The 144,179-nt window shown below is 42.7% G+C and overlaps 1 long non-coding RNA gene and 1 pseudogene across 1 annotated transcript; both read left to right on the top strand.

Moving 5' to 3' along the window:
- The first annotated feature begins 25,148 nt into the window (after positions 1 to 25,148).
- On the top strand, positions 25,149 to 26,365 carry LOC132380903 (tigger transposable element-derived protein 1-like; annotated as a pseudogene).
- Positions 26,366 to 48,141: 21,776 nt separating this feature from the next.
- On the top strand, positions 48,142 to 130,581 carry LOC132381278 (uncharacterized). Its single transcript, XR_009507990.1, has 3 exons — positions 48,142 to 48,993; positions 89,116 to 89,179; positions 130,335 to 130,581. It is a non-coding gene; the product is annotated as an uncharacterized LOC132381278 (long non-coding RNA).
- Positions 130,582 to 144,179: the final 13,598 nt, after the last annotated feature.

Genomic DNA, 144,179 nt, shown 5'->3' with positions numbered 1-144,179 from the left:
ATTATGATAGCTACTTTATTGAGGCAGCAAGAATTATAGACAGAGTCCAAACAAATTCAAAGTTCCAAAGTACATATATGTTACCGTGTACAATCCTGAGATTAATTTTCTCACTAAGTCCAAGAAATATAATAGAATCAATGACAGACTGAACTTAACATGAAGGACAAACAACCAATGTGCAAAAGAGAACAAACTGTGCAAATATAAAAAGAAATAATAATAATAAATTGAGAACATGAGTTGAAGAGTCATTGAAAGTGTGTTCATAGGTTGTGGGAACAGTTCAGTATTAGGGTGAGTGAAGTTGAGTGAAGTTATCCCCTCTGGTTCAAGAGCCTGATAGTTGAAGGGTAATAATGTTCCTTAACTTAGTAATAAGGGTCTGGAGGCTCCTTAATCTTCCTGATGGCACCAGCAGGTGGAGAGCAGTCTCGATGGGCCAAATGGCTTTATCCTGTTTGTTAATGCAATTAGTTAATCAGCCAATCATGTGGCAGCATAAAAGCATGAAGACAAGGTCAAGAGATTTCAGACCATACATCAGAATGGAGAAGATATGTGATCTGACTTTGACCACGGAATGCTGGTGCCAGACAGGATACCTTAGAAGCTGCTGACCACCTTGAATTTTCACGCACGACAGTCTCTAGAGTTTACAGAGAACGGTGCGAAGAACAAAAATAAATGCAGTGAGTGGCAGTTCTCTGGGTGAAAATGCCTTGTTAATGAGAGAGATCAGTGGGAAATGGCCAGACTGGTTCAAGTTGACAGGGAAGTGACAGCAATTCCAATAACCGCATGTTACATCAGTGGTGGGCAGAGCATCTCTGAATACACAGCAATGTTGTACATTGAAATGGATAGGCTGCAGCAGCAGAAGACCATGAACATACACTCAACTATCACTTTATTAGCTACAGGAGATACCTAACAAAGTGGCAACTGAGTGTTCACCACAGCAGGAGTGCCGAAGGAAGTCTTCACTGTACTTAGAGCTGAAGGCATCAATAACTGAGGAGATAAGGGTTTGCAAGGAGGGGGATACTCCCGAGAACACTAAGCTGAGGCTGGAACAGAATAAAGGAAAGTGAGTGAAAATTTGTTGTTAAAATTCCCTGCTGGAAGAACATCTCCTGCACTGAGCAAGTGAAGGGTCCACTTTAGGAAAGAAACAGGCCTCTCATTATGTTGAGAGGCTATTATGCTCAATATGAATTCAGGTTCAATAAGATTTTGCATAAATATTGTTCGACTAGAATAATAGTTACATTTGACGTAACCCCGGTGCAAAATGTACAAACTGCCTCCACTGGGAGCCCAGATCTCCAGGTAAAAAGGATCATTATCTAGTTTACTACAGGGCTATTTTCTGGCTCCTATCTAGAATTGCCTATACAAGAATCAGTGGGGTCTCTGGTTCTAATGTTTTGACCATTTAGTCATTTCATTATGGCAGTCTTGCTATCATCTACAGAAGCACAGTAGTTATTCATTAGGGACTTAGCTTTCTCAACACATAAGTGCTCAAAATACCCAAGCTGAACAAATGATTGGAATGGGATTGTGAGCAGTTCCCGCTTTTTCTCTCTCACACGCTGCCTCCCATTTACTTCCTCTGCAAAATGCCTCATTCATAGCCAATGGTTGAGGGGGCCGTGACAGAAAAGCAAAATACTGCAGTCACCATAGAAACAAAAAAATGTTGGATGTACTCAACTGGTCAGACAGCATCCATGGTGACAATAACAGATCAACATGTACAAAAGCTGGATGAACTCAGGTCGGGCAGCATCCGTTGAAATGAGCAGTCGACATTTTGGGCCGAGACCCTTCGTCAGGACTGAAGAAGGAGGGGGCAGGGGCCCTATAAAGAAGGTGGGGGGGGGGTGGAAGGTGCCAAGTGAAAAACCAATCAGAGGAAAGATCAAGGGGTGGGTGAGGGAAGCAGGGAGGGGATAGGCTGGAGAGGTGAAGAAGGAATGTAAGGGGAAAGCACTATGGGTAGTAGAAGAAGGCAGAATCATGAGAGTAATGATAGGCAGCTAGAAGAGGAGGCAGAGTGAAAGTGGGATGGTGAAAGGGAGAGGGAGGGAATTACCGGAAGTAATACACCACCTCATATACTGTCTGGGTAGCCTCCAGCCCCTTGGCATGAACATCGAATTCTCCAACTTCCAGTAATTCCCTCCCTCTCCCTTTCACCATCCCACTTTCACTCTGCCTCCTCTTGTAGCTGCCTATCATTACTCTCATGATTCTGCCTTCTTCTACTACCCATAGTGCTTTCCCCTTACATTCCTTCTTCACCTCTCCGGCCTATCCCCTCCCTGCTTCCCCTCCCCCACCCCTTGATCTTTCCTCTGATTGGTTTTCCACCTGGCACATTCCACCCTCCCCCCACCTTCTTTATAGGGCCCCTGCCCCCTCCTTCTTCAGTCCTGACAAAGGGTCCCGGCCCGAAACGTTGACTGCTCATTTCAACAGATGCTGCCCGACCTGCTGAGTTCGTCCAGCTTTTGTACGTGTTGATTTGACCACAGCATCTGCAGTGTACTTTGTGTGGTGACAACAACAGATTTGTTTGTTGTATTTCAGGAAAGGTTAGAGACAAATAAGTTTAAGATTTGGAGAAAGGGAGAAGCAGAGGGAAAGAGAAGGGAAGTGTTTGATATTGTGGAAGGAAAGACTAAATAAAAAGGAAGGAGATGGTGTTCTTAGAACAGAAAGATTCATCAACAGGACTTTAAATGTGGAACATAAAACAGAGAACATAAAACATTACAGCACGGTACAAGCCCTTTGGCCCACAATGTTATGCTATCCTTTTAACCTATTCTAAGATCAATCTAACCATACTCTCCTACGTAACCCTCCATTTTTCTATCATCCATGTGCCAATCTAAAGTTTTCTTAAATGCCCCTAATGCATCTGCTTTTATAACCATTTGTGGCAGGATGTTCCATGCACCCACCACTCTCTGTGTAAAGAACTCCCCCCTATAGTTTCCTCCAATCTCTGTAAGATTATTTCCTCTTGACTTACCCATCTTTGCCCTGCGAAAAATGTCTATGGCTATTTATTCATTCTATGCCTCTTTTCTGAATGTGAGAAGCAGAATAATTATCTGAACTAGACAAATAAAAGTGCTGTGAATGCTGGAAATTTTTTTAAAAAAGGGAAACTTTGATTATCTGATATGTTGAGTCAAGGAAACTGCAGCGAATGCAGCAAATATTACAATAGCCAAACTAGAAAAAAACGATCAACAAGGATCCAGGAAAATCAACTGCCTAGAATGCAGGGTAACAAACTCTCCCTCATCTCTACCCCTGAAGACTGAAAGGGGCACAAATTCGACTGAGTATCAGTGAAAGTTATGGTGCACGGCATGCTAGAGAATTCCTAGAACCACGGTTTTCCGCAAACAATCCTATCAACAGACATGTAAATCTCAATTCCATTTAAAAGCCAATGTGGGCAAAATTCCAGTCAATGGAGAGTTGGCCATGCATCCAACCAAACGACGATGAGAGCCCCTCCCTATGTCACAATTCAGTTTCTGTAATGATAACCAATCAATTAATTGATAATTATATAAAGGCCAAGCATTCGGAGGACACACCGCAAGTGAACAGATGATGTCTCCTCATATAGCGATGAAAGGTTTGCAAATAGATTGCCAAGATTGGAGGAGAACTCAACCCAAGGTACACATTTTCCAAGTTATTTTCAGTTCAGAAATCTGTAATGTGCTTAGTTGGAAGGGGAGCTGTTATTCTTTGAGTTTAAATTTAGATTCACTGGAACAGCACAGGAGACCAAGGACATTGTGACAGTGAGTCAAAGACCTTAGGAAACAGGTGACCAGAACCCAGAATCCTGCTTGCAGTCTAAATGCAGGTGTTCCCAAAATACTCACCCGATCTCCATTTGCCTTCCAAGAACAGTCCTATCTCACAAATAAATAGTTTGAATGGCAATAGGCTTCTTGATTGATTACAGCTCTTCATTGACCACAGTTCAGCATTCAACACTATCATCCCCTGAAAACCTATCACTAACATCCATGGCCTGTGCAAACAGATCCTCGATCTCACTTTCCTCACTGGCAGACCCCAGTTAAACAAGATTGGCAAAGACAATTCCTCCACAGTCACCATCAGCACAGGTGCATCACGAGGCTGTGTGATTAGTCCCCCTACTCAACTCACTTTATATTATAACTGTGAGGTTAACCATAGCTCCAATGCCATATTTAAGCTTTCTGACACCATCACTGCCGTTGGCCAAATCAAAGGTGATGACGAATTGGCATACAGGAAGGAGATTAAAAATCTGATTGAATGGTGTCACAAAACAACTTCTCACTCAACGTCAGCAAAGCAGAAGAGCTGATTATCAACTGCAGGTTGAAGAAACTGAAGGTCCATGAGGCTGTCTTCATTCAGGGAACAGAAGTGAAACAGGTCAGTGGCTTTACATTCCTTGGCATCAACTTTCAGAGGATCTGTCCTGGGGTCAACCGTTATAATGAAGACATAACAGCACCACTACTTTGACAGAAATTTGCATAGATTAGGCAGGTTACCAACAACTTTGACAATCTTCTAAAGATGCTTGGTGGAGAACATTCTAACAGACTGAGTCACGGTCTACTGTGGAAACACCAAGGCCAAAGAACAGAAAAGACTACATAAAGCAATGGACACAGCCCAATCCATTACAGGCAAAGCCCTCCCCACCATTGAGTATATTTACATAGAGCACAGCCACAAGAAAGAAGCATCCATCATCAAAGACCCTCACCACCCAGGGCATGCCCTCTCCTTTTTTTTGTAATTTATTTTTTTATTGAAGTTCATCATGAAACAAACATTTCCATAAGATGTATTTCAGACATTGTGCATATATATCATATAATCATATATATCACAAATCACAAAGTATTTATCTGAGGTATACACCTATAGAAAAGAGTGGAAAGAAAAAAACAAGCAAAAGGAAAAAATGATGTACAAGAAGGGAGTGATCTTTTTTCCAACATATTCATTGATTTGTGAGAATAAAATCAGACCTATGAGGCATTATGTAGTTAAACCATTTTCCCCAGTATGAATCAAATTGTTCCAGCTTATGATTAACAGATTCAGATTCAGATATTGTCATTGTTTATTGTCATTTAAAAACCACAAATGCAATGCAGTTAAAAAATGAGACAACGTTCCTCCAGAATGATATCAACAAAGCACATGACAAAACAGACTACACCAGAAAATCCACATAACATTTGGCAATCCCCAATCCAGAGTCTGGAGAGACTGCTGTGTATTAATATCGCACTACCATTTTAGCGCGTTCCCCGGAAAGGAGCTCCAAATCCACCAGACAAACAAGACCAAAAACTAAAGCTACAAGACCTGCACAAAACCACATAGTTACAACATATAGTTACAACAGTGCAAACAATACCATAATTTGATTAAAAAACAGGCCATGGGCATGGTAAAAATAGTCCAAAGATGCTGTTATCTTCTCCATTTTGTAAATGTCCATTGTAATTTCCATCTATGTATTTAAAGTTGGGCTCTCCTGTGATAACCATTTCCTAGTAAGAGTCTTTTTACCAGCCATCAACAGTATATTCATTAAATATTTATCTCTTTCCAACCATTCTTGAGGTATATATCTAAAATATATGGTTTTACTCTCTAAGGGTATTTCACATTTAAAGATGTCTTGTAGGGCATTGTGTATCCCCCTCCAATAGTTTTTGATAACAGGGCAGTCCCAAAAAATATGATAATGATTTGCATTTTGATTTCCACAATTTCTCCAGCAAACAGGGAGGTTACTGTCATGCCCTCTTCTTGATTCTACCATCCAGCAGGAAGTGCAGAAGCCTTAAGTCCCACAACACACGGTTCAAAAAAAGATATTACCCTACAAGCATCAGACTTCTGAACCAATATGGATAGCTTTTTTCACCAGTAATCTGAACTGATTCTATGATCTACAGACTCAGTTTCAGAGACGCTTTACGAGCCATGCTCTCATTATTATTTTTATCTGCACAGTTTGTCTTCTTTTGCACATTGGTTGTTTGTCTGTCTTAGTTTTAGTATAGCATTTCACAAAATTCTACCGTATTTCTTTCTTCCTGTAAGCAACTGCAAGAAAATTAATCTCAAGGTAGTATATGGTAACATACTTACTTTGATAGTAAATTTACTTTGAACTTGGAGCTTCAAATGTTTTTTTTTGGCGGACTCAATCAGGTAAGAGAAAAGCATTTAATCGTATTCCTGAACTGAAGGTTCTGGGGAGCCCAGAAGCATCATTCACCACTAACCTTTCAGCTGCTGTTCTTGCAGCCAGTTGTGGATAAGAATCTACAGACTATTCCTCAGTATGACGATGAATTTAACCTGAGACCTGATGAAGGCTCTCAACCTGAAACCTCAACTGTTTATTCCCCTTCATAGACGCTGCCTGTGTTACTGAGTTTCTCCAGCAGTTTATGTGGGTTGATTGACATTTCCAGCATCTGTGGAATCTCTTGTAACACCCATTCTATAGTTTGTGATGTGTGTAGAAGTGCCTTATTTGACCAGTCTAGAATTGAAAGTTTCTTTCACTCAGGTAAGAAAGCTAATTGGGATACTGTGGCATCACCAGTTATTGATTTTCAACACAGTCAAAAATAGGTGTCCATCATGTCAGAGCATCTCAACAGTCTGCTATTGTGACAGACTTTCAGCTCATGGAAGGGCAATATAGTACTACAAATTTCCACCCATTGTACCCTGACCTTTGCTGACAATATGTACGAAACCAAGGGCTACAGTGTTCAGCACTGGTTCATCGAAAACCTTTGTCTATTATGAGATCTGAAGGAACATTAGTGCAGGATAGCACCAGGGATATGGAGAGAGGTGAGGAAAGGATCAAAGAATTAGGCAATCACTGAAGGGAGTACAGTATATGGAGGAAGTGCAAGAGCAAAAATCACGCACCAGACTAATTCTATTTGACAACACATGATTGCCAATCCTTTTATTGAACCAAGAAACACACAAAATTTGTAGAAATATGTCTTTGATTTCTGTGCTTAATGAAGGTTGTAGTATTGGCTGGGCATTGTATCTGTCCAAATAAATGGCTATTTTAAAACAAATCGCCCCAAAGAAATGTGGAGCCGGCTTGCAGAGACAAGTAGACTCTCCTCCTATTCCTAACTTGTAAGATCACTAATCGGTAATTATTGATTTTATCTCAGTCTTCCAAAGTAGTTTACATACTGAGGAATAATTACAATTAACCCATTTTGTCTGCAGGCAGAGACAGAACCTTCATTGATCCTGATGCAGAAAGTTGTTAAGGAGAACTCAGTACCTTACAAAGCTCTGGTTCAGCACTTTGTCCCCTCATGATTCATTATAGCAGTGTCAACTGGAGGTTGGAGGCCAGATGTCTGCAAGTCCTGGAGTCCGCAGCCAAGGACTGGGGTTGGAGAATTATCTGTGTATGTGTGAGTGGACAGGTGAGCATGTGGGTGGGAAAGGGGCTTGTACAGCTGTTGCCGTCTCGTTTGTTTCGATACTTTCATTGTTTTACTCTGCTTGTGTTGTGCTGTTCTGCTGAATATCATCGGGGCATGCTACGTTGGCGCCAGGATGTGTGGCAGCACTTGTAGACTGCCCCCTGCAGGGTGTTGGCTGTTACCATGAATGAACCAAAATGCTGATGTTTCCATATGCTTGGAACAAATCTGAACCTGAATGCTTATAAAAAACAAAACCCAAGGTACCAAATATGAGCAAGGATGCTACAGGAGTCCTAGCTGATCAACCTTCAAACACTGAATGTTCATCTACATTGCCTCGCTCCCTGGCTGATTCATTTATCTTCAAGCCATCTTGAGTGCCTTGTGCAATAAAATCAAAAAGCACAAATGGTAGAAGTATTGTGAGAACTTCAAGCATGCGAGTATTGCCATACCCACAGCCCATTTACAAGTAAAGCAAAAGCCAGGCATTTCATTACACGAGATTAAACCAAGTTCTTGGCATCCAGTGCTTAATGCTCATAAAGGCTCAAAAACCCAGTGGCAGGAAACATTAGTGGCCATGTTTCAAGTTGCACCATCTGTTAGTGAATCATCACAACACGATGCACGTCCAAGGAGCTCTCACGGGGAACCTTCCAATCCAATGCATCTTCAAAATTGACAACGTTGTTCATCGATTGGTAATTTGCGTAAATGTGACTGATATTCCTTTAAAACCCGTGAATGAAGCAAATGCTGCATCACATATTTTATGAACATCTATTAACTACTCGGCTTAACTGCTGTGCTCTTATATTTGCAACCAGGCCTATAGAAGTTTAATTTGAAAAGAACTTAAAAGGCTCTCTTCTCACCACTACCATCGGCCAGGAGGTACAGAAGCCTTAGGTCCCACACCACTAGGTTCAGGAACCAGTTATTACCCGACAACCATCTGGTTCCTGAGCTTCACTCACTTCGATGCTGAACTGGCTCCACAACCTATAGACTCACCTTCAAGAATACCACAACTCCGTATTATTTATTTATTTAATATTTACACAATTGGTCTTCTTTTACACTTTGTTTGTCAGTCTTTGTTATTTATTGTTTTTTTTTACATGAGGTCTATTGTATTCCTTTATTTTCCTGTGAATGCCTACATGAAAGTTGGTGACATACGAGGGGTGATTGATAAGTTTGTGTCCTAGGGTAGAAGGAGTTCTGAGAGGCGGGACTGCGCAGGCGCGTGAAGGAGGCCCGGGAAGGAGGGAAGATATATAAAGGAGATACTGAGTGAAGTAGTTCTCTTTTGGAAGAGGACAGCGAGGCTTGAGAGGAAGTGCGGCGGCGGCCATTTTCAAGTTGTCCAATTGCTTCTCAGATCAGAGTTCTGAGAGGCGGGACTGTGCAGGCGCATGAAGGAGGCCCGGGAAGGAGGGAAGATATAAAAAGAACGCCGCCTTAAGAAGCGGGCAGCTTCGTTTGCGGCCAGCGGAGTGAGCCGGGCGCAGAGTGTAGGGCTTGGGCTCAGAGGGCTTAGGCGGAAGAGGGCACAGTAGGCTTATCTTTTAGTTCTTGTATTTTCAGTTATTTGGGAGGTATGAGTATGAGGGCAGCTTGTTGTTCTCGGTGTCGGATGTGGGAGATCCTGGAGTCTCCGAGCCTCCCGGACGTCCACATCTGCGCCAGGTGCGCCGAACTGCAGCTCCTGAGGGACCGAGTTAGTGAACTGGAGCTACAGCTCGATGACCTTCGCCTGGTCAGGGAGAGTGAGGAGGTGATAGAGAGGAGTTACAGGCAGGTGGTCACTCCGGGACCACGGGAGGCAGATAGGTGGGTTACAGTCAGGAAGGGGAAGAGGCAGGTACTAGAGAGTACCCCAGTAGCTGTACCCCTTGACAATAAGTACTCATGTTTGAGTACTGTTGGGGGGGACAGCCTACCTGGTGGGAGTGACAGTGGCCGAGCCTCCGGCACAGAGGACGGCCCTGTAGCTCAGAAGGGTTGGGTTAGAAGAAAGAGGTCCTTAGTAATAGGGGACTCAATAGTCAGGGGCTCAGACAGGCGTTTCTGTGGAGGTGACCGGGAGTCCCGGATGGTAATTTGCCTCCCTGGTGCTAGGGTTCGGGACGTTTCTGATCGCATCCAAGATATCCTGAAGTGGGAGGGTGAAGAGCCAGAGGTCATGGTACATGTAGGTACCAATGACATAGGAAGGAAAGGGGAAGAGGTCCTGAAACGAGAGTATAGGGAGTTAGGAAGGCAGTTAAGAAGAAGGACCACAAAGGTAGTAATCTCGGGATTACTGCCTGTGCCACGCGAAAGTGAGAGTAGGAATAGAATTAGGTGGAGGATGAATGCGTGGCTGTGGGATTGGAGCAGGGGGCAGGGATTCAAGTTTCTGGATCATTGAGACCTCTTCTGGGACAGGAGTGACCTGTTCAAGAAGGACGGGTTACACTTGAGTCGTGGGGGGACCAATATCCTAGCGGGAAGGTTTGCTAGGGCTACAGGGCGGACTTTAAACTAGTAAGATGGGGGGGGGGGCGGGAGACTATTTGAGGAGACTATGGGAGAGGAGGTTAGTTCACCAGTGGAGCAAGTAAATAGACAGTGTGTGAGGGAGGAAAGGCAGGTGATGGAGAAGGGATGCGCTCAGCCCGAAGATGTAGGGGAGAAGAAAGAAAAGGATAATAAATTTGAATGCATTGTTAGGGATGGAAAGAGAGGAGGAGATGGAGAGTATCTTAAATGTATCTATTTTAATGCTAGGAGCATTGTAAGAAAGGTGGATGAGCTTAAAGCGTGGATTGATACCTGGAATTATGATGTTGTAGCTATTAGTGAAACATGGTTGCAGGAAGGGTGTGATTGGCAACTAAATATTCCTGGATTTAGTTGCTTCAGGTGTGATAGAGTAGGAGGGGCCAGAGGAGGAGGTGTTGCATTGCTTGTCCGAGAAAATCTTATGGCAGTGCTTTGGAAGGATAGATTAGAGAGCTCCTCTAGGGAGACCATTTGGGTGGAATTGAAGAATGGGAAAGGTGCAGTAACACTGATAGGAGTGTATTATAGGTCACCTAATGGGGCGCGTGAGTTGGAAGAGCAAATGTGTAAGGAGATAGCAGATATTTGTAGTAAACACAAGGTGGTGATTGTGGGAGATTTTAATTTTCCACACGTAGACTGGGAAGCTCATTCTGTAAAAGGGCTGGATGGTTTAGAGTTTGTGAAATGTGTGCAGGATAGTTTTTTGCAACAATACATAGAAGTACCGACTAGAGATGGGGCAATGTTGGATCTCCTGTTAGGGAATGCGATAGGTCAGCTGACAGATGTATGTGTTGGGGAGCACTTCGGGTCCAGTGATCACAATAGCATTAGCTTCAATATAATTATGGAGAAGGACAGGACTGGACCTAGAGTTGAGATTTTTGATTGGAGAAAGGCTAACTTTGAGGGGATGCAAAGGGATTTAGAGAGAGTGGATTGGGTCAAGTTGTTTTATGGGAAGGATGTAATAGAGAAATGGAGGTCATTTAAGGGTGAAATTATGAGGGTACAGAATCTTTATGTTCCTGTTAGGGTGAAAGGAAAGGTTAAAGGTTTGAGAGCACCATGGTTTTCAAGGGATATTAGAAATTTGGTTCAGAAAAAGAGGGATGTCTACAATAGATATAGGCAGCATGGAGTAAAGGAATTGCTCGAGGAATATAAAGAATGTAAAAGGAATCTTAAGAAAGAGATTAGAAAAGCTAAAAGAAGATACGAGGTTGGTTTGGCAAATAAGGTGAAAGTAAATCTGAAAGGTTTCTACAGTTATATTAAAAGCAAGAGGATAGTGAGGGATAAAATTGGCCCCTTAGAGAATCAGAGTGGTCAGCTATGTATGGAACCGAAGGAGATGGGAGAGATTTTGAATGATTTCTTCTCTTCGGTATTCACTAAGGAGAAGGATATTGAATTGTCTAAGGTGTGGGAAACAAGTAAGGAAGTTATGGAACCTATGACAATTAAAGAGCTGGAGGTACTGGCGCTTTTAAGAAATTTAAAAGTGGATAAATCTCCGGGTCCTGACAGGATATTCCCCAGGACCTTGAGGGAAGTTTGTGTAGAAATAGCAGGAGCTCTGACGGAGATCTTTAATATGTCATTAGAAACGGGGATTGTGCCAGAGGATTGGCGTATTGCTCATGTGGTTCCATTGTTTAAAAAGGGTTCTAGAAGGAAGCCTAGCAATTATAGACCAGTCAATTTGACATCAGTGGTGGGTAAATTAATGCAAAGTATTCTTAGAGATAGTATTTATAATTATCTGGATAGACGGGATCTGATTAGAAGTAGCCAGCATGGATTTGTGCATGGAAGGTCATGTTTGACAAACCTTATTGAATTTTTTGAAGAAGTTACGAGGAATGTTGACGAGGGTAAGGCAGTGGATGTAGTCTATATGGACTTCAGCAAAGCCTTTGACAAAGTTCCACATGGAAGGTTAGTTAAGAAGGTTCAGTCGTTAGGTATTAATGCTGGAGTAATAAAATGGATTCAACAGTGGCTAGATGGGAGATGCCAGAGAGTAGTGGTGGATAATTGTTTATCGGGATGGAGGCCGGTGACTAGCGGGGTGCCTCAGGGATCTGTTTTGGGCCCAATGTTGTTTGTAATATACATAAATGATCTGGATGATGGGGTGGTAAATTGGATTAGTAAGTATGCCGATGATACTAAGGTAGGAGGTGTTGTGGATAATGAGGTGGATTTTCAAAGCTTGCAGGGAGATTTATGCCGGTTAGAAGAATGGGCTGAACGTTGGCAGATGGAGTTTAATGCTGAGAAGTGTGAGGTTCTACATTTTGGCAGGAATAATCCAAATAGAACATACAGAGTAAATGGTAGGGCATTGAGGAATGCAGAGGAACAGAGAGATCTAGGAATAACTGTGCATAGTTCCCTGAAAGTGGAGTCTCATGTAGATAGGGTGGTGAAGAGGGCTTTTGGAACGCTGGCCTTTATAAATCAAAGCATTGAGTACAGAAGTTGGGATGTAATGCTAAAGTTGTACAAGGCATTGGAAAGGCCAAATTTGGAATATTGTGTGCAGTTCTGGTCACCGAATTATAGGAAAGATATCAATAAATTAGAGAGAGTGCAGAGACGATTTACTAGGATGTTACCTGGGTTTCAGCAATTAATTTACAGAGAAAGGTTGAACAAGTTAGGTCTCTATTCATTGGAGCGTAGAAGGTTGAGGGGGGATTTGATCGAGGTATTTAAAATTTTGAGAGGGATAGATAGAGTTGACGTGAACAGGCTGTTTCCATTGAGAGTAGGGGAGATTCAAACTAGAGGACATGATTTGAGAGTTAGGGGGCAGAAGTTTAAGGGAAACACGAGGGGGTATTTCTTTACTCAAAGAGTGATAGCTGTGTGGAATGAGCTTCCTGTAGAAGTAGTAGAGGCCAGTTCAGTTGTGTCATTTAAGGTAAAATTGGATAGGTATATGGACAGGAAAGGAGTGGAGGGTTATGGGCTGAGTGCGGGTAGGTGGGACTAGGTGAGATTAAGGGTTTGGCACGGACTAGGAGGGCCAAGATGGCCTGTTTCCGTGCTGTGATTGTTATATGGTTATATGGAGTCAATTTTAGAAAACCTAGCACATTTATTTTTCAATATAGTCCCCTCCTACATTTACACACTTAGTATAGCAGTTGTGGAGCATACAGATCTTGGACCTCCAGAAAGTGTCCACAGATGTGTGATTGATAAGTTCGTGGCCTAAGGTAGAAGGAGATGAGTTATACAGCTCTCATTACATGCACATGCAGGTCAACTCTTTGAGTGATTATGCAGGAAGTTTGAAGTTAATAACTCATCTCCTTCTACCCTTAGGCCATGAACTTATCAATCACCCCTTGTATGGTGACATATCAACACATACAACCTGGTGGAGGAACACAGCAAGTCAGGTCGTAACTATGGAAAATTAATGTTTCAGGCTAAGACCCTTCATCAGGACTGGAAAAGAAGGAGCAAGATGCCAGAATAAAATGATAAGGGGAAGGGAAGGAGTACTAGGTAGAAGATGATAGGTGAAGCCAGGTGGGTGGGAAAGGTAAAGAGCTGGTGCAGAGGGAATCTGAGGACAATGGAGAAAGGAAATAAAGAGGGGGATTGGTGGGAAGTGGTGGGCAGGTGAGGAGAAGGGATACGGAGTCAGAGTGGGGAATAAAAGAAAAGTGATGACGGAGGGAAAAATCGATGTTTATGCCATCAGGTTGAAGCCTACCCAGATGGACCATGAGGTGTCACTTCTCCACTCTGAGAGTGGCCACAGAGGAGGCCATGGACTGACATGTTGGAACAGAAATTGGATCAGAATTAAAGTGTTTGGCCACTGGGAAATTTTGCTTTCGGCAGATGGAATGGAGGTGCTCAACAAAGCAGTCCCCCAGATTACATCAGGTTCCACCAGTGTAGAGGAGGCCACATTGGGAGCACCAGATGCAGCGGACTTGCAAGTTGAATCATCTGGAAGGATTGTTTGAGGCCCGGAATAGAGGGAAGGGAGGGGATAAATGGGCAGGTGTCACATTTTGGTTGCTTGCAGAGGTACAGTACATACCAGGTGGCAGATGAGCAGAGAGAGCTGAATGGACGAGGAAATCATGGAGGATGTGATCCTTGGGGAAAGCAGAGAGTGGAGGGGAGGTGAAGATGTGTTTAGTGGTAGGAGCCCGCTGAAGATGGTGGAAGTTGAGGAGAATGACACATACTCACTTTGATTATAAATTTGCTTTGATCTTTGAACTTTTGAACTCTAGCAAATGTCGGAAGACCGGTATCTTACAATTACAGGTGCCTGTACAAACAAAACAATAGGAAGTCACTGTTCAATCCTAGGAGGCCAACCAACTTGGTAAACTGGGACAGCTTCTGCCCAACTGACCTTTGAAGTAATCTTAAGGATTGTAGAATTCTGGTTGTAAATGATTGTTGACATAATGCAGTAATAATTTAAATCATGCACAAGTCAGCCCCGTTTCAGTCAATTCCAATGAGGTTGAATTGGCACCAACAGAGAAATCTGAACCCAGGGTCCTTTATCTTTTTATTGGCTCAATAGTTCAGTAGACATGTCATAAAGATGCTAAGACAACTAGGATCTGCTAAGTTCCTGCCGGAGGATTAAGCAGCATCTGTGAGGGGAAAAAGAATAATCAGCATTTTAGGTCAAAACAGTCCATCAGTATGTCCAATCTTTATACACTTCAGTCCCCTATCAGAAAAGATTTTAAGGCCCCCACTTCTTTCTGCACATCTGCAGCCTTCATAGAGATCCTAGATCCACTCCTTGCTATTTTTTTAGCTGAATGATGTCAGACATATTGGCAGCTAAAAATCAAGAGATGTAGAAAGGATGCAAGGATATTCGCAATCCAATGCAAGTATAGATGTCAACTCACTTCAGAAGGTCAGCCAGAGTGAACAGGTTCAATAGCTTGCTCACACTTACTTATCAGAAAGGAAGATCTACACAACCACTAAAATAGTGGGTAAACATACCACTTGGGTCTGTTCCCCTGCATGAAACACCACCTTCATGTAAACAGGGAAGACAGTTCAAAATGAAGGAAATAGTTCACAATGGTCAATTGGGTCCTTATTGGAAGAGGTCAAGTAAGTTTAATGGCACAATGTCAAAGCACTATCTAAATTTCCTATACCCATACTCTCAATTGAAAGCACAACCAAGACAGAACATTACAAAGCTGCAATTGAAGAAAAATCAATACAGCCCATAAAACCGTTTCTTGCTGGCTGACAAAAAAAAACATTGAGAATTCTCAGAATTTGGGAGAGAACATGACAGCAAACTGCAGAGGCTTTGAAACAAAGAATATATAATAAAATCTGAGAAGATGGCTGGCATAGCATCATGAGAAATGAATTTCCCCTGTCCTGGTGGAATGACATGTTCAAAAATTAGTGACGGGAAAATTCATGTGGAATCCAAGTTAGGTATGACATATTCTCCCATAGTCCACACTGCTGTTCTATCAGATTTCTTCTCTATCGGCCCGTTACATTTTCTACCAATCACTTTCTAGATTCTCACCTCATACTCAATCCCTCACCCACCAACCCTCCCCCCTTTAACTAGCCTCACTTATCACCTTCTAGCTTGCACTTTTTCCCTCCCCCCCACCTTCTTATTCTGGCTCTTCCCCTTTCCTTTCCAGTCCTGATGAAGAGCCTCAGCCCAAAACATCGACTCTATTTTTTTCCATTGATTCTGCCTGACCTGCTGAGCCCCTCCAGCACATTTTGAGTATTACTCTAGATTTCCAGCATCTACAGAATCTCTTGTGTTAACGAATACATTTGGTGCATTTAGAAAAAAACTAGATCATTTACTGTGAGATATGTAGGGTTAACAATAACAAATCATTACTTAATCCTTCACCTGAGTGAGAACATTCAAACTAAACACAAAATTTCTACACCATCAATCATATAATTCTTCTCCACTCTTCTCCAATTGCTCTGTTTGTTTTCTATGTTCTGAAAAGGTAATTTTCCCCAACAGGAACCCCCTACAATAATTATTGTGTCATAATTCCTCAAAAACTAAACTCTATAATGCCTCTCACTTCACCGCAACCTCCAATCTATACATTTGCTTTCTCACCCCTTCTCTATGGGGTATGCGTGGGTCTTCACCTAATCTTATGCATTGGCAAGGGTATAAGGAATCATGAGACCAGGAGATGATAAGCTGTAAAGAGTCCTTGAAAATAAGTCAGTAGGTCATGAAGTCAGTTCAGAATAATGGCAATTGAAGTTAACCAAGAGATCCACAGGTCCTTTTGTTTGAACTACCAAGCCGGAGGCTGCTTTCACAGAGTTCAAACAGCAGTTCACGACAGCTCCCATTTTGGTTGCACCCAACCCAGACCTTCCCTTCAGCATGAAAGTAGATGCCTTGGATGTCGGAGCAGGTGCAGTGCTGTCTCAGTGGACACCTTTGGACCATAAACCTCACCTGTGTGCATTCTTTTCCAGGCGACTATCCCCGGCAGAGGTGAATTACGATTTTGGGAAGAGAGAGCTGCTGGTTCTGGAGGAACGGCGTCACCGGCTTGAAGAAGCCAAGAACCCTTTTATCGTAACAATGGACCACAAGAACCTGGCTTATATTCAGGAGACCAGGAGACTGAATTCCAGGAAGGCCAGTTGATCTCTTCTCTTTAACCATTTTAATTTCATCCTGACCTATTGACCAGGATCTTGCCTGTCAGTTTGATGAACCTGAACAAATAAAGTAGCCTACCACCATTTTGCTCCAAGCCAAGGTCATAGTGCCTATTCATTGAGGGATCGACAAGCTTGTTTACAAGGTCCAGGTGTAAGGGGAGAACGGCCCTTTGGGTTGGCTGTTCGTTCCTAGTCCCATCCAATTACAGGTTCTTCAGTGGGGACATGCAGTGAGATTGACGTCTCACTCAAGGATTGCCAGGCCCCTCAAGTTCATTAAGAGAAGATATTGGTGCCCTGAATGTCCAGGGACATCTGTCAATACATCTGATGTGCATCTGGTCAATGAGTCCCGCACCCAACCTCACGGGCTCCTTCACCCTCTGCCTGCTCTGGACAGACCATGGGCGCACATCTCCATGGACTTTGTCATAGGCTTTCCAAGGGGAAGATTGTTATCATGGTAAATGTGGATCTTTTTGAAGGCCTGCGAATTCATCACCTTGGACAGACTTCCATCAGAAGCAGGTCTTCAAGATCTATGGTTTTCCAGTAGATATTTTGTCAGATCATGGTCCACAATTTGCACCATGTTTCTGGAGGGTGTTTTGCAAACTGACTGGGGCAACAGCAAGTCTTTCCTCTGGGTTTCACCAGCAGTCCAACGGCCAGACAGAATGGCTGAACCAAGATGTAGAAAGTACCCTCAGATGCCCGGCCTCTGAATGAGCAAGTGAAGCGACCATTTGATGTGGGCAGAGGTTGCCCACAACACTTTATGGCATTCAGCACATGGCATGCTTCCTTCCTAATGCCAATTTGGAATTCTCCACCACTCTTCCCTGAGCAGGAAGCAGAGGTTAGGGTTCCTGTGGCTGAAGATCTCATCCAATGCTGCAAGGAGAAATGGACTAGGGCAAGGGTGATTTTGTTAGCTTCTACCCAGAAGGCTGAAGTATAGGCAAACTGCAAGAGCAGATGGGGACCAATTTTGCAGCCTAGGCAACAGATCTGGCTGTCAACTTAGGATTTGCCTCTTCAAGTGCAGTCCTAGTTCATTGGACCCTTGAGGGTTTGTAGGAAAGGAAACTGGGTGGCCTACACCTTGCACTCCTCAAGACCCTCAAGATCAATCCCACTTTGCATGTTTCCAAGTTAAAGCCTGTGAACACCAGCCCATCAGCCTCACCACCATCAGCCTGCCACCACTAGAGTTTGTTGATGGAGAGCAGGTTTTCCCTGTGAGAAGAATTTTGGTCTCACATACTGTCCAAGGTGTTCAGCAGTATCTCATGGACCGGGAAGGTTTTGGACTGGAGGAAAGGTGCTGGATGCTTGAAAAGGATACTTTGTATCTGGCTGTCATCCATGACAACAATCACTGTCTCTCTGAGCAGCTAGGACCTTCAGGAGTCGGCCATAGAGGAGGGAGTCCTGTTACGACACACACTCATCCATGCCAACCTCTGGGGTTTAGACGCTTCATCTTCCTGGACTATAGATAGCTGGTGCGGCCTCTTTAAAGATTCAGGACAGTCCCACTAGTTGGCAATCACGTTTTTGGGTGCTAAACCTACTCATGATTTTGTCTAGTGTTTGTTTTGTGCTCAGATTATCAATCCAGTTTGCAACCACGCCTCACTCCTTGCCTCGGATACTCCAGCATTTGGGTCCAAGCCATCCTCATCACGGACTCTCGATGGTTGTTATACATTTACATTCTTTACTTAGTATGTAGAACCCTACAGCACACTACAGGCCCAAAATCTTGTGTTGACCTTTTATCTACTCCAAGATCAATCTAACCCATCCCTCCCACACAGCCCTCTTTTTTGACATCCATGATGCCCATCTAAAAGCACACACAAAATGCTGGAGATATTCAGTAGGTCATGCAGCTTCTACGAAGAAGGGACTGTCCTGAAGGAGGGTCTCAGCCTGAAATGTTGACTGTATGCTCTGTTCCATAAATGCTGCCTGACCTACTTTCATCCATCATTTTGTGTGTGGATTTCCAGTGTTTGCAGACTTTCTCGTGCCTATCTGGGAATCTCTTAAGTATCCCTAATGTATCTGTCTATGAATGTCTATTTCAACTTCATCCATCTTGAGTGACAGCACCAAAACTTTATTAATTCCTTCCTAACTAGAACTGGTGCATGTTCTCTGGAAATGTGCCATTGGCCATTTCCCGCTTAGTACAGGTACATTCAATTTCTTGGCTTTGTGATCTTGACAAGTATCACATTTGCCTCTCAGCTCTTTGTCTAATCCAGGGAAATAAGCAAAAATTTTGAGCTCATGCCTTCATGCATATTGTTCAGTATGAAGCTCCCAATATGTGTCTTCTCAACGCACCTGACAACTATGTCCCCATTTAACACAGATAACGCACAGTGTTGGTTGCAATCCTCATGGAGTCATAGAGTTTTATAGTACAGAAAAGTGCCCTTTGGCCTAACAAGTCCATACTAATCATGACAACCATCTAACTAATTCAATTTGCCTACATTTAACCTATATCCTTCTACTTCATTCCTATCTGGTGACCTGTCCAATTGTCTTCTAAACATTATAATAGTATATCTGGTATTTAACTGTTTCAGTCCCTCATTTTAATGTTTTTTTTTCATATAGGTAAAGGGCAGATAGTTCCTTAAGGTTGTCATAGCTTGGGGGGAGAGTAGGTAGTGCTGAGGGGATAAGCTCACACTACCCATTAAAAGCTCCCAATGGTGTGCATCTCAAATAGCTTCTGACAACCAAGTCCAACTCCTGGCCTTCATGTGTGGCTTAGTTACTAAGCCTGGTGGAACTGTTTCTACTGACAGGAGAAGAAGCAAATGTGGTTACTGGCGCCTTAAAAACAGATACTTCGGGCAGATGGTTCTTGTCAACCGTGGCTGACAGCTCAAATAGGAGAAATAAAACTCTGACCTCAAACACCTGCTGCCTTGCTGCTGTACCCACTCATGGGGAAAGTTTCAGGAGTAAATCCGAGGAATTTCCTGGAGCTGGAGTCCCTAAAGCAATCCTATGTTGAGCTCAGCATTGACTGGTGCCTCCTGTGATGCTGCTGGTGCAAAACTGTATCGGTGTCTGCCGTTCCTTTGAATGGAGAGGGGAAGCCTGCTACATGGGCAGCAGCCTACTCTGCCCTGGATTGCACACTGCCTCGTGTATCGATAACATAGACAGCTAGGACACAATGTCATAGCTGACCCTGACCAATGGAGGCCAACTAGAGCGTAGATGCCAACGAGAAGGAGAGTTTGGAACGAGGGTTGTTGTCGCTAGACTGGCAAAGGCTGACCAGACAGAAGTTTGCAGAATTATTTTCCAAAGTTAAAGATTCAGCACAGTAACGGGCCCTTTTGGCCCAACAACTCAATTAGACCCAAGTGACCAATTAACGGATTAACCCACACATCTTTGGAACGGAACGTGGGATGGTGCTGCAACACCAGGACAAAACCCACATGGTCACAGGGAGAATGTACAGGCTCCTTACAGACTGCGCTAGAACTTAATCTGGGATGCTGGCATTGTATTAGCATAATAGCTCCTTATGAGGGGCATATTTAGCGTACAAAACAGATCCTTTTCTCCCCAGGGTCAAAATGTCCAATACTAAAAAGATGAGAGGAGGAATGTTAAAAGAAGTTCAGGGCAAGTTCTTTCTGCATCATGATTCTGCCTGGTTCAGAAATTGCACCATCTGGAATCGGAAAAGACCCTGCAGCGGACAATGAGGTCAGCTGAGAAGATCATTGGGGTCTCTCTTTCCGCCAATACAAGACATTTACACTACACGCTGCATCCACAAAGCAAACAGTATTATGAAGGACCCCATGCACCCCTCATACGAGCTCTTCTCCCTCCTGCCATCTGGGAAAAGGCACCGAAGCACTCGGGCTCTCACGACCAGACTATGTAACAGTTTCTTCCCCCAGGCCATCAGACTCCTCGATACCCAGAGCTTGTACTGACACCAACTTACTGCCCTCTACTGTGCCTATTGTCTTTATTGTACTGCCTGCACTGTTTTGTGTACTTTATGCAGACCTGGGCAGGTCTATAGTCCAGTGTAGTTTTTTTTTCTGTGTTGTTTTTACGTAGTTCAGTGTAGTTTTTATTGTTTCATGTAGCACCATGGTCCTGAAAAAAGTTGTCTCGTTTTTACTGTGTACTGTACCAGCAGTTATGGTCCAAATGACAATAAAAAGTGACTTGACTTTTGCAGTGAGTGGAGTGTACTGAGAATATGCTGCCAGTGTGGTAGTAGAGGTATTTAAGATGTCCCTTGGCAGGCACTTGATGATGCAGGGAATGGAGGGATAAGTATTGAGCAGGTAGAAGGAATTAGGCATCTTTAGCATTGGGCAGCATGGTAGCGCAGTGATTAGCTCAATGCTCTATGGTACCAGTGACCCGGGTTCAATTCCCATCGCTGCCTTTGAGGAGTTTGTATGGGTTTCCTCCCAGTGCTCCAGTTTCTTCTCTCAGTCCAAAAATGTACCAGTTGGTGGGTTAATTGGTCATTGTAATTTATGTTAGGATTAAATGGGGGGATCACTAGGTGGTGCAGCTTGAAGGGTCGGAAGGGCCTATTCTGTGCTGTATCTCAATAAATAAATAAGCAACATTATAGGTTGTTCCTGAGCTGTACTGTTCTAGGTCCTAGACACTTGAGAACAATATTTTAATGTGTCATTTCAGTTGTAACCAGAAAGTCATCATCTTCTATTTTTAATATGGACATCACATATCTTGTCTGAACCCTGATGTGGAAACTCTGAATATGCACCTGCAGTCATTTTTGTTTCAAACATAAGCATTCGATCATGTATTCAAAATGAAATAAGATGGTGCCCTAGCTTCTCACTCTTGAAACAGCCAATGATGGCAATGCTAATTTAGGAGCAAGAATTGCTAACAACTGTAAGGGTCAAAAGTAAGGGTCTATCGTTTTCACCTCAAGATCAATTCCTAATGCATCCTTCTCGATCCAAACTCAACTCTCCTCGTGCCATCAGCTACAACGCTAGGACAATTTGTTTCTCATGTCTGTTATCCTTCGCATGATTAATCACAACTTCTACTCTATAATTCAGGGCATCTCACCAAGATTCAGAATAATTGCTGCTTCAACATGATCTAACATAGATCTATGTCTTTTCTTCCATAAGATATGTTCTTTGCTCTAATTCCATGTCCATCTTTCCTCAGTAATTATTGCAGCTTCAGTCATTTGGCTCAAGTTCAAAGTAAATTTTTATTGAAGTATATCTCACCATATACTACCCTAAGATTCATTTTTTGCAACCATTCACAGTAGGTGCAAAGAAACACAAAATAATCAGTGAGAAACTACACATAAACAAATCAAAGTCAAAGTACATTTATCATCAAAGTACATATACATTGTACAACCTTGAGATTTGTCTCCCTATGGGCAGCCACAAAACAAAAAAACCAAAAAAAAACCCTTAAAAAAAGAACGGCAAACACCCAATGTACAGAGAGAGAGAGAGAGAGAGAGAGAGAGAGAAACCACATCATGCAAACAATAAAAGTAAGCAAATAGCATTTAGAACTGAAGTGAGTCCTCAGTGATGAAGCAAGAGCAGGCCCATAGCCTCAACCTCAGTTCAACACATTTAGACAAACAACCAAAGTAAAAAGAAGACCAACTGTGCATATAAAATCAATAAAATAATAAGTAATATTGAGGACGTGCATTGTAGGTTCCTTGAAAGTGAGTCTGTAGTTGTGGAGTCAGTTCAGTGTTGAGGTGAGTGAAGTTATCCACGCTGGTTCAGGAGCCTGATGATTGAAGGGTAATAAATGTTCCTGAACCTGGCGGTGTGGGACCCAATGCTCCTGAACACCTTTCCCAGTGGTAATTGTGAGAAGAGAGCTTGGCCTGTATGCTGGAGGTCCTCCATGAAGGATAACAGCGCTCCTTGTAGATGCTCTTAGTTGTGGAGAGGGCTTTTTCCTGTGACGAACCTAACAGTACATCCACTACTTTCCATTCTTAATCCTTGATGTTTCCATACCAGCCCATAACGCATACTATTGCAGGTCTGACAAAACAGTAAAACTGTACTGTACCATTACTGAGAACAACCTAATTTCTGTGATACAATCAAGTTCCCTTGTCTTCACAATTGTTGCAATTTTTCACTGACGGGACACAATCCATTTGTATTTACTTTTAAGAAAAATAATAATCTCCTTATGCAACTGAAGATGCTCTTCCACTGAGTTTTGCAATAGATTGGGTGGTCACTCGAACATTAGTAATCCAAGATTTTCTTCATTTGTGTTTGTTATTGATAGTACATCATCTTCATTATATTAACAACGTCTGCCCTTTTAGCATCTTATCGAAACTAGCCTGAGAGATCTATGAAGAGGAATAAAATGACACTGGTTTGGACAGAGAGATGGGAAAGGAAGGGGGAAATTGAACTATTAATTTGCCTAGTCCTGTCGAGCTGCACCAGGACCATAGCCCACCATCCCCCTCCTATCCACGTACATTTATCTTAAGTGTTGGAATCCACCATTTCCCTTGCAGCTCATTCCACACGCTTACCACCCATTGAGTGAAGAAATTCCCCCTCAGGTTCCCTTTAAACATTCCACCTTTCCCTTATCCCATGACCTCTAGTTCTAGTTGTACCCATCCTCAGTGGAAAAAACCTCCTTCCATTTACCCTATCTATACTCTTCATAGCTTTCTATACCTCGATCAAATTTTCTCTCAGTCTCCTACGCTCTAGGACATTTAACCGTGGTTTTGTTTTGTAGCCACTCTGCTTCCCAGCATTGTTGCTGGTGGTGTTTAGATGCCATGCCAGCACGATTCTTTTTTGGCCTTCCTGGCTTTTTAGATTTGCTCTCTTTTGCTTTCCACTATGAAAACATCCAATCTATGAAGAAATAACATTACAGAAATGATATTGTCTAACTATCCTGGCTCTAGATTTGCATGCTGAGACTATATTTTGTTTTTCTCTGACAATAGAACTATTATACCAATTTGAATTGACATGAATGCGTTACATCATTCAACATAAGCTCAGCAATTTGAACTTATCTCTCCCATTGGATTTTGCCTTGACACTGTAATCAGTACAGTTGCTCAACGATTATAGACTACTGTCACATTTGTCATTCTGATTGGATCATATTCTTTAACAGTTTTCAATTGAGCAAAATGATCAAATGTGCAGTTCTAGGATCTTACAGCTTTATCTTTCCTTTTGTGTTCTCCATTCCATCCTACAATCTCCTCCCATCATCCTCCAACTTTTCTGCAAATTAGCACTAACTTCAAGGGTCATTGACCCGAATCTCTGTTTCGCTCTCCACAGATTCTGTAAGTAATTTTTATTGAAGTCATTCTTCGATTGAACTGCGAACTGTTCATACCAATCTCAGGGCAATAAAGTTGCTCATCTCCACCTACAAGGAGCATTGACACAAGAAAGCAGCATCCATCATCAAGGACCCCCATCATCCAGGCCATGCTCTCTTCTCACTGCTGCCAACGGGAAGGAGGTACACGGGCCTTAGGTTCCACACCATCAAGTTCAGGAACAGTTGTTACCCTTCAACCATCAGGCTCCTGAACTAACGTGGATAACTTCAATCATCTCAACACTGAACTGATTCCACAAGCCCCCCCTATGGGCTCAATGTTAAGGACTCTACAACTCACATTTGCAGAAATATTTACTTGTTTATTTATCTGTTTGCTTATTTATTATTGTATCTGCACAGTTTGCCTCCTTTTGTACATTGGTTGTTTGTCCACCTTTGTGTGTAGTTTTAAAATTACTGGAATGTATTTCTTTGTTCTACTGTGAATGCCTGCGAGAAATGAATCTCAGGGTAGTATATGATGGCGTATATGTACTTTGCTAATACAGTACGTCCCCGGGATAAGAACATCCAACTTATGGACAACTCACACTTACGAACGGAGTGCCATAAAGCCTATTATAGTAAAAATCTGAGTTCAATACTGTACAATGGTTTGTAATAATGAATGCACACACTGAATTGTAATGCTCATGAAAACATTGCATGGTTTCAGGTTCTCTTATTTACCCTTGTAACCATGCCTCCAAAACGTAAATCTGATGCAATTGCTGGTGATGCATCAAAAAAAAGGAAAATGATCATGATTGAAAATAAAGTGGAAATAATAAAGCCATCAGAAAGCGGTGAAACGCCATTGGTCATTGGAAAAGCATTAGGGTACAATCGGTCAACAATCGGAACAGTTTTAAAGGATAGAGTGAGCATGTGAAAAGCCCTACACCAATGAAAGCTACAATTATTACGAAGCAACGTAGTGGTTTAATTATTGAAATGGAAATGCTATTGATATTTGGTTAGCCGATCAAAATCAGCGTAATATGCCTATTGGCCTTACTTTAGTGCAAGAAAAGGCTCAAAGACCTTGCAAATATTTAAAAGCTGCACATGCAGCGTGAAGGTGATTGTGATGAAGAAGTTGTTGCGTTTAGGGGTTGGTTCAATCGTTTCAAAATGAGGGCGAATTTACATAATACTAAAGTGCAAGGTGAAGCAGCAAGTGCCAATGTAAGTGCTGCGAGTGATTTTCCTGAAATGTTGAAAAAAATTATTGAGGAGGGAGGTTATTTGCCAGACCAAATATGTAATGCAGATCAGACTGGCTTATTTTGGAAAAACTGCCTGAAAGGACCTACATTTTGAAGAAGGAAAAAAGTGCACCAGGGCATAAGGCATCGAAGGATAGGCTAGCGTTATTGCTTGGGGGTAACGCATCCGGGGATTTCAAGCTCAAGCCTTTGCTTGTGTATCGTTCCCTAAATCTGAGGGTACTTTGCTGTATCATTAAGGCATCTCTTCCCATTATTTGGAAGGGAAATGCAAAGGCTTGGGTTACAATTGCCATCTTTGAAGATTGGTTCTTGAACCATTTTGTTCCTGCTGTTGAACGTTATTGCTTGGCCAAGAAAATTCCGTTCAAGATTCTCCTTGTGCTTGACAACACACCCGGACATCCAAGCACTTTAGAGGACCTTCACCCCAATGTAAAGGTCGTATTTTTATCCCCCAACACCACATCGCTACTTTAGCCAATGGATCAGGGAGTCATAGCCTCCTTTAAGGCCTATTATTTACGGCAGACCTTCTCACAAGCAGGCAGGGCTATCCAAGATTATGTAATGAGCTTAACGGAGTTCTGGAGGAATTATAATATCTATGATGCAATCAAAAATATTGCTGATTCTTGGGATGAAGTGAAGCAGTCAAATATGAAAGGAGTGGGGAACAAATTGTGCCCCCAATTCACGCATGCTTTTTGCAGGTTTACAGATAATGACATCGCTGAAGCCAGGCAAGCTGTGGTTGATATTGGTAATCAAATGCAGTTAGACATCAGTGAAAATTGTGTCGTAAAGTTACTCGACTCCCATGCTGAAGAACCGACCAATGAAGACCTTATGGAACTAGAGCAGCAGATGATATCGTTTGAGGAAGAAGACTGAGACCTAGAAGCTCCAGAACCGAAAAAGTTTTTGATGAAAGAGTTAGCTGAATTGAAGCATTGAAGCAGGGATGGCAAAGTTAGAGGAGCAAGATCCTAATACAGAAGTTCACCAAAGTTTACCATACAGTTACTGAGGACCTCAGCTGCTGCAAGGCCATTTATGATGAGAAAATGAAAAGCTCTGTACAAGCCTCCCTTGATGTCCACATCAAGAAATTGACTCCAGTAGTAACCCCCCCCCCCAGCAGCAGAATCAAACCCTGACTCTCCAGCACCAGCTCCATCATCTTCAACAGTAGCCATCTCTCCATCATATTCTCCTGCATCATCCAATTATTAATGTTGTTATAATGTTACCTCATAAATGCTCCTTCCAGTATGCAAGACATTGATGGAACGAGAGTAAGTGTTAACCTTTAATCAGGATCTTTTATCTTCGTTTTTCTTTCTAAACTGTTTTAAGAACTGTTTCTTTAATGTTTTTAATACAGTACTGCATACCTACACACATACACACACAGAGATTCTCTCTCTCTTCAGTACAGTACCATATGTAGTTATTTTTATTATTACTGTATTATTATGTTTAAGATGTTTTAGTGTATTTGGAAATGTTTCTGTTTTATATGCATAGAAGGTAAAATATATACTGTATACTCAGACAAACATTTGACTAACTGACGCTAAATAAGAACCATATGTACTTATTCCGACTTACCTACAAATTCGACTTAAAGACAGACTTAGTTAGGATCTCGTTCATAACCCGAGGACGGCCAGTAAATTTCATTGCTGAGAAAGGTCCTCACTGACAGCTCGTCTCACAGTCTCATGTGGTTTCTGATTCTTCATCAGCTTTGTTGTTGTAATAGATTTCTGACAGCTTTGGATTAAAATGGTTCTCTAATTTCATCACCGTTGCACTACTTGCTTTGTACGGTGTTAGGAAATTTGCTTATGTTCTGTCCATTTATAAACCTATTTAATTACACTCTTGTATAGCTTTCTTTGCTGCCACAGCATTCTCAACAGAAAATTAATTTTCAGTAAGCTGTTTGCAAGTAGAATCTAAAGAACATAGAACATTACAACATAGGTCAGGCCCTTCAGGAGGCTCTACCCTGGTCTATGGTCAATCTAACCCTTCTCTCCTACATAGCCTTCCATTTTACTAATATCCATGTGCCTATCTAAGAGTTTCCCAAATGCCCATAATGTATCTGCCTCTACCACCACCCCAGCAATGTGTTCCACACACTCACCTCTCTCTGTAAAAGAAAACTCTGATATCTGCTAATACCTTAAAATTGTGCCCCCTCTTATGAGCCATTTCAGCCCTGGGAAAAAAATCTCTGGCTGTCCATTTAAGTTACCCTCTTATCATTTTGTACACCTCTAACAAGCAATCTCTTATCCCCCTTCACTCTAGAGAAAAAAGTCCCTATCTTGAATAGGCTGAAAGACATTCAGTATGTTCTAAGCTAAAGATGCCACATCCCTGATCTTGAACACCAGTTTAACCGCCCTGTTTAGCCCTCTTCTTCCTCTGCCTTCAGGACCAACAACATCACATCATTAGGTGCAAATATGTCTATGCTCTATTAGTAGTTAGTTCTTCACCATGCCTTGTGGTCCATCAGGTGGCAACCTTGCTGTTTCTTTAGCACTTGTCTATTCTTTACAAGGAAGAGTTGCTAGCTTGCTGCTCGGCCCAGCACAGATGGAAAATGTGCAAGGAGCCGGCCAGATTTGGACTCTGGACCACTTGCCTCAAAGTCCGGAGCAGATGCCACTACAACACTGGCCATGCCCCATTAGGATAATGGCTAAATTCCCTGGCCTACAGTTCTTAACACTGCTGGATCTCTTTGAGGGTTGGTGCACACAGACCCAAGATTTCCAAGGCCTCACAGTATCTGTGTAGACTTGTTGAAGTTGTTTGAACCTCATCCAAAGTATTTGCCTGGGAGCCTCCCAAGCAGTGGCTTTCCCCCCTTCCCTCTGAATGCCCACAGTTTCCAACAATCATGCAATATTCAGTTAACCTAGTGATGCCTCAAACTTTCACCTGATTACCAACCATGTCAACTTACAGAAGGGTTTCTTGCTTGACTTAATGTCCTTTATTTTCCTTCAAACTAGATTCAACCTTTTCTTTCTTCACACTAGGTTCATTATTTGCAATGTCTTTACCATATTTCTCATATGCTTCAGTTCTTAGTCCAACTGCATGTAGTTCCAGGAAGGTGTAAGTGATAAAGAGACCACATAAAACACGTCGATTCCATGCACTCTATTGACTTGGTGCATGTGTGTACTTACAGACATCAAATGCCTTGCATTCTGAACATTCTAACCCCACTTTGACTCCTGCTATTCTCTCCACACTGAACCACAGCAGTGTTCAGTGAAAGGAGACATTGCAAAGAGGAGCACTTACAGCACTACTTTGATCAGTGGCCTGTACAATATTCAAGGACTCATCTTTGAGTCTGAATGAATATGCCACAGCTGTGATTGACTTCATAAGATCTGTGTGGATGAGTGTGTGCCTTCAAGAACATACCGGATATACCAAAACCTAAAGCTGTGGATGAACCAGGAGGTTCATAGCCTTCCAAGGGCTGTCGTGTTCAAGACCAGTAATCGAGAAATATACAAGAAGAGTCCAGGAACAACCTATGCAAGGCTCTTTTAAGGGTGATAAAATCTTTCTGATTGAGCTTTGAGATGGAATCGGACACATATCAGCTCTGGCAGGGTTTGCAAGCCATTACAACCTGCAGAGCAAAACCTATTATCATGAATGGCTGTGGTGCTTCACTCTCAGATGAGTGCAATGCCTTTTATGCATGCTTTGAAAAGAGGAATAAAACTACTTGTGTGAATCTCTGCAGCATCTCTGTTTCAGAGGCAACATCAGAATATTTTTCAAGAGAGTGAACCCTCACAAGGCACTAGGCCCTGATGATATACCTGCTGGGACTCTGAAAACTCTGTGCCAACGAACTGGTGGGAGTGTAGAAGGATATCTTCAACCTCTCACTGCTGCTGTCAAAGACTTCCATCTGCTTCAAAAGGGTGACAATTGTACCTGTGGCCCAGAATAGCAGTGTGAGCTGCCTCAACGAGTATTGTCCAGTGGAATTCACATCTACTGTGAAGAATGCTTTGAGAGGTTGGTCATGCCGAGAATCAACTCCTGCCTAAGCAAGGACATGGATCTGCTGCATTTTGTCTATCGCGACAATAAGTCCACAGCAGATGCAATCTCACTGATTCTTGACTCAGCCTTGGATCACCTGGACAATAGTAATACCTACGTCAGTCTGTTGTTTATTGACAACAGCTCAGAGTTCAACACAATCATACTCTCAGTTCTAATCGACAAGCTCCAAAACCTGGGCCTCTGTACCTCCCTCTGCAATTAGCCCTTGACTTCCTCACTGGGAGACCACAATCTGTGTGAATCAGAAATAAAATTTCCTCCTCACTGACGATCAACACTGTCATTCCTCAAATATGGGTGATAAGGCCTCTACTCTCCTCTTGTGTGGTTAGACACAGCTCAAACACCATCTATGAATTTGTCGATGCCACCGCTATTATTGACAGCATTTCAAATGGTTATGAGAAGGTGAGAGGAATAAAATAGATCTGCTGGTTGAGTGGTGTCATGGGATCAACTTGCACTCAACATCAGTAAGGAAATGATTATGGACTTCAGGAAGGGAAAGTTGAGGGAACACATACCAGTCCTCATCAAGGGATCAGAGTGGAAAGAGTGAGCAGTTTCAAGTTCCTGAATGTCAATATCTATCCTGGGCCCAAATTATCCATGCAATTACAAAGAAGGCACAACAGTGGCTGGATTTCATTTGGAGTTTGAAGATAACTGGTATGGCACTGGCTAATTTCTGCAGGTATACTGTGGATAACACTCTAACTGTTTGCATCACTGTCTAGTATGGAGGGACTACTGCAGAGCATCAGAAAAAGCTTCATAAAGATGTAAACTCAGTTGGTTCCATCATGGGCGCTGGCCTTCCCAGCATTGAGGTCACCTGCAAAAGGTGGTGCATCAGAAAGGTAGCATATATCATTAAGGATCCCCATAACCCAGGGCATGACCTCTCTCATTGCTGCAATCAAGGAGGAGGTACAGAAGCCTGAAGATACACTATCATTTTCCAGGAACAGCTTCTTCCCCTCCACCATCAGATTTCTGGATGGACAAAGAACGCATGAACGCTACCTCAGTACTTTTTCCTCTCTTTTTGCACTGATTTAATTTATTTTTCTTTTTTTATATATACTTATTACAATGTAGTTTTTATTATTATGTATTGCATTGTACAGACAGTTGCAAAACAACAAATTTCACAACATATGCCGGTGATGTTAAACCTGATTCTGATTCTGACTGCTAGTCTCAGAGTCATAGAGACATAGAGCACAGAAACAGGCCCTATGACCCATCAAGACTATGCCAACCTAGTTATCTGCTTGCTTCCATCTAACCACTCGTTGAAAATATCCTTCCATACCTCTCTTATCCATGTACCTACTCGATCTCCTCTTAAATGTTACAATTGGACTCACATCTACTACTTCTGCTGCCAGCTCGTTCCACAGCCACACCACCCTCTGAGTAAAAAAGTCCTCTCTCAGATTGCCTTTAAATACTTCTCCTTTCAACTATACTTATAATCTCTAGCTCTAGCTCTCACCCAACACGAGGAGAGAAAGCTGGCATAGATTCACCCTATCTACAGTATACCCTTCATAACTTTGTATACCTTTGTAAGATTTTTCCCTCATTCTCCTGCTCACAAGAGAATAAAATTCTAACCTATTCAACCTATCCCAATAACTCAGGTTCTCAAGTCCTGGCAACATCCCTGTAAATTTTCTCTGCACTCTTTCAAGCTTATTGATATCTTTCCAGTAGATGGGTGACCAGAGCTGTATATAATCTTCCAGATTCAGCCTCATCATTGTCTTATGTAATTTCAAGAAAACATTTGAACTCTTGTGCTCAATGCCCTAATTTGTGAAGGCCAATTGGACAATCACGGGCAGTTTATAGAGAAGGTTACATGGTCGGCACAACATTGTGGGCTGAAGGGCCTGTAAGGTGCTGTAGATTTCTCTGTTCTATGTTCTATGGCTCTCCCTTCAAACTGAAAGCCTTCATGTTGGTCAGGCATCTATTTGCAACAGAATCAGAACAAGAATGGGCCAAGTACAGAATGCCAAGCTCTAAGATCTGCATTGTTGCAGAAATTGTATTACGGTAGTTGAACCTGTCATACCCCAAAGTCAACCCCTCGGCTGGATGTACAGTTCAAGAATAGTGCATTGAGCTTTGGATAATGTCCAGCTCTCACCAAAACAAAGTCCAGATTGCCTCGAGCAACCATGTCAGCACAGCAGATGGCTTCATGATCAAACAACACTCAAGCAGCAGTGTCTGAGTGTTGTTTGATCCATTACATTACATTGACGCTGACATAAGCAGAACAGTGGACTGGGCTTCCAACATAATAAAGGAACAGTTGGTGTTATGCTTTGTGTTGGGACGTTTACAGAAAGCCTATACGTAAACTGGGCTCTTTGGTTCACTTCACCTCAGTAACGAATCTTCCTTCTTGCCCTCGACCAGTACAGTTACAAACAGATTTTACAAATAGATAAATCAATGGCCTCACACAATGTGCAGTAGAACCTTGACCCCAAATCCAGCTTCATTCCATCCTTCTGTCACTTTGGTCAGTGGTACTATTTGTTCCTCACAGTTGTCTACATCCTGTAACTTCTGGAGAAACTCAGCAGGTCAGGCAGGATCAGGACCGAGACCCTTCATCAGGATGTATTGCTGTTTATTATTGTATATTGCTATTTCTCACTTGCTGTCATTCTCACCTCTGAATAGATTTCTGAATGGTATAGGATCTGAGGGCACTGTATGAATAGCACTGAGAACTTGCTGAATGGAAGAACTGGCTCCAAAGGAAAAATAGCCAGCTCTGGCTCCTAACTCTTATACTAGATGATTTGGTGATTATCACCAAATAATTTTCACCCTCTTATGCCTAAAGCATGTTGCAGGATGCACTCATCTGTTCCCCTGGCAAGCTTGGTATTGCTGCCACGTTCCATTTCACTTCACACCGCTATCATTGGTAACTGGTCATTTTGAGTGCCACCATCCTCCACCAATCAGAAGCTGCCCTCACTTCACATTTTTCTTCATTATCAGTTATCATCACTTCCCCTCTTCTCCACTCCTTCCCCCCCCCCCACCCCCATGCTGGGCTCATTTCTACCAACGGAACAATGAGCCCACTCCTCTGCTTGTTTTCCACAAGTCATTAATGACCCCAGTGATTTAGGGTTTGGGGGAGGAGGACTGATACTGTGACAGATTCAGTTTGATTGTGTTCTGTGTTGTTCTGCTGAGGCCGTGGGCATACGATGTTGGCACCAGAAAGTGTGTTGGTGGTTTACACCAATGACAATTTCACTGTATGTTTCGATGTACATGGGATAAATAAATTAGAAACTTGAAGCTTGAATCTTGAAGTTAGTTCTGAGCTTGGACTGTAGGAGCCTATTGGCTGTTAATTTACGCAGGATTCACTTTGGCTACCCCAAAGCACCTAAATCCTTTCTCTCACCCTTGACCCTTCTCTTCACTTCCTCTGCTCCTATCCTATCACAAGCTCTCCTTCCTACCACTCTCTTTTCTCTATCTGCCCTCCCACTTAACCCCACCTACCCACCCAACACAGGCCTCACCCCATCTCACCCTGCAATGTTCTACCAGGCCTCACCACCAGCCAATATAGCACACCCCTCAACCAACGATTCTAAATGCTCAGGGATGTTTTCACCCATGGTCACTTCATGATGACCTCACAGTCCTTTCCTGCTATGTCCTTTCTCCTCCCCATAACATCTCATTTCCCCGCTCTCGATCTTGATGACCTGGAACTAGAGGACTGTCCATGCGTATGGATGGGAGAAAGGGAAGCAACTTGTTTTGTTGTTTGTTGTGCTCTCTTTTGCATGTTCTGTGTTTTTCTGCCAAGCATGTTATGTTGGCACCAGAACATGTGGCGCCAGAACCTAGCTAACATTTTATTGTATGTGTCGATGAACATGTGATAAATGAACCTGAATCTGATCAATAGAGGTAATAAGGTCATAAGACCATAAGATATTGGAGCAGAATTAGGCCATTTCCCTCTCAGCCCCAGTTTCCTGCCTTCTCCCCGTATCTCATCATGCCCTGACTAATCAAGAATTTATCAACCTCTACCTTAAAAATACCCAATAATTTGGTCTCCTCATCCACCAGTGGCAACGAACTCCACAGATTCATCACTCTCTGGCTAAGGAAATTCCTCCTCATCTCCATTCAAACTGTTCCTCTTTTCTGAGGCTGTGTCCTCTGGCCTTAGAATCACACCAGATGCCGTCTTTGTCACCCTACCTATTTGTATTGCCACTTACAGGAGACTTGGAACCAAGGTCTCTCTGTGCACCAATGCTCCCAAGAGTCTTGCCATTTACTGTATATTTCCCCCTTACATTTAACATCCCAAAGTACAGCACCTTACTTGGCCAAATTTAACTCTGTCTGCCATTTTTCTGCCCATTTAATGCTAAATCCCTCTAATTTTCAGAATCAGAATAAGGTTTAATATCACCAGCGTATGTCATGAAATTTGCTAACTTTGCAGTGGCAGCACAATGCAAAACATGCTAATATATTTAGAAACTGTGATTTACAGTAGGTATATATATAATAGTTAAATTAAGTAAGTAGTGCAAAAAATAGAATTAAAAGTAGTGAGGTAGCATTAATGGGTTCAATGACTATTCAGAAGTTGGATGGCAGAAAGGAAGAAGCTGTTCCTGAATCTTTGAGTATGTGCCTTGAGGCTTCTGTACCTCTTTCCTGATGGTACAGTAACAATGAGAAGAGGACATGTCCTGGGAGTTGCGTGCTCTTAATGATGAACTCTGCCTTTTTGAGGCATCGCTCCTTGAAGGTGTCCAGGATACTATGGAGGCTAGTGCTCATGACAGAGTTGACTAATTTTTACCTTCCAGAACCTCAAACCTCAGTGATCCTGGTAACTTACTGTTGTGTATATATCGGGCTAGGTTCCATTATTAGTATTATTCACCACATCCATCCTCCCATTTAATGGTATTAGCTGTCTCAGAGAGACTAATAGATCATATCCTATGAGGACTGATTGAAGGGTGACATTTGGTTTCAAGAGAATATTGCTGACACCGTGATCTATTCCTGTTGAGACAGGTTGCCTTGATGGGCTGTGAGCCAACTGTAAGCAACATTATCTGATTAAAAGTCTTAATACAATTGTAGCACTCTGCCCTTAGATAGGAAGCGGGAAGCAACTGATCTATTAATCTTTGTGACATGTAATTTTGAAAGGTAGTTGATGGAAAAGAAAGGGTTGATTACATATAAATAATTACCAGTCCAATTTAGCCAATTCATTGGGAAAAGTTCAATGCATAATTAGCAAAGCAAGCAGTTCGCACTCAGTTGTAAGAACCAGTTAATGAAGGTAACTATTAATATTAAAATAGAGATAGAGATAGGCTCACTGTGTCAGGGGAAATACAATTGTTCTGATCCCTTTTAATGTTGAGATTGGACTTGATATTGAGCCCCTTCACTGTTGAAATTAAACTACAGCCATGAACTAGGGTTACCAATTCACCAGAACTGCCAAGAGTCTCCAGGGATTGAAAAGTAATCTCCACAACACTACTGTGTACAACAAAAACTGCACAGATAATAAAATTTTAATTTTCTTCAAGCTCTTCCCATTATTGAAGTATGTGGAAAAAGGGTTGGAGGAGGAGGGAGGGCTGATAATTGATACCAAAGAATCATCCATTTGGAGAAATGAAGAATCAGGTCCAGCTTTTGACTGGTGGAGGAAGCTGACACTCAAAATGATGGATATATTGAGTGATCAATGATGGACGTGTGAGGTCAAATGGAATCAGGGAATCATGTCTTTGAGGTCCGGCAAAGGAGCAGGTGAGTGTTTGAGAGCATGCTTGAGAGACAAGTGGGTGGAGATGGTGACTTCTGGTCAGTTCATCGTGAAGCTCATGCCGCGAGTTGCTTGTGGGAGCCACCGAGGGGAGGACATGCTGGAGCCAGTGTTGGAGAAAGCTAGAGTCCCTGCTGGGTTGGAGGCTGCCCCTTCCAATTGGCACTACTTTCCTGTGTTCTCTCTGTGGAAGATAAGATGGGTTGCATTCACTGGGGGCTGCACTACAGGTTGTGACTCTATGTCTTGTGTGCTGCGTGTGACTGTTGATGTTGTGTATTGCACCTTGGCCCAAGAGGAACGTTGCTTTGTTTGGCTGTAGTTATGTGTATGGCTGAATGACAAATAAACTTGAACTGAGACCCTAGAGAGTATGGATGTCGGAACTTTTGGCAAACACACATTCTGCTGGAGGAACCCAAGCAGTGTCGGTGGGATGAAAGAAATTGCTGATGTTTCTTGCTGAAATCTTGCAACAGATAAAGAGAGGAGGTAGATGGCAGGTATAGAGAGGAGAAAGGAAGTAGCAAGAATGTTAAGGGGGCAAAAGCTTTCAAATGGGACTAGCTCAGTTGGGTAAATTGATCAGCATGTTCGAGATGGGCCGAAGGGTCAGCTTCCATGTGGTATAGCTCTAGTACTCCATGACTATAGAGCTGAGAGGGGAAACATTGAAAGGAGACGTGCAAGATGAGTTTGTACACAGAGGGCAGTAGGGGCTTGGAAAGCACTTCAGTGTCTAATTGTTGAAGCAGACACAACAGTAACACCATTTAAAAAGAATTTAGACGTGGAGGGATATAGATTGTGTGCAGGCATCTTATTTTAGGTTAACTTGGCATTGTGGTCAGCGCAGACAGTGTGGGCTAAAGGACCTATTCCAGAGAAGAAAACCCTAGCCTGGGTAAACCCACACAAAGCTGTGGGACCGGACAACATACACGATCAGGCACTGTGGGATTGTGCAGCCTAGTTAACAGAGGTTTTAAAGGGTATCCTTAATGTGTCTTTGCAACAGTCAACTGTCCCTGCAGGCTTCAAGCTGGATAGATGGATGCTTTATTGATCCCAAAGGAAATTATAGTGTCACAGTAGCATTACAAGTGCACAGATAGACAAACATTAGAGGAGAAGTAAGAAAAAATTAAAAAATAAGTTACCTCAAGCAATCTGACAGGAGGGAGTTATCACTTTCCCAGCTATATTATAGGGCCAGGGTAAGAATGACATCATATAGCGCTCTTTGCAGCAGTGAGGTTGTCTTAGTCTATTACTAAAAGTGCTCCTCTGTTCAGCCAAGGTGGCACCATCATTCCGATGCCCAAGAGTGTGATAGTAACTGGCCTAAACAACTGTTACTCGGTGGCACTGACCTCAACGATCATGAAGTGCTTTGAGTAGCTGGTAATGGATCATAGAAAATTCCACCTTCTTGGTACATTGGACCCTTTCCAGTTTGCCTATCAGTCAAACCAGTTCCCTGATGATTCCACAACCTTGACCCTCCACTTCATCCTGTCCCACCTGTAAAATGATGCCTCATATACCGAAGTGTTTTGCTTTGACTTTAGTTTAACCCAATTATCTCTCAGGGGTTAGTGGGTAAACTCTTCTCAATGGGTCTCAACATCCCTCTCTGTAACTGGATCCTGGACGTCTTGACAGAAAGACCCCAGCCAGTCTGAGTTGGTAGCAATATGTCAAGCTCCATCACCCAGATCAATGGTGCGGCCCCAGGGCTATATACTCAGCTCACTGCTGTTCACGCTGTTGACTCATGACTGCACTGCCAGATTCAGATCAAACCGCATCAAGTTCACTGATGATACATCAGTGGTTAGCCTCATTAGCTACAACGATGAGTCAGTGTACAGAGAGGAGGGAGAAAGGCTTGTTGAGTGGTGCAAGAACAACAACCTTGGCCTTAACATGGACAAGACAAAACAAGTGATTGTGGACCTCAGAAAGACACAGGTTGGCTGCTCTCTATCGCACATCAATGGCTCTGCCTTGGAGAGAGTGAGGAGCACTGAGGTCCTGAAGCCACACCACCCCCTCATTCGTCAAGAGCAGCATCTGCACTTTCTGAGGAGATTGAGATGTGCAAGGCTCCCCACCTCCACTCTAACAACTTTTTACAGGAACACCATCACAAGTGTTCTGTTTGGCGACATCATTGTGTGGTACAGAAGGTGCAAGGCATCAGACTGCAAGGCCCTGCAGAGGGGGCTAAGACACGGCGAGAGAATCACTGGGATCTCCCTCGCCATCTCCCCCCCACCATTTGTGACATTTATTAGAAGCATTGAATATGAAGAGCCGAAGAATTGTTGAGGACCCCTACCACCCATCCCACAATCTCTTTGACCAACTACCATCAAGAAGAAGGTACAGAAACATCAGGACCATGACTAGGACTCCCAGATTGGATAACAGTTTCTTCCCCCGGCTGCAAGACTAATTTTCCCTGCCACATCCAAACCTGATAAGGGCCTTAGCCCGAAACGTCAGCTGTAAACTCTATTCCATAGATGTTGCCTGGTCTGCTGAGTTCCTTCAGCATTTTTTGTGTATTGCTTTGGATTTCCAACATCTGCAACTTTTCTTGTGTTTGTGAGACTAATAAATACCCTGCCACCAGTGGGGCCCCGTTACTAGGACATCGAGCTGTTTACTGTTTTGCTGTGCTGCGCACTTCACTAGCATTTTAAATTGCTATATTTTATTAACTTACTTGTGATAATTTTTTGCTTTATGTTGCATATGATGTATGTGGCGCAGAGAAATGTTGCTTTGTTCAGAATCAGGTTTAATATCACCAGCAATGCAATGCAATACATGATAATATAGGGAAAATAAATCAATAATAGGAAATATAGTAAATTAAAAATAGTGCAAAAAAATAGAAACAATAAAAGTGAGGAAGTGTTCATGGGCTCAATATCAATTTAGGAATCAGATGGCAGAGGGGAAGAAGCTGTTCCTGAATCATTGCGTGCCTTTAGGTTTCTGTACCTCCTTCCTGACAGTAACATTGAGAAGAGGACATGTCCTGGGAGATGGAGGTCCCTAATCATGGATGCTGCCTTGCTGAGACACCGCTCCTTGAAGATGTCTTGGACACTATGGAGGCTAATACCCAAGATGAAGCTGACTAACTTTACAACTTTCCGTAGCTTCTTTCGATCCTGTGCAGTAGACCCCACATTCCAGACAGTGATGCAAAAGCCCTCCATTGTACATCTATAGAAGGTTTTTGAGTGTCTTAGGTGAGAAACTATATTTCCTCAAACTCTTAATGAAATTTAGCCACTATCTTCACTATCTTACCTTCTTTACAACTGCACCAAAAGGATAAGATCTTCAGAGATCTTGAAATTGCTCATTCTCTCCACCTCTGATCCCTCTATGAGGATCAGGTCATGATCTCTTGTCCTACCCTTTTGGAAGTCCGAATCAACTCTTTGGTCTTTCTTAAGTCAAGTTCAAGGTCGTTGCTGTGACACTGCTCAACTAGCTAGTATATCTCACTCCTGTACACCTCTTGCCTCCATCTGAGATTCTGGCAACAATGGTGTACCATCACAGCAGGTTTAGAGATGGTATTTGAGGTATGCCTAGCCACACAGTCATGGGTGTAGATAGAGGAGAGCAGTGGGCTAAGCACACACCCCTGAAGTGCGCCAGTCTTGATCATCAGCGAGGAAGAGTTATTAATGCCAATATACTCAGATTGTGATCTTCTGGTTAGGAAGTAGAGGATCCAATTGCAGAGGGAGGAACAGAGGCCCAGATTCTGTAGCTTATCAGTCAGGAGTGTATGAATGATGGTGTTGAGTATTGAGCTACAGTCAACAAACAGCATACTGACGTAGGTGTTTATATTGTCCAGGTGATGTAAGACCATGTGAAGAGACATTGAGATTGCATCTATCATAGATCTATTGTGGCAATAGGCATATTGTAGTGGTTCCAGGTCCTTACTGAGGCAGGTGTTGATTCTAGCCATGACCAACCTCTGAGAGCATATCATCATCGTAGATGTGAGTGATGCTGGGTGATAGTCATGAAGGCAGCTCACACTACTCTCCTTGGGCATTGGTATAATTGTTGCCATTTTGTGGCTGGTGGAAACTTCCAATCATAGCAATGTAAGTACAGTCAGATGACAATAAACTTGAAATTGAGCTTGAAGTTTGTCTGACTTCCACAAAGAGCTTATACCTTCTAATCCAGACATTTTGGAGTGAACCTCTTCTGTACCCTTTCCAAAACATCCTTACCTTCTGTAAATGAAAGATTAGAGGGAGATGTAGAAACAGTGAAGCATAGAAAAGCTACAGCACAATACAGGCCCTTCGGCCCACAATGCTGTACTGAACATGTACTTACTTTAGAAATTACCTAGGGTTACCCAGAGCACTCTATTTTTCTAAGCTCCATGTACCTATCCAGGTGTCTCTTAAAAGACCCTATAATATCTGCCTCCACCACCGTCACCAGCAGCCTATTCCACGCACTCACCACTCTGTGCATAAAAAAACCTACCCCTGACATCTCCTCTGTACCTACTTCAAGCACCTTAAAACTGTGCCCTCTCATGTTAGCCATTTCAGCCCTGGGAAAAAAGCCTCTGACTTTCCACACGATCAATGTGTTGATGAAATAGGCCTAAAAATTACATGTTATTTATTCCATAAAAATCTGCAGTGATGAGCTTTGGGAGTGCTAATGAGGCTAGTACATACTCCAAAAATGGTAGGGGCTTAAGGCATATTGAAGAATAGAGGAAATACAAATGAGTAGGTTCCTGAAGGTCGCAATGAAGGTAAATATTGTGGTTTGGAAGACACACAAGACCCTGGTCTTCATTAGCCAGGGCAATAAATGCAGAAGTAGGGAATTTATATTCTCTCTTTATTAAATCAGCTCGAGCACTGGGTGCTGTTCTTATCTGTAGGGAGGATGTGATAGTACTGGGGAGAGTGCAGAGGAGAGTCACCTGGATGTTGCCTGCAATGGAGCAGTTCACATGTGGGAAGAGACTGGAGAAGATAGGTCTGTTGTTTCTAAGAGCAGAGGAAGTTAGAAGAGGACATTATTGAGGTATATAAAATAATGAGGGCTATTTATGGGGTAGACTGCGGGAAACCTTTCCCCATATTAGAGGCAGGTAAATCCAAAGGATATAGATTAAGAAATAGGGCATCTGATAGAGTGTTCTAACGCAGAGGAGGCTTTTCAGCCCATCAAATTGATAGCAGCCTACCATAACCTTGTCAGTTCCATTCTCCTGCTCTTTTCCCTCATTCTGGATTTTCTCTCCAGGATCTGTCCAATTTCATTTTGACTCTTATTCCACCACCACAGACAATGAGTTCAGCTTCTCTCAATTTATCCTATCCTCTGATCATTATTTTGGCTATTAAATGCTTCAGAATTTTCTAAATAGCATAGAAAGATTCTTCTGAAAATACGTTAGTCTTTTCTTTGTAACCACTATTCCTCCAAAGTGTTGTGTTCACAGGAAGAAGGATCTGTCATTTAGAACTGGGGTGAGGAGAATTTTTCTTTGCCCAGAGGACTGCAAATCCTTAACATTCTTTAGCCCTGCAGAGATGAGGCTGTTCAGTATATTCATGATGGAGATCAATAGATCTTTGGATACAATGGAAGCCTTAGGATTTGGGAATTAGTTGGGAAAGCTGACATTTTTTTATCAGTGATACTAAAGGTTGAAGGAGAAACCGTTGGGATCTTATGTTCAAACTTCTCCAATTTTCTGTCCTTCTGCACAAAGGGTAATCCTTAAATCTGAATCTAAAGCTTCTTTTACCTGCATTCACAGTTCCGCTCAGTCTTGGGAGGTTTATTTTCAATCCAGCAAAACTACAGCTTTCAATGAAGAAAATTGTTCATGGCAATACGCAATATATCAGATGCTCCTACGTGTGTGAGAGTGCTCCTTGGGTTAAAACATGCATTCTTGAATAAGGATCATTAACATACAGAATGGTGAACAGCTACACCTCTTGACAACTTTTCACAGAGTCCTTACCCTGATCCACCAACTGAACAAACCATTTACTGAACATGAGAAGATAAAATTGGTTCATATGGGCAGTAATAGACAGCATCAACACACAGTGGCTACCTTATTATATACCTCCTTGACCTAATAGAGTAACCACTGAATGTATGTTCATGGTTTTCTGCTGTTGTAGCCCATCTACTTCAAGGTTCAACATGTTGTGCATTCAGAGATATTCTTCTGCACACCACTGTTATAACTCGTGGCTATTTGAGTTACTGTCACCTTCCTGTCAGCTTGAACCAATCTGGCCATTCTCCTCTGACCTCTCTCATTAACAAGGCACTTTCATCCATAGAACAGGTGCTCACTAGATTTTTTTTAGTCTTTCACATCACTCTCTGTAAATTCTAGAGAATGTTGTGCACTAAAATCCCAGGAGATCAGCAGTTTCTGAGATAATCAGACCACGCTCTCTGACACCAAAATCACTCCTCAGTCACGGACAAAGTCACATCATTCACTTTTCTTTCCCATTCTGATGTTGAGTCCCAACAGCACCTGAACCTCTTGCATACTTTTGAGTTGAGTTGCTGCCACATGATTGGCTGAATAAATATTTGCATTAACGAACAGGTGTACCTAATAAAATGGTCACTGAGTGTAATTGCTGGAAAATGCAAGGAAGTTACGCCAGTACTGGGATGGACAGCCAACTTAGGATCCCGGAATCTGTGCAGACTTATCTGGAGGATCAATGCCCAACTAACCATCGGATATAAAATTGTCCATGGATCTGTTAGTAGTTCACTTGCAATTTGCCCTCCACCTCACCGAGCCATATAGTGGCCTGAACAGGAATTGGTTTTTATTGCTACACATGCCGAGATATAATGACAAACGCGTCTTGCATACTGTTCATTCAGATCAAGTCATTGCACAGTGCATTGAAGCAGAACAAGGGAAAATGCAGAATACAGTGTAACAGCTACAGAGAAAGTGCAGTGTTGATAAACAGCAAGGTACAAGATCATGAGGTGAACTGTGATGTCAAGAGTCCAGCTTATCATACCAGGGAGCCATTCAATGGTCTTACAAAAGCAGACTAGAAGCTGCCATTGAAACATATTATGTTTGGTTCAGATTTATTACATTGGGTTTGATACACCATTGGTATATCCCCATTGAACCACTGGATGTTGAAAGGCCTGCATGGAGATGAAATGCAGAGGAGGCTTCCAATTGTGGGGGAGTCTAAGACCAGAGGACTCAACCCCAGAATACCAGTACATCCTTTTAGAACAGAGATCAGGATTTCTTTAAAGTTCAAACTTCAAAGAACATTTATTATCAAAGTATGTTTACATTATACAAACCTGAGATTCATCACCTAACAGGCAGCTACAAAATTAAGAAACCCAAAAGAAGGAACCCTTTAAAAGAAGACTGTCAAACACGAGAAAGAAAGAGAGAGAGAGAGAGAGAGAGAGAAATCATGCAAGCAACAAAAGTAATCAAATAGCATTCAGAACTAAAGTCTTATGAAAGTGAGTCCATAGACACGAAGTCAGGCATCACTGCAACTGGATCATGTCACAGTTTGAGTCATTGCAGACCAGTGAGCAGAACTTTTGTCTCCAGGCCCAACACTCTGACCTTTCCAATCTGGCCCGGTGCTTCAATTGTCCTAATAGTGGGTCATTCCTCGCGCTCAGATCCAGGCCCTATCGCTTCGAAATGCTCTGGGACCCACCGCCACAATTCGGCCTGTACCCAACCTTTCCAATTTGGCCAGGCTCTTAATTCAATTAAACCTTGGGTCTTACCTTGCTCTCGGGGACAGGCCTCGACTCTGCCTCAATTCTGCCACACCTCCGCTTGCCTCAACTCTGTCTTGCCTCCACTCACCTTGACTGTGCCTCACCTCCAATTGCCTCTCTGTTGTCTGCGGTGATTGCTTACCAGAAAAAATTATATGAATAAAGTATTTAGTTGTTTTCTTTGTTTTGATTGCCGCTGACTAGTAGTGGCTGGCCTTCACCAGCACCATCTTAAACCAGAGGGTGGTGAATCTGTGGAATCTATTGCCACAGATAGCTTTGTCTAAATATTGGCATATTTAAAGTGGAGGTCAATAGGTTCTTGATTAGTAAGAGTGTCAAAGGTTCAGAGAGAAGGTAAGAGACTGGGATTCAGAGGGAAAATAAATCAGCTATGATGGAATAGCAGAACAGACTTGATAGGCTGAACAGCCTAATTCTACTCCTCTGTTTATGGTCTTAATACACTTACAGCTGAGATTGTTTATCTGGAACAGAAAATCCCTTAGGTTCTCAAGATCCTTTCATTAGAAATTCTCAACAAGCCACTTAATTTTACTAACTTCTGTGGAAAATTGCTAAAACCAAATCTGAAATAATGACCACTTATGTGGAGATAGTTGATAAGTCAACACTCCATGTGGTGTGGAGTCTTAGTTGAAATTCCCTCATGTGGTCACACGTATTTAACCCAGAGGGCTTGAAACTGCTGGTAATAGACCAGTAGTAACACAGGTGTATTCCCAAAAGAGAAAAATGCATAATACATCATATTCAAGATGTTTAGGAAGTTTAGAGGGAGAAAACAGCATTATCTGACAAGGGCTTAAAGAACACTGAAGAAAATTGAATTTAAAAATGTATAAGCAAGCTTTGAACTTATCTGTATTTAGTGACCTCATAACATTCCCAAAACTCGTTGATGGTCAGTCACTGTTATAAAATAGCAAGCACAGCCGCTTCACTGCTGCATAACAGCTAATCTGTACAAAACAAACTCCCACAAACAGCAATGTGATAATTAGCAGATAATCCATTCTGGGTGAGAATGCCAGGGGATCATTTACAACTGAGATATTATATTTCAAGCAGACAAGGCCTTGGAGTCGCTTTGTTTTAATTAAATGGGAAATGATGGTGAAATTCCAAAATGAATAACAAATGAACCATTAAATTTCCAGTCTCTGCAGCCTCTTGTGCCTCAATTGGGGAGGGGTCAGGGAGAGAGGGTTGGCTAGAAAACCTTAGCTGCTTTGAGATGGAATCATAGGGTTGCTTATGTCTGCTCGTGAGGATATGTCTGATTTTAACATTTTTCCTAAACAATGTGGACTAGAAAGTCCTGGCTGAGTGTATAACATTTCTTTCTGATAAGGTGGCACCAATGAACCACGGCGACGTGTTGCGGGCTACTTACAAAACTTCTGAATTACTTTCACTAGAATCTGCAGCCTGTAATTTCCCCTTTGCAACATACATTTGAACCATCTTAATGAACTATAATTTCACAATCTGCTGTAAGGACTCTGTGGATTTACCTTGCAAGTATGCAAATATGTCACCCATAAGGTGCATTTCCATGGCTGGAAAAGAGGGAGGTGGGGAACACTCCAAACCAAGCTGAAACAACAAAGAATGAAAGTCCCTCCTCCCAGCATCTTGTAGGCTAACTTACAGGCACTGGAGAACACGTTTGAGGACCTAAGGGCAAGATTGCTGTATCGGAGAAAAATAAGAAATTGCTGTGTTCTGTGTTTCACGGAGACATGGCTCCCTCTGGCTATGCCTGTTATGTCAGTAAGACCTAAGGACTTCCTATCACTGAAATGTTCTCACAACCTATGGACTCACTTTCAACGACTCCTCATCTCATGTTCACAATATTTATTGCTTATTTATTTATTATTATATCTTTCTTTTTGTATTTGCACAGTTTGTTGTCTTTTGCACACTGGTTGAACATTCAAGTTGATGTGGTCTTTCACTAATTCTATTATGGTTATTACTCCATTATGGATTTATTGAGTATGCCCACAAGAAAATTAATCCCAGGGTTGTATATGGTGACATAGATACACTTAGATAATAAATTTACTTTGAACTTTGATACACAGACTGGACTGCTGACTCGGAGAAGGCTAAAGGTGGTGGGGTGGGGGGTCCGTGTTTCATGAAATACTCTTTGTGGTTCTCAGGACAGCATTCTTGTCGCACCCTTGTTCCTCTGACATGGAACACCTAATGATTAAGTGTTGAGCATTCTTCTGACCAAGAGAATGCTCCTTCATGACCCTGACTGCAGTTTACCTAAGCCCAAAGCCAACATTAATCAGACACTCAAGATATTAAACACTGCCATCACCAGACAAGAAACAGTCCACCCCGACATCTTTCAAATCATTGTTGAAGACTTCATTTAGGCTTGTTTGAAAAAATCCTTGACCAACTATCATCAATATATAACCCGCAACACCAGGAGTCTCAACACACTCAACTACCACTATACCATGAATAGGAATGCCTACTATTCCACGCCTAGACTACATTTGGAGAAATCTGATCATTTGGCTGTCCTTCTGCAGGCAAAAGCTAAAGAGCAAGGCTCCAGAGATGAGAACAACAAAGAGGTGGTCAATGGAGGCAGAAGAATGGCTACAAGTTCGCTTCAAGTTGGTGCATTGGGCCATATTCAAGGGCTCATCAGAGGATGAATACTCCATGGTTATTATGCACTTCATAAAAGCAGTTGTAGATGAGTGTGTCCCCACAAAATCATTCAGGGTCTTCCCCAACCAGAAGCCCTGGATGAACCATGGGATCCACAGTCTACTGAGGCTTGATCAGTGGCATTCAGGTTTGGCTACCAAGTAAGATATAAGAAGTCCAGGTATGAACTCTGGAAAGCCACCTTACGTGTGATGTGTGCAATTCCGGACCAAACTCAAATCACCGAAGGATACTCAATAGCTGGTTCAGAGCTTGAATGCTATTACCTCTTACAACGTGAAGCCAAGCAATACAGCTGACAAAACTTCACTCCCAGATGAGCTCAATGTCTTCTTTGCTTGCTTTGACATTCAAAACATGGAGGAGCCTTCATGAGCTCCCACAGCCCCCAATGACTCTGTGACTTCTGGCTCTGTGACATGAGAACATCCTTCAGGATGGTGAACCCATGGAAACCATCCATCCCAGATGGAGTACCCGGCTGAGTACCAAAGACCTGTGCTGATCACCTGGCTGGAGAGTCACCAATATCCTTATCTCTCATTTTGGCAGCCTGAGGTGCCCATCTGCTCCAAGCAGGCTTCAATTACACTGGTGCCAAAGAAGAACATGGTAACCTGTCTCAATGACTATCGTCCAGCCATGCTTACAGCCACAGTGATGAAGTGCTTTGAGAGATTGCTGATGAATTATATCAACTCCTGCCTGAGAAGCGAGATGGACCCATTCCAATTTGCCTACTATTGCAACAGGTCCACAGCAGATGCCATCTCATTAGCTCTTCACTCAATCCTGGAACATCTGGACAGAAAAGGTGCATACATCAGGATTCGCTTTGTCAAATGCAGCTTGGCATTCAATACTACCATCCCCTCAAAACTAGTCAATAATCTTCAAGACCTTGTCCTCAATACCTCCTTGTACAACTGGGTCCTTGATTTCCTCACTTGTAGACCCCAGTCAGTTCAGATTGGCAACAACATCTCCTCCACAATCTCCAGCAGCACAGGTGCACCACAAGGCTGTGTGCTTAGCCCCCTGCTCTACTCATTTTACACTTATGACTGTGAAGCTAAGCACAGCTTCAATGCCCTGTTTAAGTTTGCTGATGACATCACTGTCATAGACTGAATCAAAGGTGGAGATGAGTCAGCAAGTAGGAGGGAGAGTGAAAATCTGGATGAGTGGTGCGACAACAACAACCTCTCACACAATATCAGCAAGACCAAGAAGCTGATTATTGACTTCAGAAAGAGGAAACCAAAGGTCTACCAGACAGTCCTCATTGTGGGATAGAGGTGGAGAGGATCGGCAACTTTAAGTTCCTCGGTGCTCTCTTTAGGGATCTGTCCCGAACCCAGCACATATGTACCATTATAAAGAAAGCATGGCAGCATCTGCATTTCCTTAGGAGTTTGTGAAGATTCGGCATGACATCTAAAACTTTGGCAAATTTCTGTAGATGCATCACAGCTTGATACGGAAACACCAATGCCTTTGAATGGAAAACCCTTCAGAAAGTAGTAAATACAAGTAGCAGTAAATGTGGACAAAGCATTCCCCTCCCCTCCTTGAGCACATCTACATGCAGCACTCTCACAGGAAAGCAACACCCATCATCAGGGACCTCCACCACCCAGGATATGCTCTCTTCTCACTGCTGCCATGGAAAGAAGGTACAAGAGCCTCAGTTATTACCCCTCAACCATAAGGCTCTTGAACCAGAGGGGTTAACTTCACTCATCTTCAATTGCCCCTTCTGTGAACTCTGCCCACAAGCTATGGGCTCACTTTCAAGAGCTCCTCATCTCATGTTCTTGATAAGTATTGTTTTTTTAATTTAATTATTATTATTTTTATTTTGTATTTGCAGAGTTTATTGGTTCATGCACATTGGTTTATGTCCGTCCTGTTGGGTGTGGTCTGTGGTGACATCACATGTCACGTGTAAGTACGTGATTGGACAGAGTTCTGAGCATGCACAGAAGTGACAGAATGATCTAGAAACTGTATGTTGAAAAAGTGGTTGCTGTTTGTTGTGGTAAATAAAAGTTCTAGTTTTAATTCTTCCAGAATATGGTTTGTTCTTAGTAACCCACAGTACGTATGAATAACTCAACCTGGTGTCAGAAGTCAGTCTGGAAGAATAATACAGTTGCTAACACGGGAGAAGCGAAGATAATCGAAAAAAAGAGCGAGAACTTTTTTGTTGTTTGCTGACAGCTTTAAAAATGGAAGTTTTGCAGTCCCAATCAACACTTCAGCTGACTGGAAATGTAGCTGAAAACTGGAAAAGATTTAAACAGTGTTTTGAAATTTATTTATCGGCGATCGGAGCAGATAATAAAACGGAGAAAATGAAAGCTGCAATTCTACTCCATGTGGTTGGGGACGACGCAGTTGAGGTATATAACCATTTTACTTTTGAAAATGGGGGTAATTTGAATCTAAAAGCAATAATGGACACATTTGACACATTTTGTATACCGAAGTGCAATATGACATATGAACGGTACAATTTTTTTCAAATATCAGCAGAGACCTGGTCAAACGATTGATCAATTTGTTATGGAGTTGAGAAACTGCAGTAAAAGATCTAAGTTTGCAAAGCTTACAGACTCTGTCATTAAAGACAGAATTGTTTGCGGCATTCTGGATAATGGGCTGAGAGAAAGACTGTTAGAACAAGATTTGAATTTGGAAAGAGCTGTGGCACTCTGCAAAGTTTCTGAGACTGTGATGTCACAGGCTAAAGTGCTTTTTATCGAGGATGGCTGTGCAGATGTTGTAAAGCACGAACATATTAGAAAAAATAATGCAGCGACAATGAAACCGACAGAGAGCAAGACGTCATCTGAAAGAAGAAGACTATGTAATCGCTGTGGGCAGCAACATCATCTAAAAAAGTGTCCAGCTTATTGGAAAATATGCAACACCTGCGGTAAGAGTAATCATTTTTCACGCCATTGCAGAAGTAGAAAGGAAATAAAACACGTAAATGCAGTATTTGAAAATGAACGCGAGGAGTTTTATACAGATGTGCTTTGTGAAAACGAACAAAGTAAGAATGACTGGACTACGCCATTGCAAGTGAACCAAAACAATATTCTGCTTAAACTGGATACTGGAGCACAACGTCCTTGCAGAATCTGAGTTTAATGCATTAAAGCCTAGGCCTATGTTACATCAGACAAATATAAAAGTGACTGGGTATTCAGGTGCAGACATTACAATTAAAAGGAACATGTGTGGCAAAAGTATCACACAAAAATATGGTGCACACGCTTTCATTTGTGGTTGTGCCAAAGAGTACAGTCAATACTGGGTTTATCTGCCTGTGGGAGACTGAATTTGGTGAAAAAAGAATTGGTCCTGGACAGTGACACAGAGTCAGAATACAGTGACTGGTAGCCTCACCTGTGGCCACACATTTTAATTCCGCATCCCATTCCCATTCTGATATGTCTATCCATGACCTCCTCTATTGTCAAAATGAATCCAAACTCAGGTTGGAGGAACAACACCTTATATACCGGCTGGGTAGCCTCCAACCAGATGGCATGAACATTGACTTCTCCAATTTCTGTTAATGCCCCTCCTCCCCTTCTTACCCCATCCCTGGCATATTTAGTTGTTTTTTTTTTCTCTCTCTCTGCCCATCACGCTACCTGTTCTCCATCCCCCTCTGGTGCTCCCCCTCCCCCCTTCTTTCTCCCGTGGCCTCCTGTCCCATGATCTTTCCCCTTCTCCAGCTCTGTATCACTTTCGCCAATCACCTTTCCAGCTCTTAGCTTCATCCCACCACCTCCGGTCTTCTCCTATCATTTCGCATTTCCCCCTCCCCCCCACTTTCAAATCTCTTACTATCTTTCCTTTCAGTTAGTTCTGACGAAGGGTCTCGGCCCGAAACATCGACAGCGCTTCTCCTTATAGATGCTGCCTGGCCTGCTGTGTTCCACCAGCATTTTGTGTGTGTTGTTTGAATTTCCAGCGTCTGCCGATTTCCTCGTGTTTGCATTTCAAGTTGCCTACTGGTGAAGAAATTATGTCACAGTTTTGGTAATGCAAAGAACTTTAGTAAATTAGATGCATCCTCTGGATTCTGGCAACCTAAACTAGATGAACTGAGTTCAAAGTTGTGTATTTTTAACACTCCTTTTGCCAGATACCATTTTCTTAGGCTTCCATTTGGAATTGCATCAGCTCCTGAAGTGTACCTTGAAACCATTCACATGCTTTATGAGCAGATTGAGGGCATAGATACTTCCATGGATGATATTATTGTTTGGGGATCATCTAAACAAGAGCATGATGCCAGACTTAGACAAGTCTTAGAGTCAACATGCACAGCAAACCTGAAGTTGAATAAAGACAAATGTCAGCTAGGAGTGACTGAACTTACCTTTGTGGGTGATATTATCAGCAAAGAGGGTGTGAGTCCTAATCCATCGAAGGTTTCTGCTATTGAGAACATGCCAAGACCACAATGTAAAAAGGATGTTCAAACATTTATGGGAATGGTCAACTACATGGGAAAATTCATACCCAATCTTTCAGAACAGCTTGCTCCATTGAGGCAGCTAACAGAAAAGAAAAACGAATGGAGCTGGAATCATGAACAGGAGAAGACATGGCAAAATCTCAGGAAAGTGCTCACCAAAGAACCTGGGTTGAAATTCTGTGATGCTGCGAGACCCATCAAAATCTCATGTGATGCATCTCAAGCAGGCTTAGGGACAGTATTACTCCAAAAACATGATCAGGAATGGCTACCAGTGGCATAGGCATCTTGTGCATTATCCAATCCAGAAACAAGGTGTGCCCAAATTGAAAAAGAATTGCTCAGCATTATGTTTGCTTGTGAGAGATTTCATCCATTTCTGTCAGGGCAATCTATTGATGTTGAAACTGATCATAATCCTCTGATTGCATTGTTTCACAAACCTTTAAGCAACTGCCCTTTGCAAATTCAGCGAATGATGATCAAATTGCAAAGATATGCATTGAATGTGTCATACACACCTGGAAAATTCAGGTAGATGGCTGACACACTTTCCAGAGCTATGGATCCAACAACAAAAGACAGTCACAGGGACGCTGTTGATGTTCAGGTATTTATTGATATGATCATAGAAACTGTACCTGTTGCCCCCAGAAAGTTGGAGCTGCTGCATCTAGAGACAGAGAAGGACAAAATTATTAGTCAGGTAATACAAGTGGTGATGGTTGGATGGCCAGATAATAGGCATGACTGTACCTCAGAAGTACAAGACAATTGGAACCACAGATCAGAACTGTCTGTTGTGGATGGGATTCTGTACAAAGGGAGTAGAATTGTGATACCTAAAAGTTTCCAAAAAGAATTGCTTGGGAAAATTCATCAAGGCCACCTAGGTATTGAAAAGTGTAAGAGAAGGGTTCGGGAAGTGAAGTTTTGGCCCAGGATGAATTAACAAATTGCAGAGTTGGTGTCTTCCTATCAAATATGCTTTAAATACCAAACTAGCAACCCTAAGAAGCCACTGCATCCACATCCTAGTCCTCAGAGACCTTAACAGAAAGTGGACATTGATCTTTTTGTAACTGACAACAAAGATTATCTATTACTAACAGATTAATACTCATTGTATCCTGCAGTGTGTGGTTTGAGCAGAAAAACAGCAGAGAATGTCATTACATGCATGAAATCAGTTTTTTTCCAAATATGGTGTACTTGATGAAGTTTTCACAGACTATGGTCCACAATTCAATGGTGAATGTATGAGACATTTTGCTCATAAATGGGGCTTTGTTCATACAACATCTAGTCAATTTTTCCCTCAGTCCAATGGATTGGTTGAGAAGTCGGTAGGAATTATCTAGAAACTGATGCACAAAGCAAAAGGTAGTGGAGGTGATTTTTATAAAGCTTTATTAGCCTATCTTGAATGTGGATTTTCACTTGCTCAGCTCTTGATGGGATGCCGTTTGAGATCCAATCTACCAGTAAATGAGTACCTTCTGAGAACAGAGGGAGGTGAATGAGTGAAAAGATGAACACAAAGCAAAGCAGAAAACATACTTTGACAGATGTTCTCGTCCATGACCTGAACTGCACCAAGGAGATGAAGTGAGGATACAAGACAAAGTGAGCACATGGACACAGAAAGCTACAGTACTTGAAGAAGTACAACCCAGATCATACATGGTCCAAACAGAGGAAGCAGCAGTGTTGAGAAGAAATCGCAAAGGCCTCAAGAAAGAGCCAACTTCAGAGTTTTGACTTAGACCAGTTAACTGATGCAGACCAGACAACACATGAAATTAACAATGAAACACAAGAATGGTGTGAACCACTTAGAAGGTTTACTCATGTCCGTAAACCCCCAGAGACTGATAGAGATATATGTTAAATTATGTATTTGTTTTGATTAATGTTGCTAATTGTCGTCTTTCTAAGGAGAGGAAGATGCGGTGATATCATGTGTCACGTGTCAGAACGTGATTGGAGAGAGTTCAGAGCATGTACAGAAATGACAGAATGATCTAGGAACTGTATGTTGAAAATGTGGTTGCTGTTTGCTGTTGTAAATAAAAGTTCTAGTCTTAATTCTTCCAGAATATGGTTTGTTCTTAGTAACCTACGGTACATACAAATATCACAACATGATCTTTCATCAATTCTATTATGTTTCTTGGACTTCCTGTGTATACTCATAAGTAAACAAATCTCAAGTTTGTATATGGTGACGCATATGTACTTTACTTTGAACTTTTAGCTAGACTGTACAATCGATCGAAAAGAATGTCCTTCATGGTCGCTGATATCCATTTTAGATCTTCATTAAGATGCATGCAGATACCTACAAGAACACTCAACCATGAATAGCGAGCACTCCATGAAATTCACCTAGGCACCCATAGGTGGATCACACCTATAGGACTTCACTATGAGTGCAGACAACTTTGGTATTTTTAAAAGCAGACCCAACTGAGAATTTTATTTAGAAACTTACAATAATTTTTTATGTCTCGCACTGTACCACTAACACGTCTTTTCTGAGGATCGTCACCTTGTAGGGGTGAGGAGGGCTTGTGAGTTCCTGAGATCCCGAAAGCAATGTGGTCTCCTGGTCGGGGTCACCTGTCGCGGTAAGGTCAAAGGTCATGGGAGAGGTTATTTATTTAGAGATGCCGCAAGGAACAGGCCCTTCCAGCCCAAGAAGCCACACTTCTCAGTGACCCTCTTATTTAACACTTGACCAGTCACAGGCTTCTGACAGAGTGACACAACAGTGGATTTGGCAGAAGACGATGACACATCACAACAGCAGAGAAAGGCTGCAGCAGTGGAAGGTCCCCCGTTTGTCAAGCGTGCTATGTCACTGGATCCTGATCCACAGTCTGTGAAGGACCATGTGGTGGCTGCCTGCGCACATGAAACAAATGTCACACCTAGGTGTTCCCCATCAGGAGAATAACTTTTAGGGGTCGACTTGAGTGATCACCCCAACACTGGCACAAAGCAACAAATTTCACAGCGTAAGTCAGTGATAATAAACCTGATTCTGATTCTGAGAAATCCACATCAGACTTGGAGAATTACCAGATCAATGAAGTGATGCTTTCCCTGACTTTGCTTGTTTGGTTCTTGAACTGGAAAAAATGTACAATTTCTCACCAGTAGCATCTCAGGGAGGATAGATTAGAGAGAGCAGAACTCTCAGAAGGTTCATTTCTTGATTTACTGTTAAATTTGGGCAGAGAACAGTGGAGCACTGAGGGAGTGCTTGTATGTTGCCTTGGACACTGCCTTATCTGGTGCAGGTAATAGATCTTGTGGAACTTATCTGAATAAGAGAAAGAAGAAGGGGTTATCGCAGTGCCCTGGCTGACACTTAATCAGCATAACAAGTACAGATTATTATCACATTACTTATTTCTGGGTCGCGCTATGTGAAAATTGCCTGCTGTATTTCCAATATTACAGCAGAAAGAACATTTCAAAAGAACTTCCTTAACTATAAAGTATGCTGGGTCCAAGAAGACAAGCAGTATTTTCTTTGTTTAATGCAGTTCCCTTTCCTACTATTTTAATTAAATGCTTATCTTTCTTTTAAACAAAAGGATTTGGTCTCTGCTGGAACAGAGAGTAGACCATCAGGTGAAACAGTTAAAGATTCACTAACTGTTCTCCCCGGTATAAATTCAATGTTCAGATCTTAAAATTCACAACAGCTGTAATCACCACCAAGCAAGGGAGAGAAGAGCCTTTCTTCTTCATTGAAAGAAATCACTGAACGCTTTGGCTGTGTTTCTGATCTAGGCTGCTGCTGTGAACGTCAGTAGGATTTGATGTGACATCTGGGCTTCTAGTGCTACTGAGCATGCTGAGCCATTTCTCTCAGAGCAATCATCCATTAAATGGGTATGACTGCAGAGCCAATATTGAGTTATCCTTCTGGCACTTTGTCCTTAGAGATGCAAACACAAGCGTGCTTTTGAAAGTAGACAAGGAGAAAGTTGCCTATTTTTATTGGGAAACAAAACGAAAATAGTTCAAGAGCTAAGAGTTGCCACTCTGTCAGATTCTGGTTAGACCCGTACTTGGAGCGTTCCATTCTGGTCACCTCATTCTAGGATGTGGAAGCTTTAGAGAGGACATTTACCAGAATGCTGACCGGATCAGAGAGCATGTGATACGATGAATGGTTGAGCAAGCTGGGGCTTTTCTCTTTGGCGAAGAGGATGAGAGGTGGCTTGATAGAGATGCACAGGATTATACACGTAGATCGAGTGGACAACCAGAAACTTTTTCCCAAGGTGGAAACCAGAAATGTTCTCTGATGTGAGGGCATAATTTTGTGATTTGAGGAAGTCATGGGGGTCTGTGGAATGTCAGAGGTATATTATTTACATACAGAATAGTGGGTGCATTGAACACTCCGCCAGGGGTGGTAGTGGAGGCAGATACATTAGGGGCATTTAAGAAACTCTTAGATGCCTCTGATAGCCACATGGATAATAGAAAAATTAAGTGTTATATAGGAAGGAAGGGTTAGATTGATCTTAGAGTAGGTTAGTTCATAACAACATCTTGGGCTTAAGGGCCTGTACTGTACTGTACTGTGTTGTAATGTTCTACGTTCTAATGACAGCACTGAGGTATGGAAATTTATGAACAAGAGAAGCTCACCTGCTCAAGATGCTCCATTGTTCTGGTACATGATGTGTGTGGTGAACTATGTGCCTGTCTGGACACGCCCCCTGCTGACTGCTCCTGTGGCTCCTCCCACAGGCCCCTGTATAAAGGCGATCTGAGGCCTGACGCTCGGCCTCAGTCTCCAGGACGTAGTATGATAGACACTCACTCCTGGTTCCTTCTTCCAGTCAATAAAAGCCGATATCTCGCCTTCGTCTCAGTGTGAGTTATTGATGGTGCATCAATGTGTCATCTCCTCAACTCAATCCACCATACTCCAGTCCCTATCTCCTGACATCCATTACTGTTACAAACCTATTGATCCCATTTATGCATCTATGGAGGGGAATAAGGAATCAAAGTTTTGGGCTAAGAACCTTCAACAGGACTGGAAAGAAAGGGAGCAGAAACCAGAATAGGAAATTTGAGGGTGGGGGACGTTGCTCAGATTTCCAGCATCTGCAGAATCTCTTGTGTTTATGAATGCCTGCACCCACAGATTGATTGGGGAAAGGGTGTGGCATGATGTCTTTACAGGAGAGCTTTGATTATGAGGATGCATCACCTTGTTCTGGACTTCTGGCTGGGGCTCCAAGATCTGGCTTAGAATTTTAGGATTATGATAATAGTTAATCCGGAAGTAGTGAAGGTTTTTCCTCTGGTGGAAATGTCTAAAATGGGAACTGGTGACCAGAAACAAAGGTAGTTATTAATAAAAAAGAGTGGGGATTCAGGGGAAATTTCAGAGAGCATTTAAGAAGAAGTTGTTGATACAAAGGGGCAGAACTATAGCAGAGTGGTTAGTGCATTCATTCTACAACACAGTGACCGGATGATCAGGGGACCAATCCCTGCTGCTGTCTGTAAGGAGTTTGTTCTCCCTGTGAGCCTGTGGGTTTCCTCTGCATGCTTTGGCTTCCTCCCACATTCCAAAGATATACGGGCTAGGGTTAGTGAGCTGTGGGTCTGCTTTGTTGGCACCAGAAGCATGGTGACACTTCCAGGCTGCCCCCAGCACATCCTCAGATTGTGCTGGTCGTTGATTCAGCCAGTGTATTTTACTGTACTTTTCAACATACGTGTGACAAATAAAAAGGATCTTTAATCTTAATGGAGATGCATTTGTGGGGAAACTAGACACGGCAGAGCGGAGCAGCGATTAGTGCTGTTGGGGCAGAGTTCTGGTGGCCCCCAGAATGCTGTTTGTGTGGAGTTCGTATGTGTGCAGCAAGACCACAAGGAGGGCCCCAGATCTCAAAGGCAGTTAAGTACCCATCAAATAGGTGGTGACAAGAGCATCAGGGAAAAGCATGTGAGAGACAGAAGCAGGGAATATATCCCTCCCCACCATCAGCAGTATCGACAAAAAGTTCTGCGTCAAGAAAGCCATTTCTGTCATCAAAGATCTCCACCATCCAAGCCATCTTCTCACAACTACCAATGGGCATGAGGTACAGGAGCCTGGCATCCTACAGCATAACGTTTAAGCTTGCTCTCTTCATCCGTTTGGTTTTTGAGCCAGCCGGCATATTGATAGTTACTGCCTCAACGTACAATCACTTTGACCAGTTTGCTCTACAATGGACTTTGTTTTATTGTGTTCTAACTTAGTTCCTGCCTCTTCAGTTCTTTTTGGGTGCAGGGTGAAGATACATCTCTACCAAAAAGGGTGTAGTGGACCCCTTCCCTCTGTTAGTCTGCAGTCACCCTTGGGCAAGGTGTAGCATCTGCTTAGCCCCCCGATCAGGGTCATGGGAGCAGGTTGTGGATGGTTGTGTGAGCAGTTGGTGCACGTTGCAAGTCTGGTGATGCAACCACTGACACCAGGAAGACAATCTCTGAAGAGTTTTGATATTGGCTGGGGTCACCTGTTTGTAAAGACACTGCCCAGAAGAAGGCAATGACAGACCTCTTCTGTAGAAAATTTACCAAGAACAACCATGTCAACGACCATGATTACCTATGTCACACAACACAGCACATAATGTTCATGATAGGTAATTTATGTTTAAATTATGCTTATGAATGTTGTACATCTGGTGCTATGTACCTGTGATGCTGCTGTAAGTAATATGTTTATTTCATCTGTGCACACATGTACTAACGCACATGGCAATAAACTCGACTCTGACTTTGGTTTTGGAAGATGGCTGGTGTAGACTGGATGGTCTGAGAGGGCTATCATTGTAATATACATTCTTAGCAGTATTTTGAATCCAAGGTGAGTATCTGTAATAAAGGAAATTGAAGCGAAAGCCTGCAGATTCTGGTTGAAGACCAAGGTTGATGATTCCAAAGGTAGAGAACGAGCCCTGGTCGATGTCTGTAAGTCTGAGGTTTGGGGGCAGACTGGAGGTTAGAGGCCTGATGTCTCAATTTGAGAGTCTAAAGCCCAGGACTGGAGGTCCAGAAGTAGCCTTTCCTGAGATTGCAGGCCTGTGTTTGTGAGGGGGTGCAAGGATGTGAAGGGGGCTTGTTTTGCTGTTGTCCTGTTTCGATCTGTTGTTCTGTGCTAGGTTGTGTTGTTCTTGTCTTGAACATGGTGGGCAAGTTGCGTTGACACCATTCTGTGTGGCGATACTTGAGGGCTGCCCTTAGTACACCCTTAGGTTGTCAATGCAAATGATGCCGCTCACTGTATTATTTGACATACATGGGATAAATTAAACAAAATCTGAATCTGAAATATGAAATCGATAATGCTGGAAAATTTCTGCACATCAGGGAGCATCTGTGGAAAGAGAATTAGAGTTAACATTTCACATTGAATTGATAAAAAGACTCAGTCTGTAAAGTTAACTCTGTTTCACTTTCCATAAATGCTGCTTAATTTGCTGAATGAAACTAGAATTTTCTGTTCTCATTGAAAGATTGAACACTCTCTCCTCATAAATTACTTTCTATCATTTTGGAAAAATATTTCAGGTAATGAAATTCCTGGAAATCCTCAGCAGGTCGGGCAGCATCTGTGGAGGTGGAAACAGAGAGAACATTTAAGTGCAATGACTTTTAATCAAAATGCATCCAATACTTCCAGATTTTTTTCTTTCTTTACCATTATTTTATTTCTGGTATACTCTCCTTCTTTAGAGGAGTAATCTCTTCCAAAATCTACATTCACATGCTTCAATGGTCTCCATTCAAAATGGCAGCACAGGAGGAACAACGACACAGTAATCTCATCCACTGCAGAATGAGGAACTAAAGCAGCTGGGTGATGCATTGTGGTGACATTTGCAAGCCTCTAGCACTAACCTTTTTGTTGTTTAATGCCCAGAGGAGATCATTTCAGTGGAATAGGGATGTAATGGTAAACTAAGTGGCTTTACCTCATGGCTTTCATAACACTTACTCCCATCTGACGTCACTGTCGGTCAAACTGAGCAAACGTCCAGGATGGAAATCCTCCCATCCTCCCACTCCTTATTCCTCCTGCAGTCATGAACCTTGCTCGGTAAAGAGAGTGCTTTCAACAGATTGTAACTCCAGCTGAAGGGTGAACTCTGGAAAGGCCAATACCCACCCATAAAACAGAGAGCAGCACAACAGAGGAACGGATCTACAGCCAACCTAATTAAATTAGTAATCAAAAGCGCAACTAAACTGTTCCTTTCTTCCTACACTGTGTCCATATCTTACTGCTACTTGCACTTTCATGTGCTTATTTAAGAGCCTCATGAATGCCCACCAGCACAACAGGTAGCCCACTCCAGGCACTCACCAGTCTGTGGGTAATGAACTGGCCCCGCCTGCACAACTCCACTAAATTAGTGTCTGATCACCTTAACAGCATCCCATCTGACACCGGCCATTTCAACCTGAGGGGAAAAAAAACACTGGCTATTGACTCTATTTATGCCATGTCTAATACACTCTCTGAAACGTTTTAGTTATTTATTTACTTACTTACTGACTGAGATACAGTGCAGAATCGATCCTTCCTTTGAGCAATCCCCCGATTATAATCCTAGCCTAATCATGGGACCATTTACAATGACCAATTACCCTATCAACTGGTACATCTTTGGACTGTGGGAGGAAACCAGAGCACCCGGAAGAATCCCAAGTAATCATGAGGCGAATGTACAAACTCCTTACAGGCAGCAGTGGGACTTGAACACAGTTCTCCGGTACTGCAAAGTGTTGTATTAACCACTATGCTACTGTGCCGGCCTTTTGTGCTGGAATCACTGCAGGTATTTTTGCTTTGAGTTTTGCTTATTTGTCTAAGCACCTTTTCTTGTTCAGTGAGATGACCAACCAAAAAGAAACACCAAAAACACCTGCAATGCAAACCAAAACTGCAGCAGAGGGAAAAGGCTGCTGCCGTGGAAGAACGCGGCATTAGAAAGGTTGCAGCCCAAGACAAAAACAGGCATGACACCCTGCAGCAAAATGGTAAGTGCAAGATGAGCAAAACTGCAGTAAGTGATGAACGGCTGCAAACGGAAAACGACAGAGTAAAAAATGAAGCCAGTGATCAAGTGCAGCAGGTGAAAAACAACTACACACAGAGGCCATTAGCCCTGGGAAAACTTCTGGACATTGGAACTGCAGCTGTAAAAAACTCTGAAGCGCATTGAAGGGTAAAACCTGCAGCAGCAAAGGAAAGTTTTCAATGCTGCATTGAAGATGAAGTACGGGGAAACTACAACACAAGGCGAAGTGTGGCACAAGATAAATGGTAGCGCAGGGAAGCGCCCGCAACATGAGGAGGAACTCAGCAGGTCAGGCAGCATCCATGGAGTCAATCTTTCAGGCTGACACCCTTCATCAGTCCTGAAAGGAAGGGGGAAGAAGCCAGAATAGGAAGATGGGGGGTGGGAGGGGAAGGGAAAGGAATGCAAGCTTGCAAGTCTACATGAAATGCTGTCGTAGGAAAGCAGCATCCATCATCAAAGATCCTCATCAGTCAAGCCATGCTCTTTTCTTGCTGCTGCCAACAGGTAAAAGGTATGAGTGCCTCAGGACTTGCACCACCAGATTCAAGAACAGTTACTACCCCTCAGCCATCAGGCTCTTGAACAAAAGAGGTAACGACACTCACCTGTTGAGATGTTCTCTCAACAAATGATCTCACTTTAAGGGTTCTTTATTTTGTTATTTCTTGCTCTGGTAATTTATTGCTAATTGTTTATATTTGCATTTCCACAATTTGTTGTCTTCTGTGCTCTACTTGATCTTTCATTGATCCTGTTTACAGTTACCATTCTATAGATTTGCTGAGTATGCCCACAGGAAAATGAATCTCAGGGTTGTATGTGATAACATGTATGTATTCTCATAATAAAAATTTATTTTGACTTTGATAAGTGAAGCCAGTTGAGGGGGTCTTACTCTGGTTTTCTCCCCCTTCCACTCCTGACAAAGGGCCCGAAATGTGGACCTTTTTGTGTTTTGTGTTCTCCTGTGTTCATGGAGGTATGATAACATTAGTTGGGTAAAGAACATCTTCAGCAGAGGGGAAACTGCAGTGGATGGAAAATATGCAGCACACGAGAAATCGATAACTTGTGCAGAATCTGCAGTGTAACCACAGCGCCTGGTTCATGGTTGCAGAAGAAACAAAAAAATCTGCAGCAGGGTGAGTTTAAGCTAAAGGGGATGGACAGCTGCAGCAGAGTGTTACCACTGCAGTAGCGTACAATCTGAAGGACAAGGGACACACTGCTCACTGATTCAGAATCAGAATCAGGTTTAATATCGCTGATATGTGTCGTGGGATTTGTTGTTTTGCGGCAGCAGTGTGGTGCAATATGTAAAACATACTATAAATTATAATAAGAAATATATGTTAAAATAAATACATAGTACAAAAAAGAGCAAAAGTAGTGAGCTGCTGCTCATGGGTTTCACTCAGAAATCTGATGGTGCAGGGGAAGAAACTGTCTCTAAAATATTGAGTGTGTGTCTTCAGGCTCCTGTACCTCCCCCTGATGGTAGTAATGAGTAGCAGGCATGTCCTGAGTGGTGGGGGTCCTTAATAATGGATATCACCTTTGTCTTGTGAAGATGTCCTCAGTGGTGGGGAGGCTAGCACCCGTGATGAAGCTGGCTGAGTTTAAAGCCCACTACAGCTTTTTCTGAACCTGTGCAGTGGCCCCCACATACCAACTACCAGTTACAATATTCTGCATGGTACATATGCAGACATTTGCTAGAGTCTTTGGTAATGTACCAAATCTGAGTCACAGAATGTTACAGAACTGAAACAGACCCTTCAGCCCATCTAGTCCATGCCAAACCATTCATTTGCCTAGAACCATCGATCTGCTCCTGAACCATTGCCTTCCATACACCTATCATCCATGTACCTACTCAAGTTTCTCTTAAATGCTGAAATTGACCTGCATTCACCACTTGTACTGGCAGCTCATTCCACACTCTCAAGACCCTCTGAGTGAAGAAGTTTCCCCTCATGTTCCTCTTAAACTTTTCACCTTTCACGCTTAACCCATGACCTCTAGTTATAATTTCACCTAACTTCAGTAGAAAGGGCATGCTTGCATTTACCCTCTATACGCCTCATAAATTTGTATACCTCTTTCAATATCACCCCTAAATCTTCTACTTTCTAGCAAATAAAGTCCTAGCCTATTCAACCTTTCTCAAGAACTCAGGTCCTCAAGTCCCAGCAACACATTTATAAGTTTTCTCTGCACTCTTACAAACTTACTTACACCTTTCCTTTAGGTAGGTGACCCAAATTGGATACAATATTCCAAATTAGCCCTTACCAACATCTTATACAAATTCAACATAACATCCCAACTCCTATAATTGATACTTTGCTCTATGAAGGCCAATGTGCCAAACGTTTGCTTTATTTCCCTACCTATCTGTGATGCCACTTTCAAGGAGTTATGAATCTCTAGTCCCAGTTCCCTCTGTTCTACTGCACTCCTCAGTGCCCTGCCATTCACTGTATGTGACCTACCCTGGTTTGTTCTACCAAAGTGCAACACCTCACACTTGTCTACATTAACTTCCATCTGATATTTTTCAAACCATTTTTCCAGCTGGTCCAGATCCCTCTGCAAGCACTTTCTTACTTTCCACCACACCCCAATCTTGGTATCATCTGCAAATTTGCTGATCCAGTTAACCACAATATCATCCACATTGATCTAGATAACAAACAACTGACCCACCCAACCCCATGGCAGACAACTAGTCACAGGGCTCCAATCAGGGAGGCAACCATCTATTACCACAAGGCTAGTGTCTAGTCCAATTTACTCCCTCATCTTGAATGCTGAGTGACTGAGCCTTTTGGGACCTTGTCAAAGGCCTTGCCAGAGTCCATGTAGCCAACATCCATTGCCTTGTCTTCATCAACTTCCTGATAATTTCCTTGACAAGCTCTATAAGATGGGTTAGACATGACCTACCACACACAAAGCCATGTTGACTATCCCTTATCAGTCCCTGCCTATTCAAGTACTTATATCTGGTCTCTTAAAATACATTCCAATAACTTTTCCACGATTAATGTCAGGCTCACCCACCTATAATTTCCTGGCTTGTCCTTCGAACCTATCTTAAACAACAGAACAACATCAGTGATCCTCCAATCCTCCAGCATCTCAACTGTGGTTAAAGGTATTTTAAGTATCTCTGCTAGGCCCCCTGCAATTTCTGCACTAGCCTTTCTCCTATTTACAATCTTAACCCTATCTTTTCCCATATTTAACTTGAAACCAATGGCATTATGATCACTAGATGCAAAGTTTTCCCCTACACACTCTGTCGCTTGCCATGCCTCATTTGCCAATAGAAAATCTAGTATTGTACTCTCTCTAGTAGGAACTTCTATGTACCAATTAAGAAAACTCTCTTGAACACATTTGATAAAATCTTTCCCATCCAGTCGTTTTACAGTATGGGAGTCCCAGTCAATATATGGAAAGTTAAAAATCACCTACTATCACAACCTTATGTTTCCACAAATAGTCTGCAATCTTACTACAAATTTGCTCCTCTAAATCCCATGGACTGTTGGGTGATCTATAAAATAATCTCATTACCATTCTTATTCTTCTGTTTTACCCACAAAGCTTCACTAGATGAGCTCTCCAGTCTGTCCTGACTGAGCATTGCCATAACATTTTCCTTAACTAGTAATGCCACCCCTTCCCCTTTACTCCCTCCCACTCTATCACATCTAAAACAGTGGAAACTCAGAACGTTGAGTTCTGTGTGACCACGTGTCCCAAATGGCTACAATGTCATAATGCCACATTTTAATCAATGTCCTAAGTTCACCTGCCTTTCTTACAATACTCCTTGCATAGAAATACATGTGGTTCAGAACATTAGTCCCACCATGCTCAAACAAATTGTCCCTGAGTTTAACAGCATCTTCCTCCATAACCTCTCCACTATCTGTTCTGGTGCTCTGGTTCCCATTCCCATGTAATTCCAAGTTTAAACCCCTCTCCCCCCTTGTGCAACACTAGCAAACTTTCCCGCTAGGATATTAGTCTCCCTCCTGTTTGGGTGCAAACCATCCCTTCTGTACAGGTTCCACCTTCCCTGGAAGAGAGATGAATGATCCAACACTCTGAATCCCTCCCTCAAGCACCATCTCCTTAGCCACATTAGTATAGTGGTTAGCACAAAACTTTAGAGTACCAGCGACTGGTAGGTTAATTGGTCATTGTAAATTGTCCTGTCTTTAGGCTAGGGTTAAATTGGGATTTGCAGGGTAGTGAGGCTCAGTAGGCTGGAAAGGACTATTCCTGAGATCCCGACCTGGAGGACTTGTCCTTTAACATAGTACCTAACTATCTGAACTCCCTTTACAGTACTTCATCACCCTTCCTACCCATGTCATTGACACTAACGTGGACCATAGCCTCCGGCTACTCACCATCCTGCTTAAGAATGCTGTGGACTCAATCCCTGACTACGGCACTTGTCCACAGAACCTCCTTTCTGTTCCCCTCACCAACAATTCCCCCATCACTACAGTTCGCCTCTTCTCTCCACTTCCTTTCTGAGCCACAGAGCCAGAGATCTGACTGCTCTGGCTTTCCTATGCTAGATCAACCTCCTCAACAGCATACAAAGTATTATATCTGCTGTCAAGGGGAATAGCCACAAGGAGACTCTGCACTTGGCTGCCTATCCCCGTTCTCCCTCCTGATGGTCACCCTGTTATCTGTGTCCTGGTGTGACTGCCTTCTTGTATGCTCTGTCTATTAACCCCTCAGCCTCCTGAATGATCTAGAGTTTGTCCTGTTCCAGCTCCAAATCCTTAACGCGGATTGTTACAAGCTGCAACTGGGTGCAATTCTTACAGGCGTAATTGTCAGCGACACCGAAGGTCTCCGTGCCTTTCCACATCCTGCAGGAGGAGCTTTCTATTCTTCTACCTGGCGTCCCCACTGCTATAAATGTGCAATAAGAAAAAAAGAAAGAATAAGTAATGAGAAAACACCTACCTATGCCTGACACCACTCCTTGCCAAAGGCTCAACGCCCCACTCTAACACTGGCCCACTCACACATTGGCGGCTCCATTTAAGCCTAACTTTTTTCTTATTGGACCTTGCCAAATGCCTAATTATTCACAATCCTTTATCTCCTCAGGAACTGTGGAGAGCAAGGTGTCAAACCCCAATTGAAATATAGACACAAAAGAAATGGCGACAAAGAGAAAAGTTGTGGGAGAAAAACGTGTAGCTCGGGTCAAACTGCAAAGGTAGGCAAATACTGCAGCACAGAGGAGACTGCTGTTGTTAATAAAGACTGCAACACATGAAAGCTTGCAGCACAGGGGAAGCAGCACATTGGATAAAGCAGCACAAAGAAAACTGCAGTCCAGAGGAACGGTGCAATGATAGGTAGACAACAGTGCTGGAAATGACAGCAGTGAGGGAGGTGCAGTAAAGAAAAAGCTGCAGCAGAACAAACACAGCACTGCATTATAAACTGCTGCATGATAGGAAACTGTAGTGCAGGGACACTGTGCATTGGGAAATTGCAGCACTGGAAGAATGCAACACAAGGACAACAAACAGAAAATATCTCAAACCAAGGATAAATCTGCAGCAGAGAAGGAAACAATTCAGAAATCATCACTCAGTTGGCGTTCATACCTACAGCAGCATAGCTCAAAGAGTTAACTGCAGCTTGGTATTAAATAAAATTTGCATACGTAATTATCAGTGGTATCGATAGGTTTAATGCAAGCCAGCCATTTCCACTGAAGCTGAGTGAAACTGGAACTAGAGCTCATAGGTTCAAGATAAAAGGTGAAGTATTTAAAAAGATCCTGAAGCGGAACTTCTTCACTCTGCGGGTGACGCGAACTGCCAGTAGAAGTGGTTTGACTTCGACATTTAAGAGAAGGGTGGATAGATACTGTACATGGATGAAAGAGATATGGAAGGTTATGGTCCAGGTGCAGGTTGATGGGACTAGGTACAATAACAATTTGGACTGGACTAGATGGGCCAAAGGGCCTCTTTCTGTGCTGCAATGTTCTTTGATTCTGACTTTATTAAGCAAGCATTCAATGCTCCATGGTTTCAGCGTAATTTCAAATTATCTTTAACTATAGATAAGAATGAGAGGCGATCTAGTTGAAACCTGTCAAATATTAAAAGGCCCAGATAGAGTGGACGTGGTGAGGATTTTTCCTACAGTGGGGCAGCCTAGGACCAAAGGGCACAGTCGTAGAATACAAGAGCATCCCTTTAGAACAGAGATGTGGAGGGATTTCTTAAGAAAGAAGGGTAGTGAACCCATGCAATTCAATGTCATGTACTGCTGTGAAGACCAAGACATTGGGTGTACTTAAAGCAGGGGTTGATAAACCCTTGATTAGTAAAGGTGTCAGAGGTTATGTGGGAAGGTAAGAGAATGGGGTAGAGATGGATGATAAATCATCCATGGTGGAATGGTGGAGTAGGCTCGATGTGCTGAATGGCCCAATTCTGCTCTGCTGCCATATGGCCTTAGGGTCTTATACCTATAGAGTCTATTGGTATCACTTTGTTGCTAATGGGATGAACTGAAATGAGTTTGTTTGAAAAGCTTTCTAAAACCAACAGTCCACAGAATCTATTCACAGAACCCCTGTGAACAGAGCCCAGGGTCAAAGCCTGATACAGGCCAGATGGCTCTTCCAATAGTGAGCAGAGGTCAGATAAATAACGTATACAAGATAAATCCAAGGCAATTACAACAATATGGCTTTCCCACATGACTGTTTTGAGAATTCTCCAATGTTTTCCACTTAACTCAGGGGTTGTGGTGTCAATAAAGGAGTGTCCTATCTTGAGTAGTCCATAAATGTTGGATCTTGGCCGATCTTAATGGTACATAGTCAGTCCAAAGACAGCAGGAACACTGAGCTACAGTGTCCACATAAAAGATGAACAACCAAGTTTGTGATATAATAAAACAACAAATGTTGCTGGAGCTTTTAGGGAATATTAACATATTTCATAACTGCTGTAAATTTATTGTCTGCATTCGGTTTTGTACATTTACTGACTTAAAGTTAAGTAAATTTATCATGGCTGAAATCAGTCTAACAAAATTTATATTCAGCTGCTTACTGATGAGATGAAGAATTATATTAGTGAGTCTCTAAATTGGAATACAGTAGCAAGGGCTCTTCATTCAGATCCCAGGTCTTACTGTCTTTGCCAAGATACACATTAGGTAGAAGTTCACTACTGTTCAGAGAGAAACTCTTCCAGGAAGGTTCATCAGCCCAGGTTCAGTTTTCTCCCTACTAACAAATATTTAAACACAGGAGATGCTGGAAATCTAGAGTAACACACACAAAATGCTGGAACTCAGCAGTGGGACAGGCAGCCTCTAAGGAGGAGAATAAACTGTCAATGTTTCAGGCCATGACCCTTCATTAGAAACGAAAAGGAAGGGGGAAGAAACTAGAATAACACCCCCTCACTTGGATTCACCCATCACTTACAAGTTTGTATTCCTTCCCCTTCTCCCATCTTCTTATTCTGACTTGATGAAGGGCTTCAGCCCAAAACATCACCTGTTCATTTGCCTCCTGATCTGCTGAGTTCCTCCAGCATTCTACAGGTGTTTAACCCTGTACTACCATTTGTCATCTGCCGCACTTTGCCCTACATTGTAGTTTCCCTGTGAAGCCAGAATAAGAAGCTGGAGGACAGGAAGGATTTCAAGCTGAAAAGTGAGGGGTGAAGCCACGTGAGGAGTAGGGAAGGAAGGGTGAAATGAGAAGCGTGGAGATGATAGGTGGAAAAGGTAAAGGGCTGAAGCACATTTATTTGACAAAGCTTTGTCCTAACAAACGATTTCTTTAATTCATCATTTAATGGCAGTTTTGTTCATTACAAGGAAAGGTGGGGAATGTATTGAGATGTCAGCATTCTCCGGCCTGATACACTCATCTCAGCCTCGACCTCCACAACCATCATCCCCCTATATTTCCTTCCATTCCCTTGTGTGGAAATACTTGCTCCCTAAATGCAATTTATGTAATCTTAGCACAATATACTTTGCTGAATGGTTTCCATAAGGAATGCTGCCTTCTGCTACAGCATAGCCCTTTGTTAACTAAAGGAAAGCTGTAGAGTCAACAGCAGTGGAGAAACAGCACCAAGGCAATATTTGGAGCTGGTAACCTGTAACTCCCAAGAACTAATATTCCTCATTGGTTTAGGTAGAAGGCCGGAAACGTCAGCTGTTCATTCCCCTCCATAGATGCTGCCTATATGCTCCATAGATATACATAGGTTCCTGTGGCATTTTGTGTCTTATGCTCTGAACTATGTTTTTACTCTCACCCACAGACATTGCTGAAACTCTTCATTTGTAATTTCATTTAATTCAGTATAAATACGTAAAGGTCTATTTCCGGTGATGCTGAGTACAGGGACGAGGAAGCCTCCTCGGTCTTTGCTGGTTTAGTCTTATTGATTGCTATTGGCAGGTACAATTGACAATCAATGCCCCAGAGCTGAGATGGGGAAGAAAGTTTATCAGTTTTTCTAGCAGATAACCCATTATTCATAGCTGGAATAAGGAGATTGTACGTTGTCAGATATTAACAGCTGTGAGAAACGTATGAATTCAGAGTCAATTAAATCTTTCTACAATTCTTTATCATTAGCATTGACAAATCAGACTTAGGCCCCAGGCCCCAGGCTCAGATTACTTGTAGGTGCACCCCGGATCTGGTGTACAGTTGCTCAGCCGATTGGAGTGTGCTGTGGATGGATGTGCATGCTTAAATGTGTTAAAACTAAAGTGAATATGGCTTAAAATCATACAAGTTACTTCCCCTTAAAAGAGAATATTAATCCAGTACAGTTAGTTGAAAATTACAACAGTACCAGCCACTAAAAATCAAGTCCGGCTGCTATCTGTAAGGAGTTTGTATGTTCTCCCTGTGACCATGTGGGTTTCCTCCAGGTGCTCCAGTTTCCTCCCATATTCCAAAAATCAAAGTTCAAAGTCAAATTTATTATCAGAGTACATGTACGTCACCACATACAACCCTGATACTAACTTTTCTGCAGGCATACCCAGCAAATCTACAGACTAGTAACTATAACAGGATCAATGAAAGACCAAGTAGAGTGCAGAAGACAAGAAACTGTGCAAATGAAAATATAAATAATTACCAATAAATAACAAGAATGAGATAACAAGATGAAGAGTCTTAAAGTGAGATCACTGAGATGTGTGGTTAGTAGGTCAGTTGGTCACATGGCTATAATTGGGTGGCATGGGCTCATTGGGCCTGAGGGCTATTACTGAGCTGTATTCCAAAAATAAAATTAAGTCACTGGGACTACTGTGCACCCAGATTGTTTCTTTCCAGAGTTTCCTACTTTAGGTGGTCTAATGATGATTGGTGTGGTGATGTAATTTTTTATTATAATTAATTCAAGGTGTGTGGGCTTCATAGACTGACCCGGCACTTAATTCCCCATCCCAATTCCTCCAGAGAAGGTAGTGGAGAGCTGCCTTTGCAGTCACTGAGATGTGGGTCAAGCCAAGTTTATTGTCATTTAAGTACATATACGCATGCATACCATCAAACGAGACATTTCTCAAAACCAGGGTATAAAGCACAGTAGTATATTAACACATATAACACTTAATAACTTATGAAAGTAAGAATGAAATCTACAGATGGATTACACATAAATAAACTGAAGTACATACACTAAGTTCTGTAAGGAATAGGACAGATTAACCAGTGACACTTCGCATGCAATGTGGCAGGGAGTTCAGAAGCCTAATGGCTTAAGAGAAGAAACAATTTCCCATTTAGAGCAAACACGAGGAAATCTGCAGATGCTGGAAATTCAAACAACATACACAAAATGCTGGTGGAACACAGCAGGCCAGGCAGCATCTATAGGGAGAAGCGCTGTCGACGTTTCGGGCCGAGACCCTTCATCAGGACTAACTGAAAGGAAAGATAGTAAGAGATTTGAAGGTAGTGGGGGGAAGCCTCATCCTGAGAGCAGATGCGGCAGAGATGGAGGAATTGTGAGAAGGGGATAGCATTTTTGCAAGAGGCAGGGTGGAAAGAGGAATAGTTCGGGTAGCTGTGAGAATTTGTAGGCTTATAGTAGATATCAGTAGATAAGCGGCCTCCAGAGATGGAGGCAGAAAGATCAAGAAAGGGGAGGGAGGTGTCGGAAATGGAGCAGGTAAATTTGAGGGCAGGGTGAAAGTTGGAGTCAAAGTTAATGAAGTCAATGAGCTCAGCATGCGTGCAGGAGGCAGCGCCAATTAGTCCTCAACTATTCCTCTTCCCACTCTGTCTCTTGCAAAAATGCTATCCCCTTCTCACAATTCCTTTGTCTCCGCCACATCTGCTCTCAGGATGAGGCTTTTCATTCCAAGACGAAGGAGATGTCTTCCTTTTTTAAACAAAGGGGCTTCCCTTCTTCCACCATCAACTCTGCTTTCAAACGCATCTCTCCCATTTCCCGCACATCTGCCCTCACCATATCCACCCGCCACCTCACTCGGGATTGGGTTTCCCTACCAGCCTCCAGGTCCAATGTATAATTCTCTGTAACTTCTGCCACCTCCAACGAGATCCCACTACCCAGCACAGCTTTCCCTCCCCCCCTCCTTCTGCTTTCTGCAGGGATTGCTCCCTACGTGATTCCCTTGTCCATTCGTCCCCCCCCCCATCCCTTCCCACCGATCTCCCTCCTGGCACTTATCCTTGTAAATGGAACAAGTGCTACACTTGCCCTTACACTTCCTCCCTCACCACCACTCAGGCCCCAGACAGTCCTTCCAGGTGAGGCGACACTTCACCTGTGAGTCGGCTGATGTGGTATACTGTGTCCGGTGCTCCTGGTGTGGCCTTTTACGCTGAACACCTATGCTCTGTCCACTAGAGAAAGCAGGAACTCCCAGTGGTCACACATTTTAATTCCACGTCCCATTCCCATTCTGATATGTCTATCCATGGCCTCCTCTACTGTCAAAATGAATCCAAACTCAGGTTGGAGGAACAACACCTTATATACCGGCTGGGTAGCCTCTAACCTGATGGCATGAACATTGACTTCTCTAATTTCCGTTAATCCCCCTCCTCCCTTTCTTACCCCATCCCTGACATATTTAGTTTTTTTTTCCTCTCTCTCTGCCCAACACTCTGCCTGTTCTCCATCTTCCTCTGGTGCTCCCCCCCACCTTTCTTTCTCCTGAGGCCTCCAGTCCCATGATCCTTTCTCTTCTCCAGCTCTGTATCACTTTTGCCAATCACCTTTCCAGCTCTCAGCTTCATCCCACCACCTCCGGTCTTCTCCTATCATTTCGCATTTCCCCCTCCCCCCACTACTTTCAAATCTCTTAGTAACTTTCCTTTCAATTGGTCTTGACAAAGGGTCTCGTCCTGAAATGTCGACAGAGCTTCTCCTTATAGATGCTGCCTGGCCTGCTGTGTTCCACCAGCATTTTGTGTGTGCTGATTTCCCATTTAGACTGTTCAGCTTTTTATGCATTGGAGTCTCCTGCCTGATGATAGCAAGTCAAAGAGGATGCTGGATGAATGGGTGGGATCCCTAATAATTCTAAGGGTCCTGTGTATGCAGCGCTCATGATAAATGTCCCCAGTGAATCCTCTCAGGCAGTATACCCACACAGAACCACGGCAGTCTTTGAGATGTGAGTGCACCACAAAGCTGTTAGAGAGGAAGCTCCAGGGATTTGACCAGGGATATATTTCCAAGTTGGGATGTTTGTGGCATGGAGAACAACTTCCAGTTGGTGATGTGGAGGATTTGGAAGGGGGTGTCTAAGGAGTCTGGGTGAACTGCTGAAGTTGATCCTATAGAAGAAAAATGCTGATAATAATTAGACTTTTATTTTGTCCGTTCAATTGCTCTCGGTGGAACACTTGTGCTCAGAGCATGTTAGTCATGAATACCTCCTCCTTTAGCTCGAGTTAGACATGGAATTAAAACAGTTGTTTAATGTGTATGCTCCAACATGTGAAAAAGGCAATGTATTTCAAACTGAGTAATCATCTGACTAAATCCCATTAAATGTGTCATCTCACTATGTACTGTCACAACATCTCCTAGGAAGTTTGTGCAAACCATGGCTGGTTATGTTGTCACAAAGAGGTAAACTACAATAAAACAATTATGAGCATCAGGAAGCCCAGACCACAGGGGAAGAAAGGAAGTGTGTCTCTAGATTTGCAAGGTTAAAAACAAAAATGAATAAAATATCAGAATTTTAAACCAAGTCCAGCAGAGAACACTTAAGAGATCAGTCAGAACATTAGAAATCTCAGTCTGCTTTCTATATTTGAGTGAGGATAATTTGTTCAACCATGGAACCTGCTTCTCCCTGAGTACACTTCCATTGAGATCACTATCTAAGGACAGTTTGGTGTTGTATTGATTAATTTTGGAGACTCACAACTGTCTGTGTGGAGATTATATAATCTATCCACTATCACATAGGTTTCTGTCAGCTGCATTATGGCTTGTACCTACATAGCAGGTTCCCACCTAAGACTGTAACCAGTTTCATCCTAAGGAGTTGTTTAAGTTTAAAGGCAGCAATACATTCAGTTGCCACTTTATTAGATACCTCCTGTACCTAATGAAGTGTGCACTGAGTGTATGTTAATTGTCTTCTGCTGTTGCAGCCCATCCGCTTCAAGGTGCAATGTGTCGTGCATTCAAAGATGCTCTACTGCACACAACTGTTGTAACTTGTGGTTATTTGAGTTGTTGTCACCTTCCTGTCAGCTTGAATGACTCTGGCTATCCTCCTCTGACCTCTCTCATTAACAAGCCATTTTTGCCCACAGAACTGCCACTCACTGGATTTTCTTATTGGTTTTCATACGATTCTCTGTGAACACTAGACACTCTTGCGCATGAAAATCCCAGGAGGTCAGCAGTTTCTGAGATTCTCAAACCACCCTGTCGGGCACCAGCAATCATTTCATAGTCAATATCACTTAGATCACATTTCTTCACCATTCTGATGTTTGGTCTGAACAACAACTGAACCTCCTGACCGTGTCTGCATGCTTTTATGCACTGAGTTGCTGCCACATGATTGGCTGATTATATATCTGCATTAATGAGTAGGTGTACAGGTGCACCTAATAAAGTGGCCACTGAGTGTATATTGGCCCTTGATGTCGATAAATGGCAGAAGAATCATAGGGAATTTGAAGGGTGTATACTGTAGAACACAGTACAATACAGGAGCAGGCTCTTTAACCCACCATGCCTGTGCCCAACATGATGTCAAATTAAAGAAATCCCTTCTGCCTGCACATGATCTGTTTCCCTCCATTCTATGAATATTCATGTTCCTCTCCAAATGCCTCTAAAACACCACTGTTGGATCTGCTTCCACCACCGTCCCTACCAACGCTTTCCAGGCACCCATGACAGTCTATGTAAAAGAAAACTGACTCCACACTTCACTTCTAAATTTTCTCCATCTCACTTTAAAGCTATGCCGTCTAATACTTGACATTTCTCCTATCTATGCCTCTCACAATGTTATAACCTTTTATAGCACTCAACCTCCATTGCTCCAGAGAGAACATCCCCAGTGGACTTCTCCATATAGCTAATATTCTCCAATCGAGATGGCACACTGGTGGACCTCTTTTGCACCTTCTCCAAAGCCTCCACATCATTCCTGTAAAGGATCAACCTGAAGTGTACAAACTACTGCAAGTGCAGCCGGATCAAGTTTTTATGAGTTTGCAAATGGCTTATTGAACTGCCAGGTCAGCAGAAAAGGTCATTGGCTGCTGTCAATCATCACTGCAGGACCTGTAGGTGTCCAGGACAAAAAAGCTGGCAGGAAAAATCATTGCGGACACTACTGACCCTGCAAACCACTTTTTCCAAACTGCTTTCCCTTACAGAAAGCGCTATAGAGCTACTAAAATGGAAAGTTCATGCCACCTTAGAAGTTTCTTCCCCCAAGCAGTTAATCTATTTACCCCACACTCTCCTCCTCTATCTATTACCTGAGACACTGCACTGCACTGTAAACACTTAAAGCCTCATTTTATGTTACTTACTTTGTAAATACATGCTGGTATTTATGTATCTATGCACATTTTATTCCATAACCATCCTTTAACCTCCAACTTTATTCTTATGTAATACTTTATTCTTTATAATTGTTGAATGTTGTTGTTTTTCTGGCATGTCATAGCAACACACCATGGAAAATTCCTAATTATGTGTATCTCTCTCTCTCTCTCCTCGATGCTGTCGCAGAATTGTGTGAGCAAGGTTTAATTGATATGGTTTGTGGATTGGACTGTAGGTCACATTGTGATGTGTTTCTGGTTAGTTCTCACTCCTTTTCCCGTTGCTATTTTTGCGTGACTTTAAATTGGGGCAACCTGCAGATAATGAACACTGAGCTGAACTGAATTTGGACTCTTTCATTTTTGTGTTTTATGTTCTGTGTTTTCTCTCGTCCTCTTTTGTTGCAGGTTGCACGATTTGTCTTTTTGTGTATGGTGGGGGAGAGAGAGGGGGTGATGTTTTTCATTGAATGGTTCCATGGCTTTCTTTGTTTCGTGGCTGAATGTGAGGAAATGCATCTTAGGGTTGTATGCTGCGTACAGACTTTAATCATCGATGTATCTTGGATCCTTTGACATATATGGTGAATAAAGCTGATCCTTGATCCTTGATGACTCTTATAAGCTGCAGGACTACAAGGATCAAGAAGATGAAGGAATGGGAGCAATAAGGTTGATCTGTTGAAGTCTGGATGGGCCAAGAGGCCTTTCTTTGTATTGTGATGTGCAAGTCAGGAATATGAAACCTAATCTGATTTCTGGAAGTGCTCTGCCATTTAGTGTAGTGCTTTGATCCAAGTCCTGCTCCATATTATGGTTCAAATTTGCCAATGACGCCACAGTATCTGAGATGACAATGGCGCTTCCAATGTGCAGCATCAAAAGAAGCTGCAGAAGGCCTCAGGTCTGGCTGTCTCCACCATGGACACAAGCTTTCCAGCTATCGAGGACATCTTGAAGAGGCAGTGGCCCAAGAAGGCAGCATCCATCTTTAAGGACCCTTATCATCCCGGATATACTCTCCTCTCATTATGACCATCAAGGAGGAGGTACAGGAACCTGAAGACCCACACTCAATGCTTCATACTCAACTTCTTCCCTTCCACCATCAGATTACTGAACTGTCCATGAACCCATCTACATTACTTTGCTATTTCTCTTTTGTGCTTTTTTTTCATAACTTATAGTAACGTTTTATGTATTGCACTTTACTGCTGCTACAAAACAGCAAATTTCATGACATATGTCAGTGATAATAAACCTGATTCTAATTCTGAACCCAGCCCAAACCTGTCCTGACTACTATCAGTGAAACCTGCTGGAGCCTGAAGCCAACTCAACCTGAACACAATTGACAGGGCCAGTGTGGTGACACAGCTAGTGAAGCTGCTGCCTCATGGGACCTGCAGTGTGGATTCAGTCCTGATCTCCTGTGATGCCTGTATATAGAGCTTTCATGTTATCCCTGTGGCTTTGATATTGATGCACCATCAATAACTCTCTCTGAAACGTGGTTGAGATATCGGCTTTTATTGACTGGAAGAAAGAACAAGCAGTAGTTGACCACCATACTACATCCTGGAGACTGAGAGGCCGGGCTCAGACCTCAGTCGCCTTTATACAGGGGTCAGTAGGAGGAGCCACAGGAGCAGTCAGCAGGGGGCGTGTCCAGACAGGTATATGTAGTTCACCACAGATATTGAGTCCAAGACTCGCCAATGACTCAAAGGTTCAAAGGTCCAAGTTAATGTCAGAGAAATGTATACAATATACATACTGAAATGCTTTTTCTTCACAAACATCCACAAAAACAGAGAAGTGCCCCAAAGAATGAACGACAGTTAAACATAAGAACCCCAGAGTCCCCACCAGCTCCCCCACCCCCGCACGTAAGCGGCAGCGAGCAGCAATCCCCCCTCCCCCCACCGGCAAAAAAAAGCAAGACTCACACCTCAAGTACGAGCAAAGCAATAGCAAAGACACAGACCTGTAGCTACCCCAAAGTCTTGGAGTTTCGCACCAGCATTCAACATACCTCATGTTCTCTCTCTCCCTATTAAGGGAGAGGGAGGTGCCTCTGATTTCCCAGTGAGCAGGGAGGCATAACAAACAACTCACTGATGTATGATGTTAAAAGTCCATTACGTCGCTTTGTTCAAACTCTGTGCCTGAAGATCGCAAAGATCTCGGGTATTCGGGCACACGGGATAAAATTTTCCGACTCCCCCAAGGACACACGGGTCTCCTGCCATGACCCTGATCCTCGATCTGCCCGTCTCCAGAGCAATGAGATCTTAGGCTTCCAAATACGAGCCAGGCTTTCAGGCCGAACCCTTGGTGTGCCGAACAATGGCCAATCCTGAAACCCCAAGAGCGGGTCCCATTCCCACAAAGAACCAAAGTCAGCATGTAACTCCAGGTCAGGGTCTTCAAAAGAATGCTGAAAGGGAAAAATAAAGATATTAAAGATGGAAATAGAGCTGTTCCTGAAGATGCAAACAAAAGAGTCGCCATTTAGCGCTATCTTAACTCCACTTCCGTCTTCGGACTCCAGACTCATCGTTGATAGTTCCTCACACTCCAGGCACACCTAGGAGATCAGAGGCCCTGCCACACAGATCGCCAACCCTGAGCCCTGCTGCCCTGGGTGGGTGGAGATGGTCTATCTGGAGGTGGGATGGGGCACAGTCTCCTGTTCTTGTAGCTTTTCATCCATGTCCATCCACTCCCCCTTCCATTTCTGTATGTTGGAAACTGTCAAGTAGAAAGGCCACAAATCAGGCAGCACCTTCCTTATCCCGAGACTCTTGAGAATCCGGAACTCACTGGCACCTGGAATAGTTTGGACATCAAATCTTCAAAGCATCCATAAAAAGTTAAATCAGCAAAAGGGAGAATGGGTTAGGTACTAACGAGAAGCAGTAGATATTGTATAGATGGTACTTGTGGCAACAATAACCCTTTCCCTCTCACTGCTTTTCTGCACTAATTAATGCTTCAATCAACAATCCCACAAGCTTTCTACATCAGTAGACACAAGGCCATTAAATTTAGTATCTTTTTTGTACCAACTTTCACTATTAATAAGTGCTGAGTTTTACAAGATTCACTGGTCATGTAATCCACTCAGGAAAAGAAAGTGATTCCCTCACATCTGTTCCTGTACAACCTCTGTGCTGCCTTGTCAATTCTTGTTCATTACGAGTGACAATCAGAGGAAGGCACTGGAAAGTCATTACATTTCCTGCAGCCGTCGGTTGCTATTGGATTCTGCTGCCAATAATTGCATTGTTTTTTTTTTGCTGAATTGTCGCGCTTTGCCATCCTCCTCCTTGGAATATAAGCTATTGATCTTGCTCCACGATCACGAGTAGTCAGTTTAAATCCCAGAATGAATTACCTCAGGAAAATATAAAGCTAACCCGATTGAAAGTCTTTAAGATTAATATAATGTTTTGATCAGGGAAATTGAAAGCATGTACTTTTTTTGGTTCAGGGTAGAGATTCACAAGCATTAGATTTTCCCGAATCCAAATAATTTCTAGCCATGTCGAAATATTTTTGCAATTGATGTCAAGCATGCAAGCAATGCATCTCACTCCCACAGTTGATGTAGAGTTTGTCCAAAAACATTGATAATTCCTTTGCTCCCCTAGCTCCTCTAGCACCGGGGTTCCCAACTTTTTTATGCCAGGGACCAATACCATTAAGAACCGGGTTAAGGACCCCAGTTTGTGAACCCCTGCTCTAACAGATTCTTTGACACAAACTATATGGCTCATCCATTAGAACCACTCCCACTCCAACAAATATAACTGGCCCATCAATGTGGGGAATGTTGGCGTGGGAGATCAAACATAATTCATGAGCGTTCAACATGAGTTCCTTCACCAGGAGAATGTGAAAGCCCAATGAAATCAGCAAGGCCACCGTATCTTCCATTCTATGCACGCACCTATCTCATCAAACGTTTCCAGTCCCACATGCTGAAGAAAGCCCTAAATTGCCCTTCTCAGCCACCTCAGAATCCACAGAAGCAGAGTGGGAACAAATTGTCATTGATCTCTGCTTGGTAAATGTAAAGTGAGTAGAGCAGAGGGCTAAGCACACAGTTTTGTGGTGTACTTGTGCTGATGGAGACTGTGGAGGAGACGTTGATACCAATCTGAACTGACGGGGGACTAGAAGTCTGGAAATTGAGGATCCAATTGCACAAGAAGGTATTAATGCCAAATTCTTAAAGCTTATTGACTGGTTTTGAGGGGATGATGGTATCGAATGCCGAGCTGTAGTCAATAAAGAGAATCCTGATGTATGCATTTTTGTGGTCCGGATATTCCAGAATTGAGTGAAGAGCCAATGTGATGACATCTGCTGTGGAACTGTTGCTCCAGTAGGCAAATTGGGGTGGATCCAAGTAACTTCTCTTCACCAACCTCTCAAAGCACTTCATCACTGTGGATATAAGAGCTACTGAACGATAGCCATTGAGGCAGGTGACCACGGTCTTCTAAGTCAATGATATAATTGCAGCCTGGTTGAAGCAGGGGGTAGGTACCTCAGACTCCTGAAGCGTGAGCTTAAGGACCCCGGTAAACTCCAGCCAGCTGATCAGCCCAGGTCTTTAGTACTTGGCCAGGTACCTTGTCTGCGCAGGATATTTTTCATGGGTTCACCATCCCGAAGGCTGCTCGCACGCCAGCCTCAGAGACTGAAGCCACAGGATCGTCGGGGCCTGTGGGAGCTCGTGATGGCTCCGACGTGGTTTGATGGTCAAAGTGAGCATAGAGGGCGTTAAGATCCTGTGGAAGTGAAGCAGGTAGCAAAGAAGATGTTCACATGTTTGCTTTCATCAGTCAGGATGGTGAGTATAAGAGTAAGGAAGCCAAGTTGTAGCTGTGTGGAGTTTAAGGCATATTTGGAATTTGTGTGCAGTTCCGGTCATTCGTTACAGCTTGGATCGGAACTTAGGCGAGGCAACCGAGGGGTTCAGCCCACTACTGCCTGGATTAGAGAATATAAGCTATGAGGAGAAATCATACAATCTTAGATTGTTTTTTTTAAGGTGTCAGGGGTTGAGGGGAGACTTAACAGGGGGTTATAACATTCAGAGAGGCAGAATCAGTCTTTATCCCAGAGTGGAAATGTCAAGTATGAGAGAGCATAGGTTTCAGCTAGGAGAATGCACAGGGTAAGTTTGTTACAGACATAGTGGTAGATGGCTGGAATGTACTGCTAGTGATGGTGGTGGAAGCAGACACAATAGTGGCATTTACGAGGTCTTTAGGCAGGCATATGCACTACAGAGAATTGTCAGATATGGGCTTTGTACAGGCAGATAGGTTTAGTTTAACTGGTCGCCACAGACTCTGTAGGTCGAATGGCCCATTCCTTTGTCATATTATCAATGCATAGCTGTTGTGCAGATCTGCCAAATGCTTCACCTATCGTCATTGTAGCATCAGTGTAACTAGACCGGAAAAAGGGCATCACTTAGATGCATTTCAGTACTAAGGAATCAAAACTATTTCATATCGATTTTTCCAGCCGATAAAGGATCAGACACTGCATTTCCTTGAGTGTGTGTCAACCTTGCTAGTGTCGGCCAATGGCCAAGAATGAGAGGTGAAGGCAAAGCAGAAAGATAGATTACAAACCCATTACGGTGAACAGAGCTGGGTTTCTTTTTTCATTATTTTTACAGTCTGTCACACAGAAAGAGGTCATGAACATGTGTGACTTGATAGAAAAGAAGACAATGACTGTGGAAAGACTGAGAGAGGAAAATAATTCCGTCGAGAGCTCTCTGAGGTGACTCAGCTGACTGGAAGGATACTGCTCAGAGTTTAGTATTTCAACATTGCCTAATATCCTGTAATGCATTTGAATTAATTCTCTGGCCTTGCTGTGTTAATTAACATGCATCACACAGACGCTTCCTGGCTATTTGACAAGGAGTCTGGTTTCTGTACATAGACATACCTGATGAAAGACAATTTAAGGACAAAGAGAGAGAGAGAGAGAGAGAGAGGTTTTCCATCCAATGATGATTAATGGGAAGAGTCATTGGATGTTAAATGCTGCTTGAGCCAGGTTGTCTTGGCCAATCACAGAAGTAATTTCTACTACCATGGTAACCAGAGTGACGGGAGCATTTGAGCAACTGAGCTGTCGTTCTGATGAAGGAGGAATACCCACCGTTCTCACTCAGCATTCTGTGAAGTGCGTTTTTGTGAGTGCCTTCATTAAGGCCTCACACATCAGCTGCTGAGCAAGGCCCAAAGCCTTAGCAGCTCTCTGAGGCATGAGGCCGAAACCATACAGCTTCTCTCAGATGACATTAGTAAACTAAACTCCAAAACTATAGATAACCATGCACAAATAAGAAGACCACTATTGATTTTTGTGTATTTTGGTGACTTGCACACTTCAGATAAATATTGTTTCAGATAGAATCATATAAAATGATACTGAGAGACAGTATTCATGTTAATAGCTGCCCATCAGCTTCAAGGATCAGCCATTCAAAGATTCAAATACATTTATTATCAAAGTATGTATGCAGATTCATTTTCCCCACAGGCAGCCTCGAAACAAAGAGAACCATGGAGCCCATTCAAAGAAAAATATTAATCATCCCCACAACCAAGCGCAAAAAAAAAACAAATCACGCAAAGGGCAATAAATAACAAGTGAAAAATACAGAACAGGAAAACACAAAATTGAAAGAGTTCAGCATATTCCGTTCAGTTCAGTTCACTAGTGGGAATTTCTGTGAATTGCTGGGTGGGAGGAGGAACGGGGCTTCTCTTGCTGTTATTATTTTTGTTTTGTTGTTGTTATTGTTAGTGGTGCTCTCCAAACATAGTGAACATGCTATGTTGCCGCTAGAATGCGTGGTGACACTTTCAGACTGTCCCAGCACATCTTTGGATGAGACTGGTTGTTAATGCGAATGACGCATTTCACTGTACGTTTCGATGTATGCATGAAATCCGAGTAAATGAATGAATGATTTTCTATGGGAGACCCCTCTCCCCAGGGAAACACAACAACATTCTTAGCCCTCTACTGTTCCCATGTGTTGGCGCATGGCCAAGTGGTTAAGGTGTTCGTCTGGTTATCTGAAGGTCGCTAGTTCGAGCCTTGGCTGAGGCTGCATGCGTGGCCTTGAGCAAGGCACTTAACAACACATTGCTCTGCAACAACACTAGTGCCAAGCTGTATGGGTCCTAATGCCCTTCCCTTGGACAACATTAGAGACGTGGAGAGGGGAGACGCAGCTTGGGCAACCAGTGGTCTTCCATAAAAAAAACACCTTATGCAGGCTTGCACCCTGGAAAGGTGCAAATCCATGGTCTATCGAGACTAACGGAGGCCTACTACTATTCTTTTCCATTCTTACCCAGTTGTAAGACAGTGTATCACATTACATGGTCAGAATTAGCCCCATCAACCTCAATTGAGCAAACACAAGATCAATCCTTTGCTTCTCCTCAGTCATTTTACAAAAAAAATGTCTGACCATTCAGCAAAGGTTTCTCATATCCCCACCCCCTCCTTGGGTTTCCCAATGTCCCTTAATTCTCTGCGTATTCATGTGCCTCTGTGTGGTGAACTACATATACCTGTCTGGACACGATCCCCCACTGACTGCTCCTGTGGCTCCTCCCACGGACCGTGGCTCCCGGTATAAAGGTGATTGGAGGCACCGCCCCGGCGTCAGTCTCCAGGATGCAGTGTGGTGGTCAATTGCTGCTTGTTCTTTCGTCCAGCCAATAAAAGCCTATATCTCACCTCACGTCTCCGAGAGATATTGATGGTGCATCACTCTGTTAAATGCTTCTACCCTATTGGCCTCCACCACTACCTCTGGCTGCACATAAGAGAAACCCACCACTCCCTGTAAAAAAAATCCTGCCTTTCTTTGAACTTAACCCCTCTCACATTAAATGCATGTTCTCTCAGATTACGCAGGGAAAGAAAGATTTGCATTTTCATTCTGCCTTCCAAATCTTCGTTCAGAATATCCCAAAGTGCCCTATTGTCAGAGGGACATTTCTATATCAGTATGGTGGTTGTTTTTTGTATCTGACAATGTTTGAAACCTGTGCGGGAGAGTTTTTTTTGAAGTAGTCAAGCCAATGCACGAGGGTAGTTCCACTCCCTCAACCTTAGAAGTCCAGATCCTGTGGTACAAACTGGGGTAGTAGATGACCATGATGCCTTATCATGCCCTTCGTTCTCCACAGAACAATGCAAAACTGCCTTCCAGATAAAGGGTCTCGGCCCAAAACGACATCTGTACTCTTTTCCGTAGATGCTGCCTGGCCTGCTGAGTTCATCCAGCATTTTGTGTGTGTTGCTTTGGATTTCCAGCATCTGCTGATTTTCTTGTGTTTGCCTTCCTGGCTGTTGGATATCACCTGAGATCTTGTCTGCCCAGTCCACCAGAGTTGACTTTGCATGCTAGGACAGGCATTTCCCTAACACACTGGGATATGAGGCCACCAGCTACCCTTCAACAGGTTTAGCCGGTGTCCAAGCAGTGTACCGGGGTATGGCTGCTGTTACATGCAAACAGCTATTGGAGCCAGGTGTCCAGTGGGGCCCAAAGGTGAGTGAGCTGCCCAGAATGGACATGACAAGTCCCTTCACTAGAGTTGTTACCCCTCCCTGGAAACTCCATTCACCCCTCTTGATCAGTAGTTTATATTAAGATATGGACAAAAAAGGCTGTCAATTTGCACACAGGAAGCACAAGAGACTCTGCAGATGCTGGAAATCTGGAACAACACACAAGTCCTGAAGGACCTCAGCATCAACAGAGGGAAATAAACAGTCAACATTTTGGCCTGAGACCCTTCATCATTCCACTGATGCTCCAGTTTCCATGTCCCAAATGCAGGCTCATTCGTCATTCAGTTGGCTAATTCATTGGTCACTGTGTTGGTGGATAGTTAATATTTGGGGAAAATTAGGGATTGCTATGAACATCGGGAGAAGAGATAACATGGAAATCAGTACAGGCATCCTTCTCATTCAGAAATTCACACTTACAGAATTCACAAAGCACTCTCCAAGAATCTGAGATACAGAATAAAATTCACTCTCACAAAACTAATGTGAAGTAACACTCCATTTCAATTTGTCTCGTAATTCTTGCCTTTCTGTCATGGAGAATAACAATATGGCCTGTTTTCCCGGAACACTACCAACCCCGCCCTCCAGCTAGTAATCACCTGTAGGGGAAAGAGATTGCTTTGTGAACTGGCATTATTTAAACCTTATTCCTTACTCTGAGGAAGTACTAAAGCTTTAGTCCAGAAGTGTCCAAGAGATAAATCTTCAATTCCCACTGACTTCAGGGTGATTCTGGTGGACTGGCAACATTAAGACAGAATAGAATTAGGAGAAATATTGCCAGACTTTTACTAATTATCTGACTGCTAAACCCAGTAGATGGACCACAGTTCATTGTGTCAGAGAACGTCAATAACGTTGGCAAGAGTAGGAGTAACTATCTGTCGTGTTGTAAATCATTATCTGCACCTCAGCTAAAACTGTGAGGCAAATTCTGGGTCTTAACAGGAGATACATCCTTACTTGTTCATAAAGAATATAGTTGTCTTCCTTGTAACAGAAAAGATTACTATTTTTTTTCACTCTGTGGCTTAGGAATTACTGATTTGTTTAAAGCTATGTTTCAATTTTAAAAATCTTCAGATTGCAGCCAGATGGAAAGTTCTGGAGGCAGGGCAAAGTCAAAATGGTGCATAGTGGCGACTCCTTTGCTTGCATCTTCGAAAACAGCTCTGTTTCTATCTTTGATATCTCTTTTTTACCCTTTCAAGGGGTAAGGGTTCTTTTGAAGACCATGACCTGGAGTTACACGCTGACTTGCAGTTCTTTGCAGGAACAGGACCCACACTCAGGGCCTCACGACCGGCCGCTTTTTGATATCCCACGTACACAGCCTGGAAGACGAGCGTGCGTTCAGGGTTCCGGGATTTCATGGCTCTGGGGATGTGTTGATTCTGGGCCGGTGCCCCTGACAGAATCATTGCGGGAGAACACAGAACATCGGTTGCAGTGGGTTAACTGCCAGGGGCTGTGTACCCGGAGACCAGCACCTTTTGGTGCTGATTCTCTGGGAGCAGAGTTTGGAAAAAGCGACGCAACAGACTTTTAACATCGCAAATCAATGAATGGTTTGTAATGTCTCCCCTCTCACTGTGAAATGGAGACACCTCTTTTTCCCTTTGAAGAGAGAGAGAGAGAGAGAGAGCCTATGATATATCAAATTACTGGGTGAATGAGTAGCCTTTGGGGTACTCCAAGTCTGTGTCTTTATTGATGCTTTGCTGCATGCCTAAGTGCTCGGTGGAGAGTGCTGATGCTTTTTTGCTGGTGAAGGTGGGGGAGTCATCTCCATCCTGCTGTTTACGCATGGGAGGGGCAGCTGGGGAGGGACAGGCTTTGGGGTTCTAATGCTTTAACTGTCCTTCATTCTTTGGGCACTCTGTTTTTGTGGATGTTTGCAAAGAAAAGAATTTCAGGATGTATATTGTATACATTTCTCTGACATTAAATGTACCAATTGAACAAATTCTGACTTTGAACTTCAGTTGAAGATAGCACTGTCAGTGTTCATCAAATGAATCTAGCCCGATACTCCTGTACCTCAACATTACAGATAAGGTAGAATTATAAATGTTGTGCCTTTGTAAGGCTGCTTCCAGAATACTGTAAAAGGTTTTGAGCCCCATATCTGAAAAAGGATGTGCTGGCATTAGAGAGAATCAAGAGAAGATTCACAATAATCATCCTGAGAACGGAAGGGTTAATATATGAGGAGCACTTGATGGCTCTGGACCTGTACTCACTGGAGCTTGGAAGAATGAAGGGGGTTCTTCTTGAAACCTTATTACCCCTTGAACCAATGGAGATAACTGCAGGCAGCTTCACTTGACCCATCATTGAAATGTTCCTACAACTTATGGACTCACTTTCAAGGACTGTTATTTATTTATTATTCTTAATATTTATTTTTTATTTGCACGTTTGTTGTCTTTTGCACACTGGTTGACAGCCCAAGTTGGTGTGGTCTTCATTGATTCTGTTCTGGTTATAATTCTATGGAGTAATAGTTCCATGTTCTTTCCCCAAGAATTATTGAGTATGTCCACAAGAAAATGAATCTCAGGGTTGTGTATGGTGACATATATGTACTTTGATATCAAACTTACTTTGAACTTTGAAACCCATGAATATTGAAAGGCCTAGGTAGAGTGGATGGGGAAAGGATGTTTCCAATAGAGAAGGAGTCTAGGACCAGAGGGCACAGCCTCAGAATGGAGATGAGGAGGAACTTATTTCACCACATGATGGTGAATCTGTAGAATTCTTTGCCACAGAAGGCCATGGAGGCCGAGTCACTGGATATATTTATAGTGGAGGTTGATAAGTTCTTGTTTAGCAAGGGCCTCAAAAGTTACAAGGAGTAGGTATGAGAGTGGTATTGAGATTGATGATAAATCAGTCCCGATGGAAATGTGTAGCAGGTTTGATAGGCTGAATAGCCAAATTTTCCTCCTATGTCTTATGGTCTTAAGGAACGCACTGCCCAGGAGTGGTGGAAGAAGATGTAATAACAATGTTTCAGAGGTGCGTAGGCAGGTACATGAAGAGCCAGAGGATGGAGAGTTATGGATCAGATGCAGACCGGTGGGAACATCTTCATTTGGTATCAACGCTGGCTGAAGAGCTTGTTCTTGTGCGGTACTGTTCTATGATCTTGGATTTCCAATGAATTGACAGAGAATAACACAATTGACCAGAATGAGTGGGGATATGGAGAGGATGTTTACTATGGTGGAGGATTCTAGGACCAGAGGGCAAAGCCTCAGAATAGAGAGACGTCCATTTAGAATGGAGATGAGGAGGAATTTCTTTAGCCAGACAGTGCTGAATCAGTGGAATTCATTGCAACAGCTTGCGGTGGAGGCCAAGTCATTGGGTATATTTAAGGCAGAGGTTGATAGGTACTTGATTAGTCAGGGCATGAAGGGATACAGGGAGAAGGCAGGGGATCGGGGCTCAGGGCTGAGATTACACAAATGGTTTTAAGGACATGGAACATACTGCCAGAGGAATTGGTTGAGGCAGGTACAACATTAACTGAGAATTGTTGGACAATCATATGGAATATCCTGATGAAGGGTCTCGGCCCGAAATGTCAACTGTTTATTTGTTTCCATAGATGCTGCCTGACCTGCTGAGTTACCCCAGCATTTTGAGTGCGTTGATCTGGAGAAGAAAGGTTTATAAGTCTGTTATGTATTCAATATTTAAGTAACCTCATATATACATTGGTTGATGAAGTATTCTTGGTTGTTTACATAATTCATTATGAGTTACATGCTTAAATAAATGAATTGCATACGTCATTACCCTACCACATGATAAGTAGGCACTGAAGTAAAAGTAATCATGAAGTTAGACTCGTATCCTGTGTCTTCATTTGACTTAGTTTAAATGTTTTGAAGTTACAAAACATAACAAAGACGATGGGCCATATGCTGGTGAATAGGACTAGGCTGGATGGAGCAATTAGGCTGAAGACCCTCTTCCTATGCTATCTGACTCTATGACTTGATTAAGTGATGGAATCACAGATACAGACTTTCATGTCGCTTCAACTGTACTAAATACCAAGACTATCTCCAAGTAAGTTCCCCGCTGTTCGAGATAATTCATCAGGAGTGTCCACATTCTGTAACAGCAAGAAGAAACAAGGGTGACAGTGTACAATTGATTCTTGCTTTTGTTCGGCCAGACAAGACACCAACACCACTCTGTTCCCTTTCATCTCTGCATCTACTTTGGACAAGCCCAACCATGGTTCGTCAGCTGAATTTATTTTGACAAGGTATAGAAAAATAAATACTTCAGTGATTTCATTCATCCAATCAGCATTTTAACAATGGCGGTAAATGTTCCATGTTGCTCCAAATTTTAAATTCCTCATCTCTTTAGATGATCAAATCCTAACATAACATTTTCTTTGCATTTAATTTTTATATCTAAATTACTAGCTGTAAGCCAAATTATCAGCAATCCCTCAGTTACTTTTCCTAATTTAATTACCAAATCTCCAGGAATTAAAGAAAACCATCTCTTTATTATCTGTGCCTCTCATCTCATTTATGTCAAAGAGTGTGGCCACAAAATACTGCACAAAGATGTTTTCATTTTGGGCTGTCTTAAAGAGAAAGGGTCATTTTGACCCCTGTTTTAGATCCATGAAACACAGAACCTGCATACATTTTCAGGCACTTTGGAGAACTGGATTATCTTTTTATTCCTGATAAATGGGTAGGTACAGCACACAGCATGGCTTGGCAAGGTCAACGAAGGAATTTATTTTGAAGTTACAGATTGAAATATGTTGACTGAACGAAAAAATTGGAAGCATTGCATGCATGTACTCAGTGGCCATTTTATTAGGTACCTCCTGTGTTGAATAAAGTGGCCACTGAGGTATGTTTGTGGTCTTGCTGCCCATCCACATCGAGGTTATGCATTCAGAGAGGTTCTTCTGCACACCACTGTTGTAACATGGGGTTACTTGAGTTACTGACAACTTTCTGTCAGCTTGAGCCATTCTGGCCATTCTCATTAATAAGATGTTTACAGCCACAGCATTGCTGCTCAATGAATGATTTTCATTTTTCACGTCAGTCTCTGTAAACTCTACACACCGTTGTGCTTGGAAGTCCCAGCAGTTTCTGAGATACACAAATCGCCCCATCTGGTACCAACAATTATTCTATGGTTGAAATCACTTAGGTAACATTTCTTCCCCATTCTGATGTTTGGTCTGGACAACAATTGAACCTTGTGACTATGTCAGCATGCTTTCATGCATTGAGTTGCTGACACATGATTGGCTGATTGGATATTTGTATCAACGAGCAGGTGCACAGCTGTAGCTAATGAAGTGGCCACTGAGTATATTTTAAATAGTTTGCCCCATTGATAGGCAAGTTTCAGAATGAGACAGGATATTATTGCTTGAATTGTTAATGTGTCCTGATGACTTTGGATCTGCCTGCTGAATTAATTGAAGTTTTAATGGAAATTGTACTTTATTTTAATGAATAAGGAACAATGTAATGTAGAGTTTATGTTTCTGAATTAGTAATACTCGAGGCCAAGATTAATAATTCAGTAAAATAAAAGTTCAAATCCCAGGCAAGCAGTTTGAGAATGTGAATTTAGCTCAGAGAACTCTGGAAGTGAAGTGCTTGGATTCATAAAAGTGACCACAAAACTGTTGGAATAGCATAAAATAAAGCTCGTTGAGTTCGTTAATATTCTCTTGGGGTCTTGGTGAATCCAATGAGCTTTATTTTATGCCTTTCCAACAGATTCTTGTTCCTAGAGTCTTCATTAATCAACTGTTCTAATTTCTTTGCTCAGTGGTTGAGTGTCAGGGTGATTTATTTTGATGCGGCTCAATTTCCTGCGTTTTCTGCTTTCTTCAATACTAAATCACAGGCACTAAGTGCGACAGGGGAAGATAGAGGAATTCTGATGAGAAGTGATTGGCCTAAAATATTAGTTCCGTTCCTCTCCATTAGATGCTGCCTGCCTTGTTGAGTGTTTCTCAAACTCAAGGCGGAAAGACGGCAGCTATATTTCATTAGGAGTTTGAGGAGATTTGGTTTGTCACCTAAAATACTCGCAAATTTCTACATAGGTTTCTAAAAGGCTGCATCACTGCATCACTGTCTGGTATGGGGGGGGGGGGGGGAGGACTATTGCCCAGGATCGAAGTAAGCTGCAGATAGTGGTAAAATTAGTCAGCTCCATTGTGGGCACTAGCTTTCGTGGCATCCAGGACATCTTCAAGGAGCAGTGGAAGAAGGCAGCATCTATCATTAAGGATATCCACCACCCAGGACATGCTCTCCTCTCGGAGTTACCATCAGGGAGGAGGTACAGAAGCCTGAAGGCACACACTCAGTGATTCAGGAACAGCTTCTTCCCCTCTGCCATCCAATTTCTGAATGGACATTGAACCCATGAACACTAACTCCCTACTTCTTTTGTTTCTGTTTTTGCACTACATAATTAATGTAACTATTTTATATATATTCTGATGTACTACCTGTAATTCACAGTTTTTTCTTGTTTCTATATTGTTATGTACTGCATTGTACTGCGTTGCAATGTTAACAAATTTCATGGCAAATGCAGGTGATGTTGAAGCTGATTCTGATTCCAAACTTTCTGACTTTATTTCAGATTTCCAGTGTCTACGTGTTTTATTTTTCATAGGATCGAGAAGCCTGCCAAATTAAGAAGATGGGTGAGTTTTCCAGTGAATATTCCAAAAGAGGACATCTGCACAACTGACTTGTGAAGCAAAGGGCAAGATAACCTTCTGGAAGGATGGGCTGGGAGGAATCGGATTTGGGTAAAGACACGGAGAAGGCAGAATTGCATTATAACCAACATTCAGTTCAACCTAAATCATGTCATTAGAAGGGTTCTGAACGACAAAGGGCACACCAGTCTTTTCAATTCTTTCATGCCTCCAATTTCTTCCCCACCCATTTACTGTTCTATTCTTGTCCTTGCTCATACTCTTGTGTAGTTCAAGAAAATAAAGCTGCAATTACACAGAGAAGCATGTCAGGCTCTGCAGCTGTCTTTCAGAAGTCACTAAGAATTTATTTTCCTAGACCAAGAAATGGTCACTTTAAGTGTTACTATATTGGAAATAAAACCATTAGCTCTATGAGCTGTCTGCTTGTAGCCTGCAGAGCTAACTCAGACAAAGGCATTGTAATCACTCTCTCTTTCTTGAGACAGAAAACACATTTTAATAATCTAAATTTCATTAATTTAAGATGTCAGTTCCAGATTAAAGGTTATGCAGGGTGCTCCCTATGCCAGGCTCTCACAATCCTTTCCCTTCATACCTTTCTCCACTGTTTCTTTGAGCTTTCACTTATTTCTGGTGTGGATTTTGCCTCCTTTTGATTTCCTCTACTGATTCCCTTCTTCCAGCAATAGGCCAATTCCTGTGGAGGCAGAGAGAGAAGGACAAAGAAATTCAATCACATGGCTTTGGTCTTCAGTCGAAAGAAAAGATTAAAGATAAATAAAAAACTCACCAACCCTAACCACCTGCCTATGGAATGGTGGAGGGAACTGGAGCACGCTGAGCACTCATTGTCATGGGAAGAATGTTCAAACTCCTTACGGGCAGTGGCAGGAATCAAAATCCAGTCGGTGATCGGAGGCACTGTAAAGCAATTGCACGAACCACTATGCTGCTGTGCCACCCCTGTACAAAATTAACCATGTTTACAGTATTATGTTCATGTATGAGAATGGGGAATTCACTCAGCAAATTCCATATGCGAAATGCTTGTGCAAAGCATCCATTAATGTCAATCATTACACATTTTGGAAACGCAATGAGCATCTAGACCGGAAATCTATGGCACTTACCAACTGGGTAATGAACATAAGAAATAGGAGCAGGAGCAGTCCATCTGACCCCTTCAGCCTGCTCCATCATTCAGTAAGATCATTGCTGATCTGACCATAGACTTATCTCCACCTGCCTGCCTTTTTCCCATAACCCTTAATTCTCCTATTATGCAAAAAGCTATCCGACCTTGTTCTAAACATATTTATTGAGGTAGCCTCCACTGCTTCATTGGGCAGAGAATTCCAAAGATTCACCACTCTTTGGGAAAAGCAGACCCTCCTCATCTCCATCCTAAACTTACTCTCCAGATCCTGAGGCTATCTTGTGTATCTATGGCCACAGAAATGCTAGTGAATGTCTCAGTTCTTACTACATCCACTGTGGGAATTATTTTTTTCTACTTTTATTTAGAGATTCAGCATGGTAGCAGGCTTTTCCCGTGCTACAAGCCTATACTGCCCTACTTACTTACCAGGTCGTTGATAAACTCCCATCTCCTTTTTCCTTGGAAAAAGTTGGTTGGAGTTCAACAACACTTCTACAATCCATTGCATCCTCTGTACAGGGGATTGGCCTATACAGTTGCAACAGAACCCTGTTGGCCAGACTTATCCATTTCCACTTCTCACAATGGGGCTGTATGGATGGACTTTGAGAGGCCCAATTGTACCCATGTGACCAATAACCTACTAACTCATATGGCTTTGGTAAGTGGGAGGAAACCTGAGCACCTGGAGGAAACCAGTACAGTCATGGGGCATACGTACAAAATCATTACAGTCTGGGGCAGGAATTGAACCCGGGTCGCTGACGCTGTGATGGCAAACCAGTACACTACCATTTCACCACCCCTGATGCCACGGTGCTGTCCCCTATACTACGATGCTCCCTCCGCCCTAATTTTCCAGTGAACCAGAACTCCATGGCTTGCGCATATATTTCTATGGTCTTTAGAAGTGGGCCCTAACCCAGTTTTGTGTGGGATGACGAAGGAGTTTCCCATCCTCTGCAACCCAGGTGTAAAGATTGACCCTAATATTTCATTTGTAAAAGAAAATGTCCCAAATCCACCCATTCAAGGAAATTTATAGTCACATTGATGCTCTGCAAAGCAATGTTGCAGCCAATTCAACCAAAGACATTCTCTATACGATCTGCTTTGTTACAGGATTATTTTATGACCTCTCAGGAGACTAAATGTTATGGCTCAACTTGAGCAGTCTGATTGCAACTAAACCTGTACTTCAAAGCAGTTTAAGTACTTCATTGAAATGAGAAAAGGCAACTTAAGGGATCCAGGTGACATAATCAATAGCGACACAGTCCAAATTTGCAAGGATATAGAATTTATTATAGAAATAACGGCATGATTAAAGATCCAGCAATCAGTTCAGCAATAACTACTGCACTTCTGGCCAAGGGGCTGAGATTGAAGATAATTGACAAAAGGACTAAAGGGAAGAACGAGGTGTTGTGTTCAGGAATGCAATGATTCTTGCACCTGTGCCTTATCTCAAATCGTAGGTTCAAATGGGAATCAGAAAAATACCAGAAGGCAGAAAGCTTGCAAGGCTATGCAAAATGAGCAGAAGACGTGGGCTAGTTAGATAACTCTTTCAAGTTAGCTGAACTTACTCCTTCTTCATGGTTCCACCATTCCATGGAACTGGTTGTTAACCCCTGTTTTCAGTTTTCCTGTGCAATATTATCCACAGAAGCATTTTCTTAATCTCCGTTCACAATGTCTTCACAGCTGACAAACACCTAACTTACGCACAGGGGTACATACAGATGAGCATTTGGGAGATCAGTGGAAGGGGGTTGTCATGTGGAAGCTCAATCCACAGCCACGTTTCTGACTGCAGAGAGTAGTGGACTCTGCCCAGTATGTCACATACACATCCCTCCCCATCGGGAAGTGTCATATGAAGGCTACAAAAATGCCCACCATGCCTTCTTCTCACTGCCACCTTTGGGCACGAGGGATAGAAACCAAAGTCCCACACCACCACGATCAAGAAGAGCTACTTCTCTTCGACCATTTGGTTGTGGAATCACCTGGCAAAATCCTCATCACTCTGTGCCATTTTGATCACTGTACACTACAATGAACTTTTTAAAAGTTATGTTCTTTCTTGGAAAATATTTTGTAATTCCTGTTAAACTTATGTTGCCTTGTGAACATTACTTACAGAATATAACGCTATTTGCCTGTGATGCTGCTGCAAGTGGATGTGATGTTACTCCGTGCATCTGACAATAAAACCGACTTTGGCTTTGTCTTGTGAACTGTTTGGGTGACTGTTCTGGGGATGACCCACTTTACAAAGTGGCTTCTTAATGTTCTTCTCTGCTTTTCTGTCCTTGCTCGCTGTGGAGAAACACTCAGCTATTCAAGGGCATGTTAAAAATTAAAAGCCTAAAAGGTGTCCAAGTGGAACTTTGCTTTAATGCACAATTCCATCCCGAGGCAAAATCTTTATATAAATATTGAGACGTAAAAAACTGCTGATGCTGCAGCTTGGAGCAACAAACAATCTGCTGGAGGTTCTCAATGGGTGGAGAAGCAGCTGTGAGGAGGGGGAAAGAAAACGTCGATGTTTCCATTTGAAAACGTGCATCCCAACTGGGAGTGGAAGAGTATAAAGAAGGGGAGCGGTGTGGTAGGAGTCTGAGGGGATTGTTAGACTGAGGAGGGGTGGAGGTTGATGGCAAGCAGGGGAAGGGAAAGGTGGACTGAAAGGAGGGTTGATGATGGATGGAGGCCGAGAAGTAAAGATGGGCAGCATGGAGGGGAGGGGAGGAGGAAGGTTGGAGGCAGCTTTTGGAGGGAGATAAGAGGGAACTCAAAGGCTTCCAGTGCTGGAATTTGTTAAGTAAAGGAGATGATCATAGAACTATTAAAGAAGGGGAGAGTGTTAGGTGTGCCTCTGCATCTAGCTCCACCCTTCCTCTTCCTTATCTGGCCTGACCAGCCCATCACCCTTCACCCCTCCCAGGGCCACTAGTCATCTTGGATTCCTGTCCCTCCAATGTTCCTCTCCTCTCTACTCTGCACATCTCTCTTCTCCACTCTCGTCTCTGAACCAAAACGTGGACCATTCCTTTCCCGTCCACAGATGCTGCTTGACCCAGTGAGTTCCTCCGGCAGATTGTTTGGTGTTTGCATGAATATCCCTTGATGGTGAAAAGGCCCAAGTTATTTATTCTGTCATGCTCTGCTGAGCTCAGGCATAAATATTCCTACCAGCCTTATGAGTAAGTTTCAATCATTGACAGAGGTAAAATCATAAGAATCATCAAAACAGGCAGGGAATGGATGGATATAGTCCAAATGCAGACAGATCTGCTGTTCAAGGTGGTAATAAGGTCAGCACAGACAACCTGGTCCTAACCCTCCCTCAGACTGCTTTATACAAGAAATCTTTCCTCTTCTTTGGCTGGTATGGCAGGGTAGCAGTGAGTATTATGCTACTACAGTGCCAGCGATCAGTGATTGGGGTTCAAAGTGTCGCAGGCGAGAGTGCCCCCACAAAATCATTTGGAGTCTTCCCCAACCAGAAGCCCCGGGTGAACCACGAGAACCACAAACTGCTGAGGCCCAAATCAGAGGCATTCAAGTCTGCCGATGAAGGAAGTTACAGAAGGTCCAGGTACGATCTCCAGAAAGCAATATCATAGGCAGAGTGGGAATTCTGAATCAAACTTGAGTCAGTGAAAGATGCTGGACAGCTGTGGCAGGGTTTGAAGGCTGTCACCTCTTACAAAGTGAAATCGAGCGACACAGGTAACAACATGGCTTCGTATCCAGGTGAGCTCAATGCTTCCTATGCTCACTGTGACCATCAGGACATGAAGGAATCATCACAAACTCCCACAGACCCCGATAATCCTGTGATTTCAGTCTCTGAGACCAACACGTAAGCATCCTTTAGGAAGCTGAACCCACGGAAATCATCCAGCCCAGGTGGGGGTACCTGACCAGGTACTAAACACCTGTGCTGATCAACTCCCCAGAATACTCACTGAGATCTTTAACCTCTGGTTTTGGCAGTCTGAGGTACCATCTACTTCAAACAGGCTTCAATTATACCGGGGGCCAAGAAGAACATGATAACCTGCATCAATGACTAACATCCAGTATCAATTACACCCACCGTGTTGAAACGTTTGAGAGGTTGGTGATGAAACATATTATCCCCTACCTAAGAAGTGACTCGGATCCACTCCAATTTGCTTACCGGAGCAACAGGTCCATAGCAGTTGTCATTTCATTGGCTCTTTGTTCAAACCTGTAACGCTGGGACAATAAAGCTGGATATATTAGGATGATATTTATTGACCACAGTTCAGATTCAATGTTATTATCCCCTCAAAATTAATCAATAAGCTTCAAGACCTTGGCCTCCATCCCTCCTTGTACAACTGGATTCTCAATTTGCTCACTTGCAGACCCCATTCAGTTGAGATTGGTAACAACATCCCCTCACAATCTCCATCAACATAGGTGAACCACAAGGCTGTGTGCTTAGCCCCCTGCTCTACTCACTTATGACCGTGTAGCTAAGCACAACTCCAAAGCCGTATTCAAGTTTGCTGGTAGGCTGATCAAAGGTGGTTCAGTATATAGGAGGGAGACTGAAAATCTGGCTGAGTGGTGCCATAACAACAACCTCTCACTCAACCAAGGAGTTGATTATTGACTTCAGGAGGAGGGAACTGAAGGTCCCTGAACCAATCCTCATCAGACGATCAGTGGTGGAGAAAGCCAGCAACTTCAAATTTCTTGGTGTTATCATTTCAGAGGACCTGTTGTGGACCCAAAACTTAACTGCAATTATGAAGAAAGTATGGCACCTTTACTTCCTTAGGAGTTTGCAAAGATTCAGCATGATATCTAAAATTTTGACAAACTGCTATAGCTGAGCAGTATATTGACTGTTTGCATCACCACCTGGTATGAAAACATCAGTGCCCTTAAATGGAAAATCCTACAAAATGTAGTGGACGTGGACCAGTCAGGTAAAACCCTCCCCACCATTCAACACATCCACATGAAGCATTGTCACAGGAAAGCATCATCAGGGACCACCACCATTCATGTCATGCTCTCTTCTCCCTGTTACCATCAGAAAGAAGGCACAGGAGCTGCAGGGCTCACAAGACCAAGTTCAGGAACAGTTATTACCCATCAACCACCAGGCTCTTGAACCAAAGGGGATGACTTCAATCAACTTCACTTGCCGCATCACTCAATTGTTCCCACAAGCTATGGACTAATTTTCAAGGATTTTTCATCTCATGTTCTTGATATCACATTTGGAGTATTGTCAGCAGTCTTGGGCCCCATATCTCAGAAAGGATGTGTTGTTGTTGGAGAGAGTCCAGAGGAGATTCACGAGGCTTTAGGCCTGTACTCACCGGATGCAGGGGGATCTCATTGAAACCTGCTGAATATTGAAAGGACTAGATAAAGAGGATGTGGAGTGGATACTGGGTGTATCCAGAACTAGGGGGCGCAGCCTCAAAATTGAGGGGTGACCCTTTAGGAGGAATTTTTAACCAGAGCGTAGTAAATCTGTGGATTGCTCTGCCACGGACTTCGGTGGAGGCCAAGTCTGTGGGTATATTTAAGGCAGGAGTTGATTATTTCCTGTTCGGTAAGGGAATCAAAGGATATAGTGAGAAGGCAGGTGTATCAGGTTGAGAGGGATCCAGGATCAGAAATGATGGAATGGCAGAGCAGACTTGATGGGTGGAATGGCCTAATACTGCTCCTATGCCTTATGGCTTTATGTTTGTTACTTATTTATTTATTTATGCTATTCTTTTTACCATCTCTTTATTTTCTATTTGCACAGTTTGTTGTCTTTGACACATTGGTTGAATGCCATGCTGGGGCAGGCTCTCATTGATGCTATTATTGTTACTGGAGTTATTGAGTATGCCTGCAAGAAAATGAATCTCAGAGTTTATATATGTAACGTCTTTGAACTTTGATGATAGAGTTACTTTGAACTTCAAACTCCCACCACTGTCTCGGGAATTTGTACCTTCTCCCTGTAGGTACGTGATTTCCTCTGCGTGCTCCGGTTTCCTCCCACATTCCAAAGATGTACAGGTTAGGGTTAGTAAGTTGTGGGCAAGCTACTATGGCAGCAGAAGGATGGGGACACTTTTGGTTTGCCCCAGCACGTATTCGGACTGTGTTGGTCATTGACGACTACGCGTTTGGAAGCCATGTGACAAATAACGAAAATCTTCAAATCTTTAAATCCTGTTGCAGGGTCTTGAGCTGGAACTTGGACATTTCTAGCACTGAGCTCTTCCAGCGTTCCGTTTCTTTGTTATCCAGTTGAGAATTATTGCAATTCTGCTGTGGTCAGTTGTTATTTGCCATTAATATTGAAGCAAAATCACATTGGCAACAATCTGACCTAGTCTCAGGATTTCATTAGCAGTTTATTAGCTTCATGACAATCAGAATTTTGATAGCTGGGCACTTATTAAGATTCGCTTTATTTGTCTCATATACATCGAAGCATAGAGTGAAATGTGTCATTTGCATCAAATCAAATCAGCCACAATTGTGCTGGAGGCAGCCACAAATGTTGCCGCACTTCAAGTACCAACATAGCATGCTCACAATTTACTGTTCCTGACCCCAGCCTTTGGAAGGTGGAGGAAAGCAGGGCACCTGGAAAACCCACGTGATCAGAGGGAGAACATACAAACTCCTTATAGACGGTGGTGGGAACCGAACCCTGACCGGCGATCACTACAGCTGCAAAGACACTGAGGTAGCGTAGCAGTTAGCATGATGCTTTTACAGCTCGGGGCGTCAGAGTTCAAAGTTTAATCCCAGTGTCCTCTGTAAAAGAGCTTGTATGTCCTCCCAGTGGAATATCTGGGTTTTCTCCAGGTGCTCCGGTTTCCTCCCACAGTCCAAAGACATATTGTTTAATAGATTAATTGTTCATTGTCAATTGTCCTGTGGATAGGCTTGGAGTAAGCTGGTGGGTTGTTGGTGGCTTGGCTTGAAGGCCTAGAAAGGCCTATTCCATACTGTATCTCAAAATAAATAAATAAGCGATTGCACTAATCTCCATGCTTTTGAATGGCCCACATGCTGTTGCTAACAGTATACTTCTGCAAGAAGTTCCTCCTGTTCAATCCTAACCCTTTTAGGATAAACAGAACATGGGTCTAATCAGGATGCTTCCTCTATTAGAGAGCATTCTGAGGTTAGGTTGAGCAAGTTAAGGCTTTTCCCTTTGGAGTGAAGGAGGGTCAAAGGTGACTTGGTAGAGGTATACAAGATGATAGAGGCATAGATAGAGTGGATAGCCAGAGATTATTTTTTCCCCAGGGAAGAAATGGCTAATATGAGTGGGATATTTTTTTAAGGCAATTGGAGGAAAGTAGAAAGGGTGTGTCAGAGGTAAATTGTTTACATAGAGAGTTGTGGGTGCATGGAACACCGTGCTAGAGGTGCTTGAAGAGGCAGATACATTTAAGAAACTCAGATTAGCACATAGATGATAGAAAACTGAAGGACGATGTAGGAGGGAAAAGTTCGATTGATGTTAGCAAACACGAGGAGATCTGCAGATGCTGGAAATTGAAGCAACGCACACAAAATGCTGGTGGAACACAGCAGGCCAGGCAGCATCTATAGGTAGAAGTGATGTCGAAGTTTCGGGCCAAGACCCTTCGTCAGGACTAACTGAAAAGAAAGATAGTAAGAGATTTGAAAGTAGGAGGGGGAGGGGGAAATACAAAATGATAGGAAAAGACCGGAGGGGGTGGGGTGAAGCTGAGAGCTGGAAAGGTGATTGGTAAAAGGGATACAGAGCTGGAGAAGGGAAAGGATCATGGGACTGGAGGCCTCGGGAGAAAGAAAGGGGAGGGGAGCACCAGAGGGAGATGGAGAACAGGCAGAGTGATGGGCAGAAAGAGAGAAAAAAAGGAAGGGGGAGAAAAAACTAGATATATCAGAGATAGGGTAAGAAGGGGAGGAGGGGCATTAACGGAAGTTAGAGAAGTCAATGTTCATGCCATCAGGTTGGAGGCTACCCAGCCGGTATATAAGGTGTTGTTGCTCCAACCTGAGTGTGGCTTCATCTTGACAGTAGAGGAGGACCTCTACACCTATGCTCTGTCCGCCAGAGAAAGCAGGATCTCCCAGTGGCCACACATTTTAATTCCACGTCCCATTCCCATTCTGATATGTCTATCCATGGCCTCCTCTGCTGTCAAGATGAAGCCACACTCATGTTGGAGGAACAACACCTTATATACCGGCTGGGTAGCCTCCAACCTGATGGCATGAACATTGACTTCTCTAACTTCCGTTAATGCCCCTCCTCCCCTTCTTACCCTATCTCTGATATATCTAGTTTTTTCTCCCCCTTCCTTTTTTTCTCTCTTTCTGCCCATCACTCTGCCTGTTCTCCATCTCCCTCTGGTGCTCCCCTCCCCTTTCTTTCTCCCGAGGCCTCCAGTCCCATGATCCTTTCCCTTCTCCAGCTCTGTATCCCTTTTACCAATCACCTTTCCAGCTCTCAGCTTCACCCCACCCCCTCTGGTCTTCTTCTTTCATTTTGCATTTCCCCTTCCCCCTCCTACTTTCAAATCTCTTATTATCTCTCCTTTCAGTTAGACCTGACGAAGGGTCTTGGTCTGAAATGTCGACAGCACTTCTTCCTATAGATGCTGCCTGACCTTCTGCGTTCCACCAGTATTTTGTGCAGATTGACGTTAGAGTAGGTAAAAAGGTCAGCACAATATCATGGGCTGTAGTACTCTAGGTTTCTGTTCTATCTTGATCTTCCCCAGTTTTGGCCTCCTTTGCATCTCCATTTATAACTGCTCCTTCACTGTTCATTGCATCTCTGCTGCCAGTCCTTAACATCTGGGCTCCAGTTGTTTCATATTTCCTCATATTTCCTTATGATCGAGAAAAAGACCATTCAACCCATCAAGTCTATGCTGGTCCTCAGCACAGATGTGTGGCACGGTAGTGTAGTGGTTAGTGTAATGCTTTACAGCACTAGCAATCAGCGAGCGGGGTTCAATTCCCACTGCTGTCTGTAAAGAGTTTGCACACTGTCCCTGTGACCAAATGGGTTTCCTCTGCCTATTTCTGTTTCCTCCCACAGTCCAAAAGGTATACGATTAGGTGTAGTTAGTCGTGGGGATGGTAGATGGTGTAACTCTTGTATATATTCAGACCGTGGTGGTCATTCACACAAAATAATGCATTTCGCTGTATGTGCAGGTTTCACAAATAAAATGGCGTGAGGCATTTTATGTTTAAGAAAACCATAACAACTCATTTATTGTACTCCAAGCACTGAACACAGAGCATGGTAACCGAACTTCACATAATTATATCATTATGTCACACCAGCCTCTTAAAGTGAACCTCAACTCGTTGTCGACGGTTGTAAATTATGTACGTTTCCACCAATTACATTACCCTACATATGTTTTGCTGTTTCAATATACATGTGACAAATAAAGCTAATCTCTTTAAAGCTAAACTCTCTCTTTAATTTCATTCCCACACATATTTGCCTGTCCCTCATTCTTTCTCATACAGTCCTCTTTGACGACGTTTTAGTCAAAGATTCAAATGTTTATTATCAAAGTATGCATGCAATATACAACCCAGAAATTTGTCTTCCCCACGGATAGTCAAGAAATAAAACAAAGCCACGGAACCAACCCGTTCAAAGAAAAACTTCAAACACCCTCTCCCCAGGTGCAAAAGGCTTATTTCGATTTTGTTTTCTATTCTGCATTTTCATTCTTTCTTTTGTTACAATTTCCTCAATTCTCATGTCTCCTTACATAGACTAAGAATGAGAAACTAAGGTGGGATCTTGCTATGATAACATAGAAAACTGGTAAGAGGCTGGAAGGGAAACTAAGTTAACAAGCTACCTCATTTGACATGCAACCCCTGGGAAAACTTGATCTCTGCAAACCAGCAGAATGAATTCCCAGAAGGGGAGCAGCTAAAGTAATATCATATATTTTCTTTACCAGCGAAAACAATGTTATTGATATTTCTCATCAAAACAATTGGACAGGCCTGAGGAAAACATGTCTTCCAGGTTATTTAGTTTACTTCAGTGGTAAGTTCAAGTATAGATTTGTACAGGAACACAGCTGTTTTTGCTGCTTGGTAATGAACAGCAAACCACTCCTCCGAGAGGGATCGATGTTGGATGGAGCCTAACATCTCCTTAACATCTCACAGGAAAATACACATGACTGGGTAGTGTTCAGCTCAGTTAGCAAAGGATTCTAATTCCTGTTAAATGTCTAACCAGCTCTTCAGGCTTGCGCGAAGCATCAGAGAGCAATGGGCTCCAAGGTTTTTAGAGCACCTGATTTGGTTAATTGTTGTTTAATAGGAGCCAGTAATCATTTAGAATTCCTTCTAATTTCCTCGAGCAACCTGCTCTTTGTAATGCGGTTTCCAGGTGCTTTCTGTTTAAGCCTGCTAAGCTTATTTTTGATCGACTTGGGGATTCCGTGTTGCTTGAATTACTTAAGTGGACACCTGATTAATGCTAATCGTGGGGTCCTAGTTTTGAGAATGTAACTAACTGCCTGTAGTGCTGCTTGGCCAAGCCACCAATGTTCTGTCGGAACTATTTTGATTAAACTCTCATCACTGTCTGTCTTTCCTTTGCACTTGGGTGCCGATATTACCAGTGCACCTCATGACAAGATAAATTGATCTAATATCAGATTCAGGGTTTATTTATTCACTTATTTAGAGATACAGTGCAGAAAAGGTCCATCCGGCCCAATGAGATGCACTGCCCTGCAACCGACCTATTTAACACTAGCCTAGTCACAAGACAATTTGCAGTGAATAATTAAGCTACTAACCGGTACATCTTTGGGCTGTGGGAAGAAAACAGGGCAACTGGAGGAAACCTATGTCATCAACAGGGGGAGCATACAAGTTTCTTAGGGATAGTACCAGAACTGAACTCTGAACTCCTGAGCACCCCAAGCTATAATAGCAGTGCACTAACCGCGATGCTACCGCAGGGCCCTGTCGTTGATATCTATCACTTTAATACAGGCTTGTATTAGCTTCCTATGCACTCACGACTGTGTGGCCATAGTCCTCTCTAACTCCATCTAGAATTTCACAGCATTGTGGCTTATGTCATAAGCAATGGCAAGTCGGAGTACAGAAAGGAGACAAGACAACCCAGTGGTAGGGTATCAAGCCAACAACCTGTCTCTCAATGTCAGCAGAAAAAAAGGAAGTGCAGTGGAGTGCACAACCCTGCATGAGTCAATGGTACTGAGATGGTTGAGATCTTCAATTTCCTGCACGTAAACATCTCCAAAGCTATATAGCTAATGATAGGTATTAGTCCTACCAGTCCTACTATAAGTCCTACTCCAGTCACAAGGACCATGACCAAGAAAGCACAAGAAAGAAGAATACTAAGAAATTCGACATGGCCCCATTGGGCTTCACTAACTTTTATCGACGCACCACAGAAAGCATTCTGTCCAAATGCATCGCAACTTGGCATGGGAACTGCTCTGCCCAAGACCATGATGACTTGCAAGAGATTTGTGCATACAGCCCATTCCATCTTGAAAATCAGCTTTCCTTCCATTAGCTCTACCTACACTGCTGAGAATGTGGCCAAAATAATAACAGATCGCTCCCATCCCGGTCATTCATTCTACTCCTACCACTGGGTAGAAAGCTTGAAAACATGAACCACCAGGGGAAAGGAAAACTTGTCTTACTGTTGAATGGACCTCTAGAATAATCTCTTGAGCCCTCCATCTATCTCTTCATGACCCTTGCAGTTTATTTCCTGTAGCCAGGAGAAAAATACACATGCAGGACAACAAATGCTTTTTCGAGTCTCTAATTCCTTTATCATTTTTCGATGTTTCAATGCAGAAAGAGGACTTCAAAGTGAAAACAACAAAATGAATTTTAAAAAATCACAGTCCCTGCTGTTCCAATCTCAGCTTAATTTCGGTCCATACCCTTGTTACGTATGCAGTATGAAAATAAATAAAACTAAATATACAAAACCAATACGGGAGTGGCAATGCTAAAAAGAAACAATACAAACAATGTTAGAATCCCACCAACCCTGTACCTTATACACAACATCAAAAATATAAATAAGTACATCTTGTCTTAACTAAGAGATGTACTCACTTACACATGCTTACCTTCAAACATGCATAGGCTACACGCTGAAACGAGTTCTCCTCACTCATACTATGTAAACAGAGATTAACACATTCACATTACTCCGTATCATTTACATTCAGTCATGAAACAATAAAGAAAGACAATAATAAACTTGTACAAAAACTTTTACAATATTTTGCCTTGGAGTTTAAATTACTAAAAAGACTAACCTGCTAGGCCGATAAGGAACTTAGCACAACCATGCTACCCAGTGCCGATACCTTACTCGTGAAAATCTAAAGTATCCGTATGGAAAACATGTCAAATTACTGATATTCTAGAGTTACAAACAAGGGTAAATGAATTTACATAGATATTATTCATCTTTCCTCACCATACGAGTAGCATTTGATGGCCTTTCTAGAACCTTTCAACTCTTCTTTCTGACCCACACGTGCTTAATGATGTCACCATTTTCTCTTAAAGGTACAGGCAGCTATTTTAGCATTACCAGGGTGAATACATAAGTGCACTTTAACAATAAAAAAGTGATATTCAATGGTCACCTGGTTACATTTTTATTTACCTCCAATGCACTTTCATTGTAACTGGGAAGGTAGCAGTGTCATCTACATTCTGCTTTCATTTTTCCTTGCATACTACCTCAATATACTTAGTTTAGAAAGGTTCTGTATGGATGGTGTGTAAAACAATGTTTTCACTCTACCTCGGTACCTGTGGCAAAAATAAAAGTAACATCTCTTGAACAAGTTTGTGCCAATGGAATCACTGACCCAAGCTTGGATCAAATCTGAAAGGGATCTATGTCAGATTTTGCTTTAAAAGTGCTGCTGCAAAGTTCTTTTGACCATTTTGCTGCATTGAAGGTTTTTTATAGATACTGGTTATTGTTGTTACTTGTTTCTTCACTGAGGGATAAACGGATCCTTAAGAGAGTTAAGGGAAATTTTAAGACATGCTGAGAAAGGTACGGGACAACTGGATCATGAACAGGAAAGAGTAAAGCACCATCAGATGAATGCATTGTGAAACAGGTCTGAGTTTGTCACAGATCTGTGTGGCTCTAGCTTCTGGGCTAAGATTCTGCCATGTCCACAGTAATGGTGAGTGGCATTCCCCTACCAACTTCATCCAACGGTATTAAACTTCTACTGTCACCGCCTTTTGGGTTACTGATTAAGCTGAGTCCCAATGGCCCTTCAAGACTGACATGGAAATCGCTGATTATTACCCAGAATACTAATCAATATCTGCAGTCAACCGGTGTCACTAACAAACCCATCACCTGCTCCTTAACACAGTGCTCTGCGTTTTGTGGAAGTGTGCTAGAAGTACAACGTCTGCCTCCCAACCCCCACCCCGGCTCTTTTTTATCCAGAAAACTTTTTAAGAAGTGCAGAAGCTGGCATTCTGAAGTAAAAACAAATATGGGAGGAAATCATAGCAGGTCAGACAGCATCTAGGTAACAGAAACAGAGCCAAGTCAAACTTGAATCCAAGTTATACATAAAGGTGCATGCAGTAACAGCATGGAGGATCCCAAACACTTTGCTTATGCACCATCTGTCCCACCTCTATCAGGGTGGAGGCTGTGCAACATCTACACCAGGACCAACAGACTCCAAACTAGTTACTTTCCCTAAGCACCAAGGCTGGTCAGCACCTCCACTCACTAACCCATCCCACCGCCACGCTTTTATCATTTTCTGTCAGAGTCACCCTATGTACAGACATCCCTGTACCTAGCATCACTTTATGGACAAAAACCACTCTATGTATATACGTTACCTTACGTATTTATAAGCACTTTATGCAGTCCTGGGTAGGTCTGCAGTCTAGTGTAGTTTCTTTTATCTGTGCGGTTTTTCACATAGTTCAGTGTAGTTTTTGTACTGTTTCATGTAGCACCAAGGTCCAGAAAAATGTTGTCTTGTTTTTACTGTGTACTGTACCAGCAGTTGTGGTCGAAATGACAATTAAAAGTGACTTGACTTGTATTTATATTTATTGTGTTGTCTTATATTATTTGTTTTTTATCTTGTTGTGTTTCTTCTTGTGCTGCATTGGATCTGAAGTAACAATTATTTAATTTGCCTTTACACTTGTGTACTGGAAATGACATTAAACAATTTTGAACCTTGAATCTTAGTGGGGTTTATTGTCTTATATAAAAGATGCGTGCATGCACAGGTGAAATGAAATACTCGCAGCAACATCACAGGCACATTGCTTCAGAGCAGCATCGTTCACAAGATAAACATCAATTATACGAGAAAGAACACAATTAGAACAAAAAAAACCAAATTTGTTTCTGTCCAAAGTGGTCAGAGAGATCAAAGTGCTGATATACTGAGGTGGTAACTAGGGTTGCTAGTTGGGTAAAGGGAAGGAGACGTTTTTGGACCTAGTGGTATGCAACTTCAGTCTTCTGTATCTCCTGTCCAATGGTGGTAGTGAGAAGACAGCGTGACCTGGATGGAGGGAAACCTTGATGGTAGATGTTGCCTACAAAAAGCAGCACATAGTGCAGATACTTTTGATGGTGGATCTTGACTATATTTCCTCCCAGCCTGATTCTTATAAGGACACCATTCTTTTTCCTTCTTTCTTCTGTACCACCCTTTTTGTTACCCCAGTACTTCCTTTTCCCAAAACCATGGTATCCTCTCTAGCATAGTGGACAGGGCCCTCAGCAATGTCTGTTCCATTTCTTGTACTCCTCCTGTCACCCCAACCAAGGAAAGTATTTTTAATTCATTTCCCAGCATTTAATCCACTCAGTGCAGTTCTGACCAATTTCTTTATGGTCCCATTAGCAAGTATATATATCTTCACTTTTGTTCCTCTTTCAGCAACATTCCCTCCCTAATTTACTCGCTCATCTATTGTCTTCTTCAACACTCATACCCAGTCTGTCTGTGAGGGTGACCCTGAGCTTCCAGTTCTACATCATTACAATTCTTTAATCTAGGGTAAACTTTAAGTTGTTGAGAAGGAAGTATCAGGGGGTATATGTCAGAGACAGTTTTCCTTTTACACAGAGAGTGATGGGTGTATGAACTGCACTGCCAGGGGTAATAATAAAGGTACATTAGGGACATTTAAAAGACTCTTCGATAGGCACATGGATAAAAATGGAGGGTTCTGTGGAGGGATTGACCTTGGATTAGGTCAAAGGGTCAGTACAACATCATGGGCAGATAGGCCTTTACTGTGCTGGACCTGTTCTATGTTCTCCATCCCCTCCCATTCTGATCTCTCTATGTCTGTTCTCTTTTCCCACTCCAGTGAAGCTCAATATTAAGTAAAAAGAACACTTCACCTTATAATCCTAAGGAGTCAATATTGAATGCAATAATTTTAGATGACCAGCTTTTTCAGTTTGTACCTGTTGGTTCCAATTAAAGGGACTTGACCCGCTATTCCATGTGTCAGATGCTATTTATCAAATATGGAAGAGAAGTAGGCCCTTCAGACCACAGTATCTGCACCAAACATGATGCTGAATTAAACTAAATCTTTTCTGCCTGTACATGATCCATACCTCTCTATTTCCTGCATATTCATTGACCTAACAGCTTCTCAAATGCCACTATTATATCTGGCTGAGTTGAGTTGTTCTCTGATCTTGGCAATCCATTTGCAAACCATACAAGGAGGCATCATCAGTGTACTGTTCACTTGCCGTGTGTCCTCCAAATGCTTGGCTTTTATATTCTTATCAATCAGCTGAGTGTCTGTCATTTTGGAAACAAAATGGTGGGAACAACTCAATCCAACCAGCAACCAACCGAGTCGCATATTTTTGGAGTTATTTCCAACTAGCATACCAGTCTCTGGAAACCTATTCCAGTCATCTATTAATCTCTGGGTTAAAAAACATGCCTCATACATCTCCTTTAAACTTTCACCTTCACATCTTAAATGCACGACTTTGAGTACTGCATATTTCTACCTTGGGAAAATAACTCTGATTGTCTAACTTATCTACCCCTCTCATAAACTTCTATCAGGTATCCCAACAAACTCTGACGGTCCAAAGGGTCTGTGAGTGAAAATGATCAGCTGCAATGACATGATGGAGCAGACTCAATGGGCCAAATGGCCTAATTCTGCTCCTATATCTTATGGTCTAAAATAATCCAGGAGTGTCTAACCTCTCCTTCTACTCATATCATCTAATCCAGGCAGATTGCAAAAGGAAGTCCAACATTCTCCTTTATTTCTGATTTCCAGGAAGTGTCGTTTACTTGTATCTCACAGTTCAAGCATATCTTTCTCTCTTAGACTTTTATTAACTTCCTTTTATTTATGTCTCCTGTAGCCACATCGGCTACAATAAACAAGCTTGTGATATGCCTTCTCAACTATACCAACACTCATGTCATTCCTTCTCTCTTAGTCACTGCCTTAGCACAGACATTTCCTTTTTTCCACTTCTCTGCAAAATAAAACATCTTTTCCTTCTAATTTCCCTCTTCTAATGAACGATTATCAAATGGGAATGTTTGACTTATTTTGCCTTCTGGACTTGGAGACACAAGAAAATTCAGATACCGCAATCTAGTCCAGGTGAATGGACTTCAACTGAAAGGTTGACTCTTCATTTCCCTCCACAGACACTGCCTGTTCACTGAGTGCCTCCAGCATCTTCTTTGTTGCTGAACATAGGACATAAACGGTACAACGCAGAACAGGCCTACGGTGGTGTGCTGACCTCTTAACCTCTTCCATGATCAATTTAACGCTTCCCTCCCAAATAACTCTCTATTTTTCTTTCATCCATGTGCCTATCTAAGAGTCGTTTAAGAGTCTGTAAATGTGTGTCCACCATCACTTCTGGCAGAATGTTCCACTCTCTGTGTCAGAAACCCTACCTCTGACTTTCCTCCAATCACCTTAAAATTTCCATCCTGAAAAGATGCTGGCTGTCCACTCCATCGATATCTCTTATCACCTGATAAATCTCTATCAAATGACTTCTTATCCTCCTCCACTCCAAAAAGAAAGCTCATTCAATCTTTCCTCAGAAAACATGCTCTCTAATCTAGGCAGTATATGGTGAATCTCCTCTGCATCCTTTCTAAAGCTTCAAAAGCCTTTCTACATTAAGGTGACCTGAGAACTGAGGACAATACTCCAAGTGTGGACTAACCAGGATTTTATAGAACTGGAACATTACCTCATGGTTCTTGACCCCAATCCCCTGGCTGATCAAAAATTTAATGTTGTAATGTAAAATATTAAAATGTTTATATTATCTGTCCATTTCTGTTCTTTCCTTCACAAGATGGGCATCCAAACCACTGTCCTTTGGCTATGTGAGGCCATAGAAAATTATCCCATCCCCAGCTGATCCCACTCACCCATTCGAAAACAAGCCGATCCAACAATATCAACTTCTTCAATCTGCTTACTTACTTATTTACTGCCCATTACACCACTGCTGCTTACGGCAGCAAAGGAAGTCCTCTCTCTCTGTCCGTCCTTGGCCATCTTCCCTATTGTGCCCCAGGTGTGGTTCAGGGTCCTCATTTCTGCCTTTTTCAGTACAGCATCAAGTTCTCTTTGGTCTTCCAAATTTCTTCCATCATTAAGGGGTCCAATGAAGTGCTTGCCTTGATGATGGAGTTGACGTCTCTTCCCATCACGTGCCGAAACCATCTCCAACCTTTCTTCTTGATGTTTGTGGCTGTGTCCTCTTGATGACATAATCATCAAGGATGTGGTTGGAGATATTGACCAGAAAGTTCAGAGGATCTTCCAGAGGCTCATGGTGTCAGCTTGACAAGATTACTCTAGGACCCGTACAAGAGTGTGGACAGAACACAGCTCTTCAATCAGCAGATGCACAGAAACACCTGAAGAGGACTGCAGGTTTCTGGCAGCAGAAACCTCTGAAAGTGTTGGGACTAGGTAAGGATTAGACAGAGACCAAGACCAGTTGGCCCGGGTCACCTGGGAGGACCAAAGGCTTGGGAAAGAATATTCTTACGAAGAAATAAAACAAAAGGTTAATGTTCTTCCTGCAACAATTCTCAGCTTTTTTAGTTTAGCAGAAGCCTTTACCTTCTTTAATAGCTTTTGTTTATTTATATAACAACCTGCTATGATTTCAAGTCATGCACCATTTTTCAATTCAATTTTCTCAGACTCATCCAATTTTCATGGTGATAAAGGGAGATCTTAACTGTTGAACCGGCACATTATGCATTAGCCAGTATCCACACACAATTGAGCACTTTATGTAAAGTCTTCTGCTGTGTCAAGTTACAGTGGGAAAAATTGCTCTCATATTTCTTCAGCAGGCCTGCAGAGCAGTAATACATTTATTGTTCAACAGGGAAAGCATCTTCACACAGCTAGCACATCTGTCCTTGTCCTGTTTATTTTTGCTTGAATGATCCAGAACCATTGTTACGGACAGCACTGAAGCATCCAACCCTGCGAGCTGCTACAACAGTACTAGGAGCAAGGAGAAGTTGTCCCCGCCACTTTTTTTTTCCTTTCAGAGGTACTCTGCATTCTCTTGACATCAGCATACAGGCATCCAGAGGCCAGACCAATGCTTCGTGCTCAAAGGACCGCGATGGGGACATGGGAGCAAAGAACATCTATGGTTGTCAGGCTATACCAGCTCAGTGCACATCCATGCCCGAAGGAGGCACAAGGGCCAGTGCATCGGTGAGCTCAGAGTTCAAGGCTTGGGGGTCCCATTGTTGGCTCGTCCGGAGGCCTGAAGGTTAATCACAAGTCTGGAAATTGCTGCCCAATATCTGAAACGTGTCTTGGAGTTGGAGGATTGTGTGTTTGTGTATGTCAGAGTCAGAATCAGGTTTATTATCACCGGCATGTGACATGAAATTTGTTAACTTAGCAGCAGCAGTTCAATGCAATACGTAATCTAGCAGAGAGAGAGAGAGAGAGAAAAAAGTTAATAATAATAATAAATAAAATTAAACATAATAATAAATAAACAAGTAAAATCAATTACGTATGTGATTGGGTTTTTTTAAATGTGCGAAGAACAAAAATACTGTAAATTTTTTTTAAAAAGTGAGGTAGTGCTTCAATATCCATTTGGGAATCAGAGAAGCAAGCTGTTCCTGAATCACTGAGTGTGTGCCTTCAGGCTTCTGTACCTCCTACCTGATGGTAACAGTGAGAAAAGGGTATGCCCTGGGTGCTGGAGGTCCTTATTAATGGACGCTGCCTTTCTGAGACACCGCTCCCTAAAGATGTCCTGGATGCTTTGTAGGCTAGTGTCCAAGATGGAGCTGACTAGATTTACAACCTTCTGCAGCTTCTTTCAGTCCTGTGCAGTAGTGTGTGTGTGGGTGTGTAAGTGAGAGGGAGGCAGGGAGGGTGGGAGAGAGGAGATGGACTTGTTATAGTGTTGAATTGATACTTGCTGTGCTCTGTGTTGTTCTGCCGAGCTTTGTGGGCATGCTATGTTGGCACTGGAATACGTGGAGACGCTTGCGGGCAGTGCCCAGCACCTCCTGAGGTTGTGATTGGTTGTTAACACATTTCTCTGTACGTTTTAACGTACATGTGACAAATAAATCTGAATATGATTCAGCTGTGGCCTAGATGATCCCCTCAGCTTCAGAAAGTTGTAGGGTCATGACCAATTAGGAAACTTGAGTGCACCTGGCAGAACAGGCTGCGTGATGCAGTACTAAAGTTTGCCTGTCCATGCCAGCAATGCCAAAGGACCCCATGCGCATACTTTGAAGCATTAGCTTGGGGACAGCATGGTAACACCCTGGTGCTTAGCATACAGCGCCAGTAATCAGAGACTAGAGCTCGAATCCCAGAGATTGTACATTCTTCCCATGACCCTGCTCTGACTCAGAGTTTGTTCCAAAGGCACTGTAGTCCTGATCACATACAGAGAGTTGCCATGTAATTTGCAGAGAATGGAAATTCTCCCTGGTGATCTGAGCAATTCTCATCTGCCCACAGATTATTTGGCCATTAAAGGATTTTTGTATGTGGGTGTTTACTATATGCAAACCAGTTTATTCATTATTAATGGGCAGCAAAATTCTTGAGGTCTTTAAAAAAAACAGAATATTAATGCTGTTTCATTTAAATCTTTTATGTAAATGAACATGGGAATTTTCTTGGGTCTGATCAAAAATTAATGAAAGTTCTTCAGGTTTCTTGGGACTTTGGGTGAAAGTCTAGCTGATGGCAGATGGAAATGCTTAGCTCCGCTACTGGAGCTCTCTGTGCAAAGCCACAGCTGCATAGACCATGGTCTGTTGGTCGACTAAATGCTCCTCAAACTTAATCTCCCCAGAGGCAAGGGTTGGGCAGAATATAGATCCCATTTTGTTCTAATTCAGTCAAAACTCACCATCTCAGGTTCTGACACTCTTGCAGGTGATACCAGCATGCATTTTGGATTCTCCCCAGCACAGTTCTGTTAATTCACAACCTTCAATCACTTCCTCTATTTTCATGCTTGTTCAGCCTAGTTGATTCCTCCAGCTGTTAATTATAACGATTTAATTTACAATTTGGGCTCAGGGAAGCAAACCGCAACAGGCACAGGAGGCACTCACATTAACCTTGGTCCAGCAACAGCCTGAAAGAGCATTTGAACACGAGAGCAAACATGCATCATCATAGCCTGGAAAATTTCTTTTCCTCTTAACTCTCTGATAAAGACAGCACCTGGTGCTTTATTGGGTTCTGAAAGCCAAAACTTGGCTGCTCCCAAAGAGACCGACAAAATAGCTGATGAACTTTGCTGAACTGAACTGTGCCTTTACAAACAGCTAGTATGGATTCGCGGGCTGAATGGTCTCTATTTGTAACAATGCTGTATGAGGTGAGTTGAGCTGAAAACAGTCAAAGATTGTGTAATTTTGCGTTGATATACGTAAATAAATCTGAAAAATTCCATCCCCCGCTCTGACCTTTTATTTCTTCTCACCTATTTATTAGTTCCCCCTAAGTCTCTACTCCTCTTTCCCTTTCTCCTATGGTCCACTCTTCTCTCCTATCAGATTCTTTCTTCTCCAGGCTTCAACCTTTCCCACCCACCTGGCTTCACTTACCACCTTTCAGATAGCTCCTTCCTCTCAACCCACCTTTTAATTCAGATATCACTCCTGAAGAAAGGTCTCAGCCTGAAAAAGCAATAGTTCAGGCTGCTCCACCTGCTGTGTTCCTTCAGCATTTGTATGTGTGTTGCTCAGGAATTCCAGAATCTGCTGAATTTCTTGCGTTTGTGATTTACATCAGATGAAGTTTGAACCTGTCCAGTCATCTACCAGGATCATGGTGTATTTGATCCATGGTTCAATTCCAGTTTCCTGCTTGATCTCCAGAACTCCTCATTTCCCTGTTGACTAAAAATCAACTCACCTAGGCTTTTAATAAACACAGTGTTGTCAACAGATTCTGGAGTAGGGGTTCCAAGCAGGCAGGAGGAATGAGGTCTGAAGACCTCCAGGGTTCATGAATTGCTGAGACCACAGTTCGAGACCTGGTGTTTGGGGCCCCTTCATCAGGGAGTCTGGAGTTAATTTAATCCAAGGATAGAAGCCAAAGGGATGAATTGGAAGTCCAGAAATTGAAGCTCGTTGCCCGGAGCCCCGTGACCACAAATCTCTGCGAGTCCACTGGGTAGTTGAAGGACCAATGTCTGCACGTCCAGATCTAGATCCGAGTCCGCCACGGCGGGAGGCCAGAGGAGTCAACCTGTCTTCGGGTTAGAGGGCTATGTATCCTCATGGGGTGGGAGAGAGAGAAGAGGCTTGCTTTGCTATTGTTTAGTTGCTTGTTTTGTTCTGCTGAGCATTGTGAGTGTGCCATGTTGGTGCCGGAATGTGAGCTGCCCCTCCAGTAGTGGCTACCCTATCATTAGATCTGGTCTGCTCAGTATCAATTTCAATTACTTGGCATAGACACAGCAAGTTTCTGCTAGAGAAAATGCGGAAGCCAATATAATCTAGAAGTGACGGAAATTAGGACAGCAAACCGTGGCACAGTGGTGCTGCAGTTAGTGCAGCTGCTTACAGCCCCAACCACCGGGCCTTGGTCCCGGCCTAACGTGCAGCCTGTGTGGAGTTTGCACGTTCTCCCTGTGACTGCAGGTGCTTCGCCCAGACGATCAGCTCTCCTTCCACATCTCAAATATGAAGCAGTTTTCCCTTGTGTCGGTGGTGGGCAGGAGAATCAGAGGGTGCAGATGGGCATATGCAAGATAATAGGTTGTAGAGAAATAAACTGGGGAATGGTTATGATAGGGAAGTGCCAAAAGATACCATAGATTTGTTGGGCTGATTGGATTCCTTGTATAAACTATGAGAATCTAGAAAAGATGCACTTGCCAAATCAAAAAACGAATTACTTATTTTTAGCCACCATGCATATGATGTATTGGAATGCTTTAAGATTAACATGATCCAACATTATCATACTGCAGAACGACTGATGTATAAGTATTTTTGTATTTTCTATTTTTAATTGACATAACATTCTGTCTTGAAATGTTACATAAAATGCAATTATTTACCAGTCCTTCCTCTACCTTTCAGAGGGAAACAATCATGGTGTGAATGATAATTTTAGAATCTCAAACCCAATTGTTGTGGGTCTCTGTGGGATTAGGCAGGTGCAGGAAAGCAGTTCTTAATCTTAAAGGGGGAAGCAACCAGTTTCTGAGAAGTCATCTGCTTTTCTTTCGCATTGGTTGAGTAGGAAATTAGATTCAACTTTACCCTAAGAGATGGCTATGTAACGGATGGAGTTGGCTCCTTTGTCTTAAAGTAAGTATGATCTTGCCCTCTCCAAGCGCATTCAAGGCTCAGACATTAGTCATTGGGAGTTGACTTGTCCCCTACCCTTGAGACAAGGTTTGCCAAGTCCACCAAGAGATTCCCACAGATGAGACCACCTGACTTTGTGCATCTATGCCTTAAGAACAGAGCAGTACTGCAGGACCTATTGCACTACCTCCAACCAGTTCTGTACATAAGGGCTCACGGCAGCTATTAAATATGACAACTTGTAGAGGAGCCTCGATCCTTTAAAATAATGGGGAAAGAAGTACAGTGTGTGTGTGTGTGTGTGTGCCTTTCATCACTCTCTTCAGATATTTTTTATTGTGGGAGTGCCAGTGAGCCTACCCCTGTTCAGTATGCACCCCATGAGTATCTGGAGGGGACAAGACCTCAAATCACAGTCAAAGTAAAATGTATTATCGAAGGATATACATGCTACCAAATACTACCTTGAGATTTATTTTCTTGCAGGCATTTGCAGGAAAATTAAGAAATAACGTAACTTTGTGGAAAAATCTTATATATAAAAAAAGACTGAGAGACAACCAATGTGGCTAAAGAAGAGAAATTCTGCAAATACAAGTGTAATACTGAGAACATGAGTTGTAAAGAGTCCTTGAAAGTGAGTCTGTACATTGTAAAATCAGTTCAGAGGTGAGGTGAGTGAAGTTAAATATCGGTTCGGGAGCCTGATGGTTGTAGGATAATAACAAGATATGATACGTGACTATAGACATGTAAGTGTCTGAGTATCTTTCTGTGTGAATGTATGGGTAAATGATGCACACCCAAGAGAGTGTCTAGCATGTGACTTTACTGATATAGGACTTCACAGACCTCCAAACTGCACCTTAAAGTTCTAATTTATTATCTGAGTATGTATACCATACAGAACCTTGAGGTTCATCTTCTTCCAGGCACTCACAAAACCAAAAAAAATAGAATCCTCAAAAAAAACACACACAACAAAGACCGACAAATATCCAACATCTGAAAGAGGACAAGTCGTACAAAGAGAAAAAATCAGTAGACAAATAATACATAGAATGTGAACTGCACAGACTCCGAATGTGAGTCCACAGCTGCGGAGTCAGTTTAGCACCGAGGTGAGTGTCTGGATGGTACTCCTGTAAAAATTGGTTAAAATAGTGGGTTGGAGTGAGGGGGGAGGGAGCCTCACTGACCTCAATCCATACAAGACGTGAAGATGCTGCTGTGTTTTCTTGACCAAAGGAAGGTCAAGAAAGGGGCTGGATGAGATCATCTGTAAAGTGCTTTCCCAGAAACTCTCTAACTCTCTCCACAGAAGAGCCGGTGAGGACTGCCAGCCTGCACCTTTCTAAAGTCCAATATCATCTCTTAGGCCTTTTCCAAAGAACATAGAAAATCTACAGCACATTACAGGCCCTTCGGCCCACAATGTCATGCTGACCATGAAACCTACTCTAGGAACTGCTTAGAATTTCCCTACCGCATAGCCCTCCAATTTTCTAAGCTCCATGTACCTACCTAAGAGTCTCTTAAAAGACCCTATTGTATCCAATTGGAGCTGTTTTCCATGTTGAGACTCAAGTTGTTGCGCTCGTACCATTCTACCAGCTGGCCTTCTTGCTTTCTGTACATCATCTTATCATCATTGTTTATGAGGGCAACCACATTTGTATCATCAGCAAACTTGATGAGATGTTTTGAAGTGGATCTAGCAATGCAGTCATGCATCAGTGGCATGAATAGAAGCGGGAGCGCCAGTGCTCAGCGTGTTGGAGGTAGAGGTGTTTTTGACAACATGGTCTGACTGTGCCCTTTCTGTCAAGAAGTCCATGATCCAGTTACATAGACGGGTGTTGAGACACAATGAGGACAGCTTACTCACCAGTTTCTGAGGGACGATCGTGTTGAGTGCCAAGCTGAAGAAAATGCATTCTGACGTACGAGACACCATTTTCCAAGTGGAACAGGACGAAATGGCAGGGGTTAAGGCATCATCACTGGACCGACAAAGCAAAAAGCAAACGGAAAAGTTTCCAATGCAGCAGGAAGTTGGGATTTAATGTGATCCCTAACCAGCTGCTTTATGCACATTACTATTGTTGAGATCAGTGCCACCGAACGGTAGTCGTTAAGGCAGAATTACAATCACCCTCTTGGGCACTGGGATGATGGTGACCTGAGGAGACAGTGGACTGTTCCAGAGAGATGTTGAAGATGTCTGTTGGAACCTCAGTTAACTGAGCTACACAGTTCCTCAGCACCTGACCAGGTACATTATCAAGTTGCACAGCTTTACGTAGATTGACCCTGGCTAGGATCTTCAGCTGTGGCCCAACAGACTACCTACTCCTCGAGTGTGAGGGAATGGTGGGGAGGGGTGACCTTCCTCACTGGCAATACATTTAATGCATCAAATCGAGCATAAAAGACATTCAGCCTATGAGGAAGAGAGGCATCACTATCTTTTACGTGCAGGTAGACCTGAATGCCCTCTGCCATATGCACCTCATGTCTCTGATATCACAGGAATATAGAAACAGAAAATAGGTGCAGGAGTAGGCCATTCGGCCCTTCGAACCTGCACCACCATTCAGTATGATCATGGCTGATCATCCAACTCAGAACCCTATCCCTGCTTTATCTCCATTCCCCCGATCCCTTTAGCCACAAGGGCCATATCTAACTTCCTCTTAAGTACAGCCAATGAACCGGCCTCAACTGTTTCCTGTGGCAGAGAATTCCACAGATTCACCACACTCTGTGTGAAGAAGTTTTTCCTCATTTTGGTCTCAAAAGGCTTCCCCTTTATCCTTAAACTGTGACCCCTCGTTCTGGACTTCCCCAACATTGGAAACAATCTTCCTGCATCCAGCCTGTCCAATCCCTTTAGAATTTTATATGGTTCAGTAAGATCCCCCCTCAATCATCTAAATTCCAGTGAGTATAAGCCTAGTCGATCCAGTATTTCTTCATATGAAAGTCCTGCCATCCCAGGAATCAATCTGGTGAACCTTCTCTGTACTCCCTCTATGGCAAGAATGTCTTTCCTCAGATTAGGGGACCAAAACTGCACACAATACTCTAGGTGTGGTCTCACCAAGGCTTTGTACAACTGCAGTAGAACCTTCCTGCTCCTGTACTCAAATCCTTTTGCTATGAATGCCAACATACCATTTGCCTTTTTCACCACCTGCTGTACCTGCATGCCCACCTTCAATGACCGGTGTACAATGGCACCCAGGTCTTGTTGCATCTCCCCTTTTCCTGATCGGTCACCGTTCAGATAATAATCTGTTTTCCTGTTCTTGCAACCAAAGTGGATAACCTCACATTTATCCACATTAAATTGCATCTGCCATGAATTTGCCCACTCACCTAACCTATCCAAGTCACCTTGCATCCTCTTAGCATGCTCCTCACAGCTAACACCACCGCCCAGCTTCGTGTCATCCACAAACTTGGAGATGTTGCATTTAATTCCATCATCTAAATCATTAATATATATTGTAAACAACTGGGGTCCCAGCACTGAGCCTTGCGGTACCCCACTAGTCACTGCCTGCCATTCTGAAAAGGGCTCACACTCTTTGCTTCCTGTCTGCCAACCAATCCTCTATCCACGTCAATACCATACCCCCAATACCGTGCGCTTTAAGTTTGCACACTAATCTCCTGTGTGGGACCTTCTCAAAAGCCTTTTGAAAATCTAAATATACAACATCCACTGGCTCTCCCCTATCCACTCTACTAGTTACATCTTCAAAAAATTCTGTAAGATTCTCCAGACATGATTTTCCTTTCACAAATCCATGCTGACTTTGTCCAATGATTCCACCTCTTTCCAAGTGTGCTGTTATCACATCTTTGATAACCGACTCTAGCATTTTCCCCACCACCAATGTCAGATTAACCGGTCTATAATTCCCCGGTTTCTCTCTCCCTCCTTTTTTAAAAAGTGGGATTACATTAGCCACCCTCCAATCCTCAGGAACTAACCCAGAATCTAAGGAATTTTGAAAATTTATATCTAACGCATCCACTATTTCTTGGGCTACTTCCTTAAGCACTCTGGGATGCAGACCATCTGGCCCTGGGGATTTATCTGCCTTTAATCCCTTCAATTTACCTAACACCTCTTCCCTACTAACATGTATTTCACTCAGTTCCTCCATTCCACTAGACCCTCGATCCCTTACTATTTCCGGAAGATTATTTATGTCCTCCTTAGTGAAGACAGAACCAAAGTAGTTATTTAATTGGTCTGCCATGTCTTTATTCCCTATGATCAATTCACCTGTTTCTGACTGTAAAGGACCTACATTTGTCTTGACCAATCTTTTTCTTTTCACTTATCTATAAAAGCTTTTACAGTCAGTTTTTATGTTCCCTGCCAGCTTTCTCTCATAATCTTTTTTCCCTTTCCTAATTAAGCCCTTTGTCCTCTTCTGCTGGTCTCTGAATTTCTCCCAGTCCTCAGGTGTGCCGCTTTTTTTTGCTAATTTATATGTTTCTTCTTTGGACTTGATGCTATCCCTAATTTCCCTTGTCAGCCACCAGTGCACTACCTTCCCTGGTTAATTCTTTTGCCAAACTGGGATGAACAATTGTTGTAGTTGATTCATGTGATCTTTAAATGCTTGCCATTGCAAATCCACCGTCAACCCTTTAAGTATCACTTGCCAGTCTATCTTAGCTAATTCACATCTCATACCTTCAAAGTTACCCTTCTTTAAGTTCAGAACCTTTGTTTCTGAATTAACTATGTCACTCTCCATCTTAATGAAGAATTCCACCATATTATGGTCACTCTCATCCAAGGGGCCTCGCACGACAAGATTGCTAACTGACCCTTCCTCATTGCTCAATACCCAATCTAGAATGGCCTGCTCTCTAGTTGGTTCCTCAACATGTTGGTTCAGAAAACCATCCCGCATACATTCCAAGAAATCCTCTTCCTCAGCACCCTTACCAATTTGGTTCACCCAATCTATATGTAGATTGAAGTCACCCATTATAACTACTGTTCCTTTATTGCATGCATTTCTAATTTCCTATTTAATGCCATCCCCAACCTCACTACTACTGTTAGGTGGCCTGTACACAACTCCCACCAGCGTTTTCTGCCCCTTAGTGTTATGCAGCTCTACCCATATTGATTCCACATCTTCCAGGCTAATGTCCTTCCTTTCTATTGCGTTAATCTCCTCTCTAACCAGCAATGCTACCCCACCTCCTTTTCTTTCCTGTCTATCCCTCCTGAATGTTGAATATCCCTAGATATTGAGCTCCCATCCTTGGTCACCCTGGAGCCATGTCTCTGTGATCCCAACTATATCATATTCATTAATAACTATCTGCACATTCAATTCATCCACCTTGTTACGAATGTTCCCCGCATTGACACACAAAGCCTTCAGGCTTGTTTTTACAACACTCTTAGCCCTTATACAATTATGTTGAAAAGTGGCTCTTTTTGCTTTTTGCCCTGGATTTGCCTGCCTGCCACTTTTACTTTTCACCTTACTACTTTTTGCTTCTACCCTCATTTTACACCCCTGTCTCTCTGCACTTGTACCCATCCCCCTGCCACATTAGTTTAAAGACTCCTGAACATTGGTTCCAGTCCAGCTCCCCCTAGGACATTGGTTCCAGTCCAGCCCAGGTGCAGACCGTCCTGTTTATACCAGTCCCACCTCCCCCAGAACTGGTTCCAGTGCCCCAGAAATTTTAATCCCTCCCCCGGCACCATTTCTGAAGCCACGTATTCATCTGAAAAATCCTCCTATTTCTACTCTGACTTGCACATGGCACTGGTAGTAATCCAGAGATTATTACCTTTGTGGTCCTACTTTTTAGTTTATCTCCTAACTCCCTAAATTCACCTTGTAGGACCTCATCCCATTTTCTACCTATATCGTTGGTACCTATGTGCACCACGACCACTGGCTGTTCACCCTCCCATTCCAGAATGTCCTGCAGCCGCTCAGAAACCTCCTTGACTCTTGCACCAGGGAGGCAACATAAAATCCTGGAGTCTCGTTTGCGGCCGCAGAAATGCCTGTCTATTCCCCTTACAATTGAATCCCCTATCACTATAGCTCTCCCATTCCTTTTCCTTCCCTCCTGTGCCGCAGAGCCACCCATGCTGCAATGAACTCGGCTGCTGCTGCCTTCCCCTGATGAGACATCTCCCCCAACAGTATATCTGTTTAGGAGGGAGATGACCTCAGGGGACTCCTGCACTACCTGCCTGCTGCTACACTGTAAAATGGCTGTATGGTCTCTGTGAATAATCCCATTTTGCCTCCCTGATTGCAGAGTAAGGCACAGCTCTTGCTGACCTGAGAGCTGTTTTATACCCCAATTTCAAAACAATATTCTGATCTCTCAGCCATGCCTGGACCTCTGCTGCCAGCCATGGCTTCTGATTTGGCCCTCACAGTTGTGCATTTTGTATTTCGGTAATATTGAATTGAATTGACTGTATTACTTACATACTTCCTATACATGAAAAGCAAAAATCTTTTACGTTACATCTTCATCTAAATGTGTAATGTGCAATTTATAGTAAGTTATAATAAATAGTATGTACAACAATATATTATAGAAATACAATTGTGTCAGCATGAGTTAATCAGTCTGATGGCCTGGTGGAAGAAGCTGTCCTGGAGCCTGTTGGTCCTGGCTTTTATGTTGTGATACCGTTTCCCAAATGGTAGCAGCTGGTACAGTTTGTGGTTGGTGTGACTCGGGTCCTCAAACATCCTTCAGGCCCCTTTTTCACACCTGTCTTTTTAAATATCCCAAATAGTAAAAAGTTCACATCTACAGATGGGCTGGGCTGTCCGTACCACTCTCTACAGAGTCCTGCGATTGAGAGAAGTACAGTTCCCATACCAGGCAGTGGTGCAGCCAGTCAGGATGCTCTCAGTTGTGCCCCTGTAGAAAGTTCTTTGGATTTGGGGGCCCACACCAAACTTCTTTAACCGTCTAAGGTGAAAGAGGCGCTGTTGTGCCTTTTTCACCGCACAACCAATATGTCCAGACCACGTGAGATCCTCGGTGATGTTTATGCTGAGGAACTTAAAGCTGTTCACCCTCTCAACCCCAGATCCATTGACGTCAATAGGGGTTACCTGTCTCTATTCCTCTTGTAGTCCACTAATCAGCTCCCTTGCTTTTGCGACATTGAGGGAGAGGTTGTTTTCTTGACACAATTGTGTCAGGGTGATGACTTCTTTTCTAAAGGCTGCCTCATTATTATTTGAAATTAGGCCAATCAGTGCAGTATCATCAGCAAGTTTAATTAGAAGTTTGGAGCTGTCATCACAGCTGTCATCACAGACATGATTTTACAGAGAGTAAAGGAGGGGGCTTAGGACACAGCCCTGAGGGGCTCCTGTGTTGAGGGGCAGAGGGCAGAAGTGAGAGAACTCACTGTTACCACCTGCCGGCGATCTGACAAGAAATTCAAGATCCAGCTACACAAAGCAGGGTGAAGGCCGAGGTCTCTGAGCTTCTTGTCAAGCCTGGAGGGAATTATTGTGTTGAATGCTGAACTGTAGTCCAAGAACAGCATTCTCACATAAGCATCCTTCTTCTCCAGAGGTGTAAGGATGGTGTGTAGAGCTGTTGGTCCTGGATTTTATGCTTTGGTACCATTTCCCGGAAATTCCTGGAATATTGTAAATATATGATGTTGCTTGAGCATTCTTTTTTGTTCATTGCTGATTCTATGTGAAAGTATGTCATCACACCACATCATAAGTAAAAATAAAGTGCACAAGTTATCTCCAGCTCCGTGTTTAAGTTCCTCGGAGTGAATGTCACAAATGACCTGACTTGGTCTAACCAAGCAGAGTCCACTGCCAAGAAGGCCCACCAGCGCCTTTACTTCCTGAGAAAGCTGAAAAAATTTGGCCTGTCCCCTAAAACCCTCACTAATTTTTATAGATGCACTGTAGAAATCATTCTTCTGGGGTGCATCACAACCTGGTATGGAACCTGGTATGGAAGTTGTCCTGTCCAAGACCGGAAGAAGCTGCAGAAGATTGTGAACACAGCCCAGCACATCACACAAACCAATCTTCCATCCTTGGAACAACAACACACACAAAATGCTGGTAGAACACAGCAGGCTAGGCAGCATCTATAGGGAGAAGCGCTGTCGACGTTTCGGGCCGACACCCTTCATCAGGATTAACCGAAAGGAAAGATAGTAAGAGATCTCGAAGGGTCTCGGCCCGAAACGTTGACAGCGCTTCTCCCTATAGATGCTGCCTAGCCTGCTGTGTTCTACCAGCATTTTGTGTGTGTTGTAGTTTGAATTTCCAGCATCTGCAGATTTCCTCGTGTTTGCTCTTCCATCCTTGGACTCACTTTACACCGCACGCTGTCGGAGCAGTGTTGCCAGGATAATCAAGGACACGACCCACCCAGCCAACACACTTTTTGTCCCTCTTCCCTCCAGGAGAAGGTTCAGGAGCTAGAAGATTCATACAGCCAGATTTGGCGACAGCTTCTTTCCAACTGTGATAAGACTGCTGAACAGATCCTGACCTGGATCTGGGCCATACCTTCCAAATATCTGGACCTGACTTGCACTACCTTACTTTCCCTTTTCTATTTTCTAATTATGACTTATAATTTAAATTTTTATTATATTTACTTTGATTTGTACTTCAGGGAGCACGAAGCGCAGAATCAAATATCGCTGTGATGATTGTATGCTCTAGTATCAATTGTTTGGTGACAATAAAGTAAAGTAAAGTGTTTTTCTTTTCATTAGATTTTATGTTTTGAAATTAAAAAATATAACAGTGGTAATGAGGAAGTTTTAAGTGAACCCAAGGCAACCAACTATCTGTTGAAGCACAGCGAGATGTTCAAGTTTATAAAAAGCACAGTGAGAAAAGGTCGAGTAATAAAATGGTGAAGCATGTATTCTTCGGAAGGGATGGACACGGGTTTAAAAAAAGGAAGTAAATGGACAAATCCACAAGTTCATTAACAGTGAGTACCGGGTGATAATAATAGCTGGCTACATCAGAAAAATGGATGCATTCAATTGTACAAGAGATAACTGGATTCTGTATACTGAGCAAATTGAGCAGTATTTTAAAGCAAATAGAATAACCAGGAGGAAATGAGAGCCAGTTTGCTGAGTGTATTTGGTTTAAAGATATACAGTTTGTTTCTAGGTTTAATTGCTCCAACCAAACCAGCCGAAATAAGTTTTGTTGATATCATGAAAGTAATGCAGGGACATTGAGGACCAAAGCCATTATTGATTGCAGAACACTTTAGCAATCATAACTGGAATCAAGAGGAAGGGGAGTCCGTTTCAGCATATGTGGCTGAATTAAAGAGATTGCCTGAGAATTGTCAGTTCAGTAATAGGCTTCATGTTGCACTGAGAGATTGGTTCATTTGTAGAATCTTACAAGAAAGCACTCAAAAATGCTTCCTCAGGAACCTACCGTTATCTGGAAGACATCATTGTTAGCGGTAAGAATGACAAGGAGCATCTACAAAATCTCAACAATGATAAAATGATTTGAAGATTATGGGGTCAGAGGGTGACTTGAGAAGTGCAAATTCTTTAAATCAAGCATCATTTACTGTGGTCACACTATCGATACACAAGAATTACACACGTATGCTGAGAAAATTGAAGCATAGGTGGATGTCCCAAGATCAAAAGACATGTCACAGTTGCTGGTCCTTTTTAGGATTAGTCAGTGACTATAGAGGTTCCTGCAAATCTGGCTACTGTTCTTCACCTCTTGATCTCATTAACACAGAGTGGGGAGAAATGGCAAAGCAGTGTGAGGTGGCTTTCAAAAAGGTAAAGAAAATGGTGACGTCAGACACTGTACTCACACATTAGGATCCACATTGTCCAGAGGAGCTGGTCTGTTACCCCTCACATTACGTTATAGGTGCAGTCAAGTGAATGTCAAGTGAATGCCTTTGCATCACTTTCCCTTGTTGCTACAGAGTAAAGATTTGCACACAGGTTGTTAAAGAAGCCTTGAATCATGGTTGAGGTGTAAAATGTTTCAACCAGTAGTTGTATGGGAGAGAGTTTGCCCTCGTTACTGAAAGTCAAGCACTAGTGCCCATTTTCAATCTGTCCACTAACAGCAGCAGCACCAATGCAGAGATGGGCTCTGATTCTTTGAGGACACAATTACAAGATTGAATTCAAGAGGGAAAATAATCATGGAAATGCTGATGGATTGTCCTACTTACCTCCAGTAAAGAGAGAACCTGAAAAATTTACAAAAGAGGACACTCTTCTTAACACATTCTTCCTAATGTGAAGTCTCCCTATTACAGCAGAGATGATCAAAAGAGAAACCAGAAAAGACCCCACTCTGTCTCAGGTCTACATGGCAACCCAAAATGGCTGTAATGCGCAGCAGGAACTCCAGTTCCCTCATTTTTCTCAGCACCGGGGTGAACTTGCCCTTGACATAGATTGCTTTATGAGGGGATTGAGAGTTGTTACACATTCCACGCTGAGAGCTCGTGTTGGAGGTGCTATGAGCTGGTCATCTCGGCACAGTCAAAATGAAACCACCAGGATGAAGCTTTGTTTGCTGGTCCAGGGTAATTCTGCAGATCGAGCAGATCGCCATGCACTGCTCAGGATATCAACGTGGCCTGCATTGTCCTAGCAGAGGATTCATGTGGATTTTGCCAGACCATTCATAGGCACAAATTTCTTAGATGCAGCTACGAAGTGGCCAGAAAATTTTTCAATAGCCTTCACTGCAGTCTTGCACAATGTTGATGTGTCAGTAACAATGGACCGCAGTTTCAGTCATTCATAAAAATAATTGAAATAAGACATATTACATCTGCACCATACCAACCAGCTACAAATGGCTTGGCAGAAATGATTGTTCACAATCTAAAGAACACCACGCAAGCACTGTCAGCACAACACACTACACTAACACTAAACCAGAAGCTCACCAATTTCCCCTTTGTATATCCTAATAGAGCACACTCCACAACCAACGACTGGCCAGCTATTCTGTTCCTAGGTCTCCCCTTGCATTTACACCTGTCTCTCCTCAAACCCAGTCTCAGAAGGATTATGCAGGACAAACAGCTGGGACAAATTGAAGGCTTCTCAAACAAGGGGGTTCACTGTTTCACTCCTGGACAAGCCATCCTGGCAAGGGACTATGGAGGTGATCAAAAGTGGGTACTCAGAAAGGTGAAGGGCAGAACTGGACTACTCTCCTACAAAGCGGATATTGTGTCTGATGTCACCCAGAGATGACACATTGATCAGTTGACGAGAGCAGAGTCAATTGTTAGAGATAAAAGGTGGCCAGAGCTATCAGAGCCGTTTCCTGCAGTCAATAGACAATAGGTGCAGAAGTAGACCTTTTGGCCCTTCGAGCCTGCACCCAGAGTCAGCTCCTACAAATCACCACAGAGGAGACCCCGGAACCGGACGTTGAGTCACACCCACAAGTCTCAACCAGCAAGCAGAGAGACCCGCACCCCCCCACAGTCAGAAGAGATATTATCCCACAAAAATAAGAAAGACTCCACAGAAAATAAGTCTTTCGGCCTGAATAGGACAATTTAAAATCTACTATAATGTGCATATCTATACAGTACAGAAGTTGCATTATATCATATACTATGTATATTGTTGATATGCATTCTATATTGAGTTGAAGTTTATAACTAAGCAGGGAAGAGTGTTGTGTATTTATTTGAATAATATTGTAAATATGTTGTTGATTAAGCATTCTTTGTTGATTTAAGTAATTCATTATGGATTATATGTAAAAGTAAATGGCATACATTATCACACCACCATGTCATGTGTGCGTACCATGCTTACAGTAAAAACGAAGTACAGAAGTTATTTCCTGACCCTGTGTTTTTCTTTTAATCTGTTTTTATGCTTTGGAAGTACAAATCATACCACTCACATAGATGTTGTAACAGCGATGATGTCCTCAGTACACTTCCTTTTGTAGCCAGTTACAGATCTCGCATATTCATCGATCACTCAGATGTCATGGCTTCCCCATTCTGAATAACAACTGAACCTGTTGTCCATGTCTGTATGCTTTTATGCATTGAGTTGTTGCCACATGATTGGCCAATTACATATTGCATAAATAACCAAATGTATAGGTGTACCTAATAAAGTGGTCACTGAGTGTGTGTGTGTGTGCGTGTGTGTGTGTGTGTGTGTGTGTGTGTGTGTGTGTGTGTGTGTATGTGTATGTGTATGTGTATGTGTGTGTGTGTGTGTGTGTGTGTATGTGCACCTGTAAGCACTGTGAGTGATTACAGGACCACTGTCTGTGATCCTATTCACAGTTTAACATAATGATGTGATTGCATTTGAAGTACCATTGTGCGTTTTATTTCTAAACCACTGAGATCCCTCTGGTGGTAGGCGCACATCATTTTGACCCAACAATGAAGATGGAGTATCATAATCAGTATGGTGCTTGGCATGAAGGGATTCTTGGGGGAAATAGGGGGATCTTCCAAATTATATGATGCCTTTAACACAGGAAAACACCTCAAAGCCCTTCAATGCGATGCAATTAAAAATGAATTACAAAGCTAACAAGAACAAAGGTCCAACATGTCTATGTAGGTTCTCAGTCTACATGTAGAACTGGCCTTGAGTGTCATACTGGAGATCAGTAAAACTTTTAGACAATTACTAAGAGGATAAACTGAAAATAATAAATATACAGATTTGGAAAAGTTTCTTATTTGGTCTTTTTTCCCTTTTCCACAATCCCTTAATTTTGTTTTTATTTTGTTTTAAAAAGTATTTACATCAAAGCTCATATGGCTTGCTCTTAACTCTTATCCATCCAAGCATCTCAGATCACCCAAACTTCACAAAAGATGGTGCATTGCTCCTTGCAATTGATCTGAACACTTCAGTCTGTCAGTTGTGAGCAAAGTTACTGGAAAAGAGGGAAATTAATATCAGTCTGACTGTGTGGGTTGTAGGTGGGAGGGCTTGTGACAAAGCCAGCACAGACATGTCTAGGTCTGCGGGAAATCTCAGTACCTCATGAAAGCTGAAGCGTGCTTTACTTAGGATAATCAGGGGCTCGCAATGCAGAAGAAGTGGAACAGTCACTGTGATGCACTCATTGCATGGCACAGAATATTCCTCAGTGAACATGAAGCAAGTCATCGCACTGAGATAATGACCTTCAAAGTAAAAATATTTCATGGAACATAGAATATAGAATATTTCTCTGAAATCATCCTCCCCATTCTTTGCTCAAACTCTGCCATTACAGTTAAAGACAGTCTAGCTTTGCAAAGTAACAGAACTGAGTAGCAGTTTATTAGGTTGCATGTCTATTTAACTGAGACTTTGGAAATTCTTTTAGAGCGGGTCATACAGATGAATATATCAGGTCTTCTGCCATTGTGAAATCCATATAAATGTCTTGTACTGTTCTCACGAGTACCTCATTCATAACTCTCATAGCTTGTCTTCTGTGAATAGAAGCATGTTTCCATGACCCCTGTTCATTGTGTTCCATTCAACCTACTCAAACAGACTCAACATTTAACGAAAATACTGATTATGCTCTCAATAGATTTAGCCCTTTCCTTGATGATGCTGGTAACCCAGGTGAGAACTAGATTATGGGATGCATGATTTTGTCACTGGAAGTTTGGGAAGCCAATATAAAGCTCACGAAGCAAGGCTCATTTAAAAAAAAATGATTGGACAAGTCAGAGACACGTTTTCTTCCACAAAAAGAAATCCTCCCAGATTCAATGAGTTTCCATGGTTATGAAGCAACTGGAGCTGTCATAAGAGGTCTGGATAAAACAATAGAAAGGAACAAAGTGTTTTACTAGATGTTTTTTTCTCAAAAATAATTCCTCCAAATTCTTGTGGCAAATGTTTCAGGCTTTGCGAATTTGGTGCTGAAATCTTTCATTAGTCTGAATATGTATGCATACATGCTGTATGCAAATAAATTTAAAGATTAGCTTTATTTTTCAGATGCGCTTTAATTCATTGAAGCTCAAAGTGAAAAGCGTCATTCGCAGTAGTAACCTGTGTAGACTGAGGATGTACTGGGGGGGGGGGGGCACGTAGCGGTGTCCAAAGTGTCACTGTGCCTCCACCAGCATAGTATGCCAACAACTCACTAACCCTAATCTGTAAGTCTTTGGACAGTGGGAGGAAACCAGAGCACTCAGAGGAAACCCTCAAGGTCATGGGGAGCGCATACAAATTCCTTACATCTAGTGGTGGAAATTGAACACCAATCTTAATGCTGTAAAGAGTTACGCTAACTGCTGTCCTTCCATCATCCCTGTGGGTATGTGTGCACTCCCTTCAACATTAGGTGTGAGTGTGCATTTATGTGCATTGATTAATTTTAATATCTATTCTGATGGTTTTCCAATCCTTTCCATGAATGCAAGTCAACCTTGGTTGACACTAAACTCTGGATGACATCACAGGTCCATTCATATATAAAGAAGCCAAATAACTGCAGATGCCAAAAATCTGAAGTAAAAACTGAATATTCCCAGCATTTTTTGTTTATTTTAATTTTCTTTTAAGGAACTGCAGCAGAGCAGGGATAATACCATGCAAAGAATTTATTAATTTTTACTTTCTTTAACTCAATTACCTTAACATTATTCAAGGTAGTGCAGTGGTTAGCACAACTGTTTAGAGTACAGGGGATCCAGGTTCGATTCCCGCCACTGACTCCATGGAGTTTGTACATTCTCCCTGTGGCCGCATGGATTTCCTCCGGATGTTCCGTTTTCCTCCCACAGTCCAAAGACAAACCAATTGGTAGGATAATTGGTCACTCTAAAGCATCCCGTGATTAGGCTAGGGTTAAATTGAGGGATTGCTGAGCAGCTTGGCTCAAAAGGCCAGAACAACATACTCCGTGCTATATGTCAATAATAATAATTATTATTATTATTTTTATTTAAACCTCCAACCCTTGTAAGTTTTGTACCTTTCTAACCTCTCCTCCAAAGGTATTTATCCACAAGATTAATTATGTCGGATACAATGACTGAGGGATCAAAGGATATATTTACAAAATTAGTGGCCCCCAAAGGAGATTTAATTTGAAGAGATGATTGTGCAGAATTGTTTCCATGGTGTTATAGTCCTGTCACTAGATACACAACTTGACAAGACGCAATCTACCCACAGTCAATCGCTATGTGCGTACTTAGTATTTGTGTTAGTAAAACACACAAACGCACACACAAGCAGTGAAGGCTAAAGGAAGCTTCAGCTGAGCTGTTCAAAATTATGAACTGCAATTAAAAATAAATCTCGCTTCTGCTAATACTTTATTAATGTGTATATCTACATATTTCTTGTTCCATCCTTGTAAATTTTCTATACAAATTCACCAGAGTCTCAAGATCAGATTTATTATTCCTGGCTTAAATGACTTTTATTTGTTGTTTTACAACAGCAATACAGTGCAAAGACACAAAATTATCATAAATTACAAAAATAGATAAAGAAGGCAAAATAGGCTGACTAGAAATGTACATGATACCAATACTCATGGTCCAACCTAAGTTTAATGCTGTGTAACATAACTTCATAACTTTTCAATTCTTTCCCTCTAAAAGTAAGCCCTTATGAACTTGTTTCAACTCCAGGATCCACAGCCAGACTGGGTACTGGCATACAAAACTTTGCCCTGAGGTAGCTTGCTCAGTTGCCTTTGTTGTCCTCCCATACTGGTTGTTCTCTAAAGGCTTTTGTCTTCCAAATGTTCCTTTTAAAAGGAGAATTGGCAGATTAGGCTGAACTTGTCAGGGCTTGAAAGCACTCATAGCCAACAAGTATTTTTGCCTTCTTTGCAATGATCACCTTCATTAAGTTCCCGTTCCCTGAGATGTTCTAAGGTACCACCTCATTCTTCACTATTGAATTCCCCGATATACTCTCCTCAATGTACCTTAACATTACATGACTGCATTCTAATAGTCACATTTTCCTGATGCCTACGGTACATACCTCATTGAACAAGCATGGTCTCGGGAACTCTTTAACGTGCCACTCTGTCACATTAATATCTCATTTCATTACAACACAGGCCATATATTTTCTCTAATATGCCTAGCTTTTGATACTGCCTGCAGCCTTCTTGAACCTTTTCTTGAAAACTATCCTATGTTATAACAACTGATACACTTACTGCAAGCAGAGGTCTGCATTTGTATAGCATCTTTCACAACCGCAGGATATCCCAAGCGTTCTTTGAATTATGTGGTGGTATGGTAACATGGCGGTTAGCTTCGCACTGTTACAGCACCTGGGACCTGGGTTCAATTGCTGCTGCTGCAGTAAGGAGTTTGTACATTCTCCCCAAGACTGAATGCATTTTCTCCGGCTGCTCCGGTTTCCTCCCACACTCCAAAGACGGATGGGTTAGCAGGTTAATGGTTCACATTTGTGTAATTGGGCAGCACAGCCTCATTGGGCTAGTTACTCTATATAAAATAAAAATAAATAGCCATTGTATAATGTTGCAAACCTCATAATCCTGAACAATCAGGTATATGGCCTCTGCTTAATATCTGACCGAACAGGATTCAAATAAATCAGCTCTTAATGAGTACTTGATTATCGTTCTTTTCCAAAACACTGTCAAAAATAAGTTTAACAAAAGATCACTGCTTTGCCATTTTCAATGCTTCATGCAATCACATCTACCAAGGAACCGGAATCCAGGTTTCTGTGCACACAGAAAATTAAGAAAAATATTATTATTCTATATTTTGTTTCATTGGTGCAAATATGATCATTAACTAAACACAACAAGCATGTGAAAATTCAATCCCAAAGTGGTCTGGTAGAATGGTAACATTGAAACAAACAAGCAAAAATTATCTTCATCCTTGAAAAACTGAACAAGCAATTAAGCTCGTTATTGTTTATACATTTTTGTCCTTCATGGTTCTTTCTTTTCCTTCCCAGGTGGCACCAACTCATGCTGGAGATTCTACACGTATTGCCAGTCCTCACTGACAGGTTCCAAGGAACTGTCAGCCTTAATCACACCACTATTGGAAGGGGAGGTTCACCTGCAAAGTCATGGCTTTGTGCAACTGCTTTCAGTCTTCAGTTCTCATGCAGTGAAATTTTCCATTTCTTTGTAGCTAGATGTACACTCAGTGACCACTTTTTTAGGTACTCCTGAACACCTGCTCATTAATGCACCTATCTAATCAACCAATCACATAGCAGCAACTCAATGCATAACATTGTGCGGACATGGTCAAGAGGATCCATTGTTATTCAGATCAAACATCGGAAAGGGAAAGAAATGTCATCTAAGTGACTTTGACTGTGGACTGATTGTTGGTGCCAGATGGGGTGGTTTGAGTATCTCAGAAGATGCTGGTCTCCTGGGATTTTCTTACACAAGAGTCTCTGGAGTTTATAGAGAATGATGCAAAAAAATGCAAAGCATCCAGGGAATGGTAGTTCTGTGGGTGAAAGTGTCTTGTTCGTGAGAGAGGTCAGAGGAGAATGGTCAAAAGGGTTCAAACTAACAGAAAGTTGACAGTAACTCAAACAACAACAAGTTACAACAGTGGTGATCAGAAGAGCATCTCTGAACACACAACACATCAAACCTTGAAGTGGATAGTGCTATAGCTGCAGAGGTCCATAAACATACATTCAGTGGCCACTTTATTTTCTAATAGAATGTCCACTAAGTGTATAAGATCATAAGACTTAACAGCCATTGAGTCTGCTCCGCTATTCCATCATGACTGATTTATTATCCCTCTCAACCCTATCTTTCCAATGTCACCTTTTACACCTTTACTATTTAAAAGCCTAGCAATCTTCACTTCAAAGAAACTAATGACTTGGCCACCATGATCATCTATGGCCATGAACTCCACAGATTCAACACCCTCTAGATAAAGGAATTCCTCCTTATCTCTGTTCAAAAGGGACATCTTTCTACTCTGTGGCTGTGCCTTCTGGTTCTAGACTCCCCCAATATAGGAACCATTCTCTCCATGCCCACTCTGTCTAGGCCTTTCAATATTCGATAGGTTTCAATGAGATCCATCCTTTGTTCTTCTAAACTTTGTTTCGTCTCTAATAATGAGCTGAACAAGGGATGCCTTTGTCTATAACTAGACTTAGAAGATGCCAGTCTATAAACACCTCCAGGTACATTAGTTACCCTATTTGGGTATTCAGTTATTTCATTTGCAATAAAATTGTCTTGAATTCACTTTTCTTTCCCTTTCCATCTTCATTGAAAGCATCTTATAAAAGGAATTTCCATTGAAAAAAAATTAACATGAATCAAGGCAAAGTTTCATGAGGACATAAATGCCAGTGTATAAATAAAATGTAAATTGTGATAAAAATTACAATACTGTTATATATTAAATGTAATGATCTAAATTAACTACCACTACATTTTGTTGCTAAGCAACCCTGGAGGCCTACATCACAAAAGCATCTTACAGCAGAGGTATCCTGCGCATCTGAAGGTCGACATAATGTGTGAAAGATATTGGTGCGTGTTAAGTTCATGGTGAAATTAAGTGTGTCTTCATTGTGTTTAAGATTCATGCTTCCAGTATTGCTTGTTGTCACCACTCCCTGAAAGCTATGGATAGAATTCTCAGTTGGAAGGAGTGAAAAGGACACAATTATGTCCATAGCTAAGGTGCAGCCTCTGGACTTCTGTTTTTGTTTAGAGGTAGATAAATGAGCCAGTGTTTATTGTGCTACTCATTGGGTTATCCATAGAAAATGTACTATAAACTGTCAATATGTGGACATGCAAATTCACCCCATTCCAGGGTAGTATTTCGTCCCCCTATCACCCGCTCCATTCATCCTCCAGCTGCACTTGGCTCTGAATTCCCAAAATCAGGTTGTTTAAATAAGGTATGCAAGTACCCACATATATACTTTGCCACAACTACCCAAGGCTGGAATGTTAATCGCAGTCATAGTGTCATACAGCACAGAGACAACCCTGTGCACCCATTATGTTCATGCTGAGCATCGTGACTACTTGTACTAATTTCATCTATCAGGACTTGGTCTGGCAATTCAAGTGTCCCTCTATATACTACTCATATGTGGTAGGAGTACCTTCCTCCACAACCCAATTAGGAAGTGTGATCCAGTCCTTTTCTAGGTGAAAAATTTTCTCCTCCAATTCCCTCAAGAATGCTTATCCTTTACTGTAAATCAATGTTCTCTAGAGTTATACACATCTGCCTTGGGTCTTACAAACTTCTCCCCTCAGCTGGTCTCACCCAATACCCCCAACCTTCTTAATCTGGCTTCTGCTCCCATCCTTTCCAGTCGTGATGAAGGGTCTCAGCCCAACATGTCGACTGCAAATTCCCCTCAATAGGTGCTACCTGACTTGTTGAGTTCCTTCAGTATTTTGTTCTGACTTGTTCAAGTCTTCCAGCATCTGCAAAATCACGTGTTTATAGTTAAGAATTATTCATTTAAGACCCCAGCAATATAGGACCCTGTTCAGACCCCACTTGGAGAACTGTGCTCAGTTCTGGTCGCCTCACTACTGGAAGATGTGGAAACCATCGAAAGCATGCAGAGGAGATTTACAAAGATGTTGCCTGGATTGGGGAGCATGCCGTATGAGAATAGGTTGAGTGAACTCAGCCTTTTCTCCTTGGAGCGACGGAGGATGAGAGGTGACCTGATAGAGGTGTACAAGATAACAAGAGGCATTGATCGTGTGGATAGTCAGAGGCTTTTTCCCTAGGCTGAAATGGCTAGCATAAGAGGGCACAGTTTTAAGGTGCTTGGAAGTAAGTACAGAGGAGATGTCAGAGGTAAGTTTTTTACGCAGAGTGGTGAGTGTATGGAATGGGCTGCCCACGGCGGTGTTGGAGGCGGAAACAATAGGGTCTTTTAAGACACTCCTGGACAGGTACATGGAGCTTAGAAAAATAGAAGGCTATGGGTAAGCCTAGGTAGTTCTAAGGTCAGGACACATTTGGTACAGCTTTGTGGGCCGAAGGGCCTGTACCGACAGGCAGACAGACAGACAGACATATTTTATTGATCCCGAGGGAAACTGGGTTTCGCTACAGCCGCACCAACCAAGAATAGTGTAGAAATATAGCAATATAAAAACCATAAATAATTAAATAATAATAAATTAATCATGCCAAGTGGAAATACGACCAGGACCAGCCTATTGGATCAGATTCCACAGATTCCACTAGTCCAGAATCTGACACTCCGAGGGAGGAGTTGTACAGTATTGTGCTGTAGGTTTTCTATGTTTCTATATTTCTAATATTCTAGGGCATTTTGGTCCTTGATGGACACTACTTTTTCAGTGATTACCCTTTTGCCCTTTAGGGATTTTCCTTAACACATGAGATTCCGCAGATGCTGGAAATCCAGAGCAATACACACAAAGTGCTGGAGGAACTCAGCAGGTCCAGCAACATCCATGGAAAGGAACAAACAGGCTCTGTTTCTGGATCAGACCCTTCATTAGGACCCCTTACACTTCTTGCAAAGACATTTATACCCCCCCTTTGCCCTCTTACTTTCTTTTTTAAATACCCTTCCCTTACTTTTTTTTGTAGTATATACTCCTGAAGATTTTGCTTGTTTTCTGTACAGTATAACTGCCATATGCTTTCTCGTTTCCTTTATACATCCCTTTATATGCTTTGACATCCAGGGTTTACTGATACGATCAATCACCCCTATGGCAGCACGCTGGCCCTGAACTCTCGATATATTACTCTTAAACATATTGTTCAGCTTTTATTTTGTACATGAATATGCTGTTTCAACACCTCTGAGATGCAAATGGAGCTGAAGACTGTGCAATCAGCAAACATCCTCTATCCTGATATTATGAACGGAAGGAAGATTATTAATGAAGCCATAGGTGGTTGGGTATATAGCACGCTTCCATGAGAACAATTATAGTAATGTTTCAGACCAAAGATGATTGACCTCTAACTATCCCAGCCTTTTTCCTTCAGTTTGCACTGTGGCACAGTAAATACAAACACAAGACATTGTGCAGATGCTGGAAATCCAGAGCAACGTACGAAATCTTGATGGAACTCAGCAGGTCAGGCAGCATCTATGGAGGGAAATAACTGTTGGTGTTTCGGGCTGAGGTGTTGACTGTTTATTCCCCTCCATAAATGCTGCCTGCCCTGCTGAGTTGCTCCAGCATTTTGAGTGAGGCACAGTGGGTATTGTAGCCAACGCACGGGTCCTGTAATCCAGCTTGATACTGACCTCTGGTGCCCTTTGCAAGGAGTTTCCATGTTCTCCTTGTGACCTCAAGATCTCAAGATTGTTTAATGTCATTTCCAGTATGCAAGTGTAAAGGAGAAGGAGGTTATTGTCACTCCAGATCCGATGTAGAACAAATAAACAAAATAAGATAAAGTGTGCGTGTGTGTGTGTGTGTGTGTGTGTGTGTGTGTGTGTGTGTGTGTGTGTGTGTGTGTGTGTGTGTGTGAGCTTCCTACAAATGCTCCAGTTCCCTTGCACATCCCAAAACCCTACTTCATTTGGTCAATTAGCTACTATAAATAACCTGCGGTGTGGATGAGCGGTGGTAGAACTCTGACATGTCGGACAGAAGAGCAGAACAGATTTTTACCGATTCTGTGAACCAATTGACACATTTCTGTGCACAAAACAGTAACAGGCCCTTCAGTGCACCTCATCATGCCGATCAATTCGAATCCCACTTGCCTGCATTAATTCTGTATCCCTCTTTGTACTGCTCATTCAGGTACCTGTCAAAATGCTTCATAAATATTAAATATTACTACTATTCTTGCCTCCTCCAGTAATTCATTCCGGATACCAACTACCCTTTGAATGAAATACTTACCCCTCAGATCTAAACTTCCTTCCTTACACCTGAAACCAATGCTGAAAATCAAACTCTGGCCACCTACCCTATCTATACCTCTTATCATTTTCTGTACACGTTTCATGTCACATCTTAGCCTCTTTCACTTCCCCAGCCTGTTCAATCTCTCTTGATAACTTAAGTCCTTCAATGTCAGTAATATCTTTGTGAACCTTATCGTAGGAAACTGTTATCATCATCATCATCATTATGTGCCGTGTCATATGATGTGGGTGGTCATGATCTTTGACCTCAATTGTTCTTGGTAATTTTTCTACAGAAGTAGCTTGTCATTGCTTTCTTCTGGGCAGTGTCTTCACAAGGCGGTGACTCCAACTATTATCAATATTCTTCTGAGATTGTCTGCCTGGCGTCAGTGGTCACAAGACCAGGACTTGTGACGTGCATTGACTGTTCATACGACCATCCACCACCTGCTCCTGTGGCTTCACATTGACCCCGATCGGGAGGGCTAAGCAGGTGTTACACATATCCCAATGGTGACCTGCAGGCTAGTGGAGAGAAAGAGCATCTTACACCTTTTTTGGTACAGACATATCTCCACCCTGCCACCCAAGGTAATTATAACATATGATAATGACCAGGTATGGGTAGTGTAGTGGTTGTCATAATACTTTACAGCATCAATGATTGATTGGAAGTTTGGGTTCAATTCCTGTCATTGTCTGTAAGGAGACTGTCCCGTGACCGTGTGGCTTTCTCCGGTGCTTCAGTTTACTCCCACAATCCAAAGACGTGCATGTTAGGGTGAGTCAGCTGTGGGCATATTGGAAGCATGACAATACATGCACTGTGTTTGTTGGTCGTTGGTGCAAATGGTGCGCAACAACAGTGTTCCGATGCGCATGTGACAAATAAAGCTAATCTTTAACCTTTACAAGTCTTTAAATTAGTGGACAGCATTTGGCATCTGTCTTTTTGACTCCAATGTTATTTCAGGCGAATGCTGCATTGAGGTTGAATGCTCCATTAAGGTCACAAAATGGCTAAACGCTACAGATATTGTGAAAGCAATCTCACTCCCACCTCATCGGTGCAATCCTGACTTCTGTCCGAGTTTGGACCAAGATTTGATATGGTCTGGAACCAAGGTCTCCTGAAAGAATCTGAATTGAGCATCATGTTTCTGAATAAAGATAGCAATTACTAGCTTGGAACTAGTTCACTGCTTTCTGCAGAACTAAGGGTCTGCGTGGCCTTAATTCAGAATGCTATTTGCTTGCATTTATTGTTTGCATGATTTTTTTCTCTCTGTGTATTGGGTGTTTCATGGGCTTCTATTTTAAATAGTTTCTTCGGGGTTTCTTTGTTTCATGACTCTCTGTCAGGAGATAAAACTCGAGATTGTATAATGTGTACACTCTTTGATAATAGATACACTTTGAATCCGTCGACATACGTGGTAAATAAAGTTGATTCTTTGAACTTCTACATTTTTATTGTGTGGGAATATTATCAGACTATTCTAGCAATGTTGGAATAGCTTGGCCGGAGAAAGGAAGAGCCAGTCACGGAGCAAACCTTTTCCCTGCTAAAGCAGGGATGCAATCAGAACTTATAACTTCTACATTACCTAGAATGTTTAGCCAATTCAAAGTCTTACAGTTCATGGGTTCTTGGACCTTTCAAAACCTGTTGGCAGAGGGGAACAAGCTGTTCCTTAAACATTGAGTGTGTGTCTTCAGGCTCCTGTACATCCCCTTTGATGATGTCCTGGGTGCTGGGGGTCCTTAATGATAGTATCGTCTTGCATAATCACGCAGCTTTAAATAAGGATATTCATGAGGGCCCTCCTTATATTTGTTGTTTAATTGTCCAGCATTAATGACAGGATATGCAAGGACTGTGGATATTTGACCTGATCTAATAATTGTAAAATCACTCAACCTTATGAAGAGCATGCAGCTTCCGTAGTTGAACATGCATGCATTTCACATCATTAACATTTCATTTTAACTTACATCTGATATTGTTCTTTTATCCTTCTCATTGGACCATGGCTAATCCCCTGACTTGAAGTGCAATGGCAGAGTGGCAGATGTTCTGAGCAACAGAGCTACAGATTATAACGGAATACTACTTTGCTACTAATGGGCACACTTGAGCTGCTAGACCTATTCTGAATCAATCCAATTTACTACTGCAGTAGCACCATGAAATATGATACAGGCTGTTCTCAGTACAACATATACTCAGTGGCCAAAGGGTATACATATACACCTGCTCCGTCATGCAAATCTCTTATCAGCATCATCTTCATCATTATGTGCTGAGTTTATGATGGGGATGTTCATGGTCTTGACCATGATTGTCCTTGGCAAGTTATTCCACAGAAGTGGTTTGCCATTGGCTCCATCTGGGCAGTGTCTTTACAAGACGCGTGACCCCAATCATTATCACTACTGTTCAGAGATGGTCTGCCCGGCATCAGTGGTTGCATAACCAGGACTTGTGATGTGCACCAGCTGCTCATACGACTATCCACCACCTGCTCCCATGGCTTCATGTGACCCTGATCGGGGGGGGGGGGGGCTAGGCAGGTGCGACACCTTGCCCAGGAGGCAAGTGGAGGAAAGGAGCGCCCTACACCTCCTTTGGTAGTTACGCACCTCTACCCCGCCACCCCTCGCACTTCAAAAAAAATTCTCAAATGTGTACGTGAGTGTGAACATTCCTCAGTATGATAAAAGCTAAGTGAAAAGAGGAGGGATTTAAGATTCGAGATTACTTACCGTGAGTACGTCGAACCACACAGTCCGAGTTAACAACCAAGCCGAGGGTGTACTGGGGGCGACCAGCAAGTTTTGCCACACATTCCAGTGCCAAGATAGTTTGCTGGCAATGGAAGATGGAATATAGAACAGCAAAGCATCTTCCACAAACATCTGTACATATTGACTATCACAATCCAAATTAGATGTTCACCTCAGTGGAGAGAAGAAAGAACAACTCTGTGTTAAAATCATCTGGCAACATGGAGATCACAGCATAATGATTGGTGGTTAATTCAGCTGGGCTGGTTGCATCACTAGAAAATCCTCTTTCTATGAGAAATACAGAGGAAACACATGGCTCCCTTCCTTTGTAAGGCAAAGCTCATAGCAATGAAGTAAAGTGTTGTCAAGTAAGGGAAGTATCCGGAGAAAATGACATCATCTGATTGCAGGAACCAACTAAGATTTCATAAACTTTCTGTTACCAAGAGAGTGAAGGGCTTGTCGAGTTTCCCACTACTTGCAGGGGATTATGTGAACAGCACTCATGCTCATAAGGGAAATTTAGTCAAGTACAGGAAGAGGGAAGCAATGCTGATAGGATTAGATGAAGAGGGGTGTGAGGAGGTTTGCGTGTAGAGTTAATCCTTGCTCAAGGCTGAAGGGCTGGAATGGTCTGTAATCCTGCTGCAAGTTCTGCCTGTAAATTCAGTCAAGTAGAATCACAATTAAAAAGAAGCAAATCCTGAACTCAGTGCTTTGCTTTAAGGATCCCTGCTGTGCCCAGGTTTTCAATGTGAGGCTCATACTGTGGTCAAAACAAAAGATGAACAATTTTCCCAGGGATCGTTTTCACTGTAGTTGTGCATTTTAATGAGTCTCCAATCATCAAGAACACAGCTTACCTCCTCACTTTAAATTACAAATGCAAAATCGTACACTTATCTTCCTGTACAGAAGCCTAACAAAAATCTGCCCTCATAAGTCCATTTTTAATAGATGTCATATTCCCACTTTGATTTTCCACTTTATGAGACAGAGGCACTAAGGTTATTAAAGCTTGAAGTTAATTTTCATCAGAAACAAACCAAATTTTCCCATTGCAAAGAGGTTAATATTCAGGGGATATAGAGTTAGAGTCATAGGTAGAAAGAGATGGGAGTTGAGGGATGAAATGAATTTCTTTAGCCAGAGGCTGGTAAATCTGTGGAATTCATTGCTACAGACAACTGTGCAGGTCAAGTCATTGTGTACATTTAAAGTGAAGGTTGATATGTTCTTGATTAGCAAGGGCTTCAAAGGTTATGGGGAAAAGGCAGGATAATGGGGTTGAGAGGGATAATAAATCAACAGACTCGATAGGACCAATGGCCTAATTCTGCTCCTATATCTTATAGTCTTATGGTGTTAAAAAACCATTGGTGTCTAAAAATCATTGTTTGATACAGTGGCAGAAATGAAACCCCTCACCACATTTAAAGAGTACGTGGATGAGTTCTAAGTGCAATAAAAGACTACAGGCCAAGATGAACACGAGGAAATCTGCAGATGCTGGAAATTCAAACAACAACACACACAAAATGCGGGTGGAACACAGCAGGCCAGGCAGCATCTATAAGGAAAAGCGCTGTCGACGTTTCGGGCTGAGACCCTTCGTCAGGACTAACCGAAAGGAAAGATAGTAAGAGATTTGAAAGTAGTGGGGGGAGGGGAAATGAGAAATGATAGGAGAAGACCGGAGGGGGTGGGATGAAGCTAAGAGCTGGAAAGGTGATTGGCGAAAGTGATACAGAGCCGGAGAAGGGAAAGGATCATGGGACAGGAGGCCTCGGGAGAAAGAAAGGAGGGAGAGGGAAACACCAGAGGGAGATGGAGAACAGGCAAACAACTAAATATGTCAGGGATGGGGTAAGAAGGGGAGGAGGGGCATTAATGGAAGTTAGAGAAGTCAATGTTTATGCCATCAGGTTGGAGGCTACCCAGCCGGTATATAAGGTGTTGTTCCTCCAACCTGAGTTTGGATTCATTTTGACAATAGAGGAGGCCATGGTTAGACATATCAGAATGGGAATGGGACGTGGGATTAAAATGTGTGGCCACTGGGCGATCCTGCTTTTTCTGGCGGACCAAGCGTAGGTGTTCAACGAAATGGTCTCCCAGGTCTGCGTCGGGTCTCACAAGTATATAAAAGGCCACACCAGGAGCACCGGATGCAGTATACCACACCAGCCAACTCACAGGTGAAGTGTCGCCTCACCTGGAAGGACTGTCTGGGGCCCTGAATGGTGGTGAGGGAGGAAGTGTAAGGGCAGGTGTAGCACTTGTTCTGTTTACAAGGATAAGTGCCAGGAGGGAGATTGGTGGGAAGGGATGGGAGGTATGAATGGACAAGGGAGTTGTGTAGGGAGCGATCCCTGTGAAAAGCAGAAAGGGTGGGGGGAAGGAAAAATGTCAACAGGCCAAGAGCTGGGCAGAGGGAGATGTTTTATCAACATGAACAAAATGGGCTGAATGGCCTTCTTCTGTGCCATAAATTTCCATGATTGCAATATTTGGGCAAGTCTTTTAGATATTGAGGGGTTCAAGGGATATGAGATGCGTGCATTAAAATAGCACTGAGATAAACAGTCACCGGTGATCCTACTGAATGGTAGAACAGGCGCATAGAGTGCTAGAGTCGTAGAGCAATATAGCACAGATTCTTTGGCCCAATGAGTCCATGCCAACTATGTTGCCCACCAAGCTCGACCTAATTTCCTTCTTTTGGCCTATATCCCTCCAGGCAGTATGCATTCCCCCCTCCTCTACCTATTCATGTGCCTCTTAAACTATACTATTATTCCTGCCTCAACCACTTCGCTACTTCTACTGGGTCTTCTAGATATATATTCACTGCTTCTTCTATCTTTCTATCCATCTATCTAGATATATATAGATTTATACCATCTTCTGTGTGAGAAAAAGTTACCCTTAAGGTCCCTTTTAAATTTACCCTCTCACCCTAAACCTATAACCCCTGATTGTGAACATCCTTGCCCTGGAGAAAAGGAAGACTGTTACCAACCACTTCATCTATGCCGTTAAAACACTTCTATAAGGTTGCCGCCACATTCTACTGTGTTCCAAGTAATAAAAACCTGGCCTGGACAACCTCTCCCTCTAGTCCTGGTAACATCCTCATAAATCTTTTCTACACTCTTTCTAATTTAACTGCGACTTTCCTGTAACAGGGAGATCTCCTCTCCTGCCCAACAAGGCCACACTCAGTGATGCACCATCAATAACTCGCTGAGACGTGAGATATAGGCTTTTATTGACTGGAAGAAAGAACAAGCAGCAATTGACCATCATGCTACATCCTGGAGACTGAGAGCAGGGCTCAGGCCCCAATTGCCTTTATACCGGGGTCTGTGGGAAGAGCCACAGTCAGTGGGAGGAGCCACAGGAGCAGTCAGCAGGGGGTCGTGTCCAGACAGGTATATATAGTTCACCACACTCAGGTTGGAGGAGCAACATCTTATAGTCTGTCTGGATAGCCTCCAATTTCAAATATCAATTTCTCAAACTTTCCACAATGCCCACCTCTTTTTATCATTCCCCATTCCCCTTTCCCTCTCTAACTTTATCTCCTCACCTTCCCATCACTTCCCTCTGGAGCTTCTTCCCCTTCCCTTTCTACCATGGTCTTCTTCTACCAGATTTCCCCTTCTCTAGCCCTTTATCTCTTTCACCAATCATTTTCCCAGCGCTTTACTTCACCCTTCCTGTTCTCCCAATTTCACCTATCACCTGCCACCTTGTACTTCTTCCTCCCCTCCCCCTACCTTCCTACTCTAACTTCTTCTCTTCCTTTCCAGTCCTGATGAAGGGCTTCAGCCCAAAACATCACCCCTTTACTCTTTTCCATAGATTCTGCCTGGCCTGCTGAGTTCCTCCAGCAATTTGTGGATGTTGCTTTGGATTTCCAGCATCTGCAGATCTTCTTGTGTTTGTGTTAACACCACTGCACACAGTTCTCCAAGTGCAGCCTCACCAACTTGTACAACTGCAATATAACATCCCCACTCCTATACTCAATACCATAACTGATAAAGATCAGCATGCCAAATGCCATTCTCAGCCCTTGCGATGCTGCTTTCAATGAACTATGTATTTGTACTCCTAGCTCCCACTGTTTTAATAGATCCTTTGGTGCTATACCATTCATAGTAGCTGTCCTACACTGGTTTGACATCCCAAAATACATCAGCTCATTTCTATCAGTATTGAAATCCATTTGCCACACCTCAACCCACTTCCTGAACAGATCAAAATCCCCCTATGATTTATGATAACTTTCTTCATAATTAAGCACACCTTCTAATTTGGGGTCAACTTATGGTTATGGTTAGAGGAGAACAAACCTACGCATCCCCTAATCAACACTTGAAGCTCCTCTATCGACCTTAGGCAATGTTTAGGGTTGACAGAGATGTTCAAGGTTAGGAGATGTTGCTTAGGGTTAATGAGGTGCCTAGTGTTAAACAACCCTTAAAACTTCGCTTATGGTTAGGAGATGTCATTAGGGTTAGGAGATGTGGTTAGGAATAGGAGATGTTTTGAATTTGGAATTCTAGAATTTAAAGTTTATTTAAATCTTACATCCATCCCACAACGTGGGGGAATAAAAATCTTTGTGTTATGACTCTGTTGTAATGTACAGACATGTGAATTTAAAAGTCTAATGGCTTGTGGAAAAAAAGCTGTCCCGAAGCCTGTTGGTCCTGGCGTTAATGCTGCGGTACTGCTTGCCAGACAGAAGCGGCTGAAATAGTTAATGTTTGGATTGACTGTTGTTCCCCAGTGATCTTCTAGGCCTTCTTTCTGCAACTGCTGCTGTGAGTGTCCTCGATGGAGGGACGTTCACATCCCAGGTGTGCTGGGCTGTCCCTGCCACTCTCTGCAGTGCCCAGCGATCAAGGTTGGTGCAGTTTCCGTACCAGGCAGTGAAAATGCTCTCAATGGTGCCCTGTAGAATCTTTTGAGGATTTAGGGGCCCATGCCGAACATCTTCAGTTGCCTGTGTTGGAAGAGACACTGTTGTGCTTTTTTTTGCTACAGAGCTGGTGTGTTCAGTCCAGGTGAGGTCATCAGGAATGTGTATACTGAGGAACTTGAAACTACTCACCCTCTTGACCACAGACCCATTCATGTTGATCGGGCAGAGCCCGTCTCCGTTCCTCCTGTAATCCACAATCAGCTCTTTTGTCTTTTGGACATGGAGGGAAAGGTTGTTATCTTGGCACCACTGTGTCTGGGTGTCAACCTTTCCTCTGTAGGCTGTCTCATTACTGCTAGAAATAAGGCTGATCAAAGTCCTGTCATTTGTGAATTAGATCAGTGGATTGGAGCTGTGTGTGCAGTACAGTCGTGGGTGTAAAAGGGGGTAGAGAAGGAGTCTCAGAACACAACCCTGGGGGCACCTGTACTGAGTGTCAGACGCAGGTGAGGGACCCCATCCTTACCACCTATTGACGATCTGATAGGATCCGAATGCACGAGGTGGGATGCAGGCCAAAGTCTCCTAGCTTCTTGTTAAGTCTGAAGGGAATTATGGTGTTGAATGCTGAACTGTAGTCCAGGAACAGCATTCTAACATATGCATCCCTCTTCTCCGGATGAGTGAAGATGATGAGAAGTACTATGTCTATGGCGTCATCAGTAGACTGGTTCTGTCAGTAAGCAAATTGTAGGGGGTCTGGTGAACGGTAGCATGCTGCAGATGTAGTCTTTAACCAGCCTCTCAAAGCATGTGCTTATAATTAAGGTAAGTGCGACAGGACACCAATCATTCAGGCATGATACCTTAGCTTTCTTAGGTGCAGGGACGATGATGGACAATTTGAAACAGGAGGGCTCTACGCACTGGGAGAGGGAAAGATTAAAAATATTCATAAACACACCAGCCATCTGTTCAGCACACACTTTGAGGATGTGCCCTGGGATGTGGTTAGGGTTAAGAGATGTGGGTAGGAATGGGATTTGTGGTTAGGAACAGGGGATGTGGTTAGGGTTAGGAGATACAGTTAAGAATAGGGGATGTGGTTAGGGTTAGGTGATGTGATTAAGAATAGGGGATGCTGTTAGGATTAGGGTATGTGGTTAGGAGCGGTGGATGTGGTTAGACAT

Source organism: Hypanus sabinus, chromosome 25 (assembly GCF_030144855.1).
Source record: "Hypanus sabinus isolate sHypSab1 chromosome 25, sHypSab1.hap1, whole genome shotgun sequence".
Lineage (NCBI taxonomy): Eukaryota > Metazoa > Chordata > Chondrichthyes > Myliobatiformes > Dasyatidae > Hypanus > Hypanus sabinus.
This window is presented reverse-complemented; position numbering and strand designations above follow the sequence as displayed.